The sequence below is a fragment of the Pinus tabuliformis genome, chromosome 9 (assembly GCF_031772625.1).
Source record: "Pinus tabuliformis cultivar Carrire ecotype Pingquan chromosome 9, CPIR1, whole genome shotgun sequence".
NCBI lineage: Eukaryota > Viridiplantae > Streptophyta > Pinopsida > Pinales > Pinaceae > Pinus > Pinus tabuliformis.
In genome coordinates, this window is record NC_142307.1 from 1,340,326,017 (window position 1) to 1,340,470,195 (window position 144,179).

Here is a 144,179-nt window from a genome sequence, read left to right on the forward strand (position 1 = left end):
AGTGCAAGATTTCGCCGCGCACTAGTGAGAGAGAGAGAGATGTGATGATCAGTGTGTGTCCAAATGAGGAAATACCTCCTGTATTTATATACAAATGTTGATGATGAATAGATGCGTCTGTTGGGCTTCTTAGCCTACATGACTTGCTGGTCGGCTTGATAATTATTCCATAATCAAAATAAATTCATATCTCCATAAATACTTATCGGAATTGGATGATCTTTAGATCAATCCTACACCTCTCAATGAGAGGAATCTAATAAAAATATTATCAGCCATGAATAAGATGACCCACATGGAGTTTGGCCCTAGTTGCCAATTTTAACAAGAGGAGTTGCATGAGTACAAGTTATCAAGGCTTAAATTTTCATAACAGCTTTGTGGAATGTTTTGGACATATCTTTTTTATATGCAGAAAAAATTTCTTAGTTGCCAAAGAAATTATATTCAGTTTGTACAAAAAGGCACTTGTAGTCTTTATGGGCAGTTTTTTCATATTGTGAGTTATGGGCTAAATCGAACTTGAGCTTTTGGTGATCAGCTCAATATATACCTTCACATAGTTGAAAATGTCAGTTTACCAAAGATGGCAATATTTGTTAAAAAACGACTCTCAATGAGGCAAGCTATTATGTACTCGTTTCACATGAATTTATCACCTGCTAGGATGGTTATTTACACTATACTGAATAAAATTTTGTCATCGATCTTATTTTCCCTCTCATTTCAGAAAACCACAGCTCTTTTTCAAGGTCCATGGCCTACACCAGAAACATTAGTAAATTCCCAATATATTCGATTGTGTATTTTTATTATGGTGAACATTCGTATGCAATTTAATACACTATATAATTTCCTAATCAGTTGACTAGTCAGTAAATTTGGTGTTTCCATCTTGGTTCTTATTAACCCAACCAAGTCATTAGGTAAAGTCAGCAGCATTTTGTACACGCACATAGTTATATACAGTCAAAGAAGAATTTTGGAATCCCACAGATCATGGATTGACAAACTAATATTAGGTATTTAAATTAAGATTGTAAAACATAGTGAATCACATGCATGGAAGAAAACAATTGTTTTATCTATGATGTAGACAGTGTAGAAGACTTTTTATCTGTGATCCTTTCTTCTCCTGATTCCCATTCATCTTGCCTCACTCAATTTCTTATCTGGATGTGTCTTTGCACTCTCTTGATGTGTCCCATTTGTATGAACTATACCATTCAAGTAAGCTCTGTTTGAATGCTTCTTCTCTAGATTTGAACAACGATCTTGCAACTCCCTTTTTTTGGCAATTATATCACTTAACATTTCACTGGCAATAGAAGGAAGCCATTCTTCTCCCCTTTGTTGCTTCAACAAAGCAACTCTCTGTTCTTCTTTTTTTGCTGCTGCCTGAGCTGCCACTTCTTTTTCTTGCAATCTGACCAATGCCCTTGCTTTTTCCTTCTCTGCCTTCTCTATAATAATAGCCCCATCAACAGCAACAGACTGAATTTGAGACTGAAACTGGTATGGGATCACAAATGAAATTGCATATGAGATAAATGAAAATTTGTAGCCAAACAATTGTTCACAATTAACTTGTCAATCAGGTTACACATAAGTGTAGTCAATTACCTCTGGTGATTTCTCATCGATCTCTTTTCTTGGGGGTATTCTTGGTTTCTTTCTAGGGATCAACCTTTCTAATGTTTCTGCTGACAAAGATGGCAAAAAAATAAAAAGAGAAGATGAAAACCTTATCTGTCGATAAAAATCTCTACGTTGTAGAAATTGTCCATATCCACATATATTGAGAATCAAAACATGTAATGTCAAATCTCTAACCACACTATTCTAACTCAAGAAAGGACTAACACAGACCCCTTGATCTCTTTCTAGTTTTCAGAGCTCTTTTTATTGAACATTCAAATCATACCTACAGGTTTGACAGTGATCCCACGAGGTGCCCGCCTAAAAAGACGAATCTCATCCTCAGGATCATCTATTGTGCTGTGGCAAACATGAGATGATGACTCTGGACTGGCAATTATAGTCAAAGTCTTGTCTAGATACCTATGAAGGAGATCTTGGGCCTGCCATCAAAACAGAGTGCATTAAGTCTGTAAAACTTGCTGTAAATCCCTAATACATTGTCATAAAATTGAAAAAACAAATGTTACCATATTAGTTATGTTGGTTCCTGTAGATATAAACAAGATATTGGATCCATATAAAAAGTTTTTGAGAATAGACAAACAGATGATGTAACTAAGAGGATGATTAAAGGATTACAGTTATAAATGTCAACCCATCCAAAAGACTGAATTCCAAAGAACTTGTGTTAGAAAATTTGACAATGTTCCACTGCATCTTCAGGACGCTGAGACGCAGGAGTGTTGAATTTCCACGACCTTGGGTCTAGGTTAGAGTCTTAAAATCACTGACGCTACCAAACCAAGAATCTCAATCATAAACTACTTTGCACCGCTGAAATATAAAGCAGTAAATCACATATGCACAATATACACAGTTTTAAACAAAGTTGTACAATAATGTACAATCACCAATCTTCGTCATATTAAACCAAATCTGAATAATACAACAGTCTAGTATACGAGATACAATGACAATCTTGGCTGCAGCTCTTCTTTGTCGTATCTTGTCCTGCTGGTCCTTCGCACCCGTACTGCTCACTAGTAGTGCCTTAGTCCATCAAGGCATCTACACATCAAGACTCCAGGAGGGCTGCCCTCTAACAACGCTGCAAGTCACTTCTGCTGCAAGTACACGGGCTCATCAAACTGCTCTCTAGGCTGGCCAATTCCCGAGCTCCAATCTGCCTTCTAGTAGCCTCTTTTGTCCATCAAAGAGCTACTCATAAGGCTGCAATCCTTACCCAATCACGCATCAACAACATCCTTCTTGTCTGCTGCTCTAGGGCTATTTTGGGTAGCCAACACGCTGCCCTCCAATCAGCTCTAAGGTACCCAATCAATCACTGTCAATTCTGCTCCTAGTATGACACTTCACCCCCTCGGACTGTTATACACATGGCATCAACAGGCTGCAATAAACATGATCCAATCCAGTCACGAACTTGACCCAATACACATCTCCAAGCACTGCTGTTTCACCTTGCTGCAATACTGCACGACCGGTTAGGGCACACCACGCTGCCCTCCACCCAACACACAGTCAGTTATACAAGCCTCTAAAGGCTGTGGTTCACCCTAGAAGGAGCCTCCTTGTGCCACGCTGTCCCTTCCTTGCTCTGTCCACCTAGACGCAGCCCTTAAGGGCCTCCAACTGCTGGCTATGGCCTGCGGCCTAGCCCAGCAGTTGACTGTAGCTTCGGTCCTCCTCAAATATTTCCACAACTGCCTTTCTAACAGCAGTCCCTTGCTCCTTTAGACTGCAGCCTTCTCTGCCCAGCAATCCGCATTAAGGGAGCCCTTAAACATGCCCTTAGACAGCCCCTATTCCACCTCGCTGTCACCTACAGTAGCTCGGTCTCCCCATAGCTGTACCTCGGCCTCCTCACACTGTCTTCTAGCTCCCTTGCTGCGGCTAAGCCTCACGAAAATTTCAGAGCTTCTTTGGTCTGTATTGACCTCTTGGATGATCAAAATGACTCTAATACACCTTGTATTTATACACATACAAGGGCTCCAACGAATCTTGAAGAGACACATCTTTTGGAGTTGTTTTACACCAAGCCTACATGACTTGGTAACCAATAATTACCTTGTCAACTTCAAAAATTCATTTCTCTCTAACAACAACTTGGATTTGGACGATTCTTGATGCTTTGGAATCGTATCGCCAAGCACTATCATCTTCGTCCATCACATGTAACAAATCCTTCATTGTTTTGGCCTAGACATCGATGGGTGCAAAACCCCACACTTGGGTTCCAAGCCCACAAGTTGCCCTTGTGGTGCTTTTCCCTCCAAACCCTGAACTGTAGGGCTTGGAGTACCTCCCAAGCTACACAAATCAACAAGAAGCTGGTAAATGCGTGCAAGGGATGTGTAGAAGCAACCCCCCCTCTCTCCCCAAATTCTAGGGAATGTTTTAAGGGATGTTGGGATTTCCAACATGATCCCACCTAACATACTAAGAAATATAAATTAAAATATATAAAAACTGAAACATTATTCACTAAAAACTTATACATAACAATGCACCAATAACATTCATCATTACCGGTACCATAATAAATCATAAACTATACATGTAATAATGTAACATAACATAATAATCACGATTCAAAGATCATCTATTAATATTGTAATATTCATTATACTTAGAAATTCAAAAGATATAGATCGAAGTCTTAAAATCACTGATCTAAGAACAAGTTAAATGACAAACGAGCATCACTGCTCAAGGCATTGCCCCACTAGTCTCTGCATCCAACTACTGTATGAGGGAATAAGGACTAACCATGGGAATGTCACTATCAGAAACAGAATCATTTGAATTCTCCAGACTCAAGAATACACAGTGGCACTCCAACGAACCCGAATCACGCCTCATTAGGTCCCTCATGTGTCCATCAAGTTTACATTATGTTTCATTTTGCATTGTTGTCATTTTTTCCCCTCAAAACAGCAGACTTCAGTCAAAAAGGAGCCTGGGAGCATCTCAATTTTTGAGGGGAACATTTCTACTTCATCCATTTGCATCCTCTGCAAAAAGGGGAAATGAAGAAACATTCCCCTTGAAGTATCCACGTCCCAAAAGCATGGAGAGCATGTCTCCTATCCTTGGGAATGTGTCCCCATGCAACACTGGAATTTAACTAATCCAAATTTGGATAAAGAACATAATCTACTGAGAATGAGAATGGTCCAGGATATGACGGATTACAACTTACAACCAGAAGGTGAATTTTCAAAGCTGCTTAGAAACTATGCGAGAAATTACTTGTGGTATGAGAATGTAACGAGGACGGTATCTTTAGCAAAAGTCATAGATAAACAATGACACGGAATTGATCCATAATTTCAAGGCTATAACCAAAACAAACTGGAAGGTCTCACACATTCTTCCTTTCACAGGCACCAAAAGGATAAGAAGTTTTTACTGAAGGAAGATTCATTCTGAAAATTTTGCTAACAGACAGAGATAGATGAATGACACTAAAAGCTTTACACAGGGAGCATATTTTCTGAAAATTGAATTCATAAAACTATATGAAAAAATCAAATGCAATTTATAGATGCAGCAATTGCAGCACTCAAAATCAGGATCTACATTTCACGTATGGTCAGTGTTCATTTCCATGATGCACCATCTACACTAACTACTAATGGATTTTTGACCTAGGTGGATATTGGTGGTCACCCACCTTTTCCACTTGGACTCCCACCACTATTTCTTTCAGTTTTTCAGTTTCCTTCATTGTAGCACAATTTACTATTTTTGGCAATTTTCGGGTCCTGAACTTCCGGAGCCATTTTGAGGCCCTAAACGATGTTTTTTGGGAAAATGGGCAAATATGAGTCAAATACATGTTTGCAGTCAAAAGTTGTAGTCCTCGGATAGATCTTTCTAATGAGGTATTGTGCACGTCAAATGGAGATCGTATGCCAAAGTTACTACCCCGGGAAGTTGATGTACCAATTTATCCAAACGAGACCCATAGTTTTGGCGCTTCATCTCCTAAGGTTAGGTTTTTGGATGTTTAGGGTTTTCCAATGTTTCTCAATAATAACTAGGCCTTCAAGCCTCATTGTAACACAGTTCAGAGGCATGTAGCCACCACATCTCTTCTCAGAGATGAGCTACCATCGCCCAAGCTAGTTTATTTCCATTTCTATATGTAAGCATATTTCAGTTCTTTGATATTAATGAAATGAAGTTTTATTTCTCCTACATCTCTGTGTATATGTGTATTTTTGTATTTTGTTGCGTACCTACATAAGTCCGGATCATTTTTTTATTGAAAGACCTGGCCTAAACACAAATGCCCTAAAACACACTGCCAATTGGAACTTAGATAAATTTTAGACCTACAATAAAGACTTAAGAGTCTTTATGATAAAGCATTGTAACCATGAGTTAATAAATGTAGTCATTAAACAACTGGGTGTTTGGGAGTTGCATATCTACTCCTCTCATTCCTACAATGTAATGAGACATTGCATCACTCAATTACATAGCAATCTATCCTCTCTCATTCTTATATGCATTCCTGTCAACACTCGTCACAGTCAAGGAACAAAGATGTTGTAAGGATACCATCATCGAGTAGTCCCAGTCAAGGATTGCTAGAGCTGTTGTGGGTATTGTCAGAACTCGTGATGCTGTGATCCCATGATGCTGAGGAACTTGCCATCAAGAATATCCATGCCATCTGTGCAAATTTAACAAAATAAGGGTAACATATCCATCCATAAGGAGCTCAAGCATCATGGGTCCATGAGGGATATGCATGTTCATTTGTGAGGGAAGTCATGCCACCAGAAAACCTAAACAAAGGAATCAGGCAGTCAAAGAGGTGGGACCAACCTTAGCAGAGGAATCAAGGCAGAGGATCAGGCCAACCTGTAGGTAAGTTGACAGACAAGGGTGGAAAATAGTGCCAAATTGATGAAGAATTAAGACAAAAATTGTAAGTTTGCTTTCCATTATTATAAGTTTTTTGAAGAATTCCAGAAGAGAAGTCTACTGTGAAAGATTTTCAGAACAGAAATCTAAATTTGTTTCTGAAATTTAAGAGATTGGTGAACGTTTGGAGAAGTTCGCAAACAATTTTTGTGTGTGAAATTTCTGGAAACAAAACAGTAATTTTGTAATTGATTTCTTTGACACTAATAAAGGCTGTCAAAACAGCGAGAGAGATACCCTTCATAATTTAGCTGACATTTAAACCTTTAAAATGGCCAGTCTATCCCATATTACATTGGAAGGCACTCAAGGGTTTAGTAAAAATTTCACCACATGGAAACAGAGATTGTTTTCGATTTTTCAATACACATGCTTAGACAAAAGTGTCTTAGGAAAGAAGGTGCAAAATACAACAGATGAGGATGGTCGAGCTGAGTTTGATGCAAGAAATAGGGAGGCTGTGATATTGATCAAGCTCTCTGAACCGATGAGATGTTGTATGAAGTGCAAGACTATGATGATGCTTTCAAGTTTCAAGATTTCAAAGCTTTAAAAAACATATACGAGTTTCAATAAAGATAGAAGAATATGAGTCTTTTTTAAAATACTTATTGAAAATAATAGAGAATAAAGATCAACTGAAAACCATTGATAGGAAATACTTAGTTTAAAAACCTACTGCCTTCATATGAAAATTTTGTTGAAACCTTGAATATAACCTATGGAGATGTTGAGATGACAATTGAGAAACTTAGTAATAAGTCTTTATAGAAGGATGGGTGGAAGAAGCAATTCATTGTCAGCAATGTGAATTCAAGCATCACATTCAAAACACAATTCAAGGGCAAGCACGAAGATGGCAGCAAGAGTGTTGATTTGGAAACTCAGAAACCTGGGAAATGTATAAAGTGTTTTTATTGTGGTGAGTGGTGACATAAGACCAAATTTTGCAGGAAAACAATGGGATGAAAACCACAACCAAGTGCCTTCTTGTGAAGATCAGCATGGAAAGATAAGATAGGACAAGGTAATTTTATTAATTTCCAATAAATAACCACAAAGGTCATTTCGTTCAATGGGACTAGAAGGTACATGCAGTGCAAATACAATATAGGAGTGTGAAAGTAATTTCTATTGTTGTCACCTTCTAAAAAGAGAGTTCCAGTTGTACAAAGAGGGCAAAAGAACAGAGATGTTTGGAGCTAGCCTCCAAGCCATAGAAGCACTCAAAGCTAAATCGGACACCATCCAATGGATAGTGCTCAGAATTAGCTTTCCAACGGTATATGGAACTCCCCAAATGGACTCCAGAATCAAAAGTTAGAGCAGGTTGAAAGTTACCCTTGAAAACCAGAAAGCAAAGGAAAATGTTTAAGTTTAATCCTAGATCTCGCAAATCGGAGTTTTCTAAAGCAGAAGTAGGAGAGCACATTGACAATTAGAAATCAGCGATCGTCGATATCGGTTTATCGATTTATCGACAATCGAAGGTCCTAGGCGCATTGGCTTATTGGCAATCGGAGGTCCAGGGCGCATCAGCAATCAGACATCAGGGGTCCTATATGGCGCATCGGTGGGCTCACATATCAGCAATCGCAATCGCCCAAACGTATTGCAAATCGGCAATCAGCGATTTCAACTGATCACTCTTATGAAATCGCGGGAGGAATATGCCGATAAGTGTAAATCACCAGAAAGGGCCGAAAATGATTTGAAAAGGAAATCAGCAAAAAAAACCAGGGGCAAGTAGACCTTTTCTCTCTCCTCAAAGGGGCCATGTGGCGGCTGACATCATCATGACGTGGCAGTACAAAGGACACGTGGCATGTTGATTTAACATTTTCAGGGGTCCTATGGGGGCATATCTGAGTGACACGTGTCACCACTCACAAGGTGACACATGGCAGAGGATGATGTCACATCGAAGATCGCAAATCGGCATTTGCAGGTTGAGGCATGTTATTACATCAAGGTTAAAACCCCGATTGCAATCTGCCGAGAAAGGGGCTCTGATAAGGGGGCTGGCACACGGTCACATAAAGAGCTAAAAGAACTAGGGGCTAAGCACAGAGGGTGATCGGCGATTGGCGGTTGTGGTGTGTTGTGCATCAAAAGGAAATCGCCGATTGCGAACCTCCGATAAGGGGGCTAGCCAGTGGTCACAGGGAGAGCGAAGAACCAAGAGCTAAGCAGGACAGACAATCCCGCATATCGGCGATCGCAAGTATCAAAGGGTGCAAACAAAGACGATATTATGAAATTGTTGATTGCGATATCCCAGGTGGGCCCAATCGGTGTTCGGCGGTCGCAAGCTATAGAGGGCGCAGACCCTCCCTTATCCTTTTTCCAAGTGGGCCAGACCGCATCGCGCATCGGAGATCGCAATGTTGGGGAGGAGGCACCAAAGGTGAACATCAGAAATCACCAATATGCGGGATTCCATGTAACAAAGGAAAAAGACCCCTAGAGGGGAGTCCAAAGGCCCTAGCGCCCGAGGACTAAGTACCTGGTCATAGCCCCCGGTCACATGAAGCAAAAGGAGCTAAAGTGGATCAGAATGCCCCATCCCATAAGGACTTTTAATGGGAAATGTCGATGCGATAACTCCGCGACGAGGTACTGGAGAACTTTAAAGGCATGGTTGGTCGGCAGCTACGGCATTTAAGAAAGGAGATGCAGCATTCAAAATCGGCATGGGCTGACCCAGTAAGGCCCCTTGTGGCACGAAACCAGGGTCAACACTGACAGAGTAAATGAAGACATGGAAGCTCGGGAGGATTTGATGATCCAACATGGTGCTCCATGCAGAGGGAAGACGAAGTACCGCCCAGGCAACCTCTTCTTCTGTATTGTGACATTAAACTGATAGTTGACAGCTCCCAGTTTTGGAGAATGAATGATTCGAGCAATAAAGGCAGAAGCGACAGGACTCAGTTGGGTGGCACAGGAGGCCAGACTGTGGGCAAGCAAACCTGAGCAAATGCAATCCCAGGGATGGGCATGGAGAGATTTTGTTGGCATTTCCATCTAATTGTTAACCTGTTTTGTAATCATGTAATGTGTCGATCATTTAATGAAGCAATTAATCTTTTGTAGTCATTTTTGGGCCATAGAGCCATCCCAGGCCGAGACAGCTAGTCGATCTGACAGCTGAGGCTCGGCTGAAGATATTTTGTTGTAATCACTGCTCAATGCTCCCCTCTCTGGATAAATAGTGAGAAGCAACACTTCACAGAGGTTCGGAATCCTAAAAAAGGAACTACATGTTATTTTCAAGACTGTATGACTTTATGATATGTGTCTTTCAGAATATTAAGGAAATGGTGGTGATTCCTCCTTCGAGTACTACAGTATGTTACCCCCCTGTTTAAATTCCATTATGTTCATGTTTCCTCTCTGATTTCAGGTAATCGTAGTTGCTAGAAATGTTTCATACGTTCTTATAGATTCATTTGTATTGACTTGTTAATGCATGTGCTTGTATGGATCTTTGAGATTATATCTTTAAAATTGTGCTCCATGAATCATCGCACCCAATCCTCTTTCATCCATTATGTCTACCTGTAACTCAGATAAGTGTAGAATTCTTGATGCTTCAAGCTCTATGTGATGAGTGTAGAATTCTTGACGCTTCAAGCTCTATGTGATGAGTTATTCTATCTCCTTATCTTCTCTCACAAACTGTAGGTCCTTGAACTACTCGGCCTCCACTAGTTTATACATATATTTCTGTGAGTTGTATATGTGAAGAAGTACCAGAAATACATGGCTTATGCCTTTAGATGAATGAACCAACCCATGTTGTTATTATTATATATGAAGACATATGTACAAAAATATAGGTGATGTCTCCAACTTCCTGAGAATCATATGAGACACACAAAATCTAGATGTTCCAGGCACTGGTCTTGTATGCAATCTGAGGCCATCTCTGGAAGCGACAACACCTATATCAATGGAAAAAGCAACAAAAGGAAAAATAAAAAATAAAAAAAGCATAACCAAGTATCTAGCTAAGTTATTCCCTAGTAGTGTATCCAAAATATACAAAGGTATAAGTGCAATAATAGAATAGAGAGGCTACAAACTAGATATCTCAATGTTGAATAAGAGAGAGAAAGACGTTGTCAAGACCTATTGTTGATGATGAAGAAGGACCGGGGGAGATATAGGATCACTGGGGGTCTGCAATGATCAGTATTGCAAGCATGCTACTTCCTAAAAGATCATTTGTGCAGGTCATTTCTAGGCTCATGACTCTTTCCAATTAGTCTGTGATAACTCCTAATGCCAAGCATATTCCAATGGGATTCATTCTCATTACCTCTTTGCACCCCATATTTTTTGCTTTGGCCATTTGCAACATTAGGTCTAAATCTCATCAAGAAAATTATTCCTACCTCCTTGAAACAATATACCTTCATCTAGACTGCCATTGAGTATTTCATAAAGTGAGCCAGGGGCATTCACCTATGCAAAGGCTTTGGTTACACTGTAGCAAAGTCAATTTTCAATCACATCATCTTTTGATATGAGGTGCCTCACATGATCATTTTTTATATAGTGGGGCCTTTAAGAAGTATCAAATGAAAGATATTTGTAAAAAGTATACTATCCAACAATGTTTCTCCTGACCCCACTACCCTCCAACTAATGGCTAAGCCAGTGCCTTCAATAAGCTCTTAGTCTCCATCCTTGAGAAGACCATTTCAACCTCCTAAAAGGATTGGCACCTAGAGAACTTTCCCAACCTCTGGACCTACCTTACTTACATGCGTACATTGACAAGTGTCACCCCATTCTCCCTAGCATACAAAGTGGAAGCAATTCTCCCCTTCGAGGTTAAGATCCCCTCCCTCTACATTGCCTCCTTTGCCCTAACTCCCTAGAATGAGGTCCTTGTCACTCGCCTCACGATTCACCAACATTGAAATGTTGGATGAGCAACACCTTCAAGCTTTCCAACAAAACAAGGTGTATAAGGAAAGGTAGGCCATTACTTATGAAATAAGGCCCAATCTCATGTTTTTAGCATTGACGATCAAATGCTCAAAATGGATTACTTTTACAACAAAAAAGGCAAATTATCCCCCAAGTGGGAAGACCCCTCCACCATCATTAATGATCTAGGTAATGACACCCACCACCTCACAAACTTTGAGGGCGATCTTTTGCAAGACCCCATTGATTCCACCTACCTCAACCCCTTTTAACCCAAACCTTCTCCTCCTCTGCTTTCCTTAGGTTGTCTGAGGTGACCTTTGCTAATGTCACAAGGGTTCCATGTTTTGTCATGGATTTATTAGTTGAATAAAGCCTCGTCCTTGATGGGACCTCCACGAGGCCATCCTAGAAATCTCACCATAAGCACTAGCCACCTCCCTACCTGGTAGCACTCAATCTTCCTTAGCTCTCCCCTCACCTTCTCCCCCCCATCTTTTGTGGCCTTTTGCATCCTTCCCTACTTGTCTTCATCCTTTGGATGCTCTATGGCCCATTTTTCTTAGCTCCACTTCCTTTGCTTTGGTCACATTATTAATAGGTCAGTCACATTTCGGTTGTTAACTAGGGTATGGCCCTACTCAAGATAACCTCTCCCTAGTATGGGTTAGCCATTATTTCCTTCTAGAGATGTTCTCTCAATTGTTTGTGTGCCATAGCATGCAATTAGAGAGCCACTTTTATAGCAGTGTTGTCTCCTCCCTTCGCTTCCCTTCCCTCTACTAGTACATTGTTGGCATTGGTCTCCTTTATGCTCGCATCCACCCTAGGTTGATGTTTGCCAACTCCTAGACTTGCATCAACTCCTCATTGAAATATGTCACCTCTTACACTCATAGCAACTACCTATTTCGGTATGGTGCCTTCCATGCTTGCTCTAACTTTAGGTTATCATACAACACCTTCATGCCCATGATGACCCTAGATGAGTGCATGTCACCTCTTATGGTTACGTTACCTAGATTTCTACGTGTCACATGGGAGTCACACTATGTCCTTGACTAGTGTTTGTAGAGGTGACGACGTCTAGCAAATTTGAAGACTCACATAGTGACTCCACTCCATTGGTATGAAAAGGTATGAATGTAATATATTTTTTAGGTTTCATATCATCCATTTTGAATATTTTGAAGAAAATTGGTATGGCAACATTCCTATAAGAGATGCATCTAGAGGGTACACCCCTTTAAATTTTTTGGGTATTCCTGTGTATCCACATAAAGCCCCTCCAGCGTAAGGATGGACCAACCATATCCCAAGGTTTCATGGGGAGATTCATCTAGGGGTACATCATGTTGCATTTTTTATGGATTGTATTACAAAGCTTAAGATAAAGGATGAAGATTTTATCATGAGATTGTTTTCACATAGCTTGGTAGGACACGCAAAGTATTACTTTAAAAATTGTGGCAAAGGAGAAACATCAACTTTTGCAAGATTGATTCAAGCATTTCACAAGCAATGGGACCCTAGCTATGAGGAATAAGAAAAGGTTGAGGATCTAATGAAAGCTTGTCACAATAATACCCCATATTATTAAACCAACCTAGATCCATCTTAACTCTGGATCTACCAAGTGCTGAGAGGGATTAAATTGTTGATTTGTGTAGCTTGGAAGGTATTACCGCAACCCCTGGTGTACTGGGATTGTGTGAAGTTGACCCACAAAAGTGGCTTGTGGGCAGTGCACCCAAGCAGTGGGTTTTGTACCCAAAGTTGTTGTCGCAAAACCTAGTGAAGAAATAATTGTTTAGTCATTATTTGCAATAGGGCACTCTTAATGGACCAAGGGGAACCTAAGGCAACAATGAGGTGTCCAGATCATAGTTTTAAAACCAAGCCAATCCGAATCGGATTCGGCCTGGTTGACCGAGCCATACCCCTACCCGGGTCGGCTCGGTAGAAAAAATAGTTAGGCAGCCGCTCTGTTACTGAACTAGCCGAGCCAGTCACCGACTCAGCCAGTGCAGTAACTGACCGGTCGACTTAGTCGAGCCCATCTTAAACCGACTGGCATGGGCCGCGAGGGAAAGGGCGGCAAAGTGGACTTCAAAGTAAGTTTTTTCTTGTTTTTTTCTAAGTGCCTCTACCCCTCCCCCAAGCCCATAAAAGAGACCCAACCCCCTCACATTTCCTCACAATTATCTCATTACATTTGTGTGAGCATTTGTAAGGAGTTTGTGAAGAGTTGGAGTTTATTTTTGGAGTAGCAGTGAGGAGGTTCTTGGGCAATCATTGGAGCAACATTGAGGAGGCTAGAGGTATTTTTTTTTTCACTTCTCAAATCTGCCCTTGATTTTTTTTGCAAATCTAGGAAATGAAGAGTAATTTTTCTAGAGCCCACGGGGCTTTGGATTGACGGTGAATGGGTGCATTGTTAAGGCACTCCTTGTGATAGGTCACTGGTTCAAATACCCCGTGGGTGCTTACCTACCAAAAAAAAAAAGAGTAATTTTTCTAGAAATAGAACATTGAAGAGTTGTTTTTTTTGTTTTCATTTTCAGACTTTTGTCCTTTCATTTACTATTCCAAATATCAGAAAGTGGATCCTAGAATGAAAGATGTTGCTTGGGCATATGCTGAGATGATTGATAATTAAATGTATTGCAAATTTTGTCATAAAAGAATTAAGGGGGGTGGAGGGAGCATGCATAGGCTAAAACAACACTTAGCTGGTATTAGAGGCCAAATTGTTCCATGTGCAGCACTAGTAGAACAGATTGGGGAAATTAGGAAGGAGTTACTCGAAAAAATTGAGAAGTTTGAGGAAGAAAAAGCTAGGCAAAAAGAAATAGAGGCTGAAATAGGGAGGAAGAGGAGTCTAAAACACATGATAGTTGCCAACCCCAATTTTGATTATGAGGGCTCTTCATCTATCCCTTGCACTGATGCATCCAACCCCTTTCGCTATGTTCCTCCCTCTTTGGTGTCTATTCAAGAAAAGGGTAAGCGTAAAATTAAAAAGGGTGATATCAAAAGTTATTTCACACCCTCCTCTCCCTCTGATAGTACACATGGTCCTCAAGCTAATAAAGGTCAAATCCAACCTACTTTAGATGACCATTGGAAGAAAGAATTGAGAGAAATTGTCTGTGATTACATAGCTAGATGGTGGTATGATGTTGATATCCCCTTCAATGTTGCCCGTTCACCATATTATGAACCTATGTTTGATGCCATATTTGTTGCTGGAAAGGGCTTCAAAGGCCCTACTATGCATGAATTAAGGGGATCTCTTTTACAAAAAGAGATTGTCTATTGAGGAATATTTGAAAGATTTCAAAAGCTCATGGGTGAAAATAGGATCTATCATCATGTCAGATGGATGGACTGATCAAAGGAGCCATACCATCATAAATTTTCTTATCTTTTGCCCACAGGGAACCATGTTTCTAAAATCAGTTGATGTATCTGATAAGGTGAAAGATGCACACTCGTTGTTTCAGCTTATGGAGGAGGTTGTTGAACAAGTGGGGGTGCCTAATGTTGTTCAAATCATCACAGATAATGCCTCTAACTATGTTCTTGCTCGTAAAATGTTAGTGGAAAAACACACAACCATCTTTTTTACCCCATGTGCTACACATTGCATAGACCTCATGCTTGAGGATATTGGTAAAATAGATTGGATCAAGAACACTATAGAGCATGCCAAAAGCATAACAAAGTATATCTACAATCACTCATGGATTTTGAACCTGATGAGGAAAAACACAGGGGGCAAGGATCTTGTTAGGCCTGCCATCACTAGATTTGCAACTCATTTTTTGACATTGCAATCTATGCTTTCCCAACATAGAAACTTGTAGAGGATGTTTTCCAGTGATGAATGGAATGGATGTCAATGGGCTCACAAACAGGATGGCAAAGATGTAAGAAAGAAAGTTAATGAAGACATATTTTGGAAAAAGGCAGCAGAGATTGTGAAGGTTGTTGAGCCACTAGTTAAGGTGTTGCGGTTGGTGGATGGGGAAAGATTGGCTATGGACTAAGAAACCGGATTCGCTCAAAACCATGGACGAATCCCGAATCGGTCGAATCGGACACGATTCTATGCCGATTCGTGTCAGGTTTGGAGGGCACGTCGTGTCCTATTGTGGCACGTCGTGTCCAGCAACGTGCCCTAATTTACAAATCGTGTCTCGATTCTGAAAAGCGAGTCCTGGTTTTTCGATTCGTTTTGAGGGTTTGCGATTCGGTTTGAGGGTTCTGCAACGTTAAAAAGGGGTGTCCCTCTCAGGCTTCAGCTCATTCACTCATTCAGAATTCTTTGTTGCTGCGAGGAGCGGACCGCCGAACGACCACAGTCCACCCAACGTCACTGCGTCAGGCATCGCCGCATCGTTAAACTGCAGGTAAGCAGCCACAGCCGCACAGGCATCGTTTAAATTTTAATCGTTATAATCACCGGTAGAAAACCCGAGCAGTGGCAATGCTATGTTGTAAACCCGTGATTTTTTAAACCCGTGTGGTTGTAAACAGTCATGACCATAAATCAGAAAGATCGTCATCTTTATATAATACGATACCACCATATCTATGGAACAACTAGCTTACATATTTTCAAAAGGCATGGCTAATCGCAGTTCAGAAATCATGGCAGAAAAAGTGTTTATTAGGGTCGTTGAATAACGATGGAAACGTGAGGTCTATAAACGTGTTCATATGTTATTACAAATCAGGACAGAAAACGTGTAGTTATAAATGGAACTCTGTACAAAACACTGTGGCTCTGTTAATATTCCATTCAAGTAAACAACATAGCAGAATGCTGAAAGTTGTAATCGATTTATCTGATCAATGTAAAATTAATCTTTATGGACGATTTCCAAATGCAACATAATAATCCTACTGCTACAGAAACTCAAGTGGAACTTACTTCAACTTAACAAGGCATTCTATCTTAGTGAATGAACTGAAAAACCATGAACTGAACATATTGAAGTTGTTTACATTAATCATTTAATGGCATGTCTTACAGCTTCAAAAAATTGTAGGTAGTGATGAGTATTATGTCTGCACATTAGGAAAAGATTCAAAGAACCGTGAACGTATTAGTCCATATGGCATATATAGATAAGTAAATAACCTGTGGGCTGTGGCTGTAGGCTGTCAATGTCATCAATGAACTAAGCTAAGCATGCCCATAACTCAGTCAAATCCCAGTCCTGAGTCCACTCAAATATAACAAGTTATATATATGTATATAAATTTAGGTAAATAGTTTCGTAATACAGCAGTTTGTTCATTTTTACAGCAGTTTGTTCATTTAAATTTTTACAGCAGTTTGTTCATTTTTTTTACAGGTTGAGGTAACATGGCTCAATCAAAGGCAGGGGCAGCAAGGAAGGGCAAGAATGTCATGGGTAGAGATGCTCTTCCTCCCCCAATATCATCAGAGTCTGCTGCAAGTAATGTTGAGGGAAGAGGACTTAAAGACAATGAAAAATATCCATTGTGGAAATATGTCACAAGAGAGGATGGGCCAAACAACAAGGGAAAGGGAGGAGGCAATGTGCAATGGAAATGCAACTATTGTAACATTTCTTTCAAAAGCACATATTACCGTGTGAAATCACATTTGTTGGCTATACCTGGTTGTGGGATTGGATCTTGTAAAGTTATTACTTCACAACAGAGAAAAGAATTGGAAAAGGAGGCCAATGTTGGTATGGAACATGTGGCACTGGCTTCAAAATCAAAAGCACCCAAGGGCAAGAATGAAGACCCCCTTCCATTTTTGAGGAAAGCCACCACCAAATTTCCATATGAGAGTTCTACTTCTACTGGGGGACAAGCATTAAAAAGAAGATCACTTGGTCCAATGGACAGGATTTTCCAAAAAGAGAGACGGGAAGAGCTTGATCTCACCATTGCCTTCTTCTTCTATCAAAACTTCATATCATTTAATGTTGCACGTTCACCTTTATTTGTTGAGATGTGCCGAGCTCTAACTCAAGGGTCTCCAGCAGGGTATGTGCCTCCTGGGTCAGAGAAGCTAAGAACCACATTGTTGACGAAGGCAAAAAAAGAGGTGCAAAAAATGCTCGAGCCTATTAAGGCATCATGGCCAACATCTGGGGTTAGCATTGTTTCTGATGGATGGACAGATCCAGCACGACACCCAATCATCAACTTCATGGTGTCTTCCTTGAATGGTCCAGTTTTCCTGAAAGCAGTGGATACACTTGGCGAATACAAGGATGCACAATTTATGGGTGAGTTATTTATTAGAGTTGTTGAAGAGGTAGGTGTTGATTCTTGTGTGCAAATCATTATAGATAATGCACCTGTTTGCAAGGCGGCTGGCATGATTGTGGAAGCTAAATATCCACAAGTGTTTTGGACACCTTGCATTGTCCATTCATTGAACTTAGCACTGAAATCCATTGCTTCTGATGTGCTTTGGATTGGAAGCATTATTGAGGATGCAAGACATATCCGTAACTTTGTGCAAAATCATACAAATGCCCTCACTATCTACAAGGAGTACAGCAATCTATCATTGTTGAAGATTGCTGATACACGGTTTGCATCTTCATTCATGATGTTGAAGAGGTTGAGGGAGGTCAAGACTGCTCTTGGGTCCATGGTTATTTCTGAGTTTTGGTCTTTTTGGAGAAAGACAGATCAGGCAGCCTCTAAAAGAGTGAAGGACACGGTACTAGATGATGCTTGGTGGGAGAGGGTAGATCTAATTATTCGGATCATGGACCCTATCATCTCTTTGCTTCGAGTTGCAGATACAGACAAACCCATCCTAGGAGAGGTTTATGAGGGATGGGATTCCATGATTGAGTCTGTGAGGAGCATTATTCTACAGAGTGAGTGCCCCCAGTATGAGACATCACCAGAGGCCTTCTGCGATACCATACATGATATTCTTGTCCGCAGATGGGACAAGAATTGTACACCTTTACATTGTTTGGCTCACTCATTGAACCCCAAATACTACAACCATGAGTGGCTGAATGGTGGACCTTCCCGCAGATTCCCTCCTCACATGGATGGTGAAATCTCACAGGGGAGGAAAGAGGCATTGAAGCGGATTTATCAGGATAGTGCATTGCTTGCTGAGGTGGAGGATGCCTTTGCAGAGTTTTCCACTGGCACTGGTCGATTTGGAGGTTATGATGTGATTAGAGACAGGGGGCTTAAGAAGCCCTACTCTTGGTGGGCAAATCATGGGGCAACAAGCCCTCCTCTTCAGCAGTTAGCCATGAGGCTCCTCTCTCAGGTGACTTCATCCTCTTGTTGCGAGAGGAATTGGAGCACATATGGGAATTTGCATACTGTGAAGAAGAACAGGCTTGAGCAGTCCAGGGCAGAGACAATGGTGTATGTGCACACCAACCTTCGTCTTATTTACAGGCAAAGGGAAGAGTGGTTGAGGGGAAAGACAAAGATGTGGGATGTCTTTCCTGAAGATATGGGTCTGGACACCACTGTTGAGTTGGCATTGGCCAACATGGATCTCGGTGATCCAGTGCTAGACCCTATTAGTTTTGATGACTTAGAGGGGTCAACCTCCATACCAGCAGATGCAGAGGCGACTATGGATACAGGGGAGGAGGAGGATGCAGAGGAGAGCAGTGGGGACCATGATGATGGGGACAGTGATGCTGATTCTGATGCTGATTGATGCCTTGAGGCTTGTATACCTATAGTTGTTTTATATTTTCTATTTCTATTTGCCATTGGCATTGCACCAACACTACATATGTAACAGATTTTGATTTGATGACTTAATGAGAAAACTACAGTTGTCAGTGTGTTTATCTTACTATCTTGTAGTTGTAAGTTGTCTTTCAGTTATGAATTATGAATCATGATTTAAATTTTTAATAGATTTATCATTTATGTGACCAGTACCACTGACATTTATTTGAATTTTGTATGTACTATGCATGCTAATAGCTATAGATGAAGATCTATGTTTGAAATCAATAAATTTGTATCCTTAATAAAAATTTGTGTAAGAAATATGCTAATAACTAATTTTTAATATATATATATATATATTTAAATATATATATATATATATATTTAATAAAATAATATATAACGTGTCCTGTTCCGGGGGTCAGCGTGTCCCGAATCCGACACCACGAATCCCGAATCCTACGTGTCCCGAATCCCCGTGTCAGGTGACTTAGGCTATGGATTTCATTTATGAGGCTATGGATCAGGCAAAGGAGCAAATAAAGGCAACATACAAGGATAGAGTGGCTAAGTATGGGCCCATTTGGGAAATCACTGATCAAAGATGGAACAATCAACTCCATTTCCCTATGCATGCAGCTGGGTTTTTCCTGAACCCAAGGTATCATTATAAAGCTCTGGAGGGAGAAGCTTTGACTGGGGAGGTTAGAGATGGATTAATTAAGTACCTTGAGCACACGGTCCCTAATGAGAGTGAGCAATTGGAGATGCACCGACAGATCACTTCTTTCAGTAGAGCCACAAGTACCTTTGGCAAAAACCTAGCAAGGATTGCAAGGGAAGCAGACGAGCCAGGTAAACAATTTCAATTTTCAAATTCGTATTTTATTAAATTGTTTATAATTTGAAAGTTGGATATAATTTGATGAGCTAACTCATTACACAACTACGTTTTCTACAGCACAATGGTGGGAGGCATTTGGTAGTCATTGTCCTCAATTGCAGAAGTTTGCAATCGGTATTTTAAGTCAAACTTGCAGTGCTTTTGGGTGTGAGCCCATTTGGTCTATCTTTGAGAGGATTCACACGAAGAAGAGAAACCATTTAGAATAAAAACGGTTAAATGATCTAGTCTACGTCCAATACAACCTTCGGCTAAGACGCAACCAATTGTTGAACAAAAGACCTGATACAAATCACATTGTGTTGGAAGATATTGATCCATCTTCAGATTGGGTAATGGAGAGTCAACCAACAAAGTTTGATCCTGATGAGGACATTGGTGTTGATTTCAATTTAGAGATGGATGCATTACAGACTGTACAGTTAAATGCAGATCCACTAGTACCAACCCCAAGTCCTCCAACTGCAAGCACTTCCTCTACTCAGCCACGACGCAAGCGCATAGCTCGTCTATCTTAGCGTGCAACTACTACTATTGCTAATACTTCTACAGTTGCAGTTGGAGATCTTGATGAAGAGGAGGAGCCATGTGTTTCCCCATCTGACTCTGATTTCAGACTCTGAGCCAAATGATGTTGCCTTCTCTAGCAGTGGTGACTAGTGATGTTTTGTTGTAGAAGCCATTTAGAGCCTCCTTGGCTATGTGTTTTTGTTCTGATCTCTATATATTACATGTATTGGATAGTGCACTGGGTGCCACTTTGATATAATAGATATATTCATGAGCATGGTTTGATCATATGGTGTCTTCTCTCTATATTCTAATGCTTTGAGTTTGGAAACATGAATGAAAATCTTTAAAAATATGTTTTTCCATAAATAAAAAAATTAATGTATGTTTTACAAAGACCGAGTCAGTGAAATCAACTAGGCTGAGTCGATATCGAGTCGGAGTTGACCCTCGGCCGATTCCGAATCTGAGTCCGAGTTTTAAAACTATGGTCTTGACCAAATGAAATAAATCTATTTTCTAATGTGAGTTGGGGTTTCGTGAAGCAAACTCAAGTCGGTCTGGGCCTAGGTCATGACCTTTGAGGGCTAATGTTTACCCTCATAGAACAATAGAAGAAGGAAAGAGATGAAACTCATTTGATCACCATCCAAGTGCAACAAACATCTTAAGAAGGCAAGCGAAGGAGTCTCAAGGAGAGTCACAACAAGGGAATGTTTTGGATCAAGTTTTCTCACTCTTATGGAGGTTTCCTTCTGCCCTAGCAGCTAAGATTCTCTTTTTGGTATTCTCTAATCTGTGGATAGGGCTACAGGCTTGATTGGTTAAGAAAAGGGTGGCTGAAAGGCCTAGACAATTTGCTGAAGGAGGGTCGAATGCCCTAATTTGTTGAACAAAATTGCAAGAAGAGGATCGCTGACCCTAGTGAGTAAGGTAAGAGGCCTAAAGGCCTAAGGTAAGTGCGACTAGGAGGACAGCACATCCTCAAACCATAGCACTAGAAGGAAAAGGCCTGTGTGCCCTAGTTTGATGTGTTATAGCCCTAAAAGGTGAGGTAGTGTGTTTGTCCAAGGTTGCTAGTGTTTTGGACAAGGAGGCCAAGGAGTTTAGGAATGTGGGAGGCCTGCTAGAGAGGGTTGGTGCCAAGGAAATGTGTTGTTAAGTGAAGGGTTTGTTCATAGGGTTTGAACAATAGTTAATGTGTGCACTAGTTCAATCTTCTTCAGTGATGTAAAGAGACTGTTTGTGGGCAAATTTGTAAGCCATAAGGACAACGAGCTTGGTGAGTCAAATCGTTATTATGTGGGTTGTACAGTAAGCCCTAGATCTGTCATCTTTGAAAGAGAAAAGAGGATTGTGTGTGGGTTGTTTGTGATGCCCTAGTATGGTGTGTGCAGGAGGGCATATTATTGATAAGTGGGCAGATTGGTGCAAGCCCTAAGTACATTGAATGTTGGAGGATATTCGGTGTTATGTGGGCAGTGGACAAGCATCCGTAAGGATTGATCTTGGAGCAACAAGGAGTCAGTTAAGAGGGTTGTGTGTGAAGTCCTAAGATCAGCATTCTCGAGACAGCTAAAAGATTGATAGTGGCAGTATTGACAGTTGGAGATGTAATAATTCTGAAGTTGTAGAAGTTGCAGTGATTAGCAAAAGAGGCAAAGTACCTACCAAATGTGTTCAAGGTATGTGGACTGAAAGGGTTGCAGAAGCGCTACATCAGCAAGTAGGTCAACTGCACTTTGTTCAAGGAAAGATTGGTAGTCATAGTTGCTGATACCAAGCCCTAGTCATTCTTGTATTAGGGCTCATTGTAAGGGCCATGATCCCTGGTACGGAAGCCCTACATTTGTTGTATTAAGATTTGTAATATAACAAGTTTTGGGTTAAAAATTGTCTTGTGCACGATATTGATTCATTGTTTTATATTTTCCATTGTGCAAAGTGCTAGTGTTGTGGTATTTCAGTGTGTTTGTGATCATGATCTTAGACATAAACCTAATTCTGAAGTGTCGTGGAAAAATCAACACAAATCTCTTTTCACTCTAAAAGAGGTTTGCATCTGAAGAGATTTGATCCCTCTCGGTGCTTGGTAGATCTAGGTTGGTTTAATTTCCCCCTTTAAATAGGCTATATTCCACATGAATACCATGCGTCATTTTTATTTTTATAGGGTTATTTTTATTTTGTTATTTTTACTTTATTTTTATTTTTATTTTATTTTGACTGAGTTAAAATGTTTATATTACATTACACTAATCTTTTTATTTAATTTAATTTTTATTTTTATTTATAGGACATTACATTACATTACAACATCTCTACCATACTAGGCTGCAGAGCACCTCTCGACGCAATTAATAAATAATAATAATAAAAGAAAAAAACTATTTCATTAATAAAGTAAAAGAGTAAAATAAGTAAGACTAAATTTATGGAAAAGCCAATTTAAGAAAAACTTAAGATAAAAAATAAAAATTGCATGATGACACATGGATTACGTGCATGAAGAGTGATCTATTTGATGGATGAGGAGGATGTGAAGTGTCTTTCTTTGGGAAAAATTATAGGGAAAGAGGGATTCACTAGCAGAGATAGTTGATTGACGGCTCGAGGGTAGCCAACTCTAGAAAGACATAGTACAGCTAAGCCTATGGTTGGGTGGAGAGTCATCCCCCACATTTAGGTTGCAATCAGCTAGATCGGAGTAGCGCAATGGTTCTAAAATCACAAGTAAACTGGTTTCTTCGTTCTACAAGTAAGTTTCTTACCACTCACTATTCTTATGTATAAAGTAATTGAAATCTTTTGTGTTTGAAAATCAATGGCCTTGGATTTCTGTAAGTATCTTTTGTATAATTATGCTTCAAAGGTGGGCCATTATGTTTAATTATGTTTTAAGTTTGGGCCATTACAAAATCGTATTTCAAAGCTTAAAATAAAAAATGAAGATTTTATGATGAGATTTTTTTCACATAGCTCAGTAGGACATACAAGGTATTGGTTTAGAAATTGTGGCAAAGGGTAAATATCATCTTTTGCAGGGTTCATTATGTTGAAAAGTAGCGAGTAAAGGTCTTCTTGACTCCTGCGGCTGCCTTAGTCAAGATAGACCTAACACAAGTCTTCTTCAGCATGCATGAGTCCCTAGAAATTAGGACGAGTCACGGTGCAGTTAGCTCATGTGCAGGAGTTGGAGACTCAGTCTTGTTTGTCTCCAAGTGCAAGTTGTATTTGGAAAAGGTCGAGTTATAGAGAGTTTCAAAGTCTATTTCAGGCAGGACAAGTTGAAGAGTTAGTTTGACTTAGCTAGCAAGTCAAACTCAATTCATATTCCAAATATATACTTGCTAGTTTTAGCTTGATCGAATTGCATAAAAGGAAGTCGAAAGGCACAATTGTATCATATTGTTTTTGAGCACGAGTTTCGTGTGAGAGTTGGCTGCTAAGAAGAGTGTGTGAGAGGCATGTATGCAGCTTATAACAGAGACAATTCCTTTGCAGAAGTGCACTCATATTTAGGAGCTAATTCCTAAATAATAGGAGTTTGCCAGCACTAGGAAATAATAGCCAAGAAGCACAAGGATTTAGGAGCTAAGACAGGGTTTCTTGCAAGCAGGTTTCAGCTAAGTATTAGCAGTGAGAACAATCTTGTTCTCTAGTGAAACAGATTGCCTTGTAAACAAATTATATTTGCTCAATTCTGTCAATAAAATTCTACAACTAGCAGAGGATTTTCCCAGTTGGGTTGCCTAGAAAATTTATTGTGTTATTGTGTGTGAATGTGTTTTTATTTTTGTTCCTATTTCGCTGCAAATACATAGAGAAATTTTGTGTCTTGGTGCAACAAACTTGTTTTCAAGATTGATATAATAGCAGTTGCAGAATTTCAAGGAAATTATAAATGGTATCAGAGGAAAGAACGAAAAAAATACCAGCATTAACGAGTTCAGATTTGTTAAAGACAAAGATCGGATTTGTGAAGAGCAATTCCTTGGACAGGGAGGATGGCGTACCAACGACTAACAGTTGACCACTGTTTAGAGGGAGCCTCTAACTTTGTCTCTTGGAAAGGGAGGATCATGATAGTATTGGAGGATAATGGAGTGGGAGAATTTCTCAAGAATGTTATAACACCACCTCAAGATCCCCATCAATTGGCCCAGCATACTCAGAATGATGTCAAGGCTAGGAGGATTATTCTGGAAGGGATAAAAGACCATATAGTTCCTCATATCCATGAGAAGTCAACTTATGAGGTGTTCAAGGCTATCTTAGATCTATATCAAAGTTCCAGTGATACCAGGAAGCTTGCTCTTAAGGAGAAGCTAAGGAGTATCCGAATGAGACCAGGAGAGTCCATCGTCACATATCTTATGAAGTTCACTCAGGTTCAAGATAAGCTAGGTGGTGTGGGTATCACTGTATTTGAGCATGACCGTTTTAGTTTTGCCTTACTGGGACTTCACAAGTCTTGGTATGGCTTCCGGGATGTTGCCAGTGGTAGAGAGAACTTTCCCAGTTGGGTAAGGTTATGGATTGACTGTGTTCAGGAGGAGATCGGGAGAGGAACCCGAGATGGTAGATCAGCAAAGACCGAGGACGAGAAGAATTTTGCTCTTGCAGGCAAGGCAAGGCCAAGGGTAGGCCAAGACTAGTCAGAAGGGCGAGAAGAAGAAGAAGGATCTAAGTAAGATCAAGTGCTTCCATTGCCATGAATTTGGGCATTATGCTACTACTAAGTGTCCAAATTAGAAGAAGAGGTCCGGCAAGAATCAAGTTGTTGCATCAGCTGAGGTAGATGGGTTTGCTTCTCAGTTTGAGAAAACTCTCATTAATAGCTTGCATGGCAAGCTCAGTGGGGAGCAACATGTGGTATATTGATTTCGGAGCCTTTTTCCACATGACCGATAACAGGGAGTATTTCAGCTAGCCGAAGGAGCAGGACATGCAGTTTCAAATAGAGCTAGGAGATGATGGCAAGTACACATCCAAGGGAGTTGGTACTGTCAGCTTTGAGAGGGAGTCTGAGAGCCCTCTCCATCTTAGAGATGTCCTCTATGTTCCGGGACTAAAGAAGAACCTTGTTTCAATAGCAACCCTTGAGGACAAGGGATATACTGTCATCTTCAATAGAGGTAAGGCGTGCCTCAAGCACTTAACTTCTGGAGCAATGAAGCAGATAGGTGTGAAGGTGAAGAACCTTTACAGGTTGCAGGTTGAGACATGCGCAGCCTTGAGCAACAAGGTAGGTGGTGAGCAGAGTAGAGATGTTGGGAGAACTTTGGCACAGGCGCATGGACACTTGCATCATGGGGCGCTGAAGATTCTTCAGTAGATTGCCACAGGATTACCAGCATGCAATTTTGATCAGCATGATGTGTGCAAGGGGTGCACACTTGGCAAGTATGCCAAGACTTCTTTTCAGGGCCAAGACAGCAGAGCCAAAGGGATTTTGGAGTTGGTGCATTCAGATGTATGCGGGCCCTTCTCTTCTCCGTCTCTTATGAGACACAAGTATTATGTTACTTTCATTGATGATTATTCTCGGAAAACTTGGATATTTTTCATGAAGAAGAAAGATGAGGTCTTAACCAAGTTCATGGAGTTTAAGGCCTTGGTAGAAAACTAGACCGGGAAGAAGATCAAGGCAATGAGGAGTGACAATGGTGGAGAATATGTCTCCAATGCCTTCAAGGAGTTGTGTGCAAAGGAGGGCAATAGCAAAGCACTGATAGCATCCCACAACCCTCGGGGGAATGGGGTGGCTGAAAAGAAGAATTGTACTATTGTTAGAGCGGTCAAGGCCATGTTGCATGATCAGGGACTGCCTATGTTCTTGTGGGTAGAGGCATGCAACACTATAGTATTTCTACAGAACAAGAGTCCACACAGGGTTCTTGGACGAGTTACACCAGAGGAGGCTTTCACAAGAAAGAAGCTTGATGTTTCACACTTTTGTATCTTTGGCACAAAATTTTACTGCCATGTGTCCAAAGATAGCAGAAAGAAGTTGGAGCCCACAACAGAGAAGGGTATTTTCGTGGGATATAGTGAGATAGCTCAGGCATACAGGGTGTATCTACTAGGACTCGAGAAGACAGTTCTTAGGTGGGATGTGAGATTTCAGGAGGGCAAAGCACTGAGGGAGTCCTTAGAGTGAGAGAAAATTATAGTACCTAAGATGGAGGAGCTACTCGCTCCCAAGGAGAAGCCTCAACCAGGATCACAGATTGAGTTTCAACCAAGTGGCAAGAGGCTCGCACAATAGGATCCATAGCAGGATGCAGAGCAAGATGATGAGGGTAAGAGACCAGGACGAGAGGAGGCAACTACTTAGTTAGAGACTCCTAGCACAAGGAGGAAGAAAGCCAAGTGGGCCGAAAAGTTGATTTAAAGGCTTAGGAGAAATTTGAAGCTCCTAACACCATGTTCAGGCAAAGAAAGCAGCCACAGAGGTACACAAGTTATATGGCACTAATGATAGAGGTGGTGGACAATGAGCTTTCTAGTTATAAGGAGGCAGCTTCTCAGCAGGTTTGGCAGGATGCCATGGTGGAGGAATATTCTTCCGCCATAAAGAACGATGCCTAGGAGATTGTGCCACGACTTGAGGGCAAATCAGCAGTTGGCTCACACTAGGTGTACAAGTTGAAGCATGGAGTAGATGGGAGCATGGAGAAGTACAAGGCCAAGTTTGTGGCCAAGAGCTTCTCACAAATTGAGGGCATAGACTATGATGAGACCTTTGCCCCAATAGCATGGTATTCATCCATGAGGACTATTCTAGCACTTGCAACACAGATGGGGTGGAAGATCCACTTGATGGACGTGAAGACAACATTCCTCAATGGAGTGGTTAAGGAGATTTATATGGAGCAACCAGAGGGGATTGAGCTGTTCAACAAGGACACACGTATGCAAGCTAAAGAGAGCTTTTTATGGGCTCAAGCAAGCTCTAAGAGCATAGTACACTTGTATTGACAGCTACCTTTGAGGATTGGACTTCACTAAGAGTGAGGTTGATGCTAACCTATACTACACCATGGTTGGAGGGCTACTGCTCATTCTAGTGCTCTATGTTGACGACCTTATATTGATTGGAGCAGACAACTTGATCCAGGATTGCAATGAGGACCTTGCAAGGGAGTTTGAGATAAAGGATATGGGGCTTATGCACTATTTCCTTGGCTTGGAGGTTTGGCAAAGTGATGGTGAGATCTTCATGGGACAGGGAAGTACACTACAGAAATTCTCTGGAGATTTCATATGCAGAATTGCAGGCCCATGGCCACGCCTCTAGTCACAAACTGGAGGAAAGTGGATGCTAGTAGAGAAAAGCAAGTGGATGCTACAGTATATAGGCAACACATTGAGTCGTTGATATACTTGGTCAACACACAACTTAATATTTGTTTTGCAGTCAACCAGCTGAGTCAGTTCATGATGGAACCGACCACAGTTCACTGGGTTGTTGCAAAGCATGTTTTGAGATATCTCAAAGGTGCAACAGATTATGGATTGTGGTTCAGACAAGTTGATAGAGTGAGGCTTGAGGGCTTCACAAATGCAGATTGGGCAAGGCGCTCCACAGATCAGAAGAGTACTTCAAACGGCGTCTTCAACATTGGGTTAGCAGTTGTTTCCTGGTATAGCAGGAAACAGGGATTAGTTGCACTCAATTCAATAGAGACCGAGTACATGTCTGCCAATTTGGGAACATGCGAGATTAATTGGATGAGGATGTTTCTTGTGGGACTTTTTAGACAAAGGATGGAGCCTATTGTGATACACTGTGATAATCAGAGTTGCATCAAAGCTCTCTGAGAACCCAGTATTTCATGATCATTCAAAGCATATCAAGATCAGGTATCATCATCTCAGAGATGGTGTGCAAAAAGTGATAATGAAGCTACCGTACATTCCAAAATAGGAGCGGATAGCAGATATCCTAACCAAGGCATTGGCAAGAAGCATTTTTGTTCATTTCAGAGATAAGTTGGGAGTTGTATAGAATCCCTTCCTTGCTAAGAGGGAGTGTTGAAAAGTAGCAAGTAAAGGTCTTCTTGACTCGTGCCTTAGTCGAGATAGACCTCACTTGAGTCTTCTTTAGCATGCACGAGTCCTTAGAAATTAGGACGAGTCATGGTGCAGTTAGCTCATGCGCAGGAGTTGGAGACTCAATGTTGTTTGTCCCCAAGTGCAAGTTGTATTTGGAAATGGTCAAGTTAGAGAGTTTCAAATTCTATTTGAGGCAAGACGAGTTGAAGAGTCAGTTCGACTCAGTTGGCATGTCAAACTTAACTCATATTCCAAATATACACTTTCCAGTTCGAGCTTGATCTAATTGCATAAAAGGAGGTCGAAAGTCACAATTGTATCATATTGTTTTTGAGCATGAGTTTTGTGTGAGAGCTAGCTGCTAGGAAGAGCATGTAAGGAGAGGCTTGTACGCAGCTTATGACAGACAATTCCTTGCAGAAGTGCGCTGATATTTAGGAGCTAATTCCTAAATAATAGGAGCTGCCCAAAGCTAGGAAATAGGATCCCGACACCACAAGGATTTAGGAGCTGAGACGGGGTTTCTTGCAACCAGGTTTCAGCTAAGTATTAGCAGTGGGAACAATTTTGTTGTCTAGTGAAACAGATTGCCTTGAAAAGAAATTCTATTTGCTCAATTTTGTCAATAAAATTCTACAACTAGCAAAGGGTTTTCCCAGTTGGGTTCCCTAGAAAATTTACTGTGTTATTGTGTGTGAATGTGTTTTTATTTCTGTTCCTATTCTGCTGCAAATACGTAGAGAAATTTTGTGTCTTGGTGCAACGAACTTGTTTTCAGGATTGACATCATAGCAAATGCAAAATTTCAAGGAAATTCTACACATTCAAGCATTTCGCAAACAATGGGACCCTGGCCATGAGGATTAAGAAAGGGTTGAGGATATAGTGAAAGCTTGCCAAGATAAAGAAAAAATGATCTGATATCTAATTGTTGAATGTGAGAGAACTTGAAGGGTTCTCTCTTGGTTTAAATCAAAGATAGGAGTAAATATTTGAGGTCCTTGTTCGAGTATATAAAAAAAAAAATAGGGTGGCTTTAGCCAAGGAAAGCTTGACAATGAATTTCATGAGGATGACCAGCTTTCTCTTTCATCCCATCAGCCACTTGTGCATGATATTTCAACTCCAGAAGAAGATAATGTTATTGAAGATCTTACTGCAAAGCCTCATGAAGAAGATATGGGTGATGAAAAGTCAAACAAAGAACAAAGATCCATTGCATCTTCCCCTAAAGAGAAGGGTTTCGTAAGCCATGTTCCTTTTCAAAGTTTTGAATTTAACAATGCAAATTTTGATGATTTGGAGGGGCATATTTTGTAGGAAAAACACTTGGAAGATGGAGATTTTTTAGGTACACTCATCCCCTCATGTGAAGAGCAACATGGCAGCCAAAAGGATATTGATGGGGATGTTTTTCTTGTGATTGGCAGACATAGATGGGATGAAGAACATCATTTTCTTCATGATGATCCCATCTATGACATAGATAGTGAGAGCATGATTGGGAAGAATCCAATTTGGCACACTCCACTTCTAATCAGCCTTGAAGACCACATTATGAAGCACCAAGAAGATATTCCAAGCCCAAATTTTGATGATTTTGGATGGCTAAATGTAGTTGAGATATGTAGCAAATTTTGAGTTATGAACAGATATACTTTCTCCTAGATGGATCTGATTTCTTGCAGCACAAGGAGGGCTTTTATGAAAATAAAAAGTACAGAAATTTTCCAGTCATTGATGTCTCCAACCTTGTACAAATTATACATGAGAATCCAGCTAGAAAATGTGTTCTATAGCTGCAATTTGTATGGGGCAGCAACCTTTCCAACTTTTATTTTATAGCAGAAATTTTTATGCACCCCGTTGACCACTACATGTCGACGACCCATAGCAATACACCCCCTTTTTTCGCAAAAGGGATAGCGCCTAATCGATGTGTTCGTGCCGTACAACTATCATCATCAGTTTCACTTCCAAGATGTTATGTAAACCCTTTTTGCATGTGTATAATGTAAATAATCTCAGCAGATATGTGTCGTGTATGTAATTTCCTAGGTAAACCTACTTTTCTAGTGACGATCTCTACATTCTTGGAGGTTTTTTGTCTCACCGATCCATTCTTGGATGGGCGGCAAAGTTTTCCTTCAGTCTTACCCCAAAGCCGGAATGGATTTTGTAACTGGGATCTTAGGCGAGTCCTAATGTTCTAAATCGAGTCTATGTAAAAGTGATTTGAGAATAATCCTAACTATTTGGTTAAGTTATTTTATTACAAATTGTTTGGTCTGCTGGATTATATTTGTGTCGCAGAAATGGGTAGTCTGTGAGGGTCTTGAACAAATGGGTTTTCCCCCTTGAAATATAGAAAATATGAAAATTATGATGTAAAGTGTCTTGAGGGTTGGAAAAATAATTTATCCCCTCATAGGTTAATTAATTAAATTTTATGGCCAAAAATTAATTAAAATTCTAAGCCAGAAATTTAATTAATTATAGGTCCTAAGTAAATTTAAATTCTCCAAAGGCAAAATTCGTCAGTCCTTGAAATTAAATTTTAAGAGGTCCAGGGACTAAGGTAAATTAATTATTTTGATAAATTTTAAGCCTTTGATCCCTGGGGTTAAGTCAAAGTCAAAATTTTGGTGAAATTAATTCAAAATTTTAATTTTTTAATTAATTAAAATGCATTTAATTGAAAATTTTGAATTTCCCCAAATATTTAAATATTTCGACAGATGAGATTAAAAGGAATTTAATCTTCATCAACGGTCGAAATTGCTTTGACGAGGATCACTCGAATTAGCCATTGGAGGATTTATCTTTAAATAGGAAGTCATTCGTCAGTCAATTCATCCGATCTCTAAGTCGTGTGCTAAGCTAAAAGCTCTCGTGTAATCTTTTTTTTATATAATAAAGAAAGACTTTGGGGTTAATCTTCGCTAAGGTTACTCTTCATGGAAATACTATAAGATGTGTCGTTTTTCATGCATAATTTTTTTTAGCCATTAGTGATAGCTTCTGAAGAGTGATATGAGTACAAGTATCTTGCTCAGTCGTTGGGGTTTAAATGATAATTTAAATTTTGAATGTAATAGTAGGTATCTCTATTTGTCTAAATTTTATTATCATTTTCTCGCTCTATTTTGATGGTTGAATTGAGTTTTGCAGGAAAGTCTTGATTTTTAGATCCTCGAACGTTAGGGGAAGTTTTAAGTTGGACCAGCCAACTCCCAATCCGTGTTTTATGAACAACCCAGTAAAATTAATCCCGGGTTATCATAAGATTTTTTGTTGGTGATGCACGAAGGGTTTTGAGCTAAGCACCTCCTTTATAATTTAAAAGATTTAATTTTTATGTACGAAATTGATAAATCTCGCTGTTGAGAGCCTTAGATTATCAGATCTGGGAGCGGAGTTGGACTCACACTCCTTAAATCTGATAGATCTGTCATTCTTGTACATAGATCTGTAAATTATTTTTGGTTTTCTGACTTGGGTTTTCTGGGTTTTAGTTTTATCATTGTATATATCGTTTGGATGTTTTATTGTTGTCATGCAGCCACAGATCTGATGAAGAAACCCGTTTAGAGTCCATATCTAAGCCCTGGAGGGTAAGAGTTGGATCTATGGGGGTTTATTTGCATAATTTTGCAAGGATATTATTCAAAAGATTCTGAAGTCCAAGGTTTTCAAAAGGTTGTAAATCTGGAAAATTTTATAAGAGTTTCAAATAAATCTGAAGCAGAAGGATTTAACATTTTAATCAGAATTTTTGGGGTTTTCTAGCTACCATTTGTCTGAGTTTTTCGATTTGTTGATTGGGCTTTCATTCGCTGCAAAATTTCAAATTTTTTCTAGGAAACTATTTTCTTCTCCCTTGTTGCTGCCATTGCTCCTCCATTGTTGTGTATTTCCTTCCTCTATTGTTCGAGCTCCTTTCCAAACCCTTCACGTCCCTTACCTTTCTATTTTGTGTTGCCTGCAGCCTTTTCCACCTGCAAAAAAATGCCCACAACTCCTTAAACCTGTGTGTCTCCCTTTCCCATACGTTTTCCTTCTTATCCCTGCGATTTCCTCATTAAATCCGCAACTCTAGTTCTCCACAGGCTTTCCTCTACCTGCAGCCCCTCATCCCTCCTCATCCTCCGCTGGAAACCTGCAGATCCCTCTCCTACACTACCCACAACCTTCGATTTCTTCATCCTCTCCCTGTTCGTCGACCACCTACTCATCTCCATCAACAGCTACAAGCTCCTCCCTTCCTCGCTGCCTCCATCGACCTGCAGCGTATTGCCTTGCTCCCCAAACCCGCAACTCTAGCCTTTCTATCCAACCGGGTCCATTCCTCACCCCGTCGGCCTGCGTTCTCCTCCCTTGGTCGCACTCCTTCCTCGGCTCCCTTCATTGTTCTCCTCCCTTGGTCGCACTCCTTCCTCGGCTCCCTTCATTATTCAACCTACATACAAAATAAACACATTCGACTTTATATTTTTTAGGTTTCATTTGTTTAGATTTTTCTTGTCTTCACAATTAGGGTTATAGCGTATATATTTTTTCTTCAAGTTTCAATTGAAATTCATTTAGGTTTGATTTTTTTTGGTTTGGTTAATTTCATTCAACCATTCGAATTTTTTTTGTTTGGGCTTTTGTTTTTCTATTTATTTTTTATTAATGATTTGATTATATTTTGTTTTACCTTTCCTCTTTTTTCTTTTTCTTTTTTAACTTTTGATTTTTTATTTTGATTTTATTTATTTTCATTAAGAATTCCTAAAACTTAAAAATCTAAAAATTTTGAAACATTTAAAAAATCTAAAAAATCTAAAAATCTAAAATATTTGAATTTTTGACTTGAAATTATTAAAAAAAAAAAAATCTAAAAGGGATTAGCGCTTTCACATTTAATATTTTAGTGTGGCCTATGGCCCATTAAAATTTTAATTTTTAACCCTATGATTCATTTTAATTTTGTCACATTAAAAGATTTTGATTTCTTCATTCAACTAATTGCCTAAGGAATAATTAAAATACTAATTTAAAGTTCCTTGGTGTTATTTGGTGATTAAATGCATTTTTGTGATTTCTCTATTGTCAAGGTGCGATAAATGTTTAAAAATCATATCGACTGTTGGAGAAAGATTATTTCGCTAGATTATCATGTATGCTAAAGTTTTGGGCATTTGCAATTAATTGTTCATGATCATCACTTTGCTACATTATAAAGTTATAAACTGCTCTGGGTGACATGTTATTATTTAGTCTTTAGTTAAATCACATTAAAGGCATTGGTCTGTAGTCATTTTTATCTCGTGATTGTGTCTTATTTAGCCGAGACTTGCTTTAAATTCATCAAGTTGCTCATCCTTAAAATCTCCTAGAGCCTGTGTTTCACAGGCTATCCTCATTCATTAACCCCAGGGACTACCCCCGTTGACTTGTCTAGGAGAGGGTCTAAACGGAGTGAGTAAGGATTAGAGTGACAGCCCTTACTCTAAGCGTTGTCACAATGCCTATACACTTTGTGTGTAATGACTGTCCTATGTTAAAGAGTCCTTACCGAAACTGTAAAGATTACTGAAACTGTGAAACTGTATTAATTGATTTGATGGAGTACTTACCTGATCTGCTACGGCTGTTGCGATGAAGATGCTGCAAAACTTCTCTCGTTACCGAATGACCAAACCACCCAACCAAACCGAGTATACCTGGATACTCAATCCAGTATGCCTCTCAACCGAAGCATATCGTTCCCCCGTGCCCAGAGACTTCAAAACAAGTAAGGCTCAATAGTTCCGAATTATAAGCAGTATGGATAAACCTCCTCTCCTTCTTCCTGCAACAGCACACTCCTTCTCCCTTCAACAGCCCCCGGTTCAGTTTTCCACTCACAGTCAATACCACCCTCTTTTCCCCCCCTGAGACATAGAACACCCCCCTCCTTTATAGCAGAGGTTCCTCCCCCTCTACGCATCAGTTCACCGCCTTTATGAAAGGATAAGATTTTGTTAGGCGGTGACCGCTTTATCAAGATATTTGCCTTTAATAGAATCAGATCTTCATACATCGAATGGTGTCACAACACTTTAATTATGACAGATGGTATTTTAATTTAAATAATATATAACCATGATGATTTTAAATATTACATATTATTTTGTCTTATAAAATATCAAGTTTAATCATAAGGTTTATGGGTTTAGTTTTATTAGTACACATTTTGGGTTATATATGTAGACATATGAATAAACTCAACTATATTTCTTACTGAGTGTATATTTCTTCTATTTACGAGAATTAGGTATTTAATTTACACCTTCGATAATTAATTCATTTATCTTATATTTAGACATTCTCCATGAATAGTCGATGTATATATATATATATACATATACTAGTGCAATGTATATGATGCATGCATATGTAGCTATCATATGCATGCCTCACATGCATGCTAATATTGCTATATTGTTCGTGATTTGAGATGGGTTGTTACATACACCCCTCCTTCAAAAGAACTTCGTCCCGAAGTTAAGGGTTTATAAAGTATATTGATAATTCCTTTAGAGTATGTAAGGATTGTATTATGTGATTGAATTTTCATTTATGATCGTGAGGACACTTTAAAAATTGGAGATTTTGAACGCTGATAGATTTCTAATTTTTAATGGTCCTGCCTTGCCCAAACCATGTTCCCAAGCTATTCTAAAATCATCCTATCCTTCCTAATCTCTTCCGCTCCCATCCTATCCGTCCTCTACTGGAGTATGCCATGGCGTCAGCTATACTGACCTAACCATGCATAAACTCTAAGGATGGCAGCGTCGACTATATCGACCTGATTTCCCAGTAGGCATCCGGCAATCATCATCACACGTCTAGGGGAGCGTGACTCGCACAATCCTCCCATGATCCCAGGTTTTTAGAGGATAATCGGTGGGCAACACCTCCACCCCTCCCAGTAGAATCAGGGTTAATACCCTATCATGGAATCTCTTTGAGCCTTAATTGTTCTGAAGTTTCTGTCATCACGTGGTCATTTGGTAACGGATTTTATCTGCAATCATAAACACTTGTCCATGCATTTATAACATGTGCATTAATATTTTCAAAAAAAACACATAGCTTATGTATATTTCATACATGTCATCTAAAGTATAACATACCTTGCCATAATCTATTCATGTCATTAGCTTTCATATTTACAATATACTCATTCTTTCGTGTATTGTTTGTGCATAAAACTCATGACTTTAAATTGCTAACTGACACTTGATATTGATCTTACGAGCACATATCGTTATGTTCCAAACTTTCATTGGTCTGTATGTGTTTGCTCAGTAACAACTAACTGGGTTATTGTCTTACTTGGTAACAAAATGCATCATATGGACAGTCATTAGCAAGGACAATTCTCAATTCCTTCTTTTTAACAATACTGTTAATTGTTGTGTTCTTTTATATATAAATTGACTGAAATACCTAGCTCAAAAGTATGGTATGCAACATATTTGGGGAACATATTTTGAACTCAACATTTCCTTTAATAATAATACACCGAACATTGCTCTATGTTTAAATGGTAGTATTCTTTCAATACCTTGGCCCTTTAGGTTGAATTTATGCTCGTGGAACCTTTGCTCAGGTTGTATTCATCACTTATCTTATTGCTAAATTAGGTCTGAATGTTGCGTAGTATCCGATCCTATTGACTGTTTCACTACCAAGGACTTGATATTCATGCCAAGTGAACTATTGTTTCCAGATCTTTTGCCAGCGCACATTCCAGGGTCCGAACTTAAGTTCTATGCATTATACCAGTTATTTTTATGCCTCTATATAAATGAGTTAATGACTGATGCAATTCTTAGTTAGTTCCTTATCACACGGTGGTTAATAGCAGTGTATTCCTTGTTGAATAATTGTGAATGGTATATATAACCGCTTGAGCTCAATTGGCTGGTTCTGTTATCATTTAACTGGAAGTATAGAGGAAAACTGTTTACCTACAGCGAACAGATAACAACCGATGTGCAAAAAAAAATCACTGTAACCTTCACACAAAAACTCAGAAATTTATTAGAAACAAAGAGAATATACAGGAGGGAATCCTACATCTTTTACTGTGGTATTGTGCTAATAAAATGGCTAAATTATGTATAACAGCTGGGGTAATTTTTGAGTAAGGAAGATATTATATGTGACTCTTTAGAGGCCTCATTGGATGTTATTTGTCCACAGTATATATATATTTTCCGAAGTAAAAACTATTAAGAAAACACTTACAGAAGTTTTCATATGAACTTGAAGGAAGGTCTCATAGAGGAACTTTATACAAACTCAATTATCAAGGAGGAATATCTACGTGGTTGTAGTAGAGCAGAATTATCATCACATCTCAGCAAAATATCTTAGAGATTGAAATGTCCCGAACATTAACTACAGGAGTCAATAACAAAAGACTGTATTAACTGTAATCAAATGCGCCAGCAGTAGAATGTGTGAGGTTTAAGGTTTATGAGATGGTTCTGCTCATGCGTGAGGTAGGCATGTAACAACAGAACTAGCCTTCAAACAATTGTTAAAGATGTTCCTAAATTGCATCAATCCAACAGTGAAGAGTATATCATTACAGAGCACCATTGATTAAAAAAAAAAAACAAGAGCAGATTCTAACCATTCAATCAACTTGTGGTTTCTATGCAAGATAGAAGAAGACAGGTTGAGGAGTGAGTCCCCTAGTAATTATAAAGGAGGATGACTAAACAAAATGAATATCTAGAAGTTTGTAAGAATATAAACATCATTACCACTTGTTTGTTACTGGAGCATAAATAAGTTTAAAACGAACCCATCCAAGCAAAATTTACAATTACAAGAGACTAATAATAATTAAAAGCATAATATCAAAATATTCAAGAAGGTACTTATCTCTAGAGAATACGTCAACTCCTTTTCGTTCAACTCTTCAAGGAGTTAATCTCGTCCATATTATCATCCTCAGGAAGTCCATATCATCAAGGAATTCACAGCATCAAGGAATCCATATCATCATCAGCAGGAAAGGCGGCGGAAGACATTGTCAGGTGGAATATCCTTTAACCACTCTAGATCAATGCTGCCAATGTCTGTGTGAAACATCTCAAGAAACCGTTTTATTCTCCCTGCAAGAACATTGTTCATCCCTCGGTCCTTGATGGCATCTGCAGTATCTTCAAGATCAGCATATCTGACTGCATCCCAATTCACCGCATCCTTGGTATTTGAGTCCCTTTCTCTTTTAATCTACAATCTTCTACATTTGTATTCTTCGATATAGTTTCCCAATCAATTTTGTTCTTTCTACAGTTTCTGTCAATGTGATAATGGTTTATGTGATTGCTATTGCAAATGAAATGGAACTGTTAATTGGGACAATATGGAACGTCGAAGTAATTGTCCTAACAAAGAACATAACTAAAATTTAACAGAATGCCTATCATAGAGATATGTTATAACTTGGATCATCACTAATATAGTTGAAATTGAGGTATATAAGAGGAAAGGTCGAACTCGTCACATAAACTTCAGAATGATAGAAGTTTCAAGGTAGCGTGATCTTGATTGCAAACCTACAGAGATGCCCTTGCCAACCAATAGATCTTTCAAGAAAAATGCCCCAGATTTAAAATGCCACAAAGATTATGATTTGGCTACAGAGGTAGATACGAGCTCATCAGAGAGACTTTGGTTATTGGATCCAAGGGACTTGATTTTGATTGCAGAGATTCAAGAGAACCAATACCACGACTTCTTGATATCGGTTCTTCTTACTCATATATATTTGGACTATACCCTAGAGAGGTTAAATCACCAAAATAAAAATCAATTCGGATTTCCATAAGATGCCAAGAAGTACAATAACAAGGATGATATATGATGTTAATACTTTGTTCAATTTGATCTCTGGCTTTTTAAAGGAGCAATAATATCAGTACGATTTCAGGAGCCACAGATACATTACTTAGAGATCACTGAGTATAGAAAGGTTAGAACAGATAGGTGATCATACCTTTAACCATTCTTTCACTGGTACCTTCCAAGATTGAAACTTCTGAGAAATACCACTGATGATTCCAAGTGCAAGGATTGATACTCCAACTCCTACCTCAGGAACCAAGTAATCTTCGACTTTCTTCCTTACCTAGCTCTGGTTCCTTGTTAGAAAACCAAATATAGTGTAGTACAAGCAATATTTTCTGAACTTCAGATATTATTTGTGAGGTTAACAGTACTTCTTTTCGATTTATTCTTCCATCAACAAATAATTATACCTCAGAAATTATCCACTGTAGTAAGGAGAAAGCAGAGATCACAATACATAATAAGAGACACCAGAAATTAGGTCCAAGACCAGGGCAAAACCCAACCAAATCCTTCTTAGAGAGATCCTTCAAAATACATAAAGACAAGGACTATACTGACCCAAGAAGACTTCCACAAGTGCAAGGTTTCCACAATTGAATGTCCTATAAAGATCACAAAGGAAAGGTTGATTCTCTCACAAGACTGGAATGTACCCTTCCTATACAACATTAGATCCAGATCTTCAGGTTCTAAAGCTCGAAGAAACTGTTGGAGTGTTGAATTCCCAAGCAAATCAGAAAACCCCTGGGTAAAGCATTTAATTTGCTCTGCAACAGGTGTCACAAAATGACATTGAACCAGCAGTTTAACATATCGATGTCGATTCTTACTGTTTACAACCAAGTCCCTGCCCCCTGGACAAAGTTCCATGACTTTTCGGGAACCCAGTTCTTCAACTTCTGTCACAAACGTGAGTCCTAGCCACATGTTTTTCCCCCTTAACATGAAATAATACTTTTTATGTTTACCCAGATTGTATTTTAGCTCACTACAAAAAATTTAGCATACTGTCTTAATAATTTCCTGAGGTGGTTATTTATCATCCTGCAGGAATAGTCAACATATGATGTTTTAATGAGATTACTTACCAAAAGAAGTGAAATTTAACTTTTATCATGTCTCTATGAATATAAACATGTTAAATGTTTATATATCGGAAAACGCACAAATTACTGCTTTAGTTATCATTGATCAATAACTATCGGATTGAAAATAATAACTGAAACTTTGAAAACATGAAACCTGGGCATATTCCATATAATTACATGAAATTGATCTCTCGTATCAGTAAGACCATGAAAATATATCCGATAGAGAATGTCGAATGTAACATAAACTCGAGCATGGCCAATATGACTGTAATCATAAGCAGTAACTCCGCAAACGTACATGCTCACTTTTCCGGGCTCTCTGGGCTTAAATAACTCTTTCTTCTTACTCATAGTATTGAATATATACAAATCCGTTTCCGCGATTTTCTTATTGTTTTCTCCAGAAACCCCACTGCCGGCACTAGAAGACTCTAACCTCGAATCCACACAAAATCCTCTGTTTTTCATGCCTGCGAGTGATTTGATCCCGAGGAAACTATGCATCCTTAATTTTAAAATTGGTCGCAAATGGGAAGTCGGTGAAGTCTTGAGAGAGCGAAGGCCAGAGAGTGATGGAGGCTCTAATAGGTAAAAAGAGACCTCATGCAAGCTGGAACATGCCACACGGTTCCTTGTGTAAATGCCATAGCCGACCATCCCTAAGCCGGCCAATATCAGCAGAAAATTTAAAATCTTCAGAAGGCATTCAGCAACCAACGGCAAGCCATAATTTTCCCGAAATGAAGCTTTTTGCTGCGATCATCAGTACATCATAACCTTCCTTCCCAGGCACTCCGCCATAGAACCTTCAAATTCGCAAATATCTAACGGATTCTCTTAAAACCAGGAACGAGAACAGCTGCAAACGCTTCAGTGTCTTGCTCGATCTCGATGGATTGAAGCTCAAGGAGGTCGTCTATGACGGCGGCTACTAAATACAGACGTTTCGAACTTGCGACGTCCTCGCCACTAATTGCCGTCCTGAAGAGCTGTTGGGATTCGTATTACTTGGGTTCTGGCCCTAGAGGTTTCCGAAGTCCACATTTCACCACATCAGCTATGCGTAGTGGTGATTTCGCTCCCTTTCATAAAGATTTGAAGTCCGATGACAACTGAATCCAATACCTTTAAAAGTATTATCTCTAACCGCTCATCCTGATTATTAATGAAATATCGGCGTATAATGACTCATAAGAGCCCACGGGGCACGTAATTCTTTACGCGTCAAATAACTACCAAACTCACGCCTTAATTTAACACGCAATGGTTTAGCTAGGCAGGTGTTGAATATCATGCCTGTGTTATTAATGGTGGCCTTCAGGTGTTGCGGGATCAAAATCCCGAAGCCCCTGTTCTGGTGCAATTACTTTCAATCATCCACAGATTGTGCCATTATCGACTCAGAAGCACCCCTTTGCTTAGATTCAACTATTCTCAAACCATTCCCACTTTCAAACTGCATTACCCTCAAACTGTCCATTGTCCTTATGTTTTCCATCACCTCACGAACGTCAGATTTGGGTGCTGCAATGTTTTATCATCGTTCTCTTGACTTGTCTCGTTCTCTTCGTTTCCATTGTTTACCATGCTCAACAGCCAGAATCCTGAAAGGTAGCGTTCCGACGCGAACCATAGGGCGAGGATGTGCTTGTTCCTGTAATCGATCGTCTCCATCTTCCTCGCTCTAATAGGGTCCGGAGCAAGGGCGCTGCGGTTAAAAGAAGCCTCTGTCGTTTGATATCTTATTCGAAAAAAAAAAGGGCGCTGCGGATTCATATGCTTAGAAAAAAGGATAGAAAAATGGTCGTTCATCTGGTTCCAATAATGTCGGCCGTGCTGGACCGAATTTTGACGGTTGTCCACACAGACAGCTAAATGTTAATCCTCGGATTGACTCGTTCCAGTTTCCGACATGGTAAAATTCTTGTCGAGATTCGATCTGTAGACCCGCACTCTAGCTTTCCGTCGCTTACTGTCTCGAATATGGAGTGAGCGCCTCTCTCCAATGCAAGGGTTTGAATGTGACGCTTTACTTGAACCCCGTAGCAGTCAACCAGACAGAGCCGTCCTAGTGAACAAGACACAACCGTCCCAATAAAACTAGTCTAACCGCAAAATTCAATGGCGGGGACATCAATTGTGATCCGCCAGATCTTTCCCAATCCATCCATGCTGACTTTGGGGCAGCTCCTGATTCGCTCCAGATGCAGCACGGGTTCCATCTAAAGTACTTTGATGGTCATACTTATTACGTGATCTTTATTCTTCCACAAAAACAGTTAGATTCATTATTGAACGGCTTCAGTAGTTGAGTTTTCTTCACAAATAGCATTGTTTCATTTGTATCCCCTGTATATTGCCAGTTACTTTGTACAGTACATAGAAGTTACTTCGGTACAAGTCCTTGGAATCAAATTAGTTTCTTCTTAAAACTCAATCTTACTAATTTCTGTAATAATCATATTGCAAGTGGAATTTACTTTTACCAGGGCACCTTGATATTATATGTAAAGACTGTCATCTCTATTTAGATCGCATATTGAAATCTGATATAAGCAAATTTGGCGTAAAAGTCATTCACATATTGGTCTAATAGATCCATAATCTGGGGATGTTTTGGCTGAGATTAGGCTTTCAGATTTGGTGGCTGCTACCTCTGCATAAGCATTTTCTGTTGCTCTCCTACATATTCCTCTCTATTCATAAAACATCCTTTCTTATTTACCAGAGCATCCATTTCTTAATTGCAAACGGAACAAGCCCAGGTTCTCAATGGTTTGTCAATAATGTTAAATAAGGCTTAATTACAGTCTGATTGACCTGTTTTTTTTTATTTACTGGACATTAATATTATTTATTTCTTTCTTGCTTTCTTTCTATAAGGCATCTATTCAATAGATGTGAAAATAATCGAAATTAACATGGTGTTTGCCGACTTTGTCCCATGCTAACAAAATTCTTAAAAGGAAAAGTCATTTCACAACATGGTCACTGTGATCATGAGGTAGCAAATTTTTTATTTTTTTTTCACGAACACAATATATTATAGAAGGTTTCTACATTCCTTTGAAAAGTTGTGATCCTACTGTAACACCCACAAGTAACGGACAAGGATTTTAGTGTCCTGTCATAAATTATGAATCTTGTTTATGATACTTTGAGTTCAATCTAAGTATAATTCCAAGGGCACACAGAATGTCTCACCTGCTGAAATAAAACAAGGCCTCCGGCTAACAGAAGAATAACAAGCTAGGAAGCAATATTCACCTATTGGAACAAGAATTGGGTACAATAATTTCAAACCAATCGAGTTCTTCTATTTAACTCCTTCCAATACCAGAACTGTCATAAAACAATTCCAGAATTCTGAAAACTTCAATTGCATAAGCAGTCAGTGCCTTATTAGTGCTAACATAAATTTGGGGAAACGTTTGCAGAGTGCTAACAGACAGTTTCAGTCAGATTGATTTGAATGGCTTTACCACCACCTTATTTTGATAAATTTAAATCTTTTAACAAACTTAACAGGTCCGAAAGTTGAACCAGCTCTGATACCATATGTAATGACTGTCCTATGTTAAAGAGTCCTTACCGAAACTGTAAAGATTACTGAAACTGTGAAACTGTATTAATTGATTTGATGGAGTACTTACCTGATCTGCTACGGCTGTTGCGATGAAGATGCTGCAAAACTTCTCTCGTTACCGAATGACCAAACCACCCAGCCAAACCGAGTATACCTGGATACTCAATCCAGTATGCCTCTCAACCGAAGCATACCGTTCCCCCGTGCCCAGAGACTTCAAAACAAGTAAGGCTCAATAGTTCCGAATTATAAGCAGTATGGATAAATCTCCTCTCCTTCTTCCTTCAACAGCACTCTCCTTCTCCCTTCAACAGCCCCCGGTTCAGTTTTCCACTCACAGTCAATACCACCCTCTTTTCCCCCCCTGAGACATAGAACACCCCCCTCCTTTATAGCAGAGGTTCCTCCCCCTCTACGCATCAGTTCACCGCCTTTATGAAAGGATAAGATTATGTAAGGCGGTGACCGCTTTTTCAGATATTTGCCTTTAATAGAATCAGATCTTCATATATCGAATGGTGTCACAACACTTTAATTATGACAGATGGTACTTTAATTTAAATAATATAAAACCATGATGATTTTAAATATTACATATTACTTTATGTCTTATAAAATATCAAGTTTAATCATAAGGTTTATGGGTTTAGTTTTATTAGTACACAATTTGGGTTATATATGTAGACATATGAATAAACTCAACTATATTTCTTACTGAGTGTATATTTCTTCTATTTACGAGAATTAGGTATTTAATTTACCCCTTGATAATTAATTCATTTATCTTATATTTAGACATTCTCCATGAATAGTCGATATATAGTCGATGTATATATATATACATATACTAGTGCAATGTATATGATGCATGCATATGTAGCTATCATATGCATGCCTCACATGCATGCTAATATTGCTATATTGTTCGTGATTTGAGATGGGTTGTTACATTGTGCGACAACACACCCAAAAGTGGGGAGCAAGCGCAAAATTAGAAGCTTTCCAGATCTCGTTTTTTGTCTCAAACTTCATGTGCATATGTGATAGAGAGCAACAATGATTGCAGGATTTTCTGGAGTTGCCTTTTAAGCCCTTAGTGTCTGAGGGTATGATGGATGATTTTCATGGCATACAAGGAGTTTAATTGATGCACATAGAGCAGCGTTTTGAGACGCACATGATGGATCATGGAGATACTTTGTGGCTTGGTGATGGGCAGCCCCATAGAAGATTTTATGTCAGCTCTATCCAATACTAGATAGACCAAGCATGTAGCAGAACATGCTTTCCTTTGATGAATTTTATGTTTGTTTCCATTCGTAATGACTCCAATTCATTTTTCAGCCATACAAAGATGAAGATTCTAGCATTTATTCCTACTGTGTTTGACATAGCCTTGTTTGTGTTTATTGCCAAACATAAGGGAATACCTAATGATGTTGATAAGACGCTAGCAGGGTCTATATGATTTCACCTAGCATTGGTATTTTCCTATTTTTAGAGTAGGGTAGAAGGAATAGGTTTGAGTCATGAGCATTAGATTTTATTTTTTATCTTCACTTTGACATTTTGGCTTAGGCCTTCCTTTGTAAAGCCAATTTTGAAAATTTAGTAGCTTGAACAAAAATCTTGGATTGTTATGTGGGGTTACAGGATGGTTTTGACTCATCCCGCCACATGTTCTCACCTTTTATTGGCAAACTTTTATCATTCATATGCATACCTTGGAGTTCCCAAAGGCCCTCCAAGATAGTTTTTGTTCACATATGGAACCATTTCATACCCTTATTGTTGTATGAGGCCTTGATCCACATTGAAGACCCTATCCAAGCTGGTTTCTTATTGAGGACGTTGGCTCGATTGTTGATTTTTTATCTAGGGCAAAGCTTTGAATAATTTCCATGTTTTTCACAGCGTCAAAACATTATTAGCATTATCTAATTACTTCTTTATACAATTATAAGAAAATCATTCATAAGCATGAAAGATCTGTAGTAGAGATATCAAGAAACCATGAGACACAAGACACAGAAATTAGGCACACTGTCAGAGCAAAACCCACAAAAAGTTCTTCCTTACGAGAGAGAGTTTCAAGATTCATCAATACATCATAAATAACAATAGCATAATAATAACCAAACCAGTAACCAAAATCATGATAAAGTGCCATGTCAAAATCAAGTTCCTGAAATTTCGACCCTCCCTTGAATTTCGGTCTCCTACTGAAATTTCAGCCCTCCTGTAATTTTGTTGGATCAGAGATGCATGAGACAAAGTTGATGAGTCCAAATGAGGAGAAATGATCTCCTTTACATAGCCTTCAAGTGGGGATCAAATGGGTGCCTCCTAGGGGCCCAGCCGACCTAAAACATCATGAGGCCAACTTGAAATAAGTTTGGAGGAAAATTTAAAGATTCATTTTCCCATTTCTTTTACAAGATGAAAATATCGACCATGGCTACCATATTTTCCAACATGTGCTCTTAGCCAGGGAGGTACTTTTCATTCTTTCTCTCAAGATCAATCTTCCAAGTTCCCAGCCAATCATAAGTCTCACAGCCCAATACAAATCTCTCTCTTTGTTAGGATCAATCTCCCCGGCCAATCATAGGTCTCACAGCCCACAGCCTAAGGGAGAGATCATCAATCTCATCATAAGGAAAGATACATAGCATCCAACTCATCTAAATGCATCTCCCTAACCACAAGGTCTCACAACATATAGCCTATGGGAGGAATTACCAAATCAATGCATCTCCCAAACCATAAGATTTCACAGCACACAGCCTACAGGAGGAATGATCAAATCATTACATCTCCCGGACCACAAGGTCTCACAGCACATAGCCTACAGGAGGAATAATCAAATCAATACATCTCCCGAACCACAAGGTCTCAAAGCACATAGCCTACAGGAGTAACAATCTTCCCAACCAATCTATTGGTCTCACAGCTGCAACCTAAGGAAGACTTAAGATGTTATGTAATCAATGCTCCCTCTCCAAATGGATTCTTATTCATTCCAATTTCTTCACATAAACATCAGCAACCAAACCAACATCAGAAATGTAGCCATGGTGGATCTCAAATATTTCAGCAAACAACAACATCCAATTGTTCATCCAGCTTTAGTCAGGGCTTCTCTCAGAAGCAAACATCAACGGCTATCAACAAACAATAATAAACTTCGACAGTGGCTTCTCACAGAAGTAATCATCGACAACCACAGAACCGAATATCAGTATCCATAGTTGATTCTAGCAAATAATAAATGGCTTCTCTGGCTTCTCTCAAAAGCAGGAACCAATGGACCATAATTGAATCCAGCAAATAATAATAGACTTCAGCGGAAACAAATATCATCAAATAAACCAACGAACCAATCAGAGAATCAACCAAGTCAATATCATAGTCTTGCAGCTTCTTCAAATCATTCATCCGGGAGATGTCGATGGATCTGCTATCCATTGTGCCAAGGATATTGTTAGAAAATCAAAAGGCAAAAAGATTTTCTTATATTGATAATTACTTGTGTTATTCTTGTAGTCTTATTAACTTCTCTTTATGTTCTTCTTTATCTTATTTTCATCAAGCAATTATTAAATCAAAACATGAAGATCAACGACACCAGATATAGGCACTCAGCCAGGGCTAAAACCCCTCTATAGGGGAAAACCCAGTCAAGCACTTCCACTAATAGATTCAAATCAAATTGAGACAATCCAAGAACTTAGACCCGAACAAAAGACCTTCCTCCTCCACCAAGTCAGCCCTCAAACTGTCCTTCCAATTTTCAAAGATCAACTCCAACAATATTGCATCAGAGGCAGAATTTCAGCCTTACTACTTCAGAATTTCGGCCCAGCTTCAAGTCTGCAACTTCGTACCTCCTACAACTTCCAAAATTTCACGTGAATCACAAGAAAGAGAAAACGATCCCCAAACTTCTTCGCTAGGGTTCCCTCTTCTTTTCTAGGGTTTTTCTCCTTCTTCCAAGAATTTCGCACCCTCTTTCCTTCTCCAGCAACTACAAATCGAACTTATTGAGAATGTGCTTCAAATGAGGTTGAATAGTTGTCAATATATAGTGAATCTGTGAGGTTGAATACCATTGATGAGGCCTACTAGTCCTTCTTGAGGCCGACTTGGTGGAGGAGGCCTAAATGACCTAAGTTGCATTAAAATAAATTTCTTCTTTGATAGATAAAGCCCAAGAACAGTCTTTTACATGATGACAAGGACAAGGACTCTTGACATAAACCCTAGAATCCTACAATGGAGGCTTTGACCTATTAGTCATTGACCCAAGCATGAAACCCATGCTTTAATAAGTCAATTTCTTTTACAATAAATTTTATTTTTCTTCCTTTTGACAAATACAGTACATTATGACTCAAATCCAATTATGAATACCGACACTAGTTACATTTTTCAACGGATATCACCAGGCTCATGCCTTTACAAAAGCAACTCCCTTTTACATATAAGTCCTCTACGTAGCAGAAAAATCACGAGCTCATCTTGAGCATATCTAGATCAGCATTGATTTTCAAAAACTTCTAGCCATCTTCATAGAAACGTGCTTCAATCAAGTTGATCTTGTCTGCTCCCTCTAAGTACAGGGCCTATCACGAGTCCTTTTGCCATATTGTTCTTCCACCATTTCCAACGATTGTCATACCTCAGCAGTCTCCATTATGTACCTGCAATCCTCATGAGGAGGCTATGGAAGAACAAGAACAACCAAGCAAGCAAAGAGACTCATAATGAAACAATCAATAAAAATAATCAAGATAATACTTATCTTTTGAAAGTGTGTCAGCTCCCTCTTGATCTTAGCATTCTAGGTCACCTCGTTCAATTCATTAAAGATTTAATCTTGTCTGCTTCATAATCATCAAAGAGTCCACATCGTTAAGGAATCCATATCATCATCATCATCATCGTATCATCACAAAGTCTATGTCATCATCAAGAAGTTGACCATATCATCATCAAGAAGTTGACCTTGTCCGTATCACCAAAGAGTCCACATAAGTAGTACATATCATCTTTATTATCAGGGAGTCCATATCATCATTGATAAATTCATTCAAGGAGTCCAATCCACGTCATCATCAAGGACTCATCATCATTAAAGAGTCCACATCAATATCCTCAAGGAGTTCACATCAAAGAGTTCATGAGTTCACATCATCATCATCATCATGAAGTTTACATCATCAATGAGTCCACATCATTATCAACGAGTCCACATCATCAATATCATCATCAAAGAGTCCACATCATCTTTATCATCATCAGCAAGTCCACATCATCTTTATCATCACCAATGAGTCCACATCATCTTTATCATCACCAACGAATCCACATCATCTTTATCATCATCAACAAGTCCACGTCATCTTTATCATCATCAACGAATCCACATCATCAATAAGCCTACATCATTATCATCACCAATGAGTCCACATTATCAACAAGTCCACATCAGCAATAAGCCTACATCGTTATCATCATCCACGATTCCACATTATCAACAAGTCCACATCATTATCATCAAGTCCATATCATCAACAAGGAGTTCTCGTCATCATCAAAGACTTCACATCATTAGTAACAATTTAAAAATAAAATGAAAAACATAAGATACTTATCTTTTCAGCTCCCTCTTAATCTTTAGCCCTTTTACATTCAACCTGCAAATCAACCTTAACAACAAGATGTCAGATCTTCTTAAGCGGAAGCAATTAATCCATAGGCCCAACCCAAAATAGGGTTATTAATTTATTGGCTAGGGTTTTGATTTTAACCCCTAAAAAAATTTCAAGATTGGTCTAAGGTTCACAAACCCTAGATGTTAAATATTCATCCCTACAATTGCAACTTCATTATTACTGACAATCCTAGGATTTTACAATCCCTAGGGTTTTCTTGATCATACCTTTACTAGGGTTTCTGCACATCCAAAGTATTCCAAGAATTTGGACATAAACCTTAGATGATGCTAAAAAATTCTCAAAACCTTAGCAATAAGTATTACTTCATCCTTGCATCAATATCCATGCTTTAGATAATTCAACAAACTAATAAGTAGAATCCATCAAGAAAGATCGAATTTTTAAGCAGATTGGTAACTCCAAATTTGGGCGTGATATTAGAATTGTCAGGACCTTTAGTAAAGTATCTTGAATCATTTTATCTCAAATAGGTCAACTTATTTTCCAATATCCATGACAGCGTATAGCTATATAGAACTTGAAGCAAGTAGCATATAGTAGATCCTTTGCACAACCTTTTGAAATTCCAAAGCAGTGACTTAATCCTTTTTAAAATCAGTTTTGTAACTTGTTTAACTAATGGGATATTGAGACATCCATTTGACGGCTTCTTTGCAAACAAGTTGACCCTTTTTAAGGGCAGGTCGATCTTTGTTTATGTATAGTGAAGTATCTCCTTCCAACAGATCTGAATCCTTCAGGACTTTGCATAGTTCCTTAGTAATTTGATGCTCATACTTTGATCTTAGCGCAATTTGTCCTTCTACAGGTACCACCATGAACTTATTTAACAGAGATTTTGAATAGACCTTATACTTGTTACATTTCCTCAGAGACAAAAGAGTTCAGACCGGATATTTCACAGAGGTTTGAAGGCAAGTTCAGATGACATAGGTTTCATATACAATACCATAGAGATAAACTTTGCACAAACTCTCAATATTTACATCATACCTTATAGGCTTCGCAATGTATATAGGGGAATTGGAACCCCATACATGTCACAAAGAAGCTTTGGAACCAAAGAATTTACATGAAAATGCCACAAGAAGCTTGGAAGAATAATGTCTTTGATCTTCATATAATACCAAAGGGATGATTGCATAATAGAGTATAAACAGAAGAGAGATCAATACTTACCTCATAGATTCAGACTTGATTGAGCTTAGATATACGGTCTTTGTTCACAAATGAAGAAACGGCCTTGCATAGAAATCGGATCTTTATTAGAGAATCAAATCATAGGATCATTTGCCATGTTAGGGTTCGAATACCACTGGATGCCTTAGATCTTCAAACTATCTTATAATGTTATTCAGATGCTTCCACAAGCTCGGACTTATCAAGATAGGATGTTAAATGTCATCATTCAACCTCAGAGACTCATACTTCCTTGTTTAAGCTTGTCATAATAGTAATGAATTTGAATTTTTTTAACTTGCAGAGCTTTGGCCTTTTATTCCTCAGAATTTCAATATCAAATGTAGAGAAGATAGCTACAAAATCTAGAATTTCCACAGAGAAAATATCTTCAAAGATTCACATGGAATTACAAATAAATGTCTTGGATATTTTATCTCTTGCCATAGAGACAATCAATACTACCTAAGATCAACTAGAATCATCAATTATTAACAATATGAGATGAAGCATGGAGGAGACTATCTGTTCTTGCTATTATAAAACCATACATACAAAAGGCAGCTTTGTTAACTCATACAGATTACTAAACAAATGACTTTCGATGATAAGATGTCACGGATCTTTATTGCCTCAAGTTTACACAGTCACTAGGGAAGATGATTTCGCCTTTTATTACAAAGAGATTCAATCTGAAGTACCTCGAACTTCACAAGTGATACAAGATCTTATTACTTCTCATTAATCTACAAAACTTTGTGTATATCTCAGGATTTTAGTCATCATTTGGATGACAATGAATATTATGCTTTGGATCATCATTGATCATTATGGAATTTGGATAGTATCATTCAATTAGGCTCAGATATCTTAAGTTTAAAATATTCCACAAAGCAATGTGTCTTGAAAAGCTTGCATATCGTGTCACAGAATTCGCAAGCTTTCCCATGAGCAGCTCTTCCGCAAAGGGATTCACAGGGAATAGGTTCCAGGGATGCTCACATAGAAGATAATAGAAAAAAAAAATTAAAACGAATGAGGGAGATCAACATTCCACAAGAACAAGCCATAGAGAAATTTGCACAGTAATACATTATATGAACAAAAAGATAATCTTACATACCTTAAATAACAGACCTCGGATCCTTTTAATAAATTGGCAAAGAAGCTCGGTTGTTGCACCTAGTCACAGAGACATAGAGGTTCTTTCACATCTAATACAGGTGAGTCATAGCAGAATGATGCCACAAGTCCTCATAGAGCCTCGGGAAATGTTGAAGTTTCTAAATTTACTTAGTTTAGAAACCCTTCATGCACTTTTTCTGATTTATTCCTACCTACTTGTTATTTTTCTTTAACAAGTTATTTACAAAGTAAATACTGAAAATAAACACCAGTGCATGCTCAACATATTACAGATCAGCAACTAAAAGAAACAAGAACAAACACACCACATGACACCATTATTTTTGGACCAATGTCCCCAAAAAAACCCAATGCAGGAAAACCGGTGCAGCTATCTAAGGGTTTTCTTATTAAGCAATATCAGAGTACAATCTGGGTGCTGAAACTGGCCTACCCAACAGAGAATTTCCTAAGCATCTATACCTCACAGTTTGAGAGAAATCTCCTGGCTAAAACCCCGAAAAATCCTTCCGACAACTCCTCAGCACAAAACTACTCCTGCAACCCCAACGTCTGCCCAATCTGGACTGCGTCAGCCCCTCTCTGTCTCATGTTGGCCCTGCATCAGCCTTTCTAGGCCTGCATCAACCCCGGGAGGCCCTGCGTCAGCTCTGGGAGCCTTTGCGTCAGTTGCGCTGGCCCCTCTGGTGCTCAACGTGGCCCTACGTGAGCCCTTGCTAGCTCTGCATCACTCTCCTTGGCTGCTGCGCTGCTCTCCCGACACACTCTCTGCCTTCTTTGTTCTTTGTACTCAATGCCCCTCAGTTGCTCTCCCAATCACTGATTCTACTTCTCTTAGCAAACCTCGCTCTAGAGAATAGAATGACAGATCATCTGGTGTTCTCTCCAAGTGACCCTCAAGCCTCCTCTTATACTTTTCCTGTTGACATCTCAACGGCCGAGATTAAGTCCCTAATCAACAGCTAACATTAGATCTGGCTTGATCCATGTCTTTTGGACCACTCCAACACAGATTCATATAAATACACATTAATATTTTATTTTCCCTAAGTTTAAACTTAGGGACTCCATTAAAAATATTAATTATTTTAATCTCCTGATCTATTTAGAATTTGCCCAAACCCTTTTTGGATATTGGAGATCTCATGTGCCCCAACCTCTCCACCAAATTTCGTGGCTAGAGCACATCCGATGCTACCCCAAATCAACAGGAAACTCGCGCAGATCTTTGCATATCCACATAAATTCGACCTATCTGCTCTTCAATGCCCCCTCAGCTCTTATACCATGTTCAATTTTTATCTCGGGCATAGCTTAGAATAATTTCCATGTTTTTCACACCATCAAAACATTATTAGCATTATCTAATTACTTCTTTATACAATTATAAGAAAATCATTCATAAGCATGAAAGGGCAGTGATAGAGATATCAAAAAACCATGAGACACAAGACACAAAACTTAGGCACACAGTCAGGGCAAAACCCACAAGGAGAAAATCCAGAAAAGTTCTTCCTTGTGAGAGAGAGAGTTTCCAAATTCATCAATACATCACAAATAACAATAGCAGAATAATAGCCAAACTAGTAACCAAAATCATTATCAAGTACCATATCAAAATCCAAATTCCTGAAATTTCGGCCTTCCCTAGAATTTCGGCCTCCTCCTGTAATTTTGTTGGTTCAAAGATGCATGAGACAAAATTGATGTGTCCAAATGAGAAAAAAATATCTCCTTTATATAGCCTTCAAGTGGGGGTCAAATGGGTGCCTCTTAGGGGCCCAGGCAACCTAAAACATCATGAGGCCGACCTAAAATAAGTTTGGAGGCAAATTTAAAAATTCAAATTTTCCATTTCTTTTCCAAGATGTAAATATTGACCCATCTTTTCCTTCATTGAGGATTATCTTTTTGAGTCATAGCAACACATGTCATACTTTTGGGACCTTCATTCACAACTTATGCATGATGATTCATCAGAGGGACACTTCACATTTTCCTAAACACAAGCACGTATGTGGAGGCATGCCACATACCAAGAGAGAGATTTGGATGAGTACCTTCTCTTCTTAGCTCACATTTGATCTCACATTGCCACATCACATGAATTGGAAAGTTGTTTGATAAAGTATCAAAGAAAAGGAGCCTCCTTTAACCATCCTGTGTTCACATTGGGAGGAGCAGTTGGCATATTGACAATCGATTTGACATGTGGATGCATTCACACATACCACAGCATGCCCTTTGAGAGGAATGCCCATCAACTAAGGGACTTAAGGTTGTTTAACATGTTGTTCGAGGGTTTTGCACATGCTTCTAGAGCATCCCATGCTTTGGACAGTGGTATTGGGGTGGTTTGATGGTATTGGCAAATGGTTTAATGTAGTAGCACATATATTTGGGTTTTTCACACTTGGTTTACTAAAATGTCCCCCTCATCTTGCACATGCCTCCTAAGGCATTCCACTTTTGACCTTTGGTTTGAGGAGGTTTGGTCGTAGTGCACATGGATTCATGTTATGTGGCACATGGTTTTGGGTATCCATGTCTATCTTATGAGTGTTCCACCTCTCCTGCACTTTTATCTAAATCGCTCCATTTCCATTTGACTTTCTTGGAGGAGATATGCCTACTACGAATGTGGATCAACATTTTGTGCACATTCAATGAGGTTTCACACCTTGAGGAGGTTGTAACAACCAAAGGGGCCATTTTAGCACATCTATTCATGGGATCCCTACTTTGGGGGGAGTTGGTTATGTATTGAAGTGAAGTCCCTACTTGATCTTGCTACTTTTATCACATTTTAGTGATCTCTAGGTTGTTGACTCGATTGTCTACTAGAGCACTCCCTTGATCATTGCATCTTGGCACAGTTACAGAGGTATAACTACCATTTTGCACATTTATCTAGGGTGCCCACCCTTGGAAAAGTATTTTAGTGCAATTTTGTGGCCCTAAAGCCTCCTTGCACATAGTTCAAGGGCACAAGCATTCTAGGGATATTTTATTGTTATGTGATTTGGTAAAAGGCCTTTTTGAAAAGCACCCTAGCTAGGGTTATAAACACTCAGAATCATCTTGTTATTCCAAGGAGGAATGAGTCCACATCTCAAAGAGCACCCCATTGATTGGTCAAAATAATGTTATTCTAATAGAAATGGCTATGAAGAAGTTACCTTGAAGAGCTTTCCAAAGAGAAGATGCACGCATGGCATGACAAACCCTAGCACTTGATCAAATGAGCACATTGCAAGGGGAAATTTGCATAAGGAGATGACAAGTGGCACCTCCACTTATTCGTCCCTTTATTTTATTATGTATTGTTGACTTGTCTTTTGGGAGTTGTTAGGAGATATTATATTTCCTTTTTCTTTGAGAGAGTGTAGAAAATTGATGTCTTGTAGCCCCACCCGGTTAGATCAAGGGTTGAGATTAGATTGCAGCTTCTCTTGATCAAGGGTGGAGATCTAATTTCACATTGACCCCCTCTCATGTCTCCCCCTTCATTAATGACCCCCTCTAGTCACTTTAATAACTTGTTGTACCATGTACTTTTTGTCTCATAAAGTCACTTTAATATTATAAAGTACAATGTACTTTTAGAACTCATAAAACAACTAAAAAGTCACATGACTTTAATGAACTCATAAAGTCACACTAAAAAGGTGGGTTCACTTGTTTTCCTAGGCTTAGGCAAAAAGCACTAGGCAACACCTCCTTGGTACCTTTTTCAACAAAGAGATCATCGATCTAGACTTTCTTTAATATTATTTTATTGCTTAGAGTTTTTGAGCTCAATCCTGTTGAAAATTCAGTAGGGCAATGTATATGTTAATTCTCTTAACTTGATAACTGCTTGTGTTAGCCTTTTACTTATTAGCTTTGCTCTTTGTTAGTTCAATATGCAATACATCAAACGGCTACCAAAACAGTAAGAACAATGACACAGTATGTAGGCTCCAAGCCAGGGCCAAAACCCCTCCTCTTTAGGGGAAACCCCGTAAAATCTCTTCTTAACTTTTAGATCTTTCAATTGATGAATACCATGACCTAGACTCAGACAAGTACCCTCCAAGATCAAGTCTTCCTCGACCTCCTGTTGCAATATCTTCGACCTCCCCAGTAAATATGAAATTCTGCCCCAGCAACTGTTGTTGCTTCACTAGGAGACTTCGATCTCCCTCTTGTTGCTCTTCCCTTGATCTCGCTTGCCTTGATTTGAGTCTTAGGGCTAGTAGGAAACCCTAAGAGACCTTCACTTGCCTTCTTGCTCTTCCTGCTTCCAAAATCGAACTTCTAGACTTGCCCAATGCAGAAACCCTAACTTCACATTCGCAGAAGAAAGTAGAGACCCAAACACTTCGACTTCTTCTTCATACTTCCTTCTTCGTCCTTCTGTTTCTTCCTTCTTCGTCCTTCTACTACTTCCTTCTCCATATGAGAGATGAGTGAGTGAATAATCCAAATGGAGGACAAGTTCCTCTTATATATAGGCTTCCTTCATGGGTGGACATGTCTCTTCACTTAGGCCGACTTGACAACTCATGTAGGTCGACTTGATCTTGGAGGTATTTTGACATTTTCAAGACAAAATAAATTTTCTTTTACAATTACAATGTGCCCATAGGGTCTTTCATATATGACAATGACTCTTATACCTAGGACAAACCCTAGAAGCACTCAATGGGTGCTTGACCTATAAAATAAAAGAACTTGAGCATGAAACCCATGCTCCAATAATAATAATTTATTTTTCATTTTATATATACAAGAATACATTTCATACTAATGAAGACCGAACCTAGTTACACATTCTTCAACACTCCCTCTTAACTAGGGAGGTATTCATAGGAGGTACATGGTCATTCTCAATCTGAAGAGATCTCATAAGAAGAGTCAGATTGGTAACCCATCTATCTAGCATCATAATGACCAACATTGTCATATAGCAAGGCCTTGACTAACATCTCTATCTCTCCACAAGATCAAAGCTCAATGTCGGCGAGCCCAATGATGTGTAGACACCGATATCATTGTCTCTCCAAGGTACATATCCCAGCTAGGTGTTCCCAGAGTATGACCTCTCATTGGACTATTCTTTATCTTATGTAGCTAATCCTCAAAGAATATCGGTCCACGACTACTCTTGTCTTGAATGCCCTACCACATTCTCAAAGAATATTGAATGCCAAATGGTTACCCAACCCTCTATTCTTTCTTCCCAAGTGAAGACAAGAATGTTTGTGTCTATCCCTCCCTCTCAATCCGAGAGGACAAATCCACCAAACCCAGCTTGTCTGTTAAGTATACAAGCTTCTTGTTTGGAAGTGATTTTGTTAATATGTCAACTAATTACTCATCATTAGAAATATATTGTAGTTGCACCACACCATTTTGCACTAGCTCTCGTATATAGTGATACTTGTTGTTGATATGCTTTGTCTTCCCATGAAACACTGGGTCCTCAGACAAACGAATACAACTTGTGTTATCACAACGTATTGTTGTACGGTTCATCAGTCCTTCAAATAAGTCAAACAACAGCTTTCTTAACCAAACTGCTTCTCCGCTAACTTCACATGCTACAACATATTATGCTTCAGCACTACTCAAAGCAACAGTGTTTTGTTTTCTGCTCATCCATGAGACCATAGATGATCCCAGACTAAAACATCCTCCTGTAGTGCTTCTTCCATCTTGTTCACTGCCTCCCTAGTCGGAATCTGTATAAACAATCAATTGAACATTATTCCTTCTATCATATTTCAGGCAGTAGTTGATGGTTCCCCGCAAATATCTTAGGATATGTTTCGTTGCTATCTAGTGATCATGCTACGACTCCACTTGGAATTGACTAAGTATATTTACTGCAAAACATATGTCCGGACGAGTATTCACCAAGTACATTAATGAGCCAATCAATTGTATATATTTGGAAGGATCCACAGGGCTTGATTCGGAACTCCTTAGTCTTTTCAAGTTTTTGATCATTGGAGTGGTCATCTCTTTACAATCCATCATGTTGAACTTCTTCAAAATCTCGATCACGTACTTTCCTTGACCTAAATAGACTTCATTCGATTCCTGCCAGACTTCTAGTCCTAGATAGTAATGTATCAGCCCCAGATCCTTCATGTCAAATTCTGCTGCCAATTGCTTCTTACAATTCGACCTTCTACACTTGTTAAGAGAAGATCATCTACATACAGAAGAATGATTACAGGTTCATTGTTTACAACCTTAATATAGAGGTTTGAGTCAGCAAAACAGCCTAGTCTTTGTAGATATGCATCCATTCTAGCATACCATGCCCTTGGTGCTTGCTTGAGGCCATATAATGCTTTCTTTAATCTGCAAACATATGCCTTCCTATCTTTGATTTTGAATCCCAAGGGTTGTTCTATGTAGACTTCTTCATCTATTGTTCCATTCAGAAATGCAGTCTTGACATCCATTTGGTGGATGTTCCATCCCATTGATGCTGCCAGAGAGACTAATGATCGAATTGTTGTGTATCTTGTTGTTGGAGCAAAAGTTTCTTCATAGTCGATGCCTTCAAGTTGAGAGAACCCTCTTGCCACAAATCTTTCTTTATACTTGTCTATACTTCCATCGATTGCATGCTTAATCTTATAGATCCACTTAGAAGTAACTACAGATTTGTCTTCAAGCCTCAGTACAATCTCCCATACTCCACTCTTCATTATAGATTGATATTCTTCATTCATGGCATATTTCCATTCTTGATGTTCTATAGCCTCTTCGAAAGTGTATGGTTCTACTTCTATTAATTTTGTCATGTATGCAACATACCCAGAGTATCTCTTGGGTCTTTTACTTTCTATAAATGATCCTTGAGTTGCTCCATGACCTTCTGCATCAAGTAGTGTGGACTTCAACTAATTAGGTCTTTTCCTTGTTTCTTGAGTGACCACAGGTTGAATAGGTTCACTATGTCCTTCTTCATCATGGTGAGATCCTTCTTCCTTGTCAACTTCTTCCTCAAACATAGGAAGTTCTTCGTCATCAGAATCTATAGAAAGTTCTTTTTATTTCTTGAATGCTATGCTTTCATCAAATATGACATCACGACTAACTTCAATGTGATGTCCATCTTTCATATAGATTCTATAGGCTTTCGATGAGTTACTATACCCAACAAATATACCTTTCACACCGGAAGGATCCAGCGTTCTTTTGTATTTTGGAATATGAATGTACACAAGACATCCAAAGATTCGGAGATGATCGACGATGGCCTTTTCCCAGTGAACACTTCTTTTGGAGTTTTGTTGTCTAGAGATCTGTGAGGACATCAATTTTGTATGTAGACTATTGTCTTAGTTGCCTCACCCCATAGAAACTTTGGTAGATCTTGATCATGTATCATTTCTTTTACACTTTCTTCAATGGACCTGTTCTTTCTTTCTGCAACTCCATTTTGTTCGGGATTGTATGGAACTATCAGCTCCCTCTTAATCCCAGATTCCTTACAGAATGTTATGATCTCCTTGGATGTATATTCTCCTCCATTATCAAATCTTAGTATCTCGACCCTTCCTTTTGTAAGGTTCTCCACTTCGGCTTTGAATTCTTGAAATTTAGTGAATACTTCATCCTTGGTTTTCATTAAGTAAACCTGGGTCTTTCTTGAGTGATCATCTATGAATGTGACATAATAAAGATGTCCTCCAAGTGATTTTGGATTCATAGGGCCACATACATCAGAGTGAATGAGATCCAAGATTTCTTTCGACCGTGAAGCACTACTTCGAAACAATGTTGCAGGAAGCGTCCCCCCCCCCCCCGGTTCCAAGGCCCGAAGCGCATCCACATAGGATGCGTCCAGGAAGCGTCCCCGGAAGCATGCTTCCAAAATTCGGAAGCGCGGTTCCGCCTGTTTTGGACACTTCCTGGAAATTTCGGAAGCTTTCCTTCGAAGCGCACTTCCGAATCTCCGAAGCGCGCTTCGTACGGCGCTTCGACAGTACAAAGCGTGGCACTTCAGAGGTCGAAGCATACGCTTCCGTACGATTCCGGAAAAGTGCCGCGCTGTTTAGAAAATCGTTTTTTTTTTTTATTTTAGGTGAGTTTGCTTGTTGGGGGTGGGTCCACCTTGGGTTAAGGTGAGGAGGAATGAAGGCAAAAAAAAATATAAATATATATATATATATATAGCAGATGCTCCCTCATGATAATGTTAAATTCTTGAAGTAAAAGTGACATTCTCCTTTATTTTTCATTTTCATCCTTTTACTTAAATTTTTAACATTACCATGAAATGACTCAGGATGTTTGAGAGTGGTTCCAACCTCATTGGACTTCATATGGAGAAAATAGAATTTCATATCCTATTCAAAATTCAGCAAACTTAACAGTTTTCAGGAATTCAGGATCAATGGGATTGTGGCATTTCTTTAGATTATATCAAGTATGAAGGTATGCGATTAGCATTTAATCAAGAGCACCAAGCCCTATATGTACCCTAGTGTTGGTGGTGTTAATTGTTGAACTCCTCTGTCACGCGGCACACCCTTAGCAAAAAATTACCTTTCAATCAAGTCAAAATCATTGATCAAGCATGTTAAGCTTTTTCTACCATATTTTAAGTCTTGAATTAAGTAGTTTGATCAAAATTGGGCAATGTTGACTAATATCCCTAGACAATCGAGGTAGAGGCAAAGGCTAGACAAGAGGAGAAGAATCTAGATTCTAGATGGCTAATGCATCTAAATGGTTGATGCTCGAATAATTAATCATTAATGTACAATGGATGTTATATATATCTTGATTTATGCAAAAATATGCATGTTTTCATGTCTTCTACAACTAATTTGGTATTTGGGATGATTGTTTTGAGTATAAATGCAAAAAAATATATATATATATATATATATATAGCAGACGCTTCGCGTCCTAGATTTTTGGAAAATGACGCTTCCGCGTCCCCACTTCCAAAAAACGTCCCTGCTTCGTCCCCGCTTCGTGCAACATTGCTCCGAAATGGTTTCTTGGTATTTTTGCCTAATGCACATCCTTTGTAGACACCTTCATGATCCTCCTTTAGATTTGGTATTCCATCTACTATAGAATTTAGGGTTGGAAGAATTTTGAAATATAGATGACCAAACCTTCTATGCCAAAATTCACATGGACTAATCTCAGTCTGAACTAAGGCATGATTTGCGGGAAATATTAATCTGTAGAGCCTTCCTTCTCGGATACCAATCACTTTAGCTTTTTCTATGCTGGAGTCTTTTGCCCAAACAACTACTTTTCCATCAATGAAGGTTATTCTATCTCCTTTATCTCTTAAGCTTGAAATAGAAAGTAGATCTTTGTGCAAACCTGGAACAAACAGAATGTTGTTAAGGTGGATGTCGCTTCCATCTTCTAGCTTTATGGATGATGATCCAATGCCTTTTACTGGATAGCGGATTTTCCTTTTGATAAGGTCTTCAATTCGTGAGAGTGAACAGTCATGTGCCTTGATGCACCGCTATCAATTACCCAGATGTCTTCGTCTTGAAATGTTCCAGAGAGAGCAGAGAAGGGTCCTTCATCTTTTTCTATGATTGATTCCTTCTTTGAAGAGAATATGAGAATCCGTACCTCTTTGATGCTATTCTTGAGATGGCGTGCAATCCTTTTTATGACCTTGTTCATTATAGAGGATATCTTGATAGTTCCCTTAGATAACCAAAGCTTTGATACCATGTTGAGAATTCAGTAGGGCAATGTATATGTTAATTCTCTTAACTTGATAACTGCTTGTGTTAGCCTTTTACTTATTAGCTTTGATCTTTGTTAGTTCAATATGCAATACATCAAACAGCTACCAAAACAATAAGAACAACGACACAGTATGTAGGCTCCAAGCCAGGGCCAAAACCCCTCCTCTTGAGAGGAAAACCCGTAAAATCTCTTCTTATCTTTTAGATCTTTCAATTGATGAATCCCATGAACTAGACTCAGACAAGTACCCTCCAAGATCAAGTCTTCCTCGACCTCCTGCTGCAATATCTTCGTCCTCTCCAGTAAATCTGAAATTTTGCCCCAGCAATTGTTGTTACTTCACTAGGAGACTTCGATCTCCCTCTTGTTGCTCTTCCCTTGACCTCGCTTGCCTTGATTTGAGTCTTAGGGCTAGCAGGAAACCCTAAGAGACCTTCGCTTCCCTTCTTGCTCTTCCTGCTTCCAAAATCAAACTTCTAGACTTGCCCAGTGTAGAAACCCTAACTTCGCATTCCCAGAAGAAAGTAGAGACCCAAACACTTCGACAACTTCTTCGTACTTATGTTGCTTCCTTCTTCGTATGAGAGATGAGTGAGTGAATAATCCAAATGGAGGATGAGTTCCTCTTATATATAAGCTTCCTTCAAGGGTGGACATGTCTCTTCACTTAGGCCGACTTGATCTTGGAGGTATTTTGACATTTTCAAGACAAAATAAATTTTCTTTTACAATTACAATGTGCCCATAGGGTCTTTCATATATACAATGACTCTTATGCCTAGGACAAACCCTAGAAGCACTCAATGAGTGCTTGACCTATAACATAAAAGAACTTGAGCATGAAACCCATGCTCCAATAATAATAATAATAATTTCTTTTTCATTTAATATATACAAGAATACATTTCATAATAATGAAGACCGAACCTAGATACACATTCTTCAACAAATCCCTCTATAAGATAAGCTCCCTCACTTGTAATGGTTGTTGAAGGATTGTGAAAATAACTCATTGGCCAAGCATCGAAGATCTTTTAAAGAAAATGTGTGCTTATGGGGTATTTGTCCATGTGTGGTTCTTTATTTTACATCCATATTGTTGCTTCTATTGGTTGGAAATTACATCTAAATTCTGCTGCAAAGGGCTTCATATTAATGGCAAAATATGTCAGCTGAAGAAAGACTTTGGTTGAGGTGTCTTCTAGCATTTTCCCTTGCAGATCTTTGTCAATAAACTAGTTAACTTGCTGTTGTCATTCCAGTGAAAGAGATGACAGATTTTTGGTAGTTAGCAAGCTCCCCTTTGTTTTCATTCATGTGTATTTGAGGAGTACGAGCACATTTGGTAGGGCCCTCCCTAGCTACTTTCCTATAAATCTGAAATAGTATTCATAGATAGAACTTAGCATGTTGTAAGAACATTATCCATCATCCCTGTTCACATATATTTGAACCTTCTAAATAACCTTTGACTAAATTCACCCTAAGTTGATGTTTAAGACTAGTCTGCCTCTCAACAACCAAAAAAATAAGAAAAACCTAAAACCCTTTTATTTTGTTGTCTGCAAAATATGAAATAAACCCCGAGTTTACATCATAAATCAAATTTAATCGACTAGGGATTCCCCCCTTGTGCCGAAGGACGGCCAGCTGAAAGTGTGAGAGGACATTGCTGTGGTGACAATGGACAACACCTTTTAGTTCATCTAAGGTCATACTTGTGTTTTAGGGCTTTACCATTGAAAGTGAAAGGTAACATTTTGGCACCATTGTCAAGAAATAAGTCCATTTCCCAGAGATTCAGTAGTTTTGCTACATTACTTGATAGAAGTACTTCTTTGAAGGTCTCTTTCTCATCCAGCAACTCCATGAGAGGACAAAGCCATGTTCCTTAAAGACTTTTGAAGCAAATAGTTATTTGTAAAGGTAAGGACATCCTGCAATTTTGAAGTCGTTGAAGACTCACCAGGTGACTCCATTCCATTTGTATGAAAAGGTATGAATGTAATATATTTTTTGGATTTCATATCAGCATTTCATTTTGAAGATTTGGAAGGAAATCAGTATGGCATCATTCTAGGAGAGATGCATGCTAGAGTATATGACCCTTCAATTTTTCCAGGCATTCCTGGGTATCCAAATAAAGCCCCTCTGGGATAGACCAGACATGTTCCGAGGTTTAATGGGGACATTCACCTAGCAGCAAATCCCATTGCACCTTTTACAGATCATATTTCAAGCTTAAGATAGAGCATAAAGATGTTATGATAAGACTGTTTTCACATAGCTTGGTAGGAGATGCAAAGAATTCACTTAGAAATTGTGGCATATGGGAAATATCAGCTTTTGTAGGTTTGAATCAAGCATTTCACAAGCAATGAGACCCTAGCTATGAGGAAGAAGAAAGGGTTGAGAATCTAATGGAAGCTTGCCAAGATAAAGAAACGATAATCTGATACCTAATGCTTGAATGTGAGAGAAATACATTAGGTGCTCTCTGGGCTGATATCAAAGACAGAAGTAAAGAGTTAAGGTCCTCGATTGAGTATATCAAAGGAAAACGTCATGGATTCAAACAAGGAAGCATGAAAATGAATTTCATGAGGACGGCCAGCTCTCTTTTTCATCCAATGAACCAGCTCTGTCTTTCATCCCGTGAGCCACTAGTGCTTAATATGTTATAGGTGGAAGAAGATAAGGCTATTCTTATTGCATCTCCTCATGAGCAAAATATGGGTGATGAAAAGTCAAATGAAAGCACTCAAACATCCATTGCATCTTCCCTTGAAAACAAGGGTTGGTGAGCCATAATCCTTTTCAAATTTATGAATTTGCACGACATGAAGACAACAGTGTATTGCAAACCAACAACCATGTCCAGAAATTCAGACCACTGTACATGTTGTATTAAGAAGGTGATAGCACATGACAAAGAGTCAATGTTTCAGGGGCTTTCTGCTTTGAGAAATCATAGTTTGCAGATCACATGCAACATTTGTTTGCAAGAAAATTCCTTGCAGATAGATTGAGAACACAAACAACTGACAGATATTTTCTATTTTAAATTTCTTGAAATGGAAGCCCCAATTGAAAACTTAATGGCCACAATTTACACACCCTGAAAGTCAAAACACAACAACAATTAAGGCAGAAGAATGTGTCGTGATTAGTAGACAAAACTAAACAAAAACCTAGCCAACAAAACAAACTTGTTGAATGGAAGACTAGAGATAAAAAGGCTAAATTTAATAATTGGTTTAGATACAAAGATACATCGCTTAAATCCCTCAAAACCATCCAATGAAATATGGGATGAACTCAATAGTGCGGTTGGATCAAAAGTACAAAATGTTAAATTTAATTTAAAACAATTATTACTCAAGATTAACATGGCCAATGGTGACAGCATGCCCATTTACATAGACACATTAATATTAATATTTTCAGTTAGCAAAAGGGCCAAAGTTGATGAGAAGGATGCAAAGGCAATGTTGTTGAATAGTAATGTGGTGTTTACACTTGGTCAATTACCTACATAGGCCTTGGAAACAATGATATCTTCTCCCTTTGCAAATGACAAGTGAATAGGTGCAGCCTAAGATACATGATGTGTGGTAGAACACCCTTGTCTCTCGTATCAACATCTCAAACACTTGGATAAATATCATATGTGGGTCCCACATGTCCGACATGCTTCAGATACATGTCCTAAGCAATATATGACATGTGTCCAACACATAGGGGCCACATGTCCAACACATGGGCACTAAAAAAATATTTAGGGTTTAAAATTTGTTATAAAGGCACAATTATGCCTAAGACTCATTTACCATTTATGCAAGGGGAGTGAGGACAAATATAATAATATTGGGTGAAGGTTAACTTATCTCTCAAAACTATCCTATTTCAAAGGGCCTACATACCCATATCAAATAGTTGAATCCTCGTACCACCATGTCATGTGACTTAGGGTGCAATTGAAGAGTAGAATGTAAAAGAGGCTTTTTTTGGTAAAGACAACACAAGCAAGAAAAATTTACATGCAATAAAGAATAAGTTATTAGTACACAAGGGGAGTGAGGACAAATATTGTGTGAAAGTTAACATATCTCTCAAGACTATCCTATTTCAAATGGCCTACATACCCATATCAAATAATTGAATCCTCATACCACCATGTCATGTGACTTAGGGTGCAATTGAAGAGTTGAATGTAAAAAATGCTCTTTTTGGTTAAGGCAACACAAGCAAGAAAAATTCACATGCATAAAAGAATAAGTTATTATTGTGAAAAGCCAAGCCATTTTACATGCAATTGTAGAGTGCATACAGCAGATCTACTTAAAGGGAAGCCTCCAAATAGGGGGAACAATGAGAAGGCGATGCTCTTGATGCATAGTTGTTAGGTGAGTTAATGGCCATGGTACCAAGTCTTCTACCTTCAATATGAGGGTGATGGCAACATAATGAAGCAACACAAACAATAGTTTCCTAGGTGGCACTGGATACTAACTTCAGCTGCCAGCATGAGAATAAATGGGGGTGATGGAATCATGATGGCTATTTCTAGATGCATCGGAGGAGAGCAAATGCAGTGGATCGGTCAAGTTGACGGCATATAGTCTGAATTAACAACAGATAGTTCCAGCTAGCCATAGATTATTCAAGTGTTGTATTTCTTCTTCTTTGTAATAGTTTGAATGTAATGTCCCTCTTGGGAAGATTACCCTTGGGATGCAATGATGGGTTAGGGTTTTCAAAAACACATGAAAGAATTGTATTTCATAACAATATTGCAATATTCATCAATCTATGAAACAGTGATGCTCTATAATGAATACACAAGTAGTATAGTAAAGAACTCAATCAACAGTTGATTCCACAAGCACCCATTATGAAGTAGGGTTGATTCAACAATTAAATAACAGACTTACAACAGTCAACAGTCTCACAACAAGAATATCAAATTAAACATGGTTTCTAGGCTTACAAATTGTAGTCGTCTCCTTGCTGCCACAAAATCACACCAACAGACTTCAATGCTATCTTGCACCCTTATTAACCCTTGCTACCTCTTGATCATGGCTATTTAGGCCATTCGCTGCCTCAGAAAAATGGCTTCTTGGCCCTCCGCTACCTTAGAGAATTAGGCCTCAGCCTTCCACTGCCACAGGAAGATATTTTCCAGCCTTTAAGTCACTCGCTGACTCAGGAAAATGGCCTCTTGGCCCTCCACTGTCTCAGAAAGTTACGCCTCAGCCTTCAATTGCCACAAAAGAATGTTTACCAGTCTTTAGGTCACTCATTGCCTCAGGAAAACGGCCTCTTGGCCCTCCGCGGCCTCCAAAAGTTAGTTTGTTGCCTCAAAAGGACTAATTACAAACCTCGCTGCCACAGAGACTAAGATTTCAGCCCTTGCTTGCTTCAAGGAAGTAGAACCCAGCACTTGTTGCCTCAAAAAGAGGGGATCCAGACCTTGTTGCCTTAACAACCCAGTCCACTGCTTCAGAAAGATAATTCCCAGCCACGCGCTGCCTCAGAAAAGTAGATTTGCTACCTCAAAAAGATAATCCTCCACCCAAAATTTGGTTCTATAGCAAGAAAGATAGAAGGATTGGCTAGGTGGAATCTTTCACCACCGAAACCAATCAGAGAAAAGGGGTCTTAAAACCCTCCAAGAGCCTCAGCCCAAAATCAGAAAGAATAACCAACCATGATGATCATAATGACTCTCCTCCCTTCCTTTTATAGATTCTCTTTGGGGCTTTTCCCTCCTAAATTCAATTTTGAGTGACTAGCAAGTTTCCCTCCATTTTGTTGAAGAATGGAGGGCAATGGTGTTTATTAATATTCTTCACACTTGATAACAATCTGTGATGCACTTTGACAATTTATCTTCTTCTTCTTATTAGTGTGTGTGTTTCATCAAACTGCTACCAAAACAAAATAACAAGAACACAAAGTTTGGCTCTCTGCTTGGGACAAAACCTCTCCGCTCTTGAGAGGAAAACCCTTGGTAAGTTTTCTCTTATTGAAGCTTCTTATTTGAACAATTGCCAAACCCCAGACCCTTGACTAGGATATCCTCCAAGCATAAGTCAAATCCTTCCTCTTTCTGTACTATAACTTCCGGCACATGGACTTCTTTCTTCCAGCACTTTGCTCCTTAGCACTTTGTCCTTCTTCTGCTGCTTGTCTAAGTTAGACTCTCCTCTTCTTAGGAGAAACCTTAGAAAATTACGGCTTCTTTACTTCGCTTTAGAGATAACCGTCCTTGCTTTCCTTAGGAGACCTTGTAGACCAAGCTACACATCTGAATGAGGCTTCTAAATGTGTTGCCTTCAACTGTTGTCAAATCCGCAAAAAGTACACTGCGGAAATCTTCGCACGTGTGGACAGAAACCCTAAAACAGTGCCCTTATCTTCGCTGTCTTTTCCTTCCTTCTTTGCTACCTTAGAAGGCTCTTTTTTTATTGACTTCTTCTTCTATTCTCGGCAAGTTTCTGGCTCCTTTTCTGTGCTGAAAGAGAGATATGATCGATGTTCAAATGAGGAGTGGACAGCCTCTATAAATAGAGGTATGTCCCTCCTTTTCAGGCCAACTTCACTGTTTCATCATAATTCATCTTTTATTCATTATTTGGCTGCTTGGAGACTTTGTTGAAGCTAGGAGAGGATTTGACTTGACTTGGAGGTGTTCCCATGACCTTGTACATTGACATACATGATGTAACATGCCCTCAAAGGGTCTCATCATAATTACATTTTGACTTTGACTCTCTAGAAGCACTTCAAAATGTGCTTGACCTATTTTCAATGAGCAAGAAACTCATTGACAAATAATATAAAAATAATTTCTCTTTTCTTGAATAAATACAAATATCAAAATTACATTTATGAAGACCTAGCCTAGTTACATTTTCTTCAACACTCCCTCTTAACTAGGGAGGTATTCATAAACCATTACAAGGTGTTTGGCAATTTTCAATCTTGAAGAATTCACATAAGAGAAACCGGATTTGCAATCCATCTGTTATAGCATCATATCCATTAGCATTGTCATAGTGAATGAAATGAAATGAAACAACTTTCAACTTTCATGAAGCATCATATTCATAATTCATTACTAATGAGTTATAATTGTCAACTTCAAACTTAAATTGTCATATATTGTTTAAGAAAATATCATAATAAATATGAAAGAGTCAATAGTTATAAAAGCTACTAGAAACTAGAAAAGAGAAGTAAATCTATTATATCTATTTCTTATGCTTGGGCCTCTTGCCAGCGCGAGAAATGTCTAATTTTTTAGTCTTGTTGGAAAATCAGGATCTTTGTCATTAATATCACCCTCTAAGCATTAATATCCAGAGGTATCTTTGTCATTACATCTGTATCTGTATAGGGATCTTTGTCATTAATATCACCCTCTAAGCATTAACATAAGATAGAACAAGCATAGCATGTCAAGTCAAGATTTTGTTTGAGTGATGCGTACATTTTTAGGAGGGTCATGATAGAGGAGTTCGACAACCAATGTCACTAACATCAAGGTACATAGAGGGATTGGTGCTCTTGATTAAATACGAGTTCCATACCCTAATACATGACAAAATTCAATGGAAACATTGCAATCTCCCAATCCTGAAATCTTGCAAAACTGATAAGTCTGTTGGATTTTGAATGAAATCTAAAATTCTACTTTCTCCATATGAAATCCAATGAGGCCGGAACCACTCTCAAACATCCTGAGTCATTTCATGGTAATGTCAAAAATTTAAGTAAAAGAATGGTTCTCCTTAATCTTCATTTTCATCCTTTTACTTTAAGAATTTAACATTACCATGAATACCATATCAATACTAGGGCCTAGACTTGATCATTAAGCTGCCCCACTCAAAAATTATTTATTTCTTTCAAAAAAAATTGCATTTCGAACATCACTACAAAAAAAAATTGCAAAAAAAGCAAAACGCTCCCGAAAAGGCAGAGAGCGAAAAAAAATTTAGGAGCGATTTCAAGAGCGCGCTCCCAACCCACTCCCGCCCGGAGCGCAGATTGGGAGTGGGATCGAGGGGGGGGGGGGGGGGGCGCTCCCCCGCAACACTGCACATAGAGGCAATGCAGAAGCCAAGAGGGAATCCAAAAATTTGCTGAAGGAATCAATTGCAGAAGCCGAAAGCTAGGGTGTGAGACCGAGAGGTACAAATCGAAGTTCCTAGGCATCAAATCAATCAGCTGAAGGGGTGACGTTGTCCCCATAGGGTGTGATGTTGGGCTGACACAGTGATATCGTAGAGGCAGCCAAGGGCAGTTCATTCAGTGGTTGGATCAGCCAGGATTTCTAATGATAGTGTGAGGTAACCTCACTTATCTCTCTGTCAGTGATATTCTCTGTAATTGGATTGTCGGGAAGGCATCCAGAGACTGTATTCAGAAATTACTACTGCTTAATAATAAAACCCTTTGTTGTTGCACCAATTTTCCCGCATTGGGTTTTTCCGGGGATATTTGTGTTGTGTATTTCTTTCTTGTTTATTTTCTTATTTCCGCATTTTATTTAAGTGGTGAAGGCTGCAGTGTATTCGTTTCAGTGTTTACTGTAGGAAAGAGTAAATAATTTTGTTCAATAATTAACAAACAGGGGAAACGTAATTAACAAATAGGGGAAACGTAATCAATTGTTGCAGTAGAAATTTGGGCATCCAAATTTTCACATGGTATCAGAGCTGCAGGTGAAACAAGAGAACAGTGTCGGAAGAGCCCAACGCTGAAGGAGGAAGGGAGTTCGAAATTTCTACAGAGGCAGCAATTCGAATCCCCAGAGGGATTGCGCAATTCAGGCTAGGAGAGCTAGATTTTCATGGTAAATCTCTCTCTGAGTGAGTCAACAGAGAAGTAGGATTTCCAGATCGAAATTTGTCAACGGCAGAGGGAGCAGCGCAGCAGTAGCTTCAGCGAAGAGGGGTTCCTGGTGTGACCTAGTTTTCCACAGGCAGTTGCTAGGCAAAAAGATGTTAAAGAAAGAAGAGACACTTGAGGGAATTTCTTCCTCAGAGAATTCCTAGCCAGGGAATTCAAATTCTCATTTGCTGAGCAGCAGCAGGAGAGAGGAGGTCATTCGACTTTTTCGATTGGCAGAGATGGCAGTCAGTGGATTGACATCATGATCGGTTGGATGGTTCATCCAACGATGTGATCTGGAAAGCAAGGATGTTGTACCTTCTGGATGAGCATTTTCTCAAGATCTACGTCGACAGCGTGGAAGATGAGCCCGCGGATACAAATCCGCTCAAGAAGTACAAGGGAGAAATGGCGAAGACCAAGAGAATGATCCTCGACGGAGTGAAGGATCATATAGTCTGCCACATCGTTGGCAGAGACATTGCCAAAGATATGTGGAATGCTTTGTCGACGCTATATCAAGGATCTTCCGAGCAGTGGAAGATGTACTTAGAGCATAAGATGAGATCTTTGCAGATGCAGAAGGGGGAACGCATTGATCCATTCCTCACTAAACTTCAAGAGACCTGAGATGAGCTAGCAGCTGTGGGGTCAACACTTCAAGGTTCTGAGATGGTAAGACTAGCCCTGAATTCAGTTTCTCAAGAGTGGCAAGTATTTGTCCAGAGCATCCTGGGCAGGGCGACTTTGCCAGACTGGGATGAAATGTGGGCAGCTCTTAAGCAAGAGGAGCTGAGGAGAGACTTGGTCAAGTGTAAACTTGACAGAAGCAGCAGCAGTGGGTTGAAGCCCAAGGAGGAGGAAGAGAATGCAGCCCTCGCATCCAAGGGGCAACAGGAGCAGCGGAAGAAGAATAAAGATGTTTCGAAGATCAAATGCTTCAGGTGTGGTGAATTCGGTCACTATGCAATACAATGTCCTCTCAAGAAAAAGGGCAAAGATGAGAAGCATGAACCGAAGGTTGCAGCCGCAAAGATCGAGGAGGAGGAGCTCGCCATGATAGCCCATGCATCTCTAGGAGGGAGGTGGGGAGATTTAGAGTTGTAGTTCGAAAGGACTGCAGTTGAGCAGGATCCTTGAGGATCCCACCTCTCGAATCAATTCCTTGCTACGGGAGCCCGGATCAATAGTAGCAGGATGGACCGGGTCAATTGATGCAGAGGAGTGTCGGAGTGACAACTGCAATGGCTAGAAGTGCCAGAGATTGAGCAACACAGAGCTAGAGTTGACAGCAATGCAGTTGGCACAAAGCAGAGGTCAGCAGCAGCGCAGAAGCTTCAGAGGGTCAACGTAGAGACTAGCAGCAGTCATAACTCCAACAATGATATGCATCATACGGAACACTTGTTCAGTAATTTGGGATGCTTTTCCATTATTGATGTAGTACAGTAGTAGCCACAGCAGTTGGAGAAGATTGTCGGGCAGATGCAGTATTAGCAGTGGCAGTGCCAGCAGCAACACGGATACAGAATTGAAAGGGAGTTGCAGTATGTATGTAGTGTTGACAGTGGCAGGGTCAGTAATAGTACAAATGCAGCAATTGCACAGTGGTTGGCGGACAGGATGTCAAACATCAGCATCACAGAAGGAGATGTTACAGAACAAAGTGATGCTTCAGTAGGGTGCATTATTAGAGCACATTCCTCGCTAGGAGGGAGTGTTGATTTCTGGTAGCATCAAATGTGATCTAAGTCTCAAAAGTTGCGGGGAGGCTTAGACACATGCATTCTCCAATACCCTGAAATCGTTTTGGGAAATTCCACCCAGAGACAGTTTTATTAAAATAATTAATTATTTTTAATGGGTGCCTAAATCTAAACTTAAGAAATGAAAATAATTATAGGGTATTAATCTAACTATGAGTGAAATTTCTAGAAGAAGACGAGGATCAAGCCAAAGTTATCTAAGCCATTGATTAGAAGTTAATCTGGGTCGTTGGTTGTCCAAACAGAAAGATATAAGAAGAGCCTTGAGGGGCACTTGGAGAACACACAGAGGGGAGATCAGAAGTTTAATTTTTTGGAGCAACGTAACTGCCAGAGAGATTTTCGATAGTGATCTTTCGCAGTGAGGGGCAGGGATAGTATCTGAAGAAAAATCTTTCTCGGACGGAGAATACTCAGCAGAGAAGGCAGAGAGAGATCTAGCAGACACAGCGCAGAGCTAGAGAGGCTGACGCAGAGGTAGCGCAGAAGCCAAGAGGGAACCCAAAAATTTGCTAAGGAATCAATTACAGAAGCCGGAACCCATGGTGTGAGACCGTGAGGTGCAAATCGAAGTTCCTTGGCAACAAATCAATCAGTTGAAGGGGTGACAATGTCCCTGGAGGGTGTGATGTTGGGCTGACACAGTGACTGCACAGAGGCAGCCAGGGGCAGTTCATTTAGTGGCTGGATCAGCCAGGATTTCCAGTGATAGTGTGAGGTAACCTCACTTATCTCTCTGCCAGTGATATTCTCTGTAACTGAATTGTCAGGAAGGCATCCAAAGAGTGTATTCAGAAATTACTATTGCTTAATAATAAAACCCTCATTTGATGCACCGGTTTTCCCGCATTAGGTTTTTCCAGGGACATTTGTCCAAAAATAAATGTATAGATGTGTTGTGTATTTCTTTCTTGTTTAGTTTCTTATTTCTGCATTTTATTTAAGTGGTGAAGGCTGCAGTGTATTCGTTTTAGTGTTTACTGTGGGAAACAGTAAATAATTTGTTTAGTAATTAACAAATAGGGGAAATGTAATCAGTTGTTGCGGTAGAAATTTGGGCATCCAAATTTTCACAAAAGGAAGGAAGGTTGAAATCTTCAGAGGGCTAGCGTAGGCTCAGCGCAAAGGGTGACGCAGGCAGTTCAGTGCAGAGGCTGGGAAGCTATTTTGGAGGCAGAAAATAGTTGTGGGGTGAGAGAAAATTCTCACAATATTTTTGCCAATATTTTCTTCAGATTAGATTGTCAGCTGGGCATTTAAATTATTGTACTCAGAATTGTTGTTGAATATTAATAATAAAATCCTCATTTGTTGCACTGGTTTTCCCAAGTTAGGTTTTTCAATGACAATTGTCCAAAAATAACTATGCCAAATTTATTGTGTGTGCGCTAGAATTTCTCAGTTTCCAGTATTTTATTTTCTGCATTATTTTTATGGTGAAAATTGCAGCTGTGATTTTATTCGTTATTTGTCGTAGCAAATAAACTGCATAATTAATTTTTGAGTTAGAAGAATAATTTCCAGTAGCTGCAATAGATAAAATTTCACATTGGGTTGCTGCTAAACATATTCTCAAACACCTCAAGGGCACAGTGGATTATGGGTTGATGTATAGACTATTCATGGAGTGAAGTTGGAAGGCTTCACAGACGCAGATTAGGCAGGGGCTTCCACAGACAAAAAGAGTACTTCAGGTCGCGCCTTCAGCGTTGGGTCAACAGTTGTTTCCTGGTTCAGCAGGAAGCAGAGATCAGTGGCACTGAGCTCAGCAAAGGTTGGATGCATGTCTGTCAGCTTGGTAGCTTGTGAGGCCATATGGTTAAGGACGTTGCTTGCTGGGCTCTTCAATTAGAGGTTGGAGTGTACAGTAATTCACTGTGATAATCAAAGTTGCATCAAGCTCTAAAATCCAGTGTTTCGTGACTACTCCAAGCACATCGAGATTAGGTATCATCATATCAGGGACTATGTTCAAAGGGCCAAGATCAGACTTCAATACATTCCTACAGCAGAGCAAACAACAGACATATTGACTAAGGCTTTGCCTAGAGGGAGCTTTGTCTATTTCAGGGACAAACTGACTGTTGTTCAAAACACCTTCCTCTCTAAGAGGGAGTGTTAAATGAAGTTAAAGGAGGAAGGGTTCTGCCATATTTAGCAGGTGCACTAAATTTGGCGGAGGGACCCACAAGTGGGGCCAAGGCACAGTTTACCTTTTTCTATTTGTTTTTTACTTAGGAAAATTTAAATTTTCCTATAGTCAAAAATTAGATCGATCTCAGTCGTCCAAGGAGATCTAATCTCAACCATTCGTGGCAGTGGTGGGCCCAAGTCAAATTCTAAGAGGGAAAAAGGGCACAGAACTTGGTCATTATGCACAAGACATCTTGGTGTTCAGCTTAGCGAGAGAGAGAAGGGTTAAGCTCAGTGCTAGGGTTTCAATTCAGCATGAAAGAGGCAGAGAAAGGAGGTCAATTCAGCCAGTTCCACTTCCAGCCATTCAAATTTCACATACCTCTCCACAGACCAAGATAATTATGTAGAGGAAGTTGTACAGGTAGTGTGAGTCTGTACCAGTGCGCAGAAAAGAGGCAGAGCATGTTTGTAGTGTGCAGAAAGCTGAGTAGAGGGTTTGCAGAGAAAAAGGGAAGTTCTCCCTCTTGAATGTAATCTTTTCCTTAAGCAGATTTTGCTAGGCTGAACAATAAAAACACCAAGATTGCAAGTTTCCCCAGATTGGCGTTTCTTGAGTAAATTTATTGTGAATTGTTTTTATTGTGTACTTGTCTTCATCTATTCCTTTTGTTTTCAGTTGCAAGCAAGTTAGAAAACTCAGCATATTTGTGGGTTAAAAGTTAAAGTTCAGATTTTTGTTTCTTGCTTGGTTAAAATTCACAAATTAGTTAGCTAGGTTTTAGAAAACTAACAAAACCAGTTAGAGAAAAGGGGTTTTAAAACCCTCCAAGAGCCTCAGCCCAAAATCATAAAGAATAACCAACCATGATGATCATAACAACTCTCCTCCCTTCCTTTTATAGATTCCTTTTGGGGTTTTTCCGTCCTAAATTCAATTTTGAGCAACTAGCAAGTTTCCCTCCATTTGCCCCAAATTTAACTTTTATTATCTAATATTATCTAAGTAACATTAAATAATAATTTCCCCCTTTTTAAATGACTATAGCCTATGGGGTTAAATAGCCTACTACGTCCTCCCCTGGGAAATTAATTCGAAGAGTACATTACATTGAATTAGCAACAGATAATTCAAGTTAGTAGTAGATGACTCGTGTGTTATGTTTCTTCTTTGTAGGAGATGCTGAAGATTTTGTACTAATTAGAGGTTAAATCTGACTTTCATGTTATGAAGGGATGTGAGAGTAGCAACATTGAAAATAAAAATGTAATAAGAGTCACATTGACCCAACCTAATGTTAGTATGCTATGTCAATGATTTGATAAAAGTCATGACGACCCCATTTTCATATTAGCGATTAGTGAAGACCGCTAGCCTAATTACTGAGTATGTAAATAGAAAACATGACTGAATAATTCTATATCATTCTCAAATCCCCTTCGCCTTCTATGCACGTGCATCTTCTGTATGAATTAATAGAAACTATACGATGTAAGAAATAAAGAGGAACTGTTTATAAAGGATGGTAGAAATATAAGAGAATTTGAGCATAATATTGATGATAACCCAACCTGAGACGGAATATACAGGAGGGAATAAAATCACAGGTTGTATCTGGGACATGTAGTAATGGGATGACTAACAACTTGCAAATGGATATCTTAACTATTCTAGAAACAATTAAACATCTAGGTCAGGAGGTTATGACTGTTGAAAAATCTGAAAAAATGATTAAAACCAGGAATTCAGCATCAGCTTCAGTAAGATGATGAACTTCAAGTGTCAAAGCGTGTATAAGATGATGAACTTCAAGTGTCAAAGCGTGTATAGATGGGTGTACTCTTATGCTAGGAAAGGTTTTTACTGGGCATGGTTGGCCCGTGCCCTGCTTACTGAGAGACATAATTAACCATTTCCAAGGATTGTTGATGCTTCAGAAATTATAATACACAATATCTCGCCGTAGAGCCACTCATGTCCTGCCATACCCAAGTTTGGAATAATGCCAACATATCTTGAAATCTGCATAGCTATTTAACACTAATTTCAAAGATTTTTAACAATATCCATTCATGACATTCAACATCATCCATATTACATAAACAGTAATCTTGTTAATTTGTAGAAAGGACTGTTGACACTGGTCGTTCTCAAATGGAAGGTGGAAGTATTATATCAAATGGTCACCAAAATATGAATTTTTTTTCGAGCTGAAGGGGTCCAACATAATTGGTTGTTTATTAGGCAACCACACTGGAAGCACCCACTGTAAGACAATTTTCCGCTGTAATAGGGAAACCATGAAATACCATTATAACTTCATGGCCATTGTGGATGGAGTAGAGCGTCTAGCAGATTGCCATGAGAGGAGGGGAGGAGTCTACATGGCCTTCACACCATATACTCACCCCCTTTACATGACATTAAAGCATGACAATCATATTCACGGGGCCATTCCAATTCTTATTGGATATACACGCGACTATAACAAGCAGAGACTCTGAATAATAGAAACAAAAAAAAACAGCCAGGATGCAGCATGCTCAGAGTCCAATATCCAGTTGAGTCTATTTAAAAGAAGAGAATGGACATAAAACAAACCGTACTCGAGCCTGACATGACTTGAGATTGCTGGAGTTTCCATCCTTCCCTCCCTCAATGTCCTGTACCTTTGAATGTCCAGTAACATTCTGATTAGACCCGTTTCTGAAAATGGCAGAAGAGTCTACTGCAACACTGTTCACAGCTGCTCTCCAATTTTCATCACCGTCTTCATCGCTGCTAGACGAACCCATCACTTAGTGTCGGGGATTTGCTCTCGATAACCGTTTCCACGATTCGAATCGCAGATCAGCCGATTTCCCTGCTTTGGAATTTAGTAGGGTTTATCGGGATAAAACGTCCTTCATCATGTAGGATTCACTCCCCTCATGTGACATGGCCGCAGCCGATTTCTCATCAAAGTTTATACATTATGGATTAACATTGATATAGTAAAGAGAATTTTAAAAATAGTAGGGCCAATAGTTTGGCCTCTCACTGAAAAAATGTGGTTGGTATTTATTAAAGAGAATTTTAAAAAGAGTAGGGCGAATAGTTTGGACTCTCATTAAAGTGGGTTGTATCTATTTTAATTATGGATGTACTAAGTGTTAAAAGGAAGTAAATTTTTTCGTATTTTAAAGAAGTTTGTATTTCAAGAGATTTGATTTGTTTTGGTTCTTGGTAGATCCAAAGTTAAGATGGATCTAATCTAGTTTATATAAACAAATAAAGTTGTTAGTTTTTAGTTTTACCGTAAATACATAACCATAAAAAAAGATAACCAAGTTAAATGTTATTTATTCCAACTTCGAAGTCGCTTATAATTACCACTAAATCATTCATCATATGCACTATTGTGCACTAACCGCATGATTACCTGGCATCCCTAATTTCCCACATGCATATTGTCTATACATGTGTGTGAACATTACAATATGTCCATTACCACTAAACCATTCATCATATGCACTATTGTGCACTAACCGCATGATTACATGGCGTCCCTAATTTCCCACATGCATATTGTCTATACATGTGCGTGAACATTACAATATGTCCATGTAGTCTCTGTACCACTCTTGCTAGTGGTAATCATGTCACCTCACTTGAGGCTAGGATTGCTTAAGGCTTAAATAAATTATATACATTACATTTATAAGTAACCTCTCTCTCTTCCCTTTTGCTCTCCTATCACCTTCTCTCTCTCAAGTCGTCTCTCTCCCTTTATGTATTGCCTCCCTCTATCCCTCTCCCCTCCACCCCATCTCTCTCAAGTCGTCTCTCTCCCTTTATGTACTGCCTCCCTCTACGCTTCCCTCTCCCACCCCATCTCTCTCTTCCCTCCTCTCCTCTCTCCATCTATCACCTTCTCTCTCTCAAGTCGTCTCTCTCCCTTTATGTACTGCCTCCCTCTACCCTCCCCCCACAACCCCATCTCTCTCTTCCCTCCTCTCCTCTCTCCATATATTCCTTGTCACTCGCTCTTGCTCTCCACCTCTATCTCTCCATGTCTTTGTTCTTCCCTCACTCTCTCTCCCCCTTCAACTTCATCTCTCTTTCCTTCTATCTGGAATATCTACGAAATATTTTTAGTAGTGGTTAGGATAGAGGGTATATGTCAAAAGTAATTATAACATTTTTTCTTTTTAGATTTAATTAAAAAAAAATGCTTTATAATTAAATATTTTGATTTTGAAATGAGTTATGGTTTTTGGCATCTCCTATTGATAAGCCATGGTATTGTAACAAAACCTATTTACAAGTTAATTATATCCATGGTAAATTTGAGGTGAATATCCACGGTTAAAAATATTGTTATATTGTAAGTTTATTGTAAGTATTAAGTTCTTATTTGCTTATTAATTAAATTTAAATATGATTTTTTGGCATCTCATATTGATAAGTCATGGTATTGTAACAAAGTCTATTTACAAGTTAATAATTGATTTAATGAGTCATTTGTTCCATGGTAAGGTGGGGGTGAATATGCATGGTTTAAAATCTTACTATATTGTTTGTTGTAAGTATTAAGTTTTTATGTGCTTATTAATTAAATTTAAGTATGGTTACAAAATCATTATTTTAATTTTATATGGATTTTACCTTTTACATTTCGCATTACATTTTACATTATACATTTTGCGTTTTAACTTTTACATTACATTTTACATTTATATATGTTTTAATTTGAATAGAAAGAAAGAAATAAATTATTTTAATGTCCACGCGGCTAAAGATAGCTTATGGGACAGATTGCTTCTTCATGTGTTTGATGTATTTGGCCCTTTTTTTGTGAAGCTTCACAATAAATGCTCCCAGCTTCTCGACAAACCCCTCGCTAAATAGATTATCCCAAGAGCTAGCTGCCAGCATATCTGCATAATTTTCCATGTTGTCTTTGAAGGCCTCTAAAATGAAATGCTTTTCTGTTTCTACTTTTCCGGAAGAACAAAAAATGCATATTCTCTCCTCCCACACTTCTTTTGGCATTTTCCAGCACCCTATTTCACAATGGAGTTGATGAGAATTAGTCCTTAACTGAGCAATAAAATTTTTGGCTCTCCAAGAGATGTTGTCCTCTATGTATGCTTTTGGTTGATGACTATGAGTGGGATTAAACACTTCAATATAGTACTTTTTCTTTCTTCCTAGCTCCTTGTCCCAAGTATGCTTGTGGAACTTATCCATAACAAAGGTTTTATCTCTTTGTTGTTTATGGGATATGTGTTCAAGCAAATACCCCGTTTATTAAACCATTTGTTATTTTGTTGCATCCAAGTTTTTTTCTATTACACAATTTGTCATTAATGACAACCTTAGGCCATCTACTCTCTTCCATTTGCTTATTTATTTTTAAATATCTTATTACTTGCACCATAGCAATTGCTTCAATAGGAGCAACCCATGTTTTACTTAACAAGATAGCATAAGGAACTGCATTTTTAATCTTTAATTTGTTTGTAATAAAACGCTTCTGAATTTTCTCAATTTGTCTCCACCGCATGTTGGATGTATTACTAGCCCATAGTTCACAACCATAGAGAATCATTGGAATCACTAGAAGCCCAAAAAAAGTTTGAGTGGTTTTCCAATCCCATAACTCTGCCTCTCTACACCTATTTTGAAAAGCATAAAATGCTTTCCAACCCCCCAAAGTTCTTTTCTTTCTACAACCATCCCAACTTAGATTTTTGTTGAAGTCAATTATGAGGTATTTGTAATCCGCAACTTCTTCCAGAATGTTGCCTTCAAAGTAGAACTTATGTTGGTTATGTTTTATTTTTTTTTAAGAGAAAACCACTACTTTCATTTTGCTAATATTGACTTGCATCCCCACACTTCTACAAAAATGCTAAAGGGATAGTAAGTGCTCTTGCAAACCAAGAGTCGATTTAGTAATCAGAATAAAGTCATATGCATACAAAAGAAGTCTTATAACAAATTTGCCCAAATAGATACCATCACCCCCTTGCGAATTTAACCACTCCTCAAGCTTATTGATATATAAAACAAAAAGGGTAGGAGACACTTAATATGAAACCAACACTTAATTTTGTTTTGTAATTTTTTTGACATTTAATAAATGTTGACAAACTTACTTACATTACACACATATCCCCGATACTAATCTATATTAATTTAATTATGATAATCTATATATGGGGTGTGATAATTCATATTAATTTAATTGTGATAATCTATGTATGGGGTAAAAAGGGATGGGATAGATTATGAGGCAAAGGACATCACCAATTCATTCAATAAATGAGGCAGATGTGTTGTCATATCTTGTCATAATGGTTAAATACGTGGTGGGTTTTATCATCCTCATCACCTGTGAATTTATGGTAATTCATTTGTATTACTCCTCTTCCACGATATTGATACTAGGATCATCTCACACTCTTAGTCAATACTATGCTGGTATCCATTCATTCTCATGATGGAACTAGGTTTCTTGAGAATGTGGCCTCCCTCTCTCCTTATTTTTGTTGAGCACTAGCCTCTCCTCACAATTTTCCTCATGTTAATTTTTGGCTCTTTCCTTTCTCTCTATTAGTTTTCACACAAGCTTTGCTTTCATTCTCGAGCCAAGTATTGCTCTGAGCACCTCAATTGATTCCCTTCAGTTTGGCTATGCCATTCTTATTGTTCTTCCCACACTCCCAGCCAAGGTCTTCCTCTATGTCCCCAGCTTGCAACAATGGTGTAGCAGAGGTCTCAATGTAGGCATGGTTGGGGTGGTCGTGGCTCCCCCAAAGGCTTGACGGCATGCCTTTGTATAGAGTTATCAACTTGAATGCTTCAAGAGCAGACTCCATTAGAAATTAAGGACGAGCTCTAAGACATAGAGGATGATGTTGTGGGTTAACATGCATGTCTATATAATTTTGCAACAATTTCAGCGTGGGTGCCTAACTCTAGGCATACCCACGATTGACAAAACCAATACATGTATACCATCGACCTGTATTAGAGGATGGAGTCTATTTTAGGCAAGATTCTCTTGGATATAAATGATGCTAAGGATGATATTTTGCTACAACTCAAGGATATGAATGGCAGGCTGGCTAGAATTAAAGTAGGTGTGGCTCCAGACCCTAGTCAAAGTGGCCACAACCATGTTGAACCAGTTCTCGTCAAGGTCAATGCCTTTACTTCTTCTTAATTTTTATTATATTTCAGCACTCTTTGTTAGTTTGGTTTTATGTCCTCTATAGGCTTGCTAAGGATATTATGCAATGTATCGTTAGCCATATTGATACTTTATGGGATGGATAGCATAGTTTAGTTAATGTTTCTCCCTTTTGAAGATAGTCATCTCTTGGACTAAGGTTATCTAGCTCTACCAATGGTTTGGTTTCCTCAGTGACAATATATAATTCTCTATGCATAATCAAAATTCTTTAGCTTAAAATAATAATAATAATAATAATAATAATTTAAAAAAATATATATGTTATTTCTATTTTTAATATTATCAACATAGTTTTTTAGTTTTTAGACCTTCATAATCTTTTAAAGATAAGTCCCTAAGTTGAAAGAAATCATAGATATTTTATATAGTTTTTAGACCTTCATAACTTTTAAAAAAGAAGTCACTCACTTGAAAGAAATTATAAATATTTTAAAGATAAGTTCCTCACTCGAAAGAAATTATAGATATTTTATATAGTTTTTAGACATTCATAACTTTTTAAAGATAAGTCCCTCACTTGAAAGAAATTATAGATATTTTAGTTTATTTTATTAGTATATGAAGAAATAACTTGTTTTCACTCTCCCATGTATTAAACATATTATGTGAACAGGTGGTATTATATCGTTGCTCTAAAGATTTATCTCCTCTTCCTTGATTTCTTGAATAAATGATGGTATTAAATACTAACTAAAATATATGCTAGTTCACACATGTGGGACAGATGGATCCCACATCATCCTTTGCTATGAATTTTGTGAAATGTGTGTGGGGCAGGGTGTTTCCTATTGATGGGAATGCGGTTTTTTAGCACATGTATATAGAAATTGTAATTGCGAAAAAAATTGAATATTCACTACGAAGATGTTGAAAAGAAATGGCTTACGAAGATATTGAAAAGAAATGGCTTACTTTATTATTGGGTTTAAATTAAAGTATAGGTTGTTTGTATGGTCTTTTTTTCGTTTGAGTGGAGGTAATTAGTTTAATTAAAAAGAGTTTGATGTTGTGGTTAGTGAAAGAAAATAAAGTCGCATAGTTAGCGTTTCTATGCAGCTTAGTTCAATTATTGAATTTTGAAATGTATAAACTAGCTATTGTATTTGAACAAAGGCTACTTTGTAGATATTCTTGCTTATTTTAAGTACCCTTAAATTAGACAAAATTCACCAAATCCATCATTTAAAGAAACTTGTATTATTGGCTTGAAAAATTGCTGAAACCATTTGTAGCATCACCATTATAAAACATTTTATCGTGACTTCCCTGTCTAACCAGATTTATGATATTTGATATTTATTAAAAAGCTAGATCACTTCAGCTATTAATTCTTTTACTTTACTTTATAAGAACATAACCATATGTAACATTTTATTTCTTGTTAATATAAATTATTCCCAATAGCCAATGAATACAATAAAAATATAATATAATTTAATTTTACTTCACATTAATTTTACACATGCTTCCATTATTATCCTTCGTGTTTTTGTACCACCCAATAAATGGAATTTAAAGTACAAATCCATATAAAACAAAAGTTGCATTATTATCCCTGCTTTTAGGCAAGTTATACTAAAATCAGTTTATAGCCAAAAAGCTTTGAACTCTCATCTTAAATTTTTGAAACAATCTACAAAGTTTATTAAACTTCTTAAAAAATTATCATATTAATTTTTTTTTTCCAAAATTAAAATTATTTATAAAATATTTGAAATTCAAAACTTTATTTTGTGATTGATCTAGAATATTAAAAAGACAAGTTTTATGGAGTTTAATATAAAAAATAATATATAAAACATTAGTTTGAAAAAATATATAAAAATGACATTTGTAATCTAATTATAATAATTTGTACAGACCTTTTATTACACTGTACTATCAAATTATTAAAAATAAATAAATAAATTATATTAAAAAATTATTTTACATGGTACATGCAGAGTTGTAACTCCTGCTACTTTCCGAACTCATGCCGATGTCTCTTATATATATTTTGTTTATGTGAAAGGCCAACCCTCATTGCAATCATTGGAAAAGGCAATGGTTTGTTTTTTAATTTTATTTTAAACGTCATCACAACCACATGCACAATCAAAGCATAGTTATATTAAGATTTTTTGTACACTACCATTAATTTGACAAAGTAATTATCATTACAGAGTAAGACACTAACCAATCAAAATGTAGAAAAAATAGATTTAAAAAAATAAATTAATTAATTAATTTTTTTTCAAAAGTAAACATTAGATAAGATCATTTAATTTTTGGTAAATTTAAAATTAATGTCAACATTAATATTTTTTAAATACGTTATTACCTTGCTACTGCAAGGAATAATAATATCATTGTCAAAATTTCACGTACCAATTAAAGTGGATAAAATTAAATTAAATTACCTTTATGTTTAGAGGATGGATTGGATTTATGTTTAAGACCAACTAAGATTCAAAGGAAATTACGAGGAGCAATTTGTGTCAGGGGTGATGACATTGGCATTAAAAAATGATTTACTTGTCTTGATTGAAGGTTAGAGACCAACATAAAATAACCCTTATGAATGAAGTTCCTTAGCTTACCCTTTGAGCTATGAAGTGATAAGGTTTTATGGGTAACAAATGATAGAATGGGAAAAACTACTTATGTGAATTATTCATACAAATATTATGTGTACAAAATTGTGGCTCACGTTTTAATGCCATTAGACCTAAAAGAGGGCATGCCATAAAGTATGGATATACTAATGAGGGGAATCTACATCGATAGGTGGTAGATTATGTTAGGATATCATTTTGGTGTGTAAGATGCCATATATATGTACATTTTGTGGATGAGTGCATGCACCCCTTTACCTAAAAAGTGTGTAGAAAAAGCATGATCAAAAGGCTAAGGAAGAGAAAGATACGAATACTTCACAAGATATAGGGAAGTGAATTAAGGAGAAATATATCTTTGCCTGTGGATCAAATATTGGTAAGACGGTGGATAAAAAGGAATAAGAATTGAGGATGTAATGATGAATTTTCAGTCTTGATATAAAATTGAGAAAGAACCTCAAGTTTATCCAATGCAAAAATATGAATATTAAGAGAATACAACTCAAAAGACAAGTGTGACATTGATGGAAGCAAAATTCCTAGTAAGTCAAATTCTCCTAAGCCAACATTTCCATTAACAAAAAAAGAGAGTATTCTAGGCTTAAGGATATGAAGTTATGTAAATTTCCATGGTCTATGATAAAATGCCATTAAGGGAATTTGAGAATACATGGGCGAATGGACCCAAAAGGATTCAAAGGTTGAAATAGAAAACCTAGGAAGGGATAACTACTCAACTACTTAATCCTTGATGGACTACTTGAAACCTCTAATAAACATAACAAATTCAAATTCAAAGGAGGTATCCATCAATAAGCCTATACCTAAATACTAGTTAAGGTATAGGAAAATAGAGGGATGGCATGTGCTGGGAGATCACCATCAATTCCAAGGAAAGCTAGAGTTTAGCTATGCTTAGGGATAGGAGAAGGAATCAAAATTGACTTAGCCAACGCCTTTGATCGGGTGGACTGGACTTATATCAAATTGCTGCTTATCCACTTGGGCTTTCCTCTTCCTTTTACAAATTGGATAATGGCCTGCATATCAACACCCTCATACAGTCTGCTCATTAATGGATCTGCCTCCCCTTTTTTCCATGCTGAAAGGGGCCTCAGGCAGGGATGCCCTCTCTCCCCGCTCCTTTTCCTACTTGTTATGGAAGGTCTGAGCAGACTCATCTATCATGAAAAGCAGAATGGCAGATTATCAGGCTTGAAGATCACTGATCAGTGTTATTTAACACACCTCCTATTTGTAGATGATGTCATCATATTTTTGGATGGGAGTGTACGGGACACGACCACCTTTGATAAGATTCTCGCCTCATTCTACAGGGCGACCGGTATGATGGCTAACCACTCAAAATCAACTATTTCCCAGGCTTACACTTCAACTCAAGAATCTGAATTAGCCACGCATCATTTCCCTTATAACCCTCGACCGTTGGATCAGGGGTTCAAATATTTGGGTTATTGGATCAAGCCGATGGGACACAAGATCGCGGATTGGACCTGGCTGATCACAAAATTAGAGAAAAGGATCTCGCACTGGAGCCATCGCTTTCTATCCAGAGCAGGAAGGCTAGTTCTCATTAAATCAGTATTGGAGGCCACACCTGTATTCTGGATGGCTTTAGCTTGGATACCTAGAGGTATTCTTGCTCGCCTAAAGCAATCATGTTGTAGATACCTCTGGAATGGAAGACAGGATAAACGAGTTTTTGCTTGGATCAGCTGGGACAACATTGCTCTGCCAAAGAAGTGGGGAGGTTGGGGCCTTAAGGATCTTACACACTTTGCACACGCTTTGGCTGCGAAAATGGGATGGACTTTGCTTACAAAGCAAAATCTCTGGACATCTATCTCATACCACAAATACATATGGCCCTTACAACTCATGGATTGGATCCGATTACCTGGCTGGAACAGAACAGGTATATCATCAGTATGGAAAGCTCTGTTGTACTCGCTCCCCCTCATCCGCAGCCATCTAACATGGAGAATAAATGATGGATCCAGGGCACGCATCAGAATGGATCCATGGACAGGAGGTGGAGGGAGGTGTTATCTCCCACAAGAGCTTATTCGGTTACTCGAACAACAGAATACTAGAGTAATAGCTCACATTGCGGATCAGGAGAACTCATCCATATTCACTCAAGCATGGAAATCAGCAGCGCAGTTAAATCTGCCTCCTGTCTGGCATCAAAACTGGGAGGATTACACGAATGCTCTGAGTGAATCTCATATTCGCATTAAAGACGGACCAGACGAACTCATGTGGGACAAGGCTGAATCTGGATATTACTCCCCCAAGGAAGGGTACCTGTGTCTGATTAATTACAAAAAACTAGAAATAATACAGAGCTGGTGGAAGATCATCTGGCAATTAAAGACCCCACCCCGAACAAAACTCTTCTTCTGGTGCTTACTCCGGAACAAGGTTCCCACTGGGGAATCGCTCATGCACAGGTCTGTGCATGGTCCCACCTGGTGCATACTCTGCAAACAGCAGTCCGAATCGACCACTCATCTTTTTCTTACATGTGGAATAACTAAACAGATATGGAAGGAGGTGACTGAGGAGATCGGCTTCATGGGTATTTGGGAGGGTGAAAACATCTCAGTAGCATGGGAGGCTTGGTATCGAGCTCACTCCGGTACAAACCACACGTGCCTTCCCCTCATCATTAGCTGGGCAATTTGGCTGGCTAGGAACAAACTGATCTTCGAAAATGGCTCGATTCGATGGCAATCTGTTACTGCCAAAATCGTTGCAGCATATCATGAACTGCCGGAATATACCCCTCCTCGCATTCGCAGACCAGCTGCCCCGAACCCCATAGATCACTCCATACCATGGGCCTTTTTCGATGGTGCTGCACAGCAGCATGGATGTGGGGGGGGGGGGGGGGGTTATTCTATATTTATCAGATCATCATCATTTCAAAGTTAAGATGGGCTTAGGCATAGGAACGAACAATTTCGCTGAGCTCATTACCATTAGACACCTTATGCATTTTGCATTAAATCATGATTGCAGAGACTTACAGATATATGGGGATTCAAATATTATCATAAACTGGATCAATCTGAAATCTAGATGTCACGCACACACACTCTTAAATATTCTGGATGAAGTTATGCATCTCAAATCACAATTTAATAACATCATTGTTCGTCATATCTACAGGGAGCATAATCACAGTGCCGACGGATTATCCAAGGAAGCCACGCACATTCCAGGAGGACAGTGGATAATCCATGAACAGAGGGGCATCTCATAGTATCAATACTACCACAGGCCTTACATAGATCAAATCTACCCCCGGGTGGATGACCACTGATTTTGCCATGTATATATGATGATGTAGAAATCTAGTATTACTTATGAACAACATCCTGCGAGGTGCAATTATATATTTTGCTTATTATACAAACATCCTGCGTGATGTTTATTTTTGACAATCTTGATACAACATCATCCTATGTGATGATTTTTTGATTATGATACAGACATGTACAGGAAGGACCATAGACTCTAAAGCCATGAAGGAAATCCGCATATGCTGAACAACATTTACTACATGTAATTTTTCACCATATAATGAAAGATTACGATTTTTCCGTTGGAAAAAAAAAAAGGGATAGGAGAAGGAATCAACAATAGATCATAAACAATATTAGCCTTTCAAGGGTTAAAGTTGCTAAATACTTGAGGAAAGAAAAGGGCGATTGTAGTGGGAGACTATAGCCTTATTATAAAACATTTGAAGTTTTATGCAATGCCAAAGGATATCACCCTCAAATAGTTGATCTTTCGTTTGAAGGCATCCAATTCTATCAGGTTCTGGGAGAATTCAATGTTGAGGTTGATCAAAAATAAAATGAAACCATAACCCTTGATTGCAAATCTCCTACATTCCTTGAATGACTGTAAAATTATAAATGGGATTGGAGAGTGTCATTTGATAAATGAAAACTTTGGATGGGAGGAATTACAACTAACCTCCCACAATTATCACCTTTTTGGAATTGTATGGCGATCATCAAATGGTGGATAGCTCACACATGTCAAAGATGAAGGGCCATTTCATTCCTTTGATCAACTCTCCTCTTACACATATGGAACCAAATATAGAAGATTGGTCAGAATCTATACTAGAGTATCCTAAAGGTGGAGTGGAAGAAAGATTGAGGATCATGCATATCTTCACATGCTTTGTTGGCCAACCTCTCACAACAACTCTTTTCCCTCCTCATTTCTATTTAAACCCTAATAGTCTGCTCTTCTTCTATCAAGCTTTCAAGTTGTCCTGATGATGGATCCCGGTTGGGATTCGAAACGTTGGCAGAAAATGGTTCTTACTGTGGATTCTCCGGTGACTAAGTTGAAAACTCTTTCATTGTGTGGTTGGCCTCTCATCATAAGTTTGTTCTCATATTGCAAGCATAGTAGTCTCTTATATTACTAAGTGACATTGATATCTCAGGAAGGAAGTTTTCGCTGGGGATTATTTCTAAGATTTAGTCTCAACCAGACTTGATTGAAGGGGTCCTCAAAGCAGGACAAACCCCATCCAAGATGGAACTATGATTGTTTTATCCCTTATTATAAGAGGGTTGGGTGGCCCCTCTAAAAGGTTAGTCTTAATTAGACTAGTGGAATTGCATAGGCCTAACATAATGCTAATACAAGAAATTATAGGGCGAGAAGAAATTAATAGGAGTTCTAGGAAATATAATGAAGGAATGGAATTTCATATCTATGGATGTTGTGGATAATTCAAGGGTCGTTATTGATAGATTGGGGAAAATTCCTTCTTCTCATTCCATCTATTCCTATATTAAGGATTTGGGCAAAATTCATGGTTCAAGAGTTGGGTCAAAGATATCAAGTTTTAGTAATCCATATGAAGTCACAAATCCATTTTGGGAGCATTTCTTCACTTTTGGATTGTATTAGAAAATGAGAGGAACATTATAGGGGGGACTTAAACTTCATGGTAAGAAAATAAAAGACATGGGGATATTATGCTAAAATATACAAATAAGTAGACACTTTTAAACAAAAGATAGAAGAAGCAAGGCTAGTGATGTTGAACCCATAAATTTAATGCTTACTTGGTGTAATAACTAAGTCAATGAAGACAGGGTTTCAAATAGGCTTAATGATTTATTGATAACAAAAAAAGCTATTAATGGAAATAGTTAGGGTAAGATGTTGGGTGGAGTTGGGAGGTGGAATTCATCATCTATATATCTTAATTTAGTTTGATAAATAGCATGTGAATCCAACTAGCCATTTTAAATTTAGTTGAATTTGGTTAGAAGATGAAGAATACCTAAAACTAGGAAGAGATCAATCGATAGGGTTTCATGGATTCTTAAGGGACATAACAAGCTTCAATGCACACTATCATTGAAGAAAGTCAAGGTTGCAACATTGATTGGCTTTTAATAAGTTTAAAAACATGCATAATGATTTAACTAGGCGGAGAGTTAGATGGAAACTTTATTTGACCAAAATGTAGGAAGGATATTTAATGATGAGGAGAACTTAAGGCCAAGGAAACTATAAAATACCAAGAAGAAAATGTTGGATTGGAGCAAAGTAGAAGGGAAAATAAAGAATAGGGAAATCTCACTAGAGAAGGGAGATGAAAATACAAATTTTTCATAATTATTCAAATCACATGAAAGGGGTTAATACTATCTAGGAAATGGAAAAGCGAGGTGGAAGCAAAGCTTGTAAGTTGAAGACATGGTAGATTTGGGTGTTACTCTCTTTTAGGCTATCTATAAGAAGTTAAATGGAAAAACATATTTATATCCTAAAGTTAAAAAACATTATCTCTAGAATTTATGACAAAGGCATTAGTAACCTATGACAATTTAAGAGGCCCTAGAGGAAAAGCTTGAGATTTTTCTAACATAATTTGCAAAGGACAAAATTCCAGGACTAGATGGCTAGAGAATGGAATTCCTTTTAAGATTTTGTTATTTATTAGAGTAAATCTTGTTAAAATTATTAAAGAAGAAAGAAGTGCAATGAAGGCCTTAAGGATTTTTTATGCCACTTTTTAAACCCTTGTCCCAAACAATGATAACCAATAATCATTTGTAGAGTACATGTCGACATCCCTTTACAATTATATATACAAAATTATGGCTAAGATCTTGGCAATAAAAGTGACAATATCCTCTCAAAAGCTATATCTATAAAACAATTTGGATTTTTGGAGGGTATAAAGATCCACAATGCCATTAGAGCAACATAGGAGAGACTTCATACTATGAAATCAAAAAATCTCAGCAATGATCATGAAACTTGATTTATCAAAGGAATATGATAGAGCAAGTTGGCTCTATATTAGATTAAAGCTACTCCATTTGGGGTTAGTCTTCCTATAGTCAAATGGATCATGGATTGTCTGACTTTGGTCTCCTTTGAAATTCTAATCAATGGTTCAATGTTCAAGTTTCTGATCCCACCAAGGGATTGAGACAAGGTTTCTTGTTATCCGATTTACTCTTATAATCATTATTGAAGGTTTGAATAGAGTAATATGGTAGCTAAGAGGGTGGAAGCTAGCCATGATGTTAAGATAGGGAGGGATGTGTGATCATATCATATTTTTCAGTAGATGATAATCTTTTATTCAACAGTGGAATAATGAGAGAATAAAATAAACTCAAGGAAATTATAGTAATGTACAACACAACAACCTGTATGGAAATAAATTTTCTTGTATTTTCAATTGCATTTAATGGGTTTGAAGGTGATTTGGAAGGGGATGTATTAAAGATTTTTCCAATTAAACATGTTGATTTCCAAGTTAGCTTCAATGACCTTAGTTTTCTCCTAAAACCCAATTTATATGGGGTCAAATATTGGGCTAGACTCTTAGAAAGGATATAAGGCATAATTTATAATTGATGTAAAAGATAACTATTTATTGGGGGAAGATTGGCATTAGTGAAGATGGCGTAGAAGAAATTTTAGTCCACTAGCATTCAATGAAATTTAATCCTAGAGGGGTCTTTGAAATATATAGGAAGATGTGTTTTACATTTTTATGTATAGGAAAGAAAGAAACTAAAGGCATCATTTTAGTGAAATGGAAGAAAATAACAAATCTTAAATATAAAGGTGAGAGAGGTTTAAAGAATATCCATATCTAGGAATTTTTTTGCTACAAAGAGTCCATGGAGTGTCATAAAGAGTAAGGGTTTATGAAAGTGAATTACAACACATAAATGTATAAGAGATGGGTCTATGCTTGATTCAATAAGGAATTTAAGGAATATTACATACAATGTTTCCTTACATTGGAAGGCTCTTATATATGCATTTCTAATGATATGCAAGTGGTTGGCTTGGAAGGTGGGAAATAAAGAGAAGGTAAAAAAATATGATTGATCCTTGGATAACCTGTAAGAAATTGTTTAGATTACTAGATGGTTGATTGAAAATATTCAAGAAAAAGGTCTATTTACTCTTAATCAAATAGTTGATCTAGAAATAACCAGTTTATGGCAACAAGGAAGGATAAGTACATAAGGGTTGGGTTTGGAAGAAGACAATGTAAATTTATGAAAATCCAATGTGGATAGTTTAAACAAGAATTGAGTTCCAAGCATGCCACCCTCTATTTTATTGGACAAAGGTGAGATATTTTTCAAGGCTCAAGGTCGTACAACAACAAGGCTCGAAGCCATTACAATAATATACACAATAAGTGATCAACATGTCATTTGTAGGAATTGAACTGAACACTTAGGTTCAATTCCCAAATGTGTCATGTTGAACTCTTATTGAATATATTAAGAGTTAAGTTCATTTGTGGAAATAAGAGCATGTTATTATTTTGTCAACAAATCTAGCTTTGGGCGTGTATGTGTCATGTTGAACTCTTATTGAATATATTAAGAATTAAGTTCATTTGTGGAAATAAGAGCATGTTATTATTTTGTCAACAAATCTAGCTTTGGGCGAGTGTACAAGCAATTTGGGCTATAAAGCGATGTTCTCTAATGAGATAGAAGTACTACATTTGTGCCTTAAGGTAGTATGGAAATTAAATATATTGGAAAACCCCACATATTTATATGGTTAACTATCAAAAATAAATCCTTGACATGGGAGTAACATAGAGAAGAAGTAGACAAGGGCCTATAATTTGCAATCTTTATAGGAAAGAGTAAAAAATGAAATATGGACAAAAGTTAAGAATTTAACTAGAGTAAAAGATGGCTAGATAGGTAACTCCATAAAAGACTATTTAAAATCTTGGGTAAACAAAAAATATTTGAAAGAATATAAAGCCTTAACATGTATAATCATTTGGGGGATATGGTTAAAAATAAATTTGCAGTTGTTTGAGGAAAAATACATTCTAGCATTTCAATTTTTTTTCTCAAATACAATCCATATATTCTAAGTGTAAGTTGGAAGTCAGTCAAAAGGGGGTTAGACATATTGAAGATTTGGTCAATGAAAAAACATGGTCCTTGGGTTTCTTTGGTAGGGAAAAGTTGTCCGCCAACATTTAATGGTGAAGGATGACATCTTGTACCTTTGAGAAACTTACAAAGTCATATTTAATGAAAGTCTAGGAATATGCACAAACAATTATGATAAGGCAATGGCTCTTAGATTTCTTTTAAAATGTGTGAACAAAAGAAAAAGTGAGTAAAATTCATATCTATGTAGATTCTATATTGATTATTAACTAGATGAAATGTACAACCCATCTAAATGGCATTGCCCTTGGGCCTATAGAACAACAACCAAAGGAAGTTGCAAAATGTTTTTGATTTATTTATTTTACTCATATATACAAAGAATGAACAAGGAAATTGATAAGCTTTTAAAGGAAGGATATAGTTAGCAACATGCATAGTAATCAAAGAAGAAGAAAGAGATGGTTTGATTGCCATTTCTACTCACAATTTCTAACTTGTGTAAAAAGTTTGAAGGGTTTAAGTTATATGGACATTGTTTAGTGATAACAGTTTATATTTTGATGTTAAAAGAGTACTTAAATTCTCATATATGGGGATAAGATAACCTTTTTATATCCCTTTAAAAGCTTTTAAAAGCAAAATTTTGGATAATTGAATGGAAGGATAGAGGTAGTTCCGGCATGAAAATGGTGTGGGGTTTTTGTTGCACTTAATATATGGACATGCACCAAGCACATAAGAAATGAAAATTTTGATTCAACTATGAATATAAATCATGATTTTTCTTTAGGAAAAATGCATGTGTATACATTTTTTTGGTAAAAAAGGTATTATATTCAAAAATACCAAAAGAGATAGAGGACTTAGGATTCGTAACTTAAGAGGGTATTGTAATAGCCTTTTTATTTGAAAAAATAATGAAATTATATAACAATAAAAGGTTGAATCAACCAAACATTTACAACATTATATCCATCCTTTATATCTTCTTGGACTAAGAGTCACGATGCTAAATCTAATGGTTGTTTTGACCTTCCATTTTTGGACTTTATTCTAGGATTTGGATTTTTGCCAATTTTTAAAGCCAAATAATGGTTTACAATTATCATTTCCATTGATATCGATGAGCTTCCATCTCATGTAGGATATGGAGAACAATTTCAAGGAGAAATAGTTAAAGTCATTGGCTACTTAAATTCTTGTAGTTGAACAATTCTAAACAAGCTCGGGACATTTCCTTTGTGAGTTTGAGGTGACTAATCTTCCATATTGTCCTTCTATTTAGGTGCTTGGACCAAGAGATGGGGTAATTCTTTTATCTTTCTACCATATGAATATCTAAGGCTTGATTTTGCTAATTTAGGCAAGCCTCTACTACATCACCATACTCAATTCATGTATATATTTGCAAAGCTACATCTTGCCTATTGAATCCATCATCGTCCTTTGCAATCCATAATGAGATATGTAAATCTCTATAGATATCTTTGCAAAAGGTAATCCATGATGTTTATTTACTTCAATCAAGGTCTAAAACCTTTTAATAGTTTTTTTAATGACTTTTAATGCCTTATCATACATATACTTCAAAAAAGGATTAGGAAACTTAACCCAAATGGGTAATCTTGTTAGAGTTTGGAGGGTCAATCTCGGGTTGCTAGAGAAAAAAAAATCAACACTTCTTGAAAACTAAGGGCCTTATTTCACAATTCAATCCCAAGGGATTTGAAAACTCTAGGCAAAAGAACTCCTTTTCTCCATGTTGGATAGGTACATAAACTCTAAGATATCCTTTCCAAGAATTTAATACCCACATTAGAATATTTTTTAACAAGAGCCAAAAATGATTAAACCTACGTATTAAGCCCCTATCCTTAAATACTTTATTTCTTCTTGTATATAATATTGATCCACAAAAACTATAAGAATATTCGCTAACTTCATAACATGAGAGGATGGACTAAAATGCATTATCACCCTTGATATTTCTATCCTTTCACAAATTAGAATCTTGAAATCAGATTGAAGAAATGAGACTTGCATAAGAGTGGCTTGACCATTGTATCTCACCAAGGAACATGAAATATGTTGGAGATGTCTAGGAGAGATATAGATATACCCCAAGCCAATGATTAAGGTTTTGATCCACCATTATGTGCACTAGATCTAAAAGCTTGGGCAAGCTAGTAAATATAATCCTAAAGCTAGTAGTAGAAACCCACCATAAGTGTAAGAGACTCACATGGATAAAATGACTACTTTCATATGAAGAGAGGTTGAAATTGAACCAAACAATGAAAATTTGAGATATATCCATGCATTCAAGATAAATCCACAATATGATAGTGACCAAGCTATAATGGGGAGGGAAAAAACTGATCCTTATTCACCAGTGGCTTGACAAAATCCCTTCACACTCTAGATCACAATATGACAATAGAGAAACTATTATATGTACACAATGAGGCAAAGAAAAACAACAATAATGTTAGTGTTGAGGCAAGGTCTCCTTTGAAGAAAAGTGTAAGTGTTGTGTGCTGGAGAATTGAGTTGGAAGCAAGAGGTGATGCACAAAGCAAGGGCATACACTACACAAGTCCACCATGGGAACTAATATCGAGATATTGTCCCAACTACTTAAGGAATTATAGGTGGGAGTTTGTAATTATAGTGATTTTATAGCCAACTAATTGATGATTAGGGTTGGCCTATGTAAAACACTATAAAGCATGTAAAGATTATATTAGAGAGAGAAGAGCGTGGAGAATTCAAGAGTTCTACCTCTGGAGAAAAGATTTTGTTTAGTCTTAGCTATAAATTGTAATATTACTCATGTACATATGGTGGTAAGCCTTAAGTATGATATATGTGATGTAAAAATTTGGCTTATTGAAGAAGTTAATGTATTTTGTGTCATGCTAAATGCTTTCTTTAGTATATTTGTGTCTTCTTTAATATGGTTCTTTTGTGAATATTCCTATAGAATTGTTGTTTGATTGAGATAGTGAAGTGCTAAATTTAGCTTTATGGATGGATCTTGTATGTTGAAGTAAAATGTTCCTATGAAGTGCTAAATTTAGCTTTATGGATGGATCTTGTATGTTGAAATAAAATGCTTTTATGAAGTGATTTCCTAGATAGGCTTTAACATGGATGAGTAGATCCAGAATTCTATTATGACTACAAGAATAACTTGACTACTTTGTTCTTGCAATTCTTGTGAGCATCTTGAGTGAGATCTTATCTGATGTGAACATTGAAAATGTTGGTGCTTACAAGGTATTTGTTGTAAAATCCATTCAAACCTTAGGTTTGAATCCTTGTGCCAACAATTATTGCACTGTAGGACCTAAATTGTCAAAATTTCCTTCAAAAAATGGGGCTATGACATGGAATCCATCAAGAGAGGAAATCCAAGATTGGTTTTCACAAAAAGTGAGGAATTTGCATGGAGGGGGACTAGAAATCTCCAAATCAACATTGAAAGATGGAAGCAAAAGTACGTCTATTTGGACTTGTATGAATGTTTCTGCATTAAATTCCATTATTTGCTTGATAAGTGGATAAAAATATAGGTAGCAACCAATCCTATCTTAAGGCATGAATAATCAATGGCTTGGAGCCAAGAAGTGGTAGCAATGATAAAGCTTGTGGATAATAAGTGGACCATGAGGTTTGAGCGAGTGAAAGGGGGATACATGGTTGGATTTGCCATTGAATGTAGTGAATATGTCAGTAGTGAAAAGAGGAGGTTTGAAGTTGGTCCTAAAGAAAGAATATTGGTCACAATTCCACTTTTAATCAAAATGGTGTTCATGGAGAATGACTTGATGTATATGGAGCTTGACTAGATGACAATGTAAACCCCAACATAGAGGTGGGGATTGTTGGAAATGTAACTAGTGTGGGTCTTCATAATGTAATACAAATGTATCATTAATGTACTTATTTATTATTATTATTTTAGTTTTAGTCAAAGAGTGTTCTTCATGCTTATAGGGTTTGTTGATTCAAAAGAGTATTTATTATGAATCAAAGTCCCATTTGGACTTCTTGTAAGAAAAGAAAAAATATATTTATTTGAGTCAAAAGAGTCAAATTGTCCTCCACAAGACCAAGTCAGCCCTCCCTAGACATGTTAGCCTAAAGAGGCAACTATTTGACCTCATGGATATGTATAAATACAATATAGTTCGACCCCATTCAATTAGGCATCCATCACTTCAATTTCTATGAAGTAATAAGAAGAAAATCAATGAAAGTTAAAGGAGAGAGAAATTCTTGTTTTTTGCCCTAGTTTATTTTCACACGTGTGAGTTTCCTAAGGTAGATTTTTTGCTACTGTAGGCTTGAAATTTTAGGGGCCCAAATTTCAGGAGATGACTAGATTTAATAGTTTTGACCAACATTGAATTATGTTGAATATGACTTGAAGGAGGGTTGACTTTGTTTATTGTCGCAGTCTTGGTCTTGGGTCTTAGATATCTCACTTTGATATGATTCTCTAAGAAGATGATTTCTTCATTTTTCTCCCTTGTGGCGTTTTTCCCTGGCTTGGAGCCTAATTTATGGTGTTTTCTATCTCTTTGTGATCCTTTTGTTATGAATATTTGTATAATTTCTTGATGAAGAGAACATAATAAGTAATAAGAAATCAGATAACATTCACAAGTAATTATCAAGTTAAGAGAAATCAACCCTAACCCACTAGCATCTTGGTTTCTCAACATGGCATCGGAGGTATGGTAAAGGAAATAACACCATTGAAGAATCCCTAAGGAATCTGGCATGAGACCTATAAGAATAGTTGAAGACCTTTGTTGTAAAAATTAGAAGCAAAAATATGTGACATGTGTAAGTCTAAAGCTTGTACCTATGCATATGATCCAAATTTGGGATTACTAATCCATCCAAGTGATCCAAACTCTGTGAAATATTACTTGGATTTGAACTTGTGACTAAATCTAAGATTGATTGTAACAAAACTCTGAATCTATGAGGCTAATGTGATCAGGATATCCAAAATTACGAAACTACTGTGATAAGGGCATCCAAACTATTGTAACTAGGCTACAAAGATATGAAAAAGACAATGAATTTATATATACTCTGAAATATACACATCATAAAAGGGATGAAAAGACAAATCTAAAGTATTCTTGCTCAAGCAAAAGGAAAAATTTGTTTCTGAGGCATAACAATTTGTTTTACAATAGTTTGATATATATTGAGGCATGACAAGATAATGTGAAGGTTTTGAAAGGAACAAGCACCCATGATGACAACATCTACTATAAATGACACCCAAACCTTATTTGACACTATGCTTACAAAGTTTTATGTGGAAATTCAAGCATGAGTGTGCCCTCCTTTTGGATAAAAGACCAAGTATATTTATATTTGTATAGTCCAAAATGTTGTAGATGACATATATTATTGTTTGAGTTCAAAGGCTAGCTTGAGTTCCCTCTTCATAAAGTATGAAAAAGTTATAATGATGATCCTTGTCGAACCAGATATATTTCTGAAGATGACAAAAGGATTAAAGCAAGTTTTTTGGGGAAAATACGAAATTTTGAGGTAATGTTCTTCAACACAAAAAGGTTCTGTGACACTTCTATGAGGTATTTGATGCCTATTATAGCAACAAAATTTTGAAGATTCAAGGTATCAATTATGACACCAAGGAACAATTATATAAGGTCTATATGAAAATATATAAGGCAACTTAACTCATTTAGGAGACCATCCACTTTTGACATCCAAAAGAACAACATATTTGTAATCAATGGCAGTTTGTGGCACTGTGATTATATACCCGAGGGACAAAGGATATAATTTATATGAAGGATAGAAGTGTATTGTGATATAAAGTTAAAGGAATTATGAAAGGAACCAAAACCATATGGATCATCTCTGGGGCATGTGATTCTACGAATGATGAACTTCAAGACATACAAAGCAAGTCTTATCTGTGACATAAAGGATCGACCCTCTATATACCTTTGTACGTAATGAACCAAAAGTTTGTGATCAACTCTATGCTACAAGACTAAAAGACTAAGGTACACAAGTCTGCGGAAGAAACCGAAATCATTGCTAGAAGCCGAAAATCTCAATCATCTTTGTGAAACAAATTATCAAAAGCAGTGTTATATCCCCTTATAGAAAGAACTATGATAAGACATCTGAAAGCATATGAAGCTCATTTCATTGACAAAAGTATGAGAAGCAATTATACCATTGAGATTTATACTTGTAAGGAGAAATAATTACATCATAAAGCTGACCTATATTGAAGTTTGAAAATTATAGTTAAAAGGGACTGAAGCTCAAAGAAGTCTTTGTGGTTCATTGGTTGAAAGTCTAAATTATCTTTGTTGAAGGAAATAGATACATGTCAACTGAAGTAATGCCAAAGGACTACCTCTGCAAGGATGGAATGGTAAGTTCAAAGTGAGGTACATATAATTTTTATAAATATAGTGCATGATCCAATATTCTCTTAAAATATAGTAGTGCATTATGAAAGGATCTATGTAGAAATCATTGATACATGAAGTTTGTCCTTGCATATAAAGTTTAAATTTATGAAATAAAATAAATTCTATTTAGAGAACCTTCTAATGACATCTCTAGGGTTTGTATATATGTAGAAACTTTCAATTTGTAAGTTGACAAGTATTAAATAATTTGGCATCTAGGGTTTGTAAACTCTAGCAAATTTTTAGTTAGGAAACCCTAGGAACAAAAACCTCTAACTAATCATTTCCGTTGTAAAAATAAAACCTATCTCTTGAGAATGACAAGAATGACATCATGTTGTTGTGAGGATAAGGTTAAAAAAAATCCTAGATTAAGAGGGAGTTGACATTCTTAAAAAATATAAGTACTCTACATCTCCTTGATTACTACTATTGCTATTATCTTTGTATTTTGCCTTTTTTCCTTTCACAATCTTCTAACAAAGGTTGCAGGTCAAAAGAAGAATTATCTAAGATTGACTAACAGTTAGAAGAACTGGAAGAACATGGCAAAAAATGAAGATTAAGGAGGAAGAAAAATTTGATTAGATGTTCACCTACCTCAGTTGGAAAGAGGGAGCTCTAATTGGTTCGATTCAGGAACATATTGACAATACTAATGCTGATTGAGATACTACTAATGTTTGGGAGCTAATATGATTTCTTGAAGAATGTGAAGTTGAACAATGAGAAGGACATAATATAGACTTTAGAGGGAGCTAGAGGTAGAAATTGACTTGAAGGATCTTACAACTTGAATTTGGAGCTATAATATCTTGGATGGATACAATATTAATTGAAGTTTGATAGAAAATCTAGAGAAGATTGTGATAAAAAAGAGAAGATGATTGATCTAGGGCTATATCCTGTAGAAAGAAGATAAAGAGTTATGATATCCTTGTATCTGTAGTTGATTAGTTAGATCTAGGAACACATTGATTGGTTTGACAATACTGATGAGATTACTATTGATTGGAAGCTGATATAATTTCTTGGAAGAGCATGAAAGCAAAACCACATTACGAAGATAGAAGATATGAAGGCTTGTGCGATCAACTATGAAGAAGTTTGGCTCCATAAGATGTTTGGTGAACTACTTGATGACATGTTGGCTTCAGTTTTAGATGAAGATTGCCAAAGAACCAAGAAGGTTGAAGCTTGTTATGATGTAATGAAGATAGGAGCCAAGAAGCTACAATAATATCTCCACAGAAAAACAAGTAGCTGATGCATTGATGAGTATTTTTTACAAGATTAGGCTTGTGGTTATTTCTCCTTATTCAAAGGGAGTACAGATCTCCTCCTTGGTTGATAGGGAGTGAGGATGGGCACTGTATTCTCCATGTTTCATGCACTATGGTCAAGACTAACAACCGTAAGCATACTGAAGGAACTGGTAGGGAGAATGGTGGATTGGATAAGTATCATGGACTGATATTCATTGACGATTTTCTATCTAAGATAAGAATAGTCCCGAGGACCAATATTCTTTGAGGATGGGTATCCAAGATAAGAATAGTCTTGTGAGGACATACCTGGTGAACATTCAAATGGGGTATGTGCCTAAAGAGGCGGTGGTGTCCAAATTTATGCCTCCCATCATTGTGCTTTGATCTAGTGGAGAGATAGAGCTTATTAGTCAAGGCATTGTTATTTTTTTGACAATGATGGTTATGTTGATGCTTATCAATATGAACCCTTCTTATGAGAAGATTTCAATTTGAGAGTATCTTGTTGTGTCATTATGAATACCTCCCTAGTTAAGAGGGAGTGTTGGAAATGTAACTAGTGTTGATCTTCATAATGTAATACAAATGTATCATTAATGTACTTATTTATTATTATTATTTTATTTTTAGTCAAAGCATGTTATTCATGCTTATAGGGTTTTTTGAGTCAAAAGAGAATTTATTACGAGTCAAAGCAATGTGATTGAGTTAAAGTACCATTTGGACTTCTTGTACGAAAAAGAAAAAATATTTTTATTTTAGTCAAAAGAGTCATTTTTTCTCCACAAGACCAAGTCATCCCTCTCTAGACAAGTCAACCTAAAGAGGAATATATTCAACCTCCTGGACATGCATAAATACAAGGAATCTAGACCATATTCAATGACACATCCATCACTTTGATTTCTATGAAATAAGAAGAAAACTAGTGAAAGTCGAAGGAGAGAGAAATTCTTATCTTTTGCCCTAGTTTCTATTCACACGTGCGATTTTCCTGAGGTAGATTTTGTACTACTACAAACCTGAAATTTTAGGGGCCAAAATTTCAGGAGATGGCCAAATTTAAAGGTTTTGATCATCGTTGACTTCTATTGACTATGAATTGTTGGAGTTGACTTGAAGGACGGTTGACTTGGTTCTTTGTGGTAGTCTTGGTCATGGGTCTTGGATATCTCACTTTGATATGATTCTATAAGAAGAGTATTTCATGTGTTTTCCCCCTTGTGGGGTTTTGCCCCGGCTTCGAGCCTAATTTCTGGTGTTCTCTATCTCTTTGTGACTTTTGTCATGAACATAATAAGTAATAAGAAAGCATATATCATTCACAACTAATTATCATGTTAAGAGAATTCAACCCTAATCCACCAACATCTTGGTTTCTCAATAGGGATGAGAAGGGGGAATTATGAGATCAATATAGGAAATTGATGGATCCAGAAGAGCAAAGAAGGACGAACAAATAAATTAGCAAGAAGAGATGATATAATGGAACTAGTTAAGCAAGAAAAGAAAGAAGAGAGAGAAAAGGAAGAAAGGAAGAAAGATTACAATCGAGTAATTAGACGGTGTTGTGAGGAGAGTTAGGAATGTAAGGAGGGAAGCAACACAAGAATATATCATTGGAAAAGCAATGGTAATAGAAGGGAGCATAAAAGAAGAGGAGAAACCATCAAAGAGACACAACATGGAGGGAAAGGTGTCTATAAAGGACAGTTAAAGCAATACAAAAATAAGTGTAGGTAAAGATGTTGAATCCCAATGGAAATTATGAGATTTGATAGATTCAAGAGTATGAAAAAGAATATACTAGTGATTGTGAGATAAGAAGTAGCGAGGAAGAAGATCCTATGGAGAATGAAGGGATCTTGGCAGTGATAGGAAGATTCACATGTTTAACTTTGGAAGGCTCTTTTTGGATTCATTGAAGAAAGAAATAGATAGAATGGAATAACCCTTCCTCTGAACCACTCCCCATGCATATTTTCATAGAAGGATAAATTTCAATACAACCAAAAGTTAGGAGTTCATAAAAGGAGAACATTTAAAGAGACAAAAAGTTAAGATGCTAGTAGAAGGATACAATTCAAGAAAGCCTAAGATTAGGAAAGTGTTGTAGCTGCTACAACCCCCCTCCAAAATTTTGCCTATGCTTCGATTTTGGAGCCAAATTTTGATTATAAGAACTGTTGTTTTAACTGGAATCAAGTGTTCTTCTTGTTTATTAAGTGTCGCAATGACTTATTCTTTCATGTTAGGCTTGTGATATCTTATCTATGTTTTCATGACGACAATTAGGTCTTGTAGACAATAGCTGCACAACTTTTGTGACAAGTAAGACACTCCTCAAACAAAAACTAAGTCTTGTACTAATTAAACACTGACTACATGCCTTGTCTTGAGAAACTGTACAATCCTATGTCACGAGGAATTGCGCAATCCTTGAGGCATGGAGCTTTTGTGAAGGCAAACTCCACAATCATCTTGTGAGATGAAACTGTGCACCTTATTGTGCAATAGAACTCCGCAGTCCCTTGACACAAGGAACTGCACAATCCCTTTAGCCAGTGAACTACACAGTCCCCAAGATTATTCAATTATGAACTCCTATAAAATAGGAGGTGTGCATGTCCATTCAACAATGTGGCACACGTTTCCAAGTTTGATCTGAAGACAAGTGTCAATCCCTCCTTCAGTTTAGGCATGCATGTTAGAAACCCTAAGCCTAATATCGTGAGTGCTATTCTATATAAGAGAGGATCATTGAGCTCATTCTCACACTTACCATTGGATCTCTAGCCATTCTCACTAGTTCAAGTATATTTGGGTTCCACTTGTGTTGTTTTTCCAGGTAAGTTTCTCTAGTGTCGCTTTTTGCTGCTTTTTTTGTCGCTTTTGTCACTTTTGTGTTTACAAGTGTCGTTTTGATTGATTCTTTTGATAACAAGTGGAATTTATGTTATTATTAACTTGTGCAAGTGTCATTTTATTCTTTTTAGCTTCTTTTCAAGTGTCGCGTCACATTTATTATCTTTTCGTTTTAAACAATTAATGTTGTTGGGTGTATTTATGCATGCATGTCTTTCTCCTTTCACTATTTTATTTGCTCGATGTTAGTGATTGATTTGAATGATTCTTGGGATTATCTACACCCTTCTCCTCTTCAATCACATATCTAGAGTCTACCCCTCTGCCAAAAGAAACTACGCAATCCTTGAGTCTTTCTGCCCTCTAGAACTGCACATTACACAATATTTCTCAGCAGAGGCCCTTCCTTGCTAGATGCAACTATACAATGTACATTCATTGGCCTCTCGCAACTGCACACTCCACAATCATAAGTAGTTGTGGTGCATGCCTACCAACTAAAATTGCGCACTGCGCAATCCAGGCCTACTCTCCCAGCATAAATTGCGCATTGCGCAGATCCAGTGCATAGTCAACTGCCTTGCAATCAAGAATTTGCACAGTCTTTCTCCATAATTCCACAATGCTCATTTCCAGTGCTTAGTCTGCCCCTTGATGCCCAACATTGCGCAATCCTTTCCCATATCTTTTAAACTAACTTAATATTACCATGAGTGCATATTTTGCAATAGGTACTGCAAATCTTGAACACATTAGTCTCTCATCATCAGGTAGCGTCATGCCTCCCATGAAAGCACCATCAAAGGAGGTCAAAAAGAGAAGTACTTAAGGGCCACTAACAGTAGTGTGACATGAATCCCTATCATGTCAAACACACAACGCTATATTCAAAAGGATTATATTGTCACATGGATCACCATCAAAGATGCATTCATCTCAATAGAGTTTGCAGAAGATATATAAGACAAGGAAATCTATGTGAACAAACAATGATTAGGGCCCAATAAGGTGGTTTGTAAATATCCAATACTCCCATGTGAAAATGTTATCAAGTGGATATTGTAGGGTCTAGACACCAAGAGCATGGAATTAAACAATATGAATGGGCAACAATTTTCCTCCTATCAACCACATGAAATTCATTTAATTTACAACTTTCCCAAGCCTGAGAAACACTTAGATTCTCAATTCTATACAACTTGAAGTTATCTGAATACCAAATAAGTGTTAAGCCATGGTGGAAAGAACCGACGAAATTTTGCGAGAATCCTACTAGTACTTACAAAACCAAGTCTCTCATAACAATGTAATAGTACTTGATGACTATGTGTTGTCGAGTCTATGGACATAGGAATATTAAATACTTCTAAGAAGGATGGATCTACATGCTATATCTGATCATCACTGAAGGGAATATATTCAATTGGTTGCATCTAGTGTCTCAAAAACTTCAAATCAATTTGAATAAGGCGAAAAGCGCACCTAAAGGCAAGCAACCACAATTCTACATGTTTCCCTATTTACGTGATGGAATATGTGCTCGCCATGAATTCCCTGGTCTAATATGGAAATGGACCCCAATAGAGCTCCATGTTCATGTAGATTGCAAATTGTTGTTATAGTACAACTAGAGGGGAATGTATGAAAAAACTTGTTGAGTGTTTCTTCAAGGTTTAGCATCATATGATCTTTAAAGGAGAATCTCCTTGCATGTCCCATGAGGAAATGAAGACAATGGCAAAAGTAGCAGATTAGTTTGCCTCACCTGATGGAACATACCTAAGAGTATTCGGCTCTCAGAAACTTCCACATCTTTTGCCGAGATATGTGACGGATAAGGTGGTCATGCAGGAGGTTTCATATCACCTTAGCACAAGTCTTTCTCAGTTGTTGTAGAAGAAGAAGAAGAAGATACCTTCGCCTTCCTGTTGACAAGGTTAATCCTCTCTGTGGATAGAGATGATCCCTCTAGCCCAATGAGTGGGTCTAGCAATTGAAGTGACAATCAACTAGACATCTTCCTAGGTTATGATTGAAAAGTAGAAAGAAAGAGATGACCTACCTCGTTTTGATGCTATTATGAATTCCTTTGTTGAGGGCCTCGAATTGCTTGTGTCACAGACTTGTTACTGCTTCTCTTAGCACTTATGTACCTACATAAGTGATCAAGAGACAAAAAATCATGCCAAAACCAATAGAAAATCCAATAATAACTTACTTAGATGATCAAGGAATGCCAAGCTAATACATACATGAACATACATATTTTGGGAAGATGAACCAACAATTGTATATTATTTAAAGAATAAAGGGAAGCTTACAACCATAGCCTTGATGTTGAAAGGCTATCCTTGAGTGGTAATCCAAGTCCAAGCTAAGAAACTCTCAAAACACTTCTTCTCCAAGTCTAATGAATAGCCTCTAGGCACAAGCTCAGCATAGGGGTGCAAATGGACATAGACCAACCAACCTCTAACCTGACCAACCATTTGGGAATGGGAGATGATGAATTTATAGGCTTGAAAAGGGAGTTAGGACTTCTCCAAAGATAGGATTAGGCCCACATCTCAAGGAGGTAGCTCATAGGGATAAGACAAAGAGGTCAAGTTGGGAGGATTCGACCTCATCTATGTGAAACCACCTCCAGCTTACCGCTCTGGAAGCTTCTAGACCACGAAGCTTTTCATCTCCTTTCGGAAAATTACCTTTTTAGGATCATCACAGGTATGCAAGGGAACAAAGCAATGCCATCGTTGGTCAAACATAGTGCAACATGTGACCATCGCGGTTTTTATCCTCATAAGAGTTGTGATGCTCAAATTAGGGTAAAAGAACTATTTCCTTCAGGGGAAGCTCAAGGAATTTTCCAATCAATGTCTTAGGAAGGCTCTGAACTGCATATATGAATGAGTATACTGCATTATGGTCATATTTTGGGCACTTCGAGGTATGTCATAGGGAAGTGCAAGAGGTGTGACAATTTACAAAATAATGTGTAACACTTCCTTCCCTCTACAGGCGGGATCCTATGAGCTCAAGAGCTTAAAAGTTGCATAGGCATAAGTAAAACAACTCAAAAGCCTTAAGTTCAGTACGATGAGAATTTACATGTATGATCCCAGAGGAGTATGAAAAAAACGTTGTGCTAAGTTGCATTTTTCTTGGGCATATCAATGTTATTCTAGATCAAAGGAAGAGAAGATAAAGAATTTCTATAATGCTTCCCGACCACATGCACCAAGTGAAAAGGCATGCCCTTCCAATAGAGTACCTTAGTAGAGTGTTACCGACGAAGGAAAGCAACATGGAGAAGAGAATAAGTAGGAGGAGGAATGAAAGCAAGAGGAGGAATGAATATATAAATAAGACCAAGAAAATAAATAAATAGAATACATGCAAACACAGGAAGAATGAAGAAAGAAGAAAGAAGAAGAATAAAGATAGAAATAACTTGAGGAAGAACAACAGAAACAGTTGGAAGATGAAGATTTTGCATGAGAAATTGAGGAGTAGATATAGGCCCAAGACATGGAGGTTGAGAAGGAGGAGGAGACTTAAGAGGGCAACATTGTGCCCATTACAGAGAAAGTCAATAATCAGCCTCCACCTCATCTTATAGGTGGCCACATCCCATTCATCGGGATGGGAATATCTCCTCTAGATGAAGATATGGTCATGGATATTTTCAACCTAACGTTTGATCAACTAAAGAGCAAAATTATACAGGAAAGGAAAAAGTATTTCCATAATAACTTGGTTCATCCTGCTTCCATTCATACAAAGAGGGTAATTGTGACCGATGCCAGGAGAAATATGAAAATTGTTGCAACAACAAAGTTTGCCTTTGCAACAACCACAAAAGTGAATAAAGATTTCTTCATGGAGGAGAATAAGTCTGTTGCAAGACAACATATTGATAATCTCCAAGCTGAGAACCAAAGAATGTCTTCCGTTCATTCTCAATAGAAGGAGCTATGAGCAATGATATATGATGAAGTCCAATCATTGGAAGACACCTTGAGACAATTTTCTAAAGAGATGATCACTTTGCATAAAGTGGTGGTGCCTTTACATGACATGCAAAAGAGATCGTGGGAGAATGTGAAAGTTTTGAAGGTCATCCATGCATCCATTAGCATGATCTAGGAATGGGGCAATAAATATAGGAATGCACCATCAGAGTTGGCCAAAAAGATAAGACATGAAGCAGAATTGGAAAAGGTTGAGGTTAGAATGCTTTTACAGAGTAACAAGTAGCTTGGTACATATGTGGTCAACATTATAACCGCCTATGCAAGGTTGTACCACAGTATGCACTCCTTGGTTAGAGCACACAAGGTTCCTATTGTTGAAGCATTTACAAAGACAAAGGGTAGAAATGTTATCAGGCAAGAAATCCAAGAATATTTGAACAACTTGAAGCAGGTCATTACTAAAGAGGATTTGGAGATTACAACGGAGAATATGCAGATATATATAACCAGACATGCCAAGGTAAACATGAAGTTGTTATTATTATGGAATGAAGCTCAATATGGTTCCAAAACTATCTATTTGGATGTTATGGAGGCAAGAGTCTAATATAAGCCAAATCTTCCATCCAAGTTTGAGGACATAGCAACATAATATAAAGCTTGGTACCAATATGTTACAACAAAGTTACAAGTGGAAATTGCCGTACTAGAGTTTCCTCCAACTCAAGCATAATGTATAGAGTTTTGTCTTATTAGGCTCTAGCCCATTTTTGTCTTATGTGGGGAGTTTTGTCTTATTGTATTTAGAAAATAATAAAAGTGTAAATGTAAGTGGAAGTCCAAGAGTCAAATGTGGAATATGAAGAGTCATTAGTTAGAATAAAGACAAAAGAAGTCCAAGAGTCATGAGGGAAACTCAAAAGTCACAAGGGGGGATGAAAATTCATCCTATTTGTTATAAATAAACCACGATAACTCAAGCAAAGGGCTTGGCACATGAGATTTGTAGCCTTGGCTTCTCTAGTCTAGCATAGGAGTGAGTATCATTCTTTGGAGAAGCAAGTAGAAACTTCATGTTCCACTATTGGGGTTAGTGTCATATCATTGTATTATATACTTGGAACTTTCACTTAATGATCAAAATATCTCAGATCCAACACACCTTCATGCATGTATCGTGGATGTTGTAAGGCTATTCTTTAAATGTTTACGGTATATGTTATTTCATTCATGCTATGTCAATGAACTATTTCGTTAACTTAGTATGTTTCTTGTTGGATGTGTGTTGTAATTTGCTTTCATGATCATTGTTATCTTGTGAACTATTTTACAGACTAACTAACTTTATATGTTCATGCATCTCTTCTAAGATAGTACTATTACTTTTCTTTTAGAGGCTCACTCTTTTCCTCTGCGTGAAAGAACCTCTTATGCATTACAACTGATATTACACAAAGTTTGCTTACTTGTTGTCACCAAAGATATGTGTATGTCTTCTTATGTATTTATTGTAGCCAAGGCACATTTTTAAGACCTTAGTTATGGAAAATGGTTGTGTTTCCAATTGGGGATCCTACTCCAAGTGGTGCGAGGTCTAATTGGGACTTCATATCGGGGAGATCCCCCTTGTTGACGAAAATCTAGCACCGTCAACAGAAAATTTCGCAATTAGGTCCTATTGTAGCGGCTACAACCACCCTCCAAAATTTTGGCCTGCACCAATTTCGGAGCCTCCCCTGAAGAGTTTCACTTGATGATTGCACACACTCGGGTTCACTCCGTGAGCTCGTGTGAGTCTTTACATTTGCCTTGCTTGTTCATTGCATCCAAGTCTCTGCATGCTGATGTCCAAGTCATGCTTGTGATCGTGTTCTGGTTATGCTCAAAGTCTTTGCTTCATATGTATTTGTTGTGTTCACCATGAAAGCATCGATCGCACTCACACACAGAGTCACAGTGCAAGCATTGTATCGATCATGAACGATCAATCACGAGTGTCGCACTTGTCACTTGCACTATCGGTCAGTCATGTTGAACATGTGTATCTAGATGGTTTGGTCGTTTCGTCGTCAAGTCATGCGAGTGTGTGTTCGTATGATCACCTATGCATCTTTTGATTGTTCACACACTTAGTCATTTTTGTTGAAGTTCTGATGACCAGACTCCTCACTGACAACCAGACCATCGTCGTACTTTCGACTCGATCGACTGTCAACCATAACAATGCAGAAGCACGAAGCTAGTCCTTTCAAGCTGCGCTGCCTGTAAGCAACTCAATCAACTCTCACGCTAGCCACCCGGACAGTCGAACCCAACAATCACCTCAGGACTGACTCCCCTCAAAATTTGCGAGAGGCCATTCACCTCACCCATTCAACTGACTGAGGAAATTGCGTAGACAGGCTGGACAGACACAAAGTGCCTGTCACTGTCTCCTTCAAAAAATTGTGAAGTTTTCCCAGTCAGTCATCCAGACAGTCGAACGTCTGTTCATCTCAGAAATTGCGTAGTGCTCATGACCAGGCCTTCCATTGCCCATTAGTCAACTCAACTTAGAAATTGCGCAGATATGATCGGCAGGCCGACCTCCCAGCCTTAGTGCAGTTTTCCTAGCCAGCATCTCCTAGCAGTAGACTACCTTTTCCCTCCAGGAACTGCGCAGTTTCTGCTGCTAGTGACTGAGCAGCCAAATGCCAGTTCCCTCTGGGAATTGTGTAGTTTTGGCTGCCAGTGACCCCAGCAGCCAAATCCTAATTCCCTCTAGGAATTGCGCAGTTTTGGCTGCCAGTGACCCGAGCAGTCAACTCCCAATTCCATTTGGGAATTATGCAGTTTTGGCTGCCAGTGACCCCAAGAGCCAACTGGAAGTTCCCTCTTGGAATTATGCAGTTCTCGCTGCCAGTGACCTAGCAGCCAATTGGCAGTTCCCTCTGGGAATTGCGTTGTTCTGGCTGCCAGTCTCTCGGGCAGTTCCCCAAAAAAACTGCGTAATCCCTGCCTGCTGACCCTTCATGTAGCCTAACCCGTTCCTCTGGAAAATTGTGCAAATCTAGCTGTCCATCCCTTGTTGTCTGTTCATTCCGGAAAATGCGTAGAGCATTCCTGCCTTGCCCTCCTGTAGCCTGGACTGTCCCTCCCAAAATTTGTGCAATTTTGCCTCCCAGCCGAGCCAAACCTTGCAAACAGTCACTGTCAACTCAGATTGTCTGTATCCATCTCTCAATGGCTCTTACGCAGTTTTCATCAGCAGTTTCCTAGAGCCATCATCCCGCATTGCAGCTCTGCTACCTCTCCCGGTCATCTCCATTCGAATGATCATGTGTCATGGTAGACTAGGAGGTTTTGGATTTGATGTCGTCTCATCATGAGTGACTGTAGGTACAGGTACACCAACAAACATGTCAAGATGACGAACGGGATGAACGAAGGGAGCACATGCAGATGGACAGGTTCACCAATAAACAAACGAATGAAGCATGTGAAGTTGACGAACACAATGAACGTAAACCTTTGCGAACAAGTGAGCCTATCAAGCCTTCTAGCATGAAAGCAAGGAATACCATGCTAAAGCTTCATCAAGCGAACTAAGGACCATCGAAGACTCCACGCACTTCGCCATGCGAAGGTGAAGCTATGATACACGATGAAGACATCCATCACTCAATAAAACTGTAGCTCAACATGCACTCCAACAGCAACATGAATGTACCAACATTGTCATGTCAAGTCATCAGTCATGTTGCCCACATCTCCATTATGGGCTTGTTGTCAATCAATGTGATGTAACGTGGAAGTCCAAGATACCCACTTGTTGAACATAGAGTCATGTAAGTCGAAAAGTCATGGAATTCAAACGATCATGAGGGTAGTTAAACAACCACAAGGGTCAGTTTCACCCTTGGCTATAAATACCCCCTCATTTGTACATGAAAGGGGTTTTCACCTCAGCTTCTCCTATATAGCCAAGAGAGTCTGTAACCTTTTCTTTGAGGAGTAAGTGGTGGCTCCAACGCTCCGCTGACGAGGTTAGTGATGTATGGTGTAACAATGTGTCTTGGAACTTTTGCTTAATTAAGAAGCCTGTTAAGAGGCCAACATGTTTTCACACATGTATTGTATTTGTTGTAAGACTAATCTTTAACAATTTTAATGCATGTTGCTTTAACCTGTGTTCTACATCTAAACTAATTCATTTGTTTTAATGCATAATCTATTAATGGAAATGTGTTGTATATGTTGTTAATGTTGTCACATCCGTGTCGACTGCTCTACCGGACATCAGACAGACCTTTCACATGAACCTTGCTGTAACAATCGTTGCACTCGTTCAGACTGATCCGTGAGTGCTATATGTGTTACCTCACCTTGTATGTTGTGACTGTCGCATCTGAGTGGACTGCTGCATCGGAAGCTGTGTATGTCCTTTTGTGTTGTGTGTTCCTAGCCAAGTTGGGACTGATCCCTTTCAACCTAGAACTCACCTTCACCTTCTTCCCCTCACAGTGAAAGAACCATCGACACAAGTACACTTACACTCACCAGGCATGTGAACCTCACTTCTTGAACACAAAGAGAACCACTCTCCTGTGCTAACAAGCAAGAGTTGAGGCAAATCCTTGAGACAATGGAAACTAGGCCATCATACCGGATGGGACTCCCACACCAAACGGTGTGAGGTATAGTTGGGATTTCATACCGAGGTGATCCCCTGAATGTTGGTGGGTCCAGCACCGTCAACATTTCTGGTGCTAGAAGGAGGGTATCCAGCTGTACATGGCTGAAATTCCCCTCACATTCACTCATCAACCATCTCGTCAAGGCAGTAATTCACACTCCCTCTCACCTACACGCGACTCTGCAGTTGGTTACTCCTCACCTCCTAGAATTGAACACGAGATTCCATATCAACACCTTCGCTTCGTTCGTCCCATCACTTTCTAGTTCGCGAAAGTAGTCAGACTGATCCTAGGCATACAACACCTTCCATACGCATCAAAGAAGTCAAAAGCCACTCCCACGGGAGTTGTTGTGTCATCGGTGGAAGAAGCAGTCCTTGCCACACTTGAAGGTTTGGCAGAAGCTATTGAAGACAAAGAGGAACCTTCAGTCTTCCGGTAAGGTGAAGAAGACACTCTTGTGATCTTGGGATCAGACTCCGGTATAGGAGGCGGAGGGGCAGGCAGCGGAGGAGGTGGAGGTGGAGACGAACCAACAGACTTAGAGCTAGAACCATCAGACTCTGAAAGAGAGGAAGAGGATGAAGAAGAAGAAGAGATGGCTGACCTAAATCTTGAATGGATGACTAAGGGACCATTGGCTCTCCCAGATATTCTGCACAAGATGTCGAAGCGAATGGAGAGAATGAACATCAAGTTCAACCCTGATAGCATAGTGAAGGCAGAAGATCATTTGGACAATTTCTACCTGCAGCTGTAGACCCTTGAGGTATGGAATGACGATGTAGCTTGTAGGTTGTTTGCATGTACCTTGGACGGTCGTGCAACTGCGTGGTATCACAACCTTCCACCAAAATCCATACAGAACTGGGGTGCATTCAAATGCATGTTCCTTGAAAATTTTACTGATGACAAGACCCCAGCTATGTTACTGAAAGAATTGGGTAGCCTAAAGATGGAGGGGAAAGAAAAGGTAAAATATTTCAACCATAGGTTTACACGCATATTGAAAAAATTTGTTGCGGACACCAAACCTCATGACTCCATCACTATTGATTACTACACGTCTGGGCTGCCGACCAACATTGGGCAGTTCGTCAAGCGAGCTCTGAAACCAACACTCTTGGAAAACTGCGAAGAGGCTATTGTTGTCAAAAAAGACCTGCGCGCGATTGGACTCATTAAAGATGATGAACCAATAAAGGACTCCAAAGATGCGAGCAGGAAGTCCCTAGCAATGGAGAGCAAGGGTATAAACAAGGAAGCAAATGATATTGAAACCCTCACTCGCCTCGTCAAGAACTTAACAACTGAAGTGTCGAGCTTAAAAAATGGAAAGCAAACACATTTGTAAGGAGTTATATGCCTAGACAGAGACAGGGAAGCAACTCATCAGGCAACAACTGGTCTGCTCAAGAAAATGTGTAGAGCTCTGTGTTCAATGTCGATCAGTGTGCAGATCTCGAGTTCTGTTCATTCCACGAAACATCACCCCGAGAACTTTTGTTCGGACTGGAAGCGAGTCGCAAACTCAGTATAACTTGATGCAGAGAGCACTATGTAGAAGAAGTTGGATGACAGAGATTATGGCAAAGGTATTGCACTTGTTCAAGCATCAAGTTTTGGGCATGTGGTGAACGCATATCAGTGGTCGCAAGCAGTGCCGAAGACAAACACTGAGAAGCATCCCCCAAGACAAAATGACCATTACAATCTTAGGAGTAAAGGGGCTCCCCCTACACTTTGGGAAATGCAAGAGAATATCAGACTGTTGATAAGGAAGGCTGATCCACCAGACGCCCCAAAGCAGAAAACACAAGACAAGTCTGGGAAGACAGCGGTAGTCAAGAGTACTTCCATGAGAAGCAAACTGCAAAACACTCCGTTGGACAACACGAACATCTATTCTACCCCAGACACCTTGGTAAGTCTACCACCTCTGGACTACATTGTTGATAACATGAAGAAAACTCGAGAAAACATTAGTTTGTTCGAGTTGGCTAAGATTCAGAGTCAGTGAGATATCTTGCTGCGCACACTGGGACAGACAACAATAGAAAACGCAACCTCTACCAGTAAGGGAGCAAGCATACCTCCCAGATGACTTTCCATTGTACTCAATACACTCCAGATGGAAGAAGCACACTCATGTTGCCCCCCATTCCTGCTATCTTTTCAAATTTTCAACTGCAATGTTCACAACTGTCTGGTTGATTCTAGCATGGCAACCAACGTCATGCTGCTCTCCATTACGAAAAAGATCAATGCACGATGGAGTGAAACATCCGTGTGAATCATCCAACTTGATCGAACATCACTACCAGCCATTGGTGAACTACAAGACGTGATCACCCGACTATCTCATGACAGTCGAGTCCACCAATGCATCAACATAGTGGTTGTAGACATCCCGGAAGCATACAGTCTACTACTCAGCCGAGATGGGTTCAACAAGATAGATGGATATTTTGCTAAAGTCTGGTCTCACACGTGGCTTCTGTACAAGGGAAAATGCAACAAAATCAGGGTAGAGTCCGAGAGGTACATGAAGCATAATGTCACTTCCCTTAATGGCGAGAATCAGTCGTTGGCCTTCACAGAACTCACGTTTGGCAACTGCCTCCTGGAAAAAACATTGGAGTGTTATCCTGCACGGCCTACTCCAACCTCATTAGACAAGCAGTTGGGACTCCTTCCTCGCCCAACTGATGATAATGAAACTTGTACAGTTTGTTTTTTTGATAGTAGTAGTAGTAGCAGCAGTACTAGCACGCCAAACGGTCCATGTATAGACAAGCTATGGGCCATGAGTCTTGACAAATCAGGAACACATGATGGCTCAAGGATCGAAAGTATCTCAGTCATCCAAAACAATGAACCATACGTGATTTCAAGTTTTTTGAAGTTCGAAGTCACAAACTATGATGTTGAAGCACTCGTGATGAACACACGAAGGACCAACACTATGAACGAACAGAGCAACCCGGGAATCCACCATGATCCGAAGATGGCCAATATCGGTACAAGTTACACACTGGAGCAACAACCAATTGTTGACCACTTGATCGAATAGTACCGAGATGGGTATGCACGAGTTTATGATGACCTGAGTACCCATTGCACGCAAGCAATCCAACATGAGTTTCCAGGTAAAGGAGGAGACAATCCATTGCAGCAAAGAACAGGTAACACATACATGTTGTTTGTCCTCCTTTTGCCGAAAAGATTGACTAAAATTTTAAGTGTTTGGATTACTTGCAAAGTTCGTCATCATACTTGGTTTTCTGATTTAAATCCTACACGTAAGAAATCTGGGAAGATCCACTTACGCATTGACTTCAGAAACTTGAACCCTTCCTGGAGTAAAAACAACTACCTCGTGCCATCATCCGATCCCATGTTGCACACAGTACCTGAAACAATGGTGTTGTCTTCACTTGAAGGTCTTTTGGAATGCCACCAGGTTCCGGTAGCGGAGCCCGGTGGACCGGCATTGGTCCACGAGAAACTTAGCTGACACACGTATCATTTGCAATCACTTGACGACAGGATTGATAATCTTCCTATGAACGGCCAAGTCCTCAAACACTAGTTTCAATAGGTTGGGCCGCGCTCGTTCCATGTACATAGTCTGCTTGTTGTTCATTGTTTCATTTGGTTTGTTTTGGTTATTATCTTTGCTTTTGCTTTGTTTGATTTTGTTTACTATTTTTGTTCATGTTCATTTTGTTTGTTTGATATATTACTATTTTTGTTTATGAAAATAAGTGCTGCCAACTACTACGTTGTAGCTTTTGAATAGAGTATGTGGCTGAAATGTGAAGAGACTTGTGACACTGAAGGACTTGGCTCGTCTTGTGTCCAATTTCTCTGTGCTTGGTTACAAATTTCGGCCGATGAAGTCCTGACAAAAAATACGAACCGTCTGTAAGGGAAGCTTTGGTCCAACCGTGAACCTGTCTCCACACTGGGAAGCCCCATGCCTGTATTCAACTTTCTGCTCTGTGTGTTTAAGCTAATCCAACTAGTAGAAATGTAGAAGGGGAAAGATCTAAACAAGAAAACCTATGTCAGAGGTCTTACATGATTCTCTGAAGGAAAAACCTCTTCTTCTCTCAATAAGTCGGGATCCCTCTTCTGCCCCAAAAATAAATAAGTGCCTATGCACAGTTCTCTTAAAAAATACAAAGGTGAAAGAAGAGAAAGGCTTCCTACGTAGAGAGGTGAAGCATGCAACTCCACCGGGGTACTGACCAGGCTCACTGGCAGTGGAGCAATGTGTGTGTTCCTATGTGACTCTGCCGAGGTACTGCCCAGGCCTGCTGGAAGCGAAGCAACACTAGAGATGAAAACCTATACTCTGAAAATCTTCAACTCGCGAACTAAACTACCCTTCCCAGATTCGAAACACTGAGATCTAAGCTAGACTTTTGATTGTGTTTGATTGATTTGGCAAAGGGTGAACCATATATGTCCATGTGGTAAGTGGGGAAACTGAAGTAACCTGCACAGTGATTCAATACTCCTTGAAAGACTAAGGCCCTGTGATAGCAATGAACCAAAACTGTGAAGCTGGAGTTCTACCTTTGTGTCGCCAAGTGTTGTAGTGGCTACAAACACTCTCCAAAATTTTGTCCTGCACCAATTTCGGAGCCTCCCTTGAAGAGTTCCACTTGATGATTGACCAAACTCGGGTTCACTTTGTGAGCTTGTGTGGGTCTTTACATTCGCCTTACTTATTCATTGAATCCAAGTCTCTGCATGCTGATGTCCAAGTCATGCTTGCAACCGTGTTCTGGTTATGCTCAAAGTCTTTGCTTCATATGTGTCTGTTGTGTTCGCCATGAAAGCATCTGTCACACTCACACACAGAGTCACATTCACTATCGCGCAAGCGTCGTCTCGATCAAGGACGATCAATCATGAGTGTCGCGCTTGTCACTTTCACCATCGGTCAGTCATGTTGAACATGTGTATCTGGATGGTTTGGTCGTTTCATCATCAAGTCATGCGAGTGTGTGTTCATATGATCACCTATGCATCTTTCAACTCTATACACACTTAGTCATTTTTGTTGAAGTTCTCACGACTAGACTCCTCACTGACAGTCGGACCATCACCATACTTTCGACTCGATCGACTGTCAACCAGAACAACACAGAATCACCAAGCTAGTCCTTTCAAGTTGCGCTGCCCGCAAGCAACTCAATCAACTCTGATGCTGGCCACCTAGATAGTCGGACCTCATAGCCACCCTGGGACTGACTCCCTCAAAATTTATAGAGAGGCCATTAACCTCAATAGTTCAACTAACTAAGGAAATTATGCAGAGAGGCCGGACAGACACCAAGTGTGGAGTTTTCCCAGTCAGTCATTCAGATAGTCGACCCACTATTCATCTCAGAAATTGCATAGTGCTCATGAGAAGGCCTTCTGCTGCCGATCAGTCAGCTCAACTTAGAAATTGCTTAGAGATGATAGGCAGGCTGACCTCCCAGCCTAAGTGTAGTTTTCCTAGCCAGCAGCTCTGAGCATCTGACTGCCTGTTCCCTCCAGGAATTCCGCAGTTTCCACTCCCAGTGACTGAGCAGCCAACTGCCAGTTCCCTCTGGGAATTGTGCAGTTTTGGTTGCCAGTGACCCCAGCAGCCAATTGCCAATTCCCTCTGGTAATTACGCAGTTTTGGCTGCCAGTGACCCTAGCAGCCAACTGGCAGTTGCCTCTAGGAATTGTGTAGTTTTGGCTGCCAGTGACCCAACACCCAACTGGTAGTTTCCTCTAGGAATTGCGCAGTTCTGGCTGCCAGTCTCCCGGGCAGTTCTCTAGAAAATCTGCACAATCCTTGCCTACTGACCCTTCATGCAGCCCAGTCCGTTCCTCTGGAAAATTGTGCAAATCTGGTTGTCTAGCCCCTGTTGACTGTTCGTTCCAAAAAATGCGTAGAGCATGCCTACCTTGCCCTCCTGCAACCCAGACTATCCCTCCAAAAATTTGCGCAATTTTGCCTCCCAGCTGAGCCAGACCTTGCAGACAGTCACTGTCGACTCAGATTGTCTGTCTCCATCTCTCAGTGACTCTTGCGCAGTTTTCATCAGCAGTTGCCTGGAGCCATCATCCCACATCACAACCCTGCTACCTCTCCTGGTCACCTGCATTTGAATGATCATGTGTCATGGTAGACTAGGAGGCTTTGGATTTGATGTCGTATTGTCATGAGTGACTATAGGTACAGGTACACCAACAAACATGTCAAGATGACGAATGGGATGAACGAAGGGAGCACATGCAGATGGAAAGGTTCATCAACGGACGAACAAACGAAGCACGCGAAGCAGATGAATGCGACAAATATGCACCTTCGTGAACAAGTGATCCTGTCAAGCCTTCTAGCATGAAAGCAAGGAACAACATGCTAAAGCTTCATCAAGCGAACCAAGGACCATCAAGGACTCTGCGCACTTCACCATGCGAAGGTGAAGCTATGATACACCATGAAGACATCCATCACTCAACAGAACTGTAGCTCGACATGCACTCCAACAACAACACGAATGTACCAACATTGTCATGTCAAGTCAAGTCATGAGTCATGTTGCCCACATCTCCATTATGGGTTTGTTGTCAATCAATGTGATGTAATGTGGAAGTCCAAGAGACCCACTTGTTGAACATAGAGTCATGTAAGTCAAAAAGTCATGGAGGTCGAACGATCATGAGGGTAGTAAAACAGCCACAAGCGTTAGTTTCACCCTTAGCTATAAATAGCCTCCTCATTTGTACATGAAAGGGGTTTTCACCTCAACTCTTCCTATATAGCCAAGAGAGTCTGTAATCTTTTCTTTGAGGTGTAAGTAGTGGCTCCAACGCTCCATTGACGGGGTTAGTGATGTATGGTGTAATGATGTGTCTTGGAACTTTCGCTTAATTCAGAAGCCTGTTAACAGGCCAACATGTTTTCACACATGTATTGTATTTGTTGTAAGACTAATATTTAACACTTTTAATGCATTTTGCTTTAACATGTGTTCTACATCTGAACTGATTCATTTATTGTAATGCATAATCTATTAATGGAAATGTGTTGTATATGCTATTAATGTTGTCCCATCCGTGTCGACTGCTCTGCCAGACATCAGACAGACCTTTCACATGAACCTTGCTGTAACAACCATTGCACTTGTTCAGACTGATCCGTGAGTGCTGTACGTGTTATCTTACCTTGTATGTTGTGACTTCCGCATCCGAGTGGACTGCTCCGCTGGAAGCTGTGTATGTCCTTTTGTGTTTTGTGTTCCTAGCCGAGTTGGGACTGGTCCCTTTCAACCTGGAACTCGCCTTCACCTTCTTCCCCTCACAGTGAAAGAACCATTTACACAAGTACACTTACAATCACTAGGCACGCGAACCTCACTTCTCGAAGACAAAGTGAGCCACTCTCCTATGCTAACAAGCAAGATTTGAGGCAAATCCTTAAGATAATGGAAACCAGGCCATCATACCGGATGGGACTCCCACACCAAATGGTGTGAGGTCTGGTTGGGATTTCATACCGGGGTGAATCCCTAAATGTTGGTGGGTTCATCACCGTCAACATTTCTGGCGCTAGAAGGAGGGAAGCCAGTTGTACATGGCTGAAATTCCCCTCACACTCACTCATCAACCATTTAGTCAAGGCAGTAATTCGCACTCCCTCTCACCTACATGCGACTTTGCAGTTGGTTACTCCTCACGTCCCATAATTGAACACGGGAATCCATATCAACACCTTCGCTCCGTCCGTCCCATCACTCGCCACTTCGCGAAAGAAGTTTGACTAATCCCAGGCATACAACACCTTCCATACACATCAAAGAAGTCAAAATTCACTCCCATGGGAGTTGTTGTGTCATCAGTGGAAGAAGAAGTCCTTGCCACACTTGAAGGTTTGGCAGAAGCTATTGAAGATGGAGAGGAACCTTCGGTCTTCCAGCAAGGTGAACAAGACACTCTTGTGATCTTGGGATTAGACTCCGGTACAGGAGGTGGAGGGGCAGGTAGCAGAGGAGGTGGAGGTGGAGATGAACCAATAGACTCAGAGTTGGAACCATCAGATTCCGAAAGAGAGGAAGAGGATGAAGAAGAAGAAGAGATGGCTGACCCAAATCTTGAATGGATGACTCAGGGACCATTGGCTCTCCCAGCTGTTCTACACAAGATGTCGAAGTGAACGGAGAGAATGAACATCAAGTTCAACCCTGACAGCACGGTGAAGGCAGAAGATCAATTGGACAACTTCTACCTACAACTGCAGACCCTTGAGGTACGGAATGACGACGTAGCTTGTAGATTGTTCCCATGTACCTTAGACGGTTGCGCAACTGCGTGGTATCACAACCTTCCACCAAACTCCATACAAAATTAAGGTGCATTCAAACACATGTTCCTTGAAAATTTTACTGATGACAAGGCCTCAACTATGTTACTGAAAGAATTGGGTAGCTTGAATATGGAGGGGAAAGAAAATGTAAAAGATTTCAACCAGAGGTTTACACGCATATTGAAAAAATTTATTGCAGACACCAAACCTCATGACTCCATCACCGCTGATTACTACACGTCCGCGCTGCCGACCAGCATTGGGCAGTTCGTTAAGTGAGCTGCGAAACCAACACTCTTGGAAAACTACGAAGAGGCTATTGTTGTCAAAAAATACCTGTGCGCAATTGACTCATCAATGATGATGAACCAACAAAGGAATCCAAAGACATGAGTAGGAAGTCCCAAGCGATGGCGAGCAAGGGCAGAGACAAGGTAGCAAATGATATTGAAACCCTCACTCGCCTTGTCAAGAACTTAACAACTGAAGTGTCCGAGCTTAAACAATGGAAAACAAACACATTTGTAAGGAGCTATCCGCCTAGATAAAGACAGGGAAGTAACTCATCAGGTAGCAACTGGTCCGCTCAAGAAAATGCACAGAGCTCTGTGTTCAATGTCGATCAGTGCGCAGATCCCAAGTTCTGTTCATTCCATGAAGAACATCACCCCAAGAATTTATGTTTGGACTGGAGGCGAGTTGCAAAATTGGTATACAGTTATACACTCAGTGGAGAAAGCGGTATGCAGAAGTAGCCAGATGACAGAGATTATGATGAAGTTATTGCACCTATTTAAGCATTAAGTTTTGGGCATGTGGTGAACGCATATCAGTGCTCGCAAGTAGTGTCAAAGACAAATACCCAGAAGCATCCCCCAAGACAAAATGACCATTACAATCTTAGGAGTAAAGGGGCTCCCCCTACACTTGGGGAAATGCAAGAGAAGATCAGAGTGATGATAAGGAAGGCTAATACACCGGCCACCCAAAGCAGAAAACACAAGACAAGTCCAGGAAGACAACGACTGGCATGAATACTTCCATGAGCAACAAACTGCAAAACACTCCGCCGGACAACACGAACATCTATTCCACCACAGACACCTCAGTAAGCCTACCACCTCTGGACTACAACATTGTTGATAACATGAAGAAAAATAATGCAAACATCAGTTTGTTCGAGTTGGCTAAGATTCAGAGTTAGCAAGATATTATGTTGTGCGTACTGGGACAGACAACAATAGACAACGCAACCTCTACCAGCAAGGGAGCAAGCACACCTCCCGAATCACTTTCCACTATGCTCAATACACTCCGGATGGAAGAAGAACACTCAAGTTGGTCCCGATTCCTACTATCTTTTCAATTTTTCAATTGCAATGTTCACAATTGTCTGGTTGATTCTGGCGTGGCAGCCAACGTCATACTGCTCTCCATTGCGAAAAAGATCAATGCACGATGGAGTGAAACATCCGCGTGAATCATCCAACTTGATCAAACATCGGTACCAACCATTGGTGAACTGCGAGACGTGATCATCCGACTATATCATGACAGTCGAGTCCACCAATGCATTAACATAGTGGTTGTAGACATCCCGGAAGCATATGGTCTACTACTCAGTAGAGATTGGTCTAGTCAGCTAGATGGATATTTTTCTACAGACTGGTCTCACATGTGGCTTCCGTACAAGGGAAAATGCAACCAAATCCGGGTAGAGTCCGAGAGGTACATGAAGCATAATATCACTTCCCTTAACAACGAGAACAAACCATTGGCCTTTGCAGAACTCATGTTTGGCAACTGCCTCCTGGAAAAGACATTGGAGTGTTATCGTGCATGACCTACTCCAACCTCATCAGACAAGCAGTTGGGACTCCTTCCTCGCCGAACTGATGATAATGAAACTTGTACAGTTTGTTTTTCTGATAGTAGCAGTAGTAGCAATAGTACCAACACACCAAATGGTCCATGTACAGACACATTGTGGGCCATGAGTCTTGACAAATCAGGAACACATGAAGGCTCAAGGATTGAGTGTATCTCAGTCTTCCAAAAAAATGAACCATGTGTGATTTAAAGTTTTTTGAAGTCCGAAGTCACAAATTATGATTTTGAAGCACTCGTGCTGAAAACACAAAGGACCAACACTATGAACAAACAGAGCAACCTGGGAATCCACCATGATTCGAAGATAGCCAATCTTGGTACAAGTTACACACTGCAGCAACAACCAATTGTTGACCACTTGATCGAACAGTATCGAGATGGGTCTGCATGAGTTGATGATGATCTGAGTACCCGTTGCACGTGAACAATCCAACATGAGTTTCCAAGTAAAGGAGGATACAATCCATTGCAACAAAGAACAGGTAACACATACATGTTGTTTGTGCTCCATTTTCTGAAAAGATTAACTAACATTTTAAGTGTTTGGATTACTTGCAAAGTTCGTCATCATACTTGGTTTTCTGATTTAAATCCTGCACGTAAGAAATCTGTGAATATCCACTTACGCATTGACTTCAAAAACTTGAACCCTTCCCGAGTAAAAACAACTACCCTATGCCATCATCCGAGCCCATGTTGCACACAGTACCTAAAATAGTGGTGTTGTCTTCCCTTCAAGGTCTTTTGGAATGCCACCAGGTTTCGGTAGCGGAGCATGGTGGACCGGAACTGTTCCATGAGAAACTTGGCTCACACATGTATCATTTGCAATCACTTGATAGGAGGATTGATAATCTTCCTATCAACAGCCAAGTCCTCAAACATTAGTTTCAGTAGGTCGGGCCGCGGCCATGTCATGTGCATAGTCTTCTTGTTGTTCGTTGTTTCATTTGGTTTGTTTTGGTTATTATCTTTGCTTTCGCTTTGTTTGATTCTGCTTACTATTTCTGTTCACGTTCATTTTGTTTGTTTGATATATTACTATTTTTGTTTCCAGAAATAAGTGCTGCCAACTACTACGTTCTGGCTTTTGAATAGAGTATATGGCTGAAATTTTAAGAGACTTGTGACACAACAAGACTTGGCCCATCTTGCGTTCATTTTCTCTGTGCCTGGTTACAACCTTCGGCCGATGAAGTCCTGAAGGAAAATACAAACCATCTGTAAGGGAAGCTTTGGTCCAACCGTGAACCTGTGTCCACACTGGGAAGCCCCATGCCTATACTAAACTTTCTACTATGTGTGTTTAAGCTAATCCAACTAGTAGAAATGGAGAAGCGGAAAAATCTAAACGAGCAAACCTATGTCAGAGGTCTTACATGCTTCTTTGAAGGAACAACCTCTTCTGCTCTCAATAAGTCGGGATCCCTCTTCTGCCCCAAAAATAAATAAGTGCCTATGCACATTTCTCTTAAAAAATACAAAGGTGAAAGAAGAGAAAGGCTTCCTGCGCAGAGAGGTGAAGCATGCAACTCTACCAGGGTACTGACCAGGCTTGCTGGCAGTGGAGCAATGTGTGTGTTCTTGCGTGACTCCGCCGGGGTACTGTCCAGGCCTGCTGGCAATGGAGCAACACCAGAGATGAAAACTTATGCTCTGAAAATCTTCAACTCGCGAACTAAACTACCCTTCCTGGATTCAAAACATTGAGATCTAAGCTAAACTTTTGATTGTGTTTAACTAAGTTGGAAAAGGGTGAACCATATATTTCCATGGGGTAAGTGAGGAAACTGAAGTAACCTGCACAACGATTCAATACTCCTCGAAAGACTAAGGCCCTGTGTTTATAATGAGCCAAAACAGAGAAGCTAGAGTTCTACCAGTGTGTCGCCAAGTGTTGTTTGGCTACAACCACCCTCCAAAATTTTGGCCTACACAAATTTCAGAGCCTCCCTTGAAGAGTTTCACTTGATGATTGCACACACTCGGGTTCACTCTGTGAGCTTGTGTGAGTCTTTACATTCACCTTTCTTGTTCATTGCATACAAGTGCCTGTCCTTGTCTCCTTCAGAAGATTGCGAAGTTTTCCCAGTCAGTCATCCGGACAGTCAACTGATTGTTCATCTCAGAAATTGCGTAGTGCTCATGAGCAGGCCTTTCGCTACCCATCAGTTAGCTCAGCTCAGAAATTGCGTAGAGATGACCAGCAAGACTACCTCCTGGCCTCAGTGCAGTTTTCCCAGCCAGCAGCTCCGAGCAGCAGACTACCTGTTCCCTCCAAGAATTAGATAGTTTCTGCTGCGAGTGACTCAGCAACCAACTACCAGTTCCCTCTGGGAATTACATAGTTTTGGCTGCCAGTGACCCCATAGCCAACTGCCAATTCCCTCTGGGAATTGCAAATTTTTGGTTGCGAGTGACCCCAACAGCCAACTGGGAGTTCCCTCTGGGAATTTCACAGTTCTGGCTGCTAGTGACCCAGCAGCCAACTGGAAGTTCCCTCTGGGAATTACATAGTTCTGGCTGCCAGTCTCTCGAGCAGTTCCCCAGAAAAACTGCGCAAACCTTGCCTGCTGACCCTCCATGTAGCCCGACCCGTTCCTCTGGAAAATTGCGCAAATCTGACTGTCCGGTCCCTGCTGATTGTTCGTTCCGGAAAATGCACAGAGCATGCCTGCCTTGACCTTCTACAGCCCGGATTGTCCCTCCCAAAATTTGTGCAATTTTTCCTCCCAGCCAAGCTAGACCTTGCAAACAGTCACTGTGGACTCAGATTGTGTATTTCCATATATCAGTGTCTCTTGCGCAGTTTTCATCAACAGTTTCTCGGAGCCATCATCCCACATCACAACCCTGCTGCCTCTCCCGGTCACCTACATTCGAATGATCATGTGTCATGGTAGACTAGGAGGTTTTGGATTTGATGTCGTCTCGTCATGAGTGACTGCAGGTACAGGTACACCAACAAACATGTCAAGACGACGAACGGGATGAACGAAGGGAGCACATGCAGATGGACAGGTTCACCAATGGACGAACGAATGAAGCATGCGAAGCAGACGAACGTGATGAACATGCACCTTCGCGAACAAGTGAGCTTGTCAAGCCTTCCAGCATGAAAGCAAGGAACAAGATGCTAAAGCTTCATCAAGCGAACCAAGGACCATCGAAGACTCCATGCACTTTGCCATGCGGAGGTGAAGCTATGATACACCATGAAGACATCCATCACTCAGTAGCACTATAGCTTGACATGCACTCCAACAACAACACGAATGTGCCATCATTGTCATGTCAAGTCATGTCGAGTCAAGTCTTGAGTCATGTTGCTGATATCTACATTATGGGCTTGTTGTCAATCAATGTGATGTAACGTGGAAGTCCAAGAGACCCACTTATTGAACATAGAGTCATGTAAGTCGAAAAGTCATGGAAGTCGAATGGTCATGAGGGTAGTCAAATGACCACAAGGGTCTGTTTCACCCTTGGCTATAAATACCCCCCTTATTTGTACATGAAAGGGGTTTTCACCTCATCTCCTCCTATATAGCCAAGAGAGTCTATAATCTTTTCTTTGAGGAGTAAGTAGTGGTTCTAATGCCCCATTGATGGGGTTAGTGATGTATGGCGTAACGATGTGTCTTGGAACTTTCTCTTAATTCAGAAGCCTGTTAACAGGCCAACATGTTTTCACACATGTATTGTATTTTTTGTAAGACTAATCTTTAACACTTGTAATGCATGTTGTTTTAACTTGTGTTCTACATATGAATTGATTCATTTGTTGTAATGCATAATCTATTAATGGAAATGTGTTGTATATGTTGATAATGTTGTCCCATCTGTGTCGACTGCTCTACTGAACATCAGATAGACCTTTTACATGAACCTTGCTATAACAACTGTTGCACTCGTTCAGACTGATCCGTGAGTGTTGTACATGTTCTCTTAGCTTGTATGTTGTGACTGCCGCATCCTAGTGGACTGCTCCGTCGAAAGATGTGTATGTCCTTTTGTGTTGTGTGTTCCTAGTCGAGTTGGGACTGATCCCTTTCAACCTGGTGCTCACCTTCACCTTCTTCTCCTCATAGTGAAAGAACCATTTACACAAGTACACTTACACTCACCAGGCACGCAAACCTCACTTCTCGAAGACAAAGCAAACCACTCTTCTGTGCTGACAAGCAAGAGTTGAGGCAAATCCTTAATATAATGGAAACTGGGCCATCATACCAGATGGGACACCCACTCCAAATGGTGTGGGGTCTAGTTGGGACTTATACCGGGGTGATCCCCTAAATGTTGGCGGGTCCAACATCGTTAATAGGACCCCAAGTATCAAGTGGATGACAAACTATAAGATCAACAATAATTTCGAATATGGCAATGTATAATTTTACTCTTAGGCTTCTAATATTCCATGAGACTAGGATACATGATGCAAAGCAACATTGATTCACATGTGAAGCAATTTGGGCAGTGAAGTAGACTGTGGGTGTAGCAACAAAGATATCACAACTTGGACTACCTTTGGATATAGAGTTGTGACATGGTATATGAAGTATAAGGTGACTAATCTAGTAGGATATCCAGATCTCTCCCTAAGATAAAGATAGTTTTTTTATGGGGATTTGAGAAATCAAAGTCTCAATCCTAGCACATCACTGAGAATAAGGAGATTAAGTTGAAGGTAGGATAATTTGTATGGGTTATGACTAGAATTTTAAGATTTTGTTGGATATATTAACCTTTCATATTCAATATGTCCAACACAAAGAATGGTTTATTATAAGACTTCCCCCACATATTCAAGCCCCCCTTATCGAACAAAAGGTTACACTCCATGTTGAAACATTGGAAATCACAATACACCTAGAGTCTACATCAGGAAATGGTGAAAATTCAACCATGATAACAAAGGTGAATTCTCAACTTGTTGCTCTCATATTATAGTTTCAAGATATAGCCAAGGTAAAGACAAAATGTGAGAATTTGTGTTGTACCTTGTGCTACACTGAAGGACACCATAGAAATGAATGTCCCACACTTCGGAGTTATACTACGATGATGCATCCAATCCATTTTTTGTGTAGCATACCATATTTATAATGTAGTCATAGGATTAATGGTGTGATCTATAGGCAATGGGGCCATACCCTACCTCATTGATTGACATTGTAGTTTCAAGAAGCACCATATTCTATATAGTGAATTCTACAAGTCAACAGGGCATGATGTAACAACTACAAATCATTGGAAATTATGAAGGAATGCATTGCAGATGCATATAGGGTGCAGGAGGAAACTAAGAGTGGAGAGTATGGAAGTTTTCTAGGAGGTCCAAGAGGAGAATGTATGGGTTTTAAGGTCAACCCTAATGTTAACCTAAATATTTAATCCTCAATTATTTGTTCTAGAGGTGTCCAAGCAATGGTTAGTGGTAGATGAAACTCACTTTCTTTCAAAAAAGAAGAAAACAATGATCTCAAAGCCATATGAGATTTTTTTATCTTCTGATTAAAAACATAAATGATTATGAAATCATTGAAAGGGGTCGAAATTCTTATGGTTTACACAAATATTTTGCTTGGAAATATGACTTGTTTCATGTGATAACTAAAATTAACAAAGAAAGTTGGTTATCTATGTATGAACATATTTCTAATCCTACAATTGAAAAAAATGCTAATACTGATTGTTGGAATGAGAATGATGATGAATAGGGAAAGGATATAAATTCACAATTAAATACAAATTTTGTTTCCAGATGGAAGAAAGCTTTAGGATAGTATAATAAACCAACAATTCAGTAGCAGTTGGTCCATCATTTAGCGCCACTGAGCCATTAACAATAATCAAGATGTCTTCAATAAGTAGTAGTATGCAAAAATCCTGACAAAAAAGAAAAGCAACAGAAATAAGAAAGGCAAGATAGATGATGATGACATTACCTTCAAAAAATTAGGTCCAAAGGCCTTTTAAAGGAAACTCAACCAAAGGAACACATTGGTCTTTCCATGTTTGTTACAACCAGCGTGACAATTGAGAAATCACTAAAGGATATAGGAAAAGAAAAGGTGTCCAAACACTCATCCTTGCAAAGGAAGACTCCAAAGAGATAAATGATAATTAAATGAAAAAGTATGTCATGTAATGTTTTTATCTGAAGATGAGTTAGAATACGGTTGTGGAGGAAATTTCGATTAGGATGCTTTAAAAAGCATGTTGGTGTACTTTTAAAGGGTTGGTTTTTCATTTTATGAAACTCTTTATTTTTTAAAAGCAATAGTCACACATTGAGTTTTACTTGCTTCATCATAACAGTGTGAGTTTTATTTTATGTGTCTGTATTTAATTATTGTATTGCTGATATTGTTTGTGTTTTTCTTTGTTTTACACAGGGTATTGTATAATTGAGGATCTAAATGATATTGATACAATCAATCATTTTGATTTTCATCTTTATTTTTGAATTATATGTATTCTCATATATACATTATCTGGAAGAATTAGCCTGGAAATACTGATTGGTTAAATTGCAGTTCTACACGATATCATATGCCTCGTTGTATCTAATTAATTAAGTATACCTTAATATACCTAAAACGACTATGTGTTTTTTCAATTATTTTCATTTCTTTGATTTCTAATTTTATTTTATTTCATAATTTCAAGTTATTCAATTATGTCAGATGTTTTTATTTTCGTCGATTAAATGTTGTTATATGAATTAACGAATTAATCATCTTCATAACACTAAGAGCTACATTGTAGTTATTTATGAACCTTATTAATGTATTAAGTTTCATATAATACAAGCCATACCAACGTTTGAATGATTTTTGAAATATAGCTTGGCTTAGTTTTTATGAAATGCTATTATTGTAATATTCTTATCTCTTAGTGATTAACAATAAATATAGTGATACCCTTGTGGTTAAAGGAGGCCATTATTTAGGTAAATATTGGAGAGCAATTCTAACAATAGGGAATGCTGCCGTTGCTGAGCGCTAAACTGTGCAGCCCTAGCCAGAACATCGCAAATCGCAGCTACTCCTCAGCGGCCTTTTGCTATTGAGGCCTTGGACCAATGGATCCTCCAGAGGATCGAGATCACCCACAGGAAACTGAAGAAACTGCAAAAACATTTGCCTCCGTCATCTCTGCAATGGGTCCGGCCAAAAATCGACCATCAATAACCAAGTTTGTTAAAATATTGGAAGACATCCTTGAAATCTCCTTCCTCCCTGCTCTTCCTCGTAGAGCAACTTTATCGTTGGCTGAGCGTGGATTAGTTGGGTAGTTTACTAGGTTATGGCCCTCACCCAAGACGATCTAGAAATGGGTTGAAAGGAATTGGACTGCGTTGATAAATGGGAAAATATCAATCAGGTTCTGTGGAAGAGGATACTACACCTTCCACTTCGAAACCAAGGAGGATCGCGATCTAATATTTAGAAATGGCCCATACTTCATGGACATAAGAGGACTGTATCTGGACACCAGATTTTGATCCAGAAATGGATGTGCCCAACGCTGTCCCAGTCTGGGTCAGGCTGTCGCACCTTCCCCTACACTGTTGGGGAGATGATTCAGTTAAAGCTATAGGAAATGCAGTTGGGAAATACATAGACAGGTGTGAACCAAAGGAAAATATGCATGCATGTGCCAAAATCTGCGTAGAAGTGGATCTAGGGAAAGGGCTTCCGGAGGTGATCAAAATCAAAGTGGATCAATGGATGCACATTCAACAGCTGGATTATGAGCAAATCCCTTTTAAATGCAAGGTATGTCACGAATATGGTCATTTTGCTAATAGATGTACAAAAAAGAAAAGAAAATGAAAATGAAAATGCAGAAGACTCAGAAAACAAATGGGAGTAGGCTAAACGGAAGAAGACATCCAATAAACAACCCCCTCACTCTTCATCGCAGCCCCTTGTCTCCTCTGACCCCCTCCCTCCATCTCCAAAAGCAGACAACACCACTTCTCTCATTAGCCTAAATCCTTTTGGACCATTGGACCTCACAGCCCCTTCATCCCCCAGATCTCCTCCCCATACTCACAACTCCCCCACATCCCCTCCGCTCTCAAACATCCGATCTCCACCTCCTCCTTCAGTTGACAGAATTATAACAAGAAATTAGTCAAAGGAATCTCTTCAAACTACTGATCATAAAAAAAAAGTAGGAAGGAAGTCCAACAAAGAGCTGAGGGATGAAGCTGTAGCAAAGGAAATGGCACTAGGTACGCAACAACCAATGGACTCCTTTTTGGGAAAAAGCTCAGGAAACAATGACAAAAGCCAACAGAGAGGGAAAGGTCCCTTGCACCATCCAACAAATAAATAATGATAGTGGTCTCCTGGAATTGTCGAGGATTGGGATCATCCTTCAAAGAAAATGCCACAAGAGACATTTTGGCAAAAGAAAATCCAGACATTCTTATGATTCAGGAGACCAAAACAAATAGCCAAGAAACTGAAAAAATAATAAAAAAATTCAAAAATTATGAAGGGGAAGCAATACAGGCTATAGGAGCTTCAGGCGGAATCTGCACGATATGGAAAAAAGGACACTGGGAAATGATACAACAAAAGAAGGATCAACACTGGATACAAACAGATCTAAAGCAAACAAGCACAAAAGAGAAGTACAGTTTCATAAATATATATGCTCCCAATCATTACAGGGAAAAAGAGAAATGTTGGAACACCATAAAGGAAGCACTAAATGAAATACAAACTGGGAAAATAATCCTTGGAGGGGATTTAAATTTGGTGAGAAGTATAGAAGAGAAGTTTGGAGGGACATATCATACAGACCCATCCAGGGACGCATTGGAAGCAATAATGGAGCAACACAACTTAATAGATATTCCCCCAAACAATGGAAAATATACCTGGAGCAACAAAAGAGTGGGAAAAAATAATATAAAAGAAAGGCTGGATATAATTCTGATTCAAGAAAACAAAACAACAGTTTACTGCTCAATTAAATCAAAAATCCTTCACACCACGACATCTGACCACAAGCTGGTGGCAATAATGATGGGCAAAATGGAAAACCAAGGACCCCTTACATTTAGATACAACCTAATATGGGATAGCAATGCAGAATTCAGAAATCTAATCAAGGAAGCATGGGCACCATGAATCTCGGGATCACCCCCATATATTTGGGAAACAAAATTAAAAAATTTAAGAGCTAAGCTTAAGGAATGGGCAAGAGCAAATGAAATAAAAAAAAGAAAAGAAAGGAAAGCAGAGCTACAAAATAAAATGGACAACATACAAACTAAAAAAGAAAATAAAGAGGAAGACAATCAAGCTTATTTAAGAGAGAAGGAGATTTTTTGGGAAATATACAGGGAAAATAGGAAAGAGGAAGAAGAGGCCAGACTGAAATCCAGAAGCCTTTGGCTCAATGCAGGGGATAAAAATACAACCTTCTTTCACAACACCATTAAAATAAGAAGAGCAAGAAATCAGATAGACAAAATTCAAGTTGACGGACAAGAGGTCAAAGGTGTAGAGGATCTAAAAAAAGCATCCCACAAGAATTTTAAAAATCTACTTTCAGCTAGTGAAGAGGTAGCTGATTATGAAAGCTTCCTTTAGCATACAAAAATAAAATAAAAAAAAGAGCAAAACTCAGAAATATGCAAAGAGATAACAGAAGAAGAGGTAGTGGCAGCCATATGGAACCTACATCCAGATAAAGCCCCAGGGCTAGATGGTTTCACTATAGCTTTCTACAGATTTCATTGGAATATAATAAGAAAGGATTTCTTAAGAATGGTGAAAAATGTTTTCAAAAATTTTTTTGGAAGCAACACAAAATCCTCCTATCTTGCATTAGTCCCAAAAGAATCCAACCCCTCCACTTTCAATAGATTTTGTCCCATTTCCCTTTGCAATTCCACCTACAAGATCATCACCAAAATAATTGCAAATAGAATCAAAGAAGTACTTCTGACAATAATATCTGAAAACCAAGGAGGTTTTGTGCCCAGCAAGCAAATCATAGATAATGTAATTATTGTACAGGAAGTCGTACACTCCAACATGCAAAGAAAAGAAAAAGGAATCATTATCAAACTCGATATGACAAACACATTTGATAGGGTCAGCCTCCCATATCTAGTGGCAGTGCTAAAAAAACTTGGATTCTCTAAAGAAATAATAGAGGTCATTCAAGCTTGCATCACAACTCCATGGATTGCACCTCTCATAAATGGAAGGCCCAGTGAATTTTCTCAAAGCACAAGAGGCCTCAGACAAGGATGTCCACTCTCCCATTTCCTATATATTATAATGGCTGAAACTCTAAGCAGAACATTGGAAAAACAAAGAAAAAAAGAAATATTATTAGGCTTCGAATAGCAAGAGGAGTAAATACCATAAACCACTCCTTTTTTGTGGATGACACCCTATTATTGGGATGGGCCTCTACAATAATTGCAATAATATTCAAAAGAATACTTGATTATTTCCTACAGGTTTCAGGTGGGCTCTTAAATAACACAAAATGCAGAATATATGGCTGGAACATTTCTCCCAGAACCATGCAAAGGATTTCACAAATCCTAGACATCTCCAAGTTTGGTCAATTTAGTGTTCTGAATTTCTCTACATAAATTATCAATCCGGGTATCGTAAGCTGATGAAGTGTACTGCACTATTTGTGCTAGCTAACCCTTCTTACTTCATTGTTTTTATGTTTTATGTTGTTTTGCGGGTTTTTGGTCTTTTAATTCCTAATGATTTACAATGTAAATTATCAAAACTAAATCTAACTTTCTTAAAGATTGCTCAAAATCTAAAAATGAAAATGGAGCTAAGAAAGATATGGAAGCAAAGCTAAGAAAGAATTGAAAACAAAGTTTCTATTCTTATTTTACCATTATTTCTAAATCATGAATTAAAACTGAAATTGAAATTTGCAATTGATGTCTAACTAATTACAGAAATAAAACTAAATGAAATACTTGGTTACTCTGCCTCTCAATTTTGGGAGAAAGTCTCCTTGGGATGACATTTAAGTAATTATGTACTTCATTAATTTAAGAGAAAGCAAATACAAAGATGTAGAAATAACTCATTGCATAGATGAAATGTTCAACCACTTAGTTAAGGATGAATTATCAACTCGAAGGGTTTTCCATAAACATTCATTAACACCATGAGTCAGTAAACTAAAAATGAAATGGCAAAGACAGTAATGACACTGATCAGTTTAATTGAAAATTTAAACTAGCAAAACAGTGAATGAAGTAAACTATCCAACAGTGTATCCTTATCATTCTTCAATCATCCTGAAACAAGGTTAGTTTTTAATTGAAGAAACAAGATTACACCATTGAGTTTTATCTTCTAAACTACTGATAAAAACTAAAAAGAATTCAAGCTAATGGAAATCACTCTAAATTATAAACACTGTTAGTAAGAAAATGATAGAAATTGCATTATAAACACTGTTAGTAAGAAAATGATAGAAATTGCATTATAAACACTGTTAGTAAGAAAATGATTATAAACATTGTTTTAGAAAGAAAATGATGAATTTACAGTTAACAAGAAGAAGAAAAATAAAATGAAATGAAACCTTCTTCAATGCAAGGGCCCTCTGCAATTGATTAGACTACGCTTGCTCAATCAACTCCAAGAAAACTCCTTTATATGTTCATAAAAACATGCGGTCTTCTCATATTAAAACAGGGACACAAAATGCCCAAAAATTACAAAGTCTAGAACTTCGATTTCACATTAAAACTATTACCATTACTACTAACTTCTTCGGTCCCTTACACAGGTATTTATAAGAAAAATCATATAACTGTTTGTGGAGAAAAGCATGCTACAACCAAACATGTAGAAGACAGATATGCGGAATTTCTTCCTCGGCTGCTGGAGAAATAAATCCAAGACATGGTGGCTGTTGGATTCATTTGTACAGGTGGCTGTTGGAGTCCGTAGGTACAGGTAGTTGCTCTGGATAACGCTTCCCATCACTGTGAAATGCATTAATTGACTTATCCATTGACCATAGTCTTATGCCATCTTCTTTGTCGACCTGGGCTGAATGAATAGGACAGGGTCCATGTCATGATGATTTCCAAGCTTCCCATGTGGCTAGTTTCTCCTTCTGACACCTGGAACCTGTTAGAGCATGAAGGTAGCTGCGGAACAACCGATTAGCTGTAGAATAGGCTGTGTTCCGTAGCTAATATACAAAAATTTATTCAAACAACAAAACATAAAAAGCATAATATGTAAATCACTAAATGTCCTCCTCAAGACAGTATATACCAGTTATTGGTGATGAGAATGCATCTTTATTATGAAAAAAACAAAGAAAAGGAATGAGAAAAGTTGCTAGGGAAAGAGTAATTTTGAGGCTCAACACCCCATACAGGTTAAATGGACTCATTTATTTTATTTGGGACTCCCCATCTCCAAAGAAAACATGAAGGCAGAACTATGGACCAAACAGATTGAAAAAATGAAAAACAAAATCCATGGCTGGGGGATGATGTGGCTAAATATGGCAGGGAGGGTGATATTAATAAAAGCACTTCTTGCAATGCTCCCAATCTACCAATATGCAATAATATTGGCTCCAACAAGTGCTCACAAACAAATGGAGTTAATTCTAAGAGTTTTCTATGGCAGGGAGGGAAACAAGAAAACACAATATTTAGCTTGGTCAGGTGGGAACAAGTAGTACTACCATATGAACAAGGAGGCTTGTCAATATCGCTACCTGGTCTCATGAATGCTGCCCTAGGAATGAAAATAATATGGAGACTGATCACAAGAAAAGAGAGCTATTGGAAAGAAACTCTCGCCTCAAAATACATGGACAACTCTAAAAGAAGTTTGTTGAATGGAAATATCCCAACAAGACAGTGTACTCAAGTCTGGAAGCTAGTGAAAAAGACAATCCCTCTAATTAGCAATCATATTTCTAAAATCCCAGGCAACGGAAAAACAATTTTGATTTGGGATGATAGAATTATGGGCGAAGAACCTTTAAAAACTCACTCAGAACTTGAGGGCATTCAAAAATGGATAAGAGAAAAAGGCCTTAACACTCTACATTCAATATCTCTTTGGAATCAGAGAGGATGGCAAGAATGGAAAAATTTAACAATCCTTGCAAATTTGAAAGTGAAATGGGTCAAATTAAGGCATCTCCTTAAGGGGGCAGCACCCATAAGCTATGATGAAGAAGATGACTTCCTTTGGGATTGAAGTGGAGGAAGATACACAGTCAAGACTGGATACAAAATTTTACAAGATCACCCAAACCAACAAGATTGGGGTCTCTGGAAGACAGTTTGGAAATCTGAAAGTTTACCTAAGATCAAAATTTTCACCTGGACACTCTTAAAAGGAAAGATCTTAACTAGTGAAAACTTAAAAAAAGGCTTCCAAGGTCCTTCTAGATGTCCAATGTGCTTACAGGCAGAAGAAACCATGCAACATTTATTCCAGGATTTCATTCTAGCCAAAGAGTGCTGGCAACAGCTCACAAGTCCTCTTGAAATCAATCTAAATTTCGTAAAGCCTTTGCCTGAAATTTTTCCAAGCCTGGGAGAAGGCTTACCCGTATACAACAAAGAAGAAAGTGACAATACAGAGGATCTGGAAATGCATCCCAGCAGTTCTATGTTGGAAAATTTGGTTGACGAGAAACAAAAACATTTTCAAAAGCCAGACCCCAAGAATAGGAAAAATTCTCTCAAAAACATGGGGTTTAACTTTAGAAATCCTAAATGTCAAAGGAACAGCAACAACAGACTACAACATTCTTCAACAAGAAGAGAATGACTGGCTCAATAAAGCCATAATAAATAAGAATGGTCAAATAGGACAAAAGAAAAAACCTTCAGCATATAGTTGGCAAATTAGACTGAGTGAAGGAGAATTCACAACATGGAAAAATAAATAAAAAAGATATTGTCTTTACTTTGATGGGGCTTCAAAACATAATCCCAGGAAGGCAGGGGCAAGAGGCATCATCCTCGATCCAGATGGGAAATAAATTGTTATTGATGAATGGGGACTTGGAGAAGTTTCAAACAATAAGGTTGAAGCTTATAGTCTGCTAATGGGAACAATAATAATAAAAAAAAGATTGATATAAGACCCCATTATAATAGGAGACTCAACCATAATAATAGAGGCAATGGCTCGAGACAAAAATCCCAGTAATGAATTCATTAACAGAGTATACATGAGGATCAAGAAGAATTTAGAAGGCTCAGGAGATGTAATTTTTAGACATATACTGAGAACTCACAATCAACAGGCAGATCATTATGCAAACCAAGCAGTTAAAAGAGCTGAAGGGAGCACTCGGGAAAACAAAGAGATATATTACACCTTTGTTCCATAAGTCCACCCATAGGTTAAGAAGCATGAATCTTAAAAAAAAAAGAAAAGAAACAACGAGCATTCCCAAAAAAATAAACAAAAAGACAGCAAGAGATCAACAAAAAAATATCACTGCAAAAGCAATCAGATGGTCACGAGACTCCATAGGAAAAATCAGGGGAAATAAAAAAACATCAAGTGTTCTGGCAGCAAGGACGATCGTGATCAAGCACACATGAATTCCGCAGCAATCCATCTTATCAGGGATAGGTACTAGATAACTCTCAGCCTTTTTAATCACAACTGGAAATGCATTATCTCTCACAGCTCCAATCCCAGGCATACTCGCATGCTTCATTCGCCACACACTGCCTCTGCTCTGCTTCATGCATTTTCGCCTTCATTGAGCTTCCTCTCGACTCCTCCACTGCGCACTGATATCATCAGTTAGCAAAAAATCCTAGCCCCCCTGCTACAATCTCGCTCTTCTGTATTCCACAACGTCCTCAATACGTTTACAACTAGTTCTAGGCCTGTCACAGTGCCAAATTACAGTCTCCTCAATCCCTCTCATCCTGCTCACTTCTCCACTAGAAAGCACCTGCACCCTCTATTCACTCCCACTCACTCAATTTTATCCCTCCCTGTCTGTTATCCATCTCCCCAAGATCACCAAGATATATTCTCTCCAGCAAGAAGCAAAGACTTCCACTGCAAAAGATTAGAAGGCAGCTACAGTAGAAGAAGGATCACCTCAGGCAACACAAGGTACATGAATCACAACAACATAAGGAACAACAAGTAGCTCAAAAGGAAAAAGAAGGAAGAAAATCAAATGGAATTCAACCCCATAGAAAAGGCAGCAAGGAATGATGCATGTCCAACATGTAAAGCGAACAAATTTATGATCAGTAGACTCCAAGAATCGCTGAAAGATATCAGGTCTGAAATGAGAATGGAGTATAGCTATCAGAAGAGGAACATGGAAATTCAGAAAGAAGAGATCATGGCTCTTAAAAACAAATGCAAGCACTTAGAGGAGGCAGTGGCATACTTCAAAACCACCACCATGAGCCAAGAAGGCGAGAACTCTATCCACTATGACAAGAAGAAACAACCCTCTTAGGAGCAGTCAGTCTACAAACCATGAAAAACTACAAGAGAATCAATGTTATGTAAATTTTCTTTACTAGTAGGTCAATATGTTAGGCAGTACTCTAGAATAGCTACATAAATCTATGAAATTTTGAATACAAGCACAGGAGAAGGGATTGCGTTCCCAACACATTCTCAATGCTTAGTTTCCATCTATGCTATAGTCTAATGTAATAGGAGCTTGCTCCACCCCAACTTTTGGTAATATATCCACTATCTGATCTTGTTAAACAAAAAAATAAAAAAAGGAGGCCATTATTTTACCTAAAGTGGGAAGATATATAAGATTTTCAATGAATTCCTTAACAATGTTCTAGTCGCCAAAACACTCTAAGGACCAACAAGAGTAGAGTAGACCAACTAGGATAATTAATATAATTAGTAAATACAATATATTTCAAATATTTTTACTTGATGGCAAGAATAAAGGACAAGGAGGAAGGACATGATAGGACAAGTGCAAAAAATTATAACAGGTAGGGATAACAGTGAGTTACCATTATGTGCTAGTTATCTAGGGAATGTAGCAAGTTAATGGAGGGGATTAAGTCTTGCAATTCATATTAAATTTGCGTTTCATTTGGAGTTGACGGCTAAGACCAAAAATACATTAGCAGTAAGTGACCATGAGGGGGTATAAGTGTACACTAATGCCCACTCTTTATCACTTCAATTCATTTTCATTTACAAAACAATAACCTAGTTGAGACGGGTAAGAGTGTTTAGAAATTTCAAGGTCCATAGCTATTATAGTGTGCAAGTGTTCACTATGGGTCAAAATATAGGTGTAGATAGCTAAGCGTAAACAAGTGTTTAAAATTCAACCATGGGTGGTGGGTCAAGTGTGTCTAGTCTGTAGACTCTCTCTCTCTCTCTCCCCATATATATACATATATCTCTATGTGTGTATGTGTGTGTGTGTGTATACTTACACACACACACACACATTAGATCGTACATCATCCAGGTGTTCGAAGGGTCAAGTGCATGTCCTTCTCAAAAACAGGGTGCCAAGGTAAGAAAACCTCAAAAAAGTATAAACGGAAATGCCACGCAAAAAGCAACATACTAAGTCTAAAGTCATAAAAGAAGCAAACGTGCATGTAGTGGAGATGCCCTTTTAAGTAGATATCTTTAAACTATTGTTGGGAAAAATCCCAATCATGAAGTTTATGGAATTTAATATTCAAAATGAATAACAATTTCCAAATCTTCAATATGACAACTATTTAGAAGTGGTGGTAGGAACATATAGAAACAATAAGGTTATTCCACAATATGGGACAAGCAACTCTACAAAACAAGCATCATGACCTTATTGGATGTGTCACACTTCTATTAAAGCTCAAGCATTAACAACTGCACCTAATTCCTTCTCACTTGTTACATGGTGGATTCCTATGGCTCCATTGTGTGCACTTGATGGATGAAGACACCATGCACATGTTCTTTAGTCTTCCAAGCACTACCGAGAACCCTTTAAATGATATTTTAGCAAACTGTGTAGAAGTGGGATACTAGATAATAAGTATGACGTGCATCAAGTCTTGAGGGGTGCAATCATCTCAGTCATTCAAGATTAAACATTTCGGTTTGTGATGCAATTGCTTATCTGCAAACTCATCCACAAAAGCTGAAAACATGAGTTCCCCTAAGGAAATGTACTAACAATTGATCAATGTAGTTAGGAGATCAAGAAGAACTTTTCTAACAACCTCATGAATGAATTCATCCATGATTGTTTGGAGGTTTAAAACCATGATATGTAATTTCATTACACATATAACATTTTATTGATGGGAATGATTGTTTGGAAACCCCCACCAAATGTCAAGTATGAAACTATTTTCACTAAATCTTTCCCAACACCCAAGTTTAGTGCATTACAATATAACATAGACATGGAGGTGCAGGGACACATCAACAAATATTTCCAAAAAATGGTACACCTAAATTATACAAGAGGTCATGAAGTCCATTCAAATTCCCTAGAGTTTAGTGGATTGATACAATGACTCCCTTCTATTTTAAGTGGATATGCACAATGCATACATTCTTCCACGCATGGATTATACCATGGCGCTAGAGATCCTACCCTTCATCATCATTGAGGAGGACATTTCCAAGGTGGTATAATAGTGGTCGAAAGCACTAAAGCCCAAGCCAATAGAGGGAGTGGAAATGTTGTAGACCAAGACTCATAGTAATTAAAATAATGATAAGCATAAGTGGGAACAATAATCCATAGAAAAGGACGTGTGTGTAAACCATTAACACACTTCATCTTCTAAGGGAAAAACCAACAATGGAGCTTCACAAGGGTCAAGACTTCATGATAATGGATAGGCTATGATGTTGCAACTGCAGTTAGTGCGAAAATTTCTCTCTCACTAAATGACACTGAGGAACTAGAGCATTCATCATTGGATATGAGTGAAGAAAAAATGGCATTCATGTGTATTATATCTAGTAGGCTACCCAAAACACCATAGTCAAATGGTGCACCAAAATTCACCACGACACAACCAACAATATAACCTATGAAAGCAACATAAATCACCTCAATTACAAAGGTCGCATAGGAACAACTCACTCTCATAGATCTCACAACTCCCTTGCAATAATCATAACCAACAATGTCCTAAACATAGTCCGTTTTAAGCACCCTACATGTTAACCTAAAGGGCTAGAAGATCCTCCATTAATAATCATCCTAGTAGTTCATCACACTTTGTTAAGAATTGAGCGTTCCCGCACTTAAGGGAGCTAAGATAAAACCCTCAAGTACCAGATCTATTTCTATAAACTCGATGTAGAGTACAATACATGCAAGGAAGTGGGTCATATAGTTGGATACATTTTCCTTCACCACATTTGAGATAAGCTCCGTTATGGTTCATATGTTGCCCTACGCTCGACTAGATTTGTCATAGGTACCATCTTAAGACTTGCATCAATATACTTGGGAGATTATGAAAGAGTTGAAAAAGTGACATATAATTTTGGGAAGATCACAGACTGGGTTGTATCAATGCAACAATAAGAAGGCTTTTTGTGCATGTATTACTTGCTAGATTAATAGAGAAGGCCTACACCCATATTTTAAGCTAGACAAATCAAAATCTAGAAGGTCCAAGAGACCTTGATTTAGTTGAAGGCCCATAACTGGAAACCTGAGGAAAAGGTAAAGAATCTTCCTACTTTGACGCAATTGGAGTGTAAACACAAGCTTGATAGCATCAACAAGTTATTTAATCAAGCTAAGGTAGAAGGTGAAGGATTTGCTTTGGTATGTTGTTTTTCCACGGCACTGGAGAATCTAGGTTAGGGTCTTAGAATCTCTGATACAACCAACTCAAATTCCCCAACAAACTACTTTGCATAGTAGAATAAATACAACAAAAAATCAACTAGTGCACAAATAGACAACTTTTTACAATTTTCAACTACCCAACTTCATTATATTAACAAACTTTAATACAACTGCCTAAGGCTCCCATACCAGGGATCATGGCCCTCTTACAACCATTGATACAAGAATACAAACTAGGGTTTGGTGTCAACAAATATGATAACCAATCTAACATGAATAAGATACAACTTACCTATTCGTGTCGGTGCACATCCATATTCCTTTCGGTCCATGTACCCTGAACACTTATGCTGGTCCTTTTGCTCCCAATCTACAACAACATCAATCTACCTCTATTAATGAATCTTGTTCCTTTAGGTAACTGAACAAAGCTCACCAATCTTCCCTTTGGTTGATCATTAGACCATCAACGAATCAAAAAATATGGTCTGCTTGTGAGATGTTCAAAACTTTGTTTGTGAACAACTCCTTAGCTGCCCATTGTTGCTCCTTAGTCCTTCAAGAATGCAACCCTTTAGGACTTCTTCTCACTATTGCCTTCATGTGTTTCTCCAATGAAGACAAACTTAGGGCATGGCGGGTTGCCCACTATCACTGTAATATGTCCTTCTCTTCAACAAACTTAGGGCTCAATGGCTGGTCCACTTGCCTGCCCTCTCTTATCCTTCAAAGAGTCAACCCTTGACCTTCAAACTTTTTCCACTCTTAGATAACTTAATGTCCTTCTCAGGCCTACACTTAGGGAACCTACTTCAACCCTCCAATCTAATATGAATATGCCCAAACAATATGGTACAAACTAGGAAAACCATCCACTAGCAAAAATAACCAACTCAAGAGGACAATATACCTTATTTCTGCAACCTTCTACTGCTCCTCTTGACCTCGGCCTCTGTGCACTTTTATTGTAATTTTGACGCTAATATTAGGGCTAACTATAACTACAACCACAACCCCAAAAACTCGGGTGAAATTCCTCTCAAACATTGTGGCCTCCTCTTCTCAACATGATCCTCCAGTCATTGATCCCTCAACCCTCTTACAATCACCTATATTGGTCTTTTTGGCCCTAAAAATAGACCCTATAGGACTTGGCTTGTACTAGGGCACACTTCAGAAGGTTCAGACCTGTTTCATGAGAGAGTCAACCCTTAAAATATGAACATAACTTCCCAACCTTTTCCTCCTTCCTCGTTGGCTTCTCCTCCTAGATTTGGCCTGCTGTCACAAGAAATGTAACCCCAAAACGATCCTATTATCTTCCCTTTGCAAGTCTCCCTAGGTCTCGGATTCCTAAGAGGTATATCCGCCGTTGATGCTTGCTCTTTGGATGTGAAAATGAGGCTTGTCCTAATATCCTTTTATATTCTTCTCTGGGGGTAAAGAATAGCCCTCTTTCAGGGCTATCTCAAGTAAGGTCGACTTGTCTTTCTATCCATTTATCCCACATGAAACATACAGAAAATAGTATCTCCCAAACTATAAATGATCTCTCGGTGTTTTTTGTATCCCCTTGGTCCATTAAGGATGCTCTATAATATCCAAGTGTCAAATCCTCAAATGCATGCATGGTTTCACACCCACATGCTTGGGTGCAAATCCCACATCTTGGGTTCTTAGCCCACAAGGCCCCCTTGTGGTGCCAATTCCTCCACAACCTTGTACCCTAGGGTTTGGAGTACCTCCCAATCTATCAATCTCAACAATCCCTCTTAGCCAAGGAGGCACTTCCAATGCTAGGAAGTAATTTTTCACTAATGAAACTAACCCATATGGCGTCCACCACTTCTGCATACTCTATAGAATGAACCATGCTATCTCGGTAGTGCCTCTGCCTCATCTCATCTGAACCTAAAGATCTTAACACTTCTATAGGACTGCTCCCTCAAAAGCTAAACTACTTCTGAGTCTACACTATCTCCACTGATTCAACTTGCTACTGATCTCATGTCCTACAAGATAAGTCTGATCTATTTTCAAACACAGGCCATATCACATCACAACCCAACCCTTTAAGCACTCATCATCTTGGATCGAACACCAATTGTGTACATGCTTCCAATATTGGATGTGCAACATTACTACTCATAGAAAAATTAGTCTGCCAACATCTTGTCCATCACATGAAGCAATTTTGATCTTTCTAATCTCATCCATGCCAAATCAACCCTCGAGTAGTCCCATTGATCTATGGCAAGTCATAGGAATTCCATGATCAACAACCTACCCTACAACAATTTTTTGTTCACCAGGTTCACCACCAATATACCAGAACCCCCAACATATCTCGATGCCAAGCCAGTCAAGACCACATCTCCATGTCCTCAGTTGAACCCTTTGATCCATGATCTAGAAAATCTTAGCTCCCTCTGAGTTGCTTCGTTGTGCACACTCTGATTCACTGGCCCTTCAAAGTAGCTTTGAAATGATGTCGTTTTTTAACAACACTAGTGAATCTAGGTCAAGGTCTTAGAATCTCGGACACAACCAACTCAAATGCCACAACAAACAACTTTGCACACTAGAATAAATACAACAGTAAATCAACTAGTGCACAAATAGACATCATTTTACAATTTTAAACAACCCAACTTTGTTATATTAACAAACTATAATACAATAGTATAAGGCTCTCGTACCAGGGATCATGGCCCTCATACAATCACTGATACAAGAATACAAAATAGGGTTTGGTGACAACAACTATGAAAATAATTCTACCCTAAACAAGATACAACTGGCCTACTCCTATTGGTGCACATCCATAGTTCATTTGGTCCATGTACCTTGAACACTTCTAATGTTCCTTCTGCTCCTAATCTGCAACAAAATCAATCTACCTCTATTAATGAATCATGCTCCTTTAGGTCACTAAACACAACTCACCAATCTTCCCTCTAGTTGATCATTAGTCTGTCAATGAATTAACACATAGGGTCTTCTTATGAGTTGTTCACAACTTCATTCGTGAACAACTCCTTAGTTTCCCACTATTGCTCCTTAGTCATTCAAGAATGCAACCCTTTGGGACTTCTCCCCACTATTGCCTTCTCATGCTGCTCTAATGAAGACAAACTTAGGGCATGGAAGGTTGCCCATTATCACTGTAAGATGCCCTTATATTCAACAAACTTAAGGCTCAATGACTGGTCCACTTGGGTTCCCTCTTTTATCCTTCAAAGAGTCAACCCTTGACCTTCAAACTTCTGCCACTCCTAGTAGACTTGATGTCCTTCTCAGGTCTGCACATAGGGAAACTTTTGGACACCTACTTTAGCCCTCCAATATGATCTCAAGATTCCCAAACAATATTTTCCAAACGAGGACAACCATCCACTAGAAAAAACACCAACTCAATAGATAACATACCTTGTTTCTACAACCTTCTACTGCTCCTATTCACCTCGAACTCTATGCACTTTGACTACAATTTCATCTCTCTAATTAAGGCTGACTATAACTATAGCCGTAGCCCAACAAAATCAGGTGAAATGCCTCTCAAACATTGTGACC

At 38.6% G+C, this 144,179-nt stretch overlaps 1 protein-coding gene across 2 annotated transcripts; it reads right to left on the reverse strand.

Moving 5' to 3' along the window:
• Nucleotides 1-1,004: 1,004 nt before the first annotated feature.
• Nucleotides 1,005-76,907, reverse strand: LOC149153475 (uncharacterized). Of its 2 annotated transcripts, none has more exons than XM_089441154.1 (4): nt 76,539-76,907; nt 1,925-2,081; nt 1,624-1,703; nt 1,005-1,512 (listed from the first exon to the last, which is right to left on the reverse strand). In XM_089441154.1, exons 1-4 carry the CDS (start codon nt 76,725-76,727, stop codon nt 1,147-1,149), a joined length of 792 nt encoding a protein of 263 aa, XP_089297280.1. In that variant the 5' UTR covers nt 76,728-76,907; the 3' UTR covers nt 1,005-1,146. The 2 variants fall into 2 exon arrangements, with proteins under 2 accessions (XP_089297280.1, XP_089297281.1); XM_089441155.1 differs by having other exon boundaries at nt 1,624-1,700; nt 76,539-76,906.
• Nucleotides 76,908-144,179: the final 67,272 nt, after the last annotated feature.

What these genes read in the sequence shown, in the direction of transcription:
- LOC149153475 (XM_089441154.1), bottom strand. Translation starts at nt 76,727, where the DNA reads ATGGGTTCGTCTAGCAGCGATGAAGACGGTGATGAAAATTGGAGAGCA. An exon ending in GATCACTGTCAAACCTGTAG is followed by an intron (nt 1,704 to 1,924) that starts GTATGATTTGAA and finishes CATCTTTGTCAG; the next exon opens with CAGAAACATTAGAAAGGTTG. An exon ending in TCGATGAGAAATCACCAGAG is followed by an intron (nt 1,513 to 1,623) that starts GTAATTGACTAC and finishes ATCCCATACCAG; the next exon opens with TTTCAGTCTCAAATTCAGTC.